This window comes from Neovison vison, chromosome 7 (genome assembly GCF_020171115.1).
Source record: "Neovison vison isolate M4711 chromosome 7, ASM_NN_V1, whole genome shotgun sequence".
NCBI lineage: Eukaryota > Metazoa > Chordata > Mammalia > Carnivora > Mustelidae > Neogale > Neogale vison.
Genome location: NC_058097.1, coordinates 104,160,316 through 104,303,155, shown reverse-complemented (window position 1 = coordinate 104,303,155; position 142,840 = coordinate 104,160,316). Strand labels below are relative to the sequence as shown.

The window sequence follows — 142,840 nt, the reverse complement described above, 5'->3', positions numbered from 1 at the left end:
GAAGCAGGAAGTGACTTGGATAAAGGAGAGAGCCTCCTAGGGGGTGCCCCCCTCCGCCATGCCCTGTCCCCTCCCATGCCCTGCCCCCTCCCGGAGCCCCGTGCAGCACTCACTGGTGTGCAGCCAGCTGGTGAAGGTCAGGGAGCAGTTCTGCACGTCGAAGGGGAAGTTGTAGATGTCGAGGCTACAGGCGGTCATCACCTGAAGGGGCTTGTAGTTCTGGACCTCGCCGTGATGCCCAACGTACACGTATGGGATACTTGGAGACTTCCCCACGTCCACACTGGCCAGGGAAGAGGGTCAGTTTGGGGGTTCAAGAAGCAGGTCAAGCTCTGGGAGTCTGAAGGTCTCTGAGCAACCCAGCAGGGATAGAAATTCAGGAAGGGTCTGGGCAGCAGGACAACCTGCCCAGTTGCCTTCTCATGTCTTCCAGGCTTTCTTACCTGCCATTGTCAGGGTTACCTTCCAAGCAGGAAAGGGCATTTCTCCTTCATTCCCTTGGCAACCTCGCCACAAAACGCAGGCAGGAAATCCGTGTACCTCACAGCCACTGGCTCTAACACACATGCCCGGTTGTCCCTATGCCACCACCCCCAGCTGGGCAGAGCTTAGTCCCAGGAGTTGGCTCAGTGGCAATGGGCGGTCTCAGTGGGAAATCAGGACCTCAGGTTCCATCCTGACCCGGGCTTCCCTTTGCTCCCCATCCCTAGTAGTCCTTTAAACATGAGAATGATCTTGCCTGGAGGAGAATCAACTAGAGAAATCATGGAGAAGAAATGAGGCAAGGTGGGAAGTTCTGCACTTAGCCCCACTCTCTCGGCAGATCCCCAACCCCTAGGCTCTCCCAAGTGGCCACCGTGGCACGGAATGGCCTGAGCTGGGCGTCCCGAGCCTGTAACCTCCTGTGGAACAAGGCTGAGATGAGAAATCAAGATTCAGGCTGCTTCCCAGTTTAACTGGAGACCCAGCCAGGAACTGGGATCCCTGCGGCCTGAGCGGCGCAGGTCATGGAGCTCCAGGTCAGCTGCCTTTCCTGAAAAACAGAGTGAGTGGGACCCCAGGCATCGGACAACACAGTGTCTACTGAGTAGAAGGCTACTGGCCCTGGGCCCCTTCCTCCTTCCATCTGTCTCCCCCAGGCCTCTCCATGCCCTAGCTCTCAGAAGCCCAGGCAGCAGAGCCTGAAGGAGCCTGAAGGATGGAGGGAACGGATGTTAGCTGGGGGCCCTATGAGACGGTGTTCAGCTGCTGGTAATAAAGGATGGGGGTACCCACTTCTCACTGGGGGTGCAAGCTGGAGCCAGCCAGCCATTGCATGACTTGAAAGGTCTGAGCCTCTCCAGCTCCAAATCGCCCTGTGACCAAGGTGGTGACCCCTGGGGCACTTCACCCCTTTTGGTAACGCAGCTGCCTGTTAACAGTGGGGATTCATTCCTCAGCTTCCCTCCCCCAGGAAGGGGGCCCTCGGACCAAGAAGAGCAAAGTTTCAACATCAGGCATAGAAAAAGGAGTTTTTAAAAAGAAAAGAGAAAACAAACCAACCACAAAGGGGAATTGGGGCCCAAGGCAATTCCTACAGTTCCCTGACAGTTCTGCCAACCTGGGTGGGACCTCTCCTGCCCCGTAGAGCCGTGTCCCCAAGCCCTGTCCCTCCCCAGCCCCGGAGGCACCGGGCAGCCCAGGACTGGGGGGCAGCACTCACAACTCATTGATGAGAATGTCTGGGACCCAGATGTTGTCGGTGGGGACGGACAGCTTGGTGATGTTGTCAAAGTCCTCGGGGTTCCACTGGAGAAACTCGTCAGTCCAGTACTAGGGGAGGAGTGGGGAGGGTCACAGGCAGCCCCCTCCATCTTGGGTGGGGGGGGACATCGGCAACTCGGGGTGACATCACCGCTCATGGGGAATCTGGGTATTGGTGTCCCCGATCACTCGGCAGTACCCGAAAGCCCCCATCTCTGTGCTCACACACTCCCGGCACACAGGTATGACCCGGGCAGATGAAGCCTTGCCCAGGGAAGGCATGCAGCCATCTCTCCTACTTCAACAGCCCAGCCTCCAACTGCGGGATCTTAGACAGATAGCCTCTTGGGTCTTGGTCTGCTCACATGTAAACTGAGATAATAACATGCACCTCACAGGTTAGAGATAGTTACTGTTAAGTTGGGATCAATGCATTGCTCACCATCCTGTCGGAATGACTGATCTAAAATGTCAACTTAATTGTGTCACTCCCTCACTTAGAACTCTAGTCGCCAACTTTCCCCTTGGGATAGAGTTCGACCTCACGGTCTACAATGGGCTGCATCGTCCGACCCCCCAGCATTCTCTCTAGCCTCGTGAATTCTGCTTCTCTGTAGCTTCTCACCTCCGGCCACGGGAGGTGAACGCCCCACATCTCTTCTCACCACGCCCCCACACCGCAACCCCCGTCTTCACCCCTGAGGGAGGTCATCCTCGTCCCTCCAGACTTTACCAAGGCATCTGTCTGCTCCCTTCTCCAGGAATCTTCCAGGACCCCACAGCCCAGGTGGGGTGTTTAGGTGCCTCCTCTGCTCCCGTGGTTGGCCTCTTGTTCTTGCTGCATTCGCGGGTCTGTCCACATGTGGGGGCCCCCTAGACTGTGAGCTCACTGTGGACAGGGCCTGAGTCTAGTTTGCGTCTCTGATTCTGGCCCCTTAGCATAGTCTCTGGAACGTAAGAAGTTGGTGTTCCCTCTCTGATGGACAGACAAGTGACCCTGAGGTCCAGGGGTGGGACCTAAGCCCGAGGTCCCAGGAAAGGAGCTCCAGGCTGCCTTTTTGGGGCTGGGCCCTTTCCCTTGACACAGGTGTGCTCCACAGTGAGAGATCTCTGTGAGGCCAAGGGGCGCCGTCGGGCGGGAATCTGCACTCCCATGTCTTCCTCCACCCCCCCTCTCTGCCCCATGAGCAGGTAGTGGCATAAGCGCATGAGGAGTGGGAGGGGTTTAACTGAGACCCTCATGTACCAGGAACCGGCCCTGTCCTCCTTCCCGTGCTCTCCAGCCACTGGGGTTCCCTCTGGCTCTCACGTCCACCCCCCAGCTCAGGGGCTGCCCGAGCAGACCAGCCCGCGGACAGCAGCCTGCGCTGTTGGCCTCCCTCCCTGCCGGCTCCCCACAGACGTGCTGTAAAGGCCTCAGAGAGTTTCCACCAGCGCCGGAGCGACGTGGGTCAGAAACTGAGTGGGGAGGTGGCCGAGGGGGTGAAGACTCGATGGATGGAGTCACCCCCTGCCAATCGCCCAATTTGGTTATCATTGCATCTGGAATAATAGATGGAAGAACTTTCTAGCAAAGAGAGTTGTCTGAAAGTGCATTTGCTGCCCACCGAGCTCCCGGTCACTATAGATAGTCCATCAACAGCGGCTGGGCAAGTTGTTGTTTGAGATGTTGTGAAAACCCCCCAAAACCAGAGGGGCCTGGAGGATTCCTCCTCCACTGACAGACACGCTTCCTTCCACTGCCAGTCCTGAGATGAGAGGAGCCCAGACTTCTGGGCCTCAAGAGTCTGCTTCCTAACCACTTCCCTCCCTCTCCCTCATCAAGGCCTCTGAGATTCCGGATTCCTTTGAGATGGAGGAATCCTTCCTGGCAGGGGAAGCCCAGATCTCAGGACACGGGGGTGGGCGCGCGGTTGGTGTCTTACCTGCCGGTACCAGATGTAGGTGGTCAGAACCTGGTTCTTCTCATCCTGTGAAGGGAAAGGGAGCTCAGCTTCAGTGGCTCTGGGGGGTGGGCGTCCGCCCTGCACCCACACCCCAACAGGAGCTGCTGCTTTGTGTCCCTAGTTCTTTGGGAAGTGAGAGTGAAGGAGGGGGAAAGGGAGCCAGCCAGGAAGAGGTGGTCTTTTACTAGACACATCTAGAAAGAAACCAATTCTTTAAAAAATTTCACATATATATATTCCATATACATAAAATTTCATATATACATGAAAGTGTTTATATATATATCTTCTACTATTTTCTATTATTATATATATCTTCTACTATTTTCTATTATTAAGCATATTATATGTATACATCTCTTATATTCCATGTATTTTATGTATATAATATACATAACATAGAGATAAGAGGAGACCTATAGACAGTATCTTCTCTCTGTTATATGTTTTTACATATCTGTATGCCTGTATGTCCGGATCTGTATCTCCCTCCTGCCCTAGTGTGCCGGCAAGAGGGACAAGACCACATGGAGAACAAGATTCATCACTGGTTTCGGATTCATTCTGCAACAACCCTTCAGCAACACCTGCCATGTATGGGGGCGCACGTAACACAGCTTGGGCCTAGAGAGGAACAGGGCAGTTTGAAGCCTCACAGCACTCACACGGAGACGTGGTGACCATGACACACTGAGTGGAAAGTGGGTCTCTAGCCATAAGGGTCGGGAGAGACAGACACACAGGTGACCCCGTTCTCTGGTTTGGGCAGCTGTGCAGGCGTTGGGTGACATCGTCTGTCCTGACACGGGTCTGTGCCAGGTCACAGGTACTCTGAGTCCTTGAATGGCCACTGTACCGCCCAGGGGGTGACTTGGCCTTCCATGGTCTCCCACCCCTAAAGGTCTACCTCCAAGCGGGGCTGGTTGGGGCCCAGTGCTCACCACGCTGAGGATGGCATAGATAATGACGTCGATGGCCACGGTGGTGGGCTTCCTCCAGTCCCGCACGGGCCGCACGCCCTTCTCGTAGTTGGCCATAAGGTGATCCGATAGCCTCAGCAGAGCTGGCCTGGAGCTGTTCTGGGCCTGGAGGGGCCTCCAGTGCTCAGCTGGGGAGAACAGTTCACAGTGGGCCTCAGAGCCTGAGGCTTCCCCCAGTTCTCTTGCCCTGGTTTGAAAGCTGTTAAGAGAGAGATATCTCCACTATTTCCATCTCAGATCCCCAGGTCTGCCCACTGACTGAAATTCCCATGATTGGGACATTTTGTCTCCAGAGACAAACAGATCTGAAGCTATTGTCTCCTCAGGGTGACAGGTACGCTCCTGTATGTGAGGGGGGGTGCTCGCCTGGCTGCAGAGGCCGGGCCACAAGACAGGTGAGGTCTAAGAAGGCCAAGGGCTGAGGAGGGCTGAGAGCAGGTACAAGCTCAGAGGCAGCGGCGTGTGGGGACGGACGAGGGGCCCTGGGGAGCCAGGGAGGAGCGGCCCCAGGACGTGGTACCGGGGCTACAAGAGGAAAGGCGGCTCCAAGCACACAATCTCTAAGCCCCAAGGTCCGCATGAGGGTTTGCCTCGGTGTCTGCCCTTGGCTCCCTGACCCCAGCCTGCTACTGACGAGGACAGAAGGGAGCCATTCCAGGAACGCTGGCGTTCCTTTCCCTTCCTGCGGAACCCCCCCTCTCAGCCTCAAACACATGCTCCCGGGGGCGGGTTGGGCAGGACTCCTTCAGAGGCGTCCTGCTCTGCTCTGTGGGCAGATCTGGTGAAGATAGGAAGAGGGTTAGGTGTGGGGTGGACAGGAAGTGGGGAGAAACCAAGTTGTCCCCAGAGCCGGAGGCCTAGAGGGACCAGAGAGTGGTGAGAAAACCCAGCTTCTAGGCCTCGCCCCATTCTATGGGGGTTTCATGTGTACCTGTCAGCCCTCTGGGAAATAGAAGCATTTCCTGAGCGATGCCAAGAAGTATGAAGGTGAAAGGCACAGGGGAGAGAAGGGGAAGGCCCCAGGGGGCCAGGATGTGGGCCGTGAGAGGAAGAGCAGGGTGCCGCCTGGGTCATTGCCCCGGCAGGTGCCTCTCCCTGCCCTGTCCCTGATAAACTCTCCGTTTCCCTCAGAATGACAGAGAAGAGCAGAGAGAGGCAGGAGGCCAGAGACCATTTACTGAGTGTCTCCTGTGGGATAATCTCAGGGAACATATTATTCAATTCGATCTCAAGCAGCCCCCTGGGGCAGCTGTCATGACAGCATTGTTGACAGAGAAGAGTCCCCAAGGCTCAGAAAGGTGGGTCCTGGGCCCGCGAGTGGAGGAAAAGAGATTCAAATTCCCGTCTCTGTGTGTCTTACCAGACGGGGCCCCGCAGGACTCGGGGCGAAAAGCCGTTGCTGGAAGGGATTGCACTTCTCTTCAGCCAGGGAAGCCCCAGACCAGGGTCTTGACAAGCAGCCTGGGGCGTTTGTCCCTCTGAACTTCCCCAGGGACAGCTCAGGAGAGGAAAACCATCGTGTGTTTAAGCTCTTCCTATCCGTCCAGCCCCGAGACGGCATCCTAACTGTGCTCCGGCCCCAGCTCCGTCCTAGCTCTGGATGGGGAGATGACCTTCCGGAATGGGGAACCGATATTGTTTGTAGCCAAAGGAAGCAGATCCTTTGGTGACCCCAACCCGGGAAGGCAGGCAAGTGTGGGTGGGGGAATGTGAAAAGTTTGGTGTCATTGGAGGTTTGTTCCGGAAGGGAACTTTGGGAAAGGAGGCCCCGGGAACCCATGCAATAAGACTAGGGAAGTCGAGGAAAGATGACTGTTTGCTCTGGTCTCCACTCTGTTGCAAAGGCACTGTGTGACCTTGAGTGAATGACTGCCCCTCTCTGGACCCCTGCATTCCCACTGACAACAAGAAGGGGTACACTGCATCAGCTGCAAGGAACCTTGCAAGTGTCATTCCATGAGTCTAGGGCAGGGCAAAGGACAGAGAAGCCCCTCTCTGGCCGCTGGGTACCGGGCTGCTGCTGGGTCCCTCTCAGCAGGTCTGGCGCCTCACCCACACTCAACCGCCCCAACTTTGGAGGCAGACCCCAGTCCCTTCAACTCCTCTCATGCTCACCTGCGGCAGGATCCCTGACTCTCCTGCAGCAGCACCCTCCCCCAAACCCTGCTTCCCTCAAGCCCTGGGGGAATCAAGCCTCCCCGCCCCCGCCCATGTCTGCAGGGGTCAGCAAGTCGTATGTGCGTGACCGGTCCCCTTACCTTCTCCCTGTGCCAGGAGCGTGGGCAGAAGCAAGGCCAGCAGTGCCTGTGGCACCCACAACAGCATGGTGAGCTCTCCCGGGTGTGGGGTGCTGGGCCTGAGCCCGGGGTGAGTCGTGCCAGGGAGCAGCCTGCCTGCGCGCTCCCGGCCTCGTGTGTCCCAGCCCGCCTGCCTCTCCGGCCGCTTTCCACACCTTCTGAGGCTGCTGCCTCACGGAGCCCCGCCACTGGGGTTGGGCGCCGCCAGGTTTTCCTGCAATCAGTTCTTCTGCTGGATCAGGTTTCAGGGCGGGAGGGAAGGAGAGGGAGCCAGTGAGAAAGGAGCCCGCCCAGCTGATGTCATGGGGCCGGCCAGCCAGCCAGGTGGTCTGGCCAAATTCCCCAAGGAGTAACTGGGAGTAACTTCAGGAGCCCTCGGAAGGAGGGTGCGTCTGTCTGCGGGGAGGTGCTCGGGCTCCTGCCTTCATTTACGTCCAGTGTGGTTTCATCACATGGGGCGGGGGGCAGGGAGAGGTGAGGTGGTGGGGGCAGGGAGGGGAGAGGCCAGGCTGTGGGAGCAGGAAGGCTCTTCTTTTACACCACGCGGGGGATGAGAGCCCCTAGCCAAGCAGGTGACCGGGCATCTCTGCAGACAGAGGAAGGTTAGCCCATGTCTGCTCTTTTGTCCTTATCGAACTATTCATCTATTTTTTTTCATCTAAATATGTAAATTTAAATATTTAAGTAGCAATACATATATGTATCTGTAGTTTATACTATGCAAATATATTAATATATTTAATATATACAAGAATATGTTCTAAAAATATAATAGTACCACATGCTTATTCTAGAAAAATATGAAGAAAAACTAAAAATCGTCCGTGGGCTTCCTTACTACCCAGACACAGCCCCTGTTAATATTTGGCTGTGTATTGCCCTACTATTTTCTTCTGGGATCTGTATGCAGTGAAGTCAATACACCAAGCATTTAACTTTGCGCCCCACTCCTTTCTTTGCTTTAATATCAATTCATAAGCATTCTCAACACTTATCTTTGAAATGTTTTCCTCGAAGGAGTGTTTCTCTTTCCTTTGTAAATCGAATTGGAAATGATCTGGCCCTCAGATCCCCAACTGTGTGCCCACAAAATTGTCAGAGAAGAGTATCGCTGTGAGTTGGAGTGAATCCCACTCCCACATCACCATTTGGAGTAGAAGCGGACATTTCCACCTCGAGTGCGTTCAAAGCACAATGCACTTGTATTCAGATCATGGCGCGCCTCAGTCGCAAAACATTTTTATGCCTTTCACTTTTTTTTCCAGTTGAGTTTAAGTGTGACATAAGCCAGGAAACCTGGAGGAAGGAGTTTTCTGAATTGCAATTAAGTTAAAAAAAAAAATCACCTTGGGCAGGGATGAGTCCTTTTTGGCTTTGTCTGGATTTTCCCCCTTATTCATGCACAGGATGGAATCTGCATTTAGCACTATACCTTTCACCAGTGGAGTCCCCTCCTATGGCTCTGAGCCAGAGTCTGGTCCTGGAATGTTCAGTCAAGCTCAAGGAGGTTGGGCTACACTTTTCTTAAGTCACATGCTTCCTCACTGCACAACTCAGAAAAACCAGGAAAATCATCTCCAGAATTTCCTTTTAGAGGAATGGAGATGGGGGCAAGTGGAAGGAGAAAATAGGCACCCCAAAACTTCTAAGGAATTTAGAGAGCCAGACCCCGCCACCCCAGAATGAACGTATCCAGACTCCCAGCTTGACAACTGGAGAAGGCAAGGCCAGAACCAGGCTGCCCCCAGGCCTCCAGGCTGAGGTCTTGAAGGGGCTCCAAATTAGGAGGGGCACTTGTAGACCTCTAAATGCATCCTGGGGCCCAGCACCTGGAGTGATCCACAAAGATTCTTGGGCTCAAGCTCACCTCCGTTTTTGGCCACTGCCACTTAGAAATCTGCTGCAAATTTCTAGGACTTTTCCTTTTGCTGAGCATTATAAAACCTGCATATGGCATTATACCATTCCCTGATGGGATGTCTTCATATGGCATTACCAGGTTCAGTGCTTAGAATAAACAATATTTAGCTGTCCCCTTGCATGCCCTAACTGCTGCCCCAATGCCCCATTTTGTCCTTCCTGAGGTTCCCTGTGTGCACTCACGAGGCACTCCCTCGTCTCTTGCTCCCAGCTGAGACCAGTGTAGCCTGGAGCCCACGCCTGCCACAGAGCCAAGTCATCTGGAGACAGAGAGCAGGAAGGAGCCTCTGGCCCTGAACCTGTTGAGTGAGATGCAGAACAAAGGCAGGGTGCAAAGAAACAGAAGGTAAGACTACAGGAAAAGGGAGATCTGGAGAAGGAGAGAGGAGAGAAGTAAAAAATAAAAAAAAGGGGCACCTGGGTGGCTCAGTGGGTTAAGCCTCTGCCTTCGGCTCAGGTCATGATCTCGAGGTCCTGGGATCGAGTCCCGCATCAGGCTCTCTGCTCAGCAGGGGGCCTGCTTCCCTTCCTCTCTCTCTGCCTGCCTCTCTGCCTCTTTGTGATCTCTCTCTTTCTGTCAAATAATAGATAAAATATGAAAAAAAAAAGATGAGAAAAGAGAACATTGGCAGGAAACTGAGAAAGAAAAGAAAGCTAGGAGTAGAAGACCAGGAGAAAAGGAGACACAAAGAGGGACGCAGAAGGAGGAAGAGAAGGCTGCAGGAGAGGCTGAGCTGGGAAGCAGGGGGGTGGGGGTGGGGTGTGGACTGAATGGGGCTGACCCTCCGACACTGTGGGGGGGCGTGTGCCAAGACCCACGCAGGGGCAGCGAGAAAGCCTGGAGGCCCTGTGCTCTGAGCCCGAAGCCTTCGTTTCTGCACTGAGCTCCTGGAATCCTCTGGGACTGTCCAAATGAGCTGGGGGTGGGGTGGGGGGAGAGGATGTCTTGGTACAGTGTGTGCATTAGAGAATTAGCTCCCTAGGTAATGGGATTAGAGCGAGCCGGGCAGGCCGAGGCCTGGAATGGAGATGTATTGCCTGTGTGCCTCTCCGATGTGGCTGCAACGAAGCTTCCCCTGAAGAAATTTCCCATTAATGGATTTGATGGCACAACAGACAGGGGGCAGCTGGAGCTGTGGCCAGTGGCGGGGTGTAAATTGCCTCCGATGAAACTGCGGAGTCACTTTTGTCCCTTTTAAACAAGATAAAAATTAGTGCGAGGCCTTGATGAACTCCCCTTGGCCGGTGGGGACGAGGGAAAAGCAAGAGGGCTGGCTAATTTGATTCCGAGCTCTGTCTGCAGACGGCTGGGCTCCTCCCAGGGAGCGGAGGCAGACGCGCAGATGGCAGCGGGCCAACGTGCGGACTGAAAAGCCCCAAGAATGCAGGACCTGTAGCCCAGGGCCTTCCGTTGTGCTCCCAACACCGTGGCAAGCAAGACCGGGCTCACACGTGTGCTTGGGGCTTTCCAGAAGTCAATCAGCCTGGGTCTACACCCTGGAAAGAGCTCTGTGTCATCAGGTGCTTACGAGCCCGGGCTCATGCCGGCACACACTGCCCTACCCTTTACCACGGGGCTTGCTCCCATTTTCCAGGTGAAAATACAGAGCCCAGAGGGCCTCCGTGACCTGCCTCAGTTCCCACAGCCAGTTATGGACGGAGCGGAGAACCTGTAGGCTCCTGGCTCCAGCCTTTCCAAGACAGCCGTGTCTCAAATCTGTAAATTTTACTGGTCTTTAAAACTTTTAACACCAAAGAGCCTGACCTTTTAGAACCTATAAACTTAAAAAAAATTCTGCAACCTGGAGTCCCATCTGGCCCCTGTAGGCGCCCGCCGCTAGGGAAGGGCTGGCCTTGCTTTCCTTGGTGTCCCATCACGTCCCAGTATGACTTTTCTCTATCCAGGCCCTGGTCCTTGGAGTGGCCTGTTCTGCCCCACTCCACCAACCATCCCTGCTATTTTCCAAGCTCGCTGTGTGCCAGGCACTGTGCTAAACACGTTATCGTATTTCGCCTCTATTTCCTATAAAGAAGATCTCATGACTCATGACTCTCACATTGCAGATAAGGAAATTAAGGCACAGGGAAGTTTGCCAACCTTTGTGGAATTATGTAGCTGGTAAATGGAGGGTGAGACATTTGGTCCTACAAACTCAAAAACCTGGACCCACCTCACGTCACGGAGTTCCAGAACATTCAGCAGGCTTGACACCCAGGGTAACTGGACTCTGGATCCAATCCCAGGTACAGATGGGGGTCCCCACGCCTACCTTGATTGCTCTGATTGAAAGGGCAGGCTCATTGGGCTGGCTGCACATAAGCCTGTGAATTAAAGATATTTTTATTAGAAAGTAGTCATGAGTAAGAATACATGATAAGTTTATGGACCATTATGTTCGTTGTTTGCCCGGGGACAGAGTGGCCTCAGAAATACTGCCCTTTACTATCCTGGCCCCAACAGAGTAGACCCTGTTTCTGCAAATGCTATGTTATGGGGCTTCACAGTAAATTTGGGACCAGGAATCTCTGTAGTCCCTCCTCCTGGTAAGGAAGGGATGCTAGAATTTTCGGAGTGTAATAGTACTTTGTTGAGTCTGGGTGCATGGGTTTCCTTAAAAGGATAGGGTTTTTCTTGTCACCTGTCACCTGAGGAGGCCTTCTGTAATCCTCCAAGCACACAGGATGGGACTCCTGTGGGAAATGGCACAGTGGAGTTTTCTCTCTCTGATTATTGACCTTAAAGGTCAAGGTGGCTGAGTTATTTTAAGGTGCTTATATGGCTACTCTCCCCACACAGACAGACAAGGAGTAGGAACGAAGAAACACAAGCAAGGGGCCTGTGAAGTTGTGCTGCTCCTTTGGGACCCTCTAAAGCACTGTGGGGCCATGAGGAGAGATTTGGCAGGTCTGGGATAACAGAGAGCTGTGAGGCCTGTAAGACCAAGTGTTTCAGTCTGCAAAGACTCCTTTGCTTCCTTCCCCTGTCTCTTCCCTTCATATGTGTCAGTGTGGGAGTTCTCAGCCTTGATCCATCACACTAAGCGGGGAGAAGGAAGGGGACTCTTCCTCAATTGGCCAGAATGGTGGCAGCAGCAGTGGCCTGAGAGAGAAAACACCTGAGGAAAGTGAATTCTAAGGGTTGCTTGGCCCCACTGCCCCACCTGCCTGGAGACATTCCTGCTGCAAAACCCTGGAGATCTGGGAACTTGTCTGCACAGGGAAGGTGGCCGTCCTTCCCTCAGACCATGAGGGAATCATGAGCATGAGAAACAGCAGAGAGGAAGACCTACCTTTCCTCTCCCCTCCCCTCCTTCCTGGCACAGGAGGGAACAGTCTCACTCCATGTCCTTGCAAGGATCCAAGACCCAGATGCTCCAGCTTCTGGAGAATGTCTCCTTCCTATGCAATGAAGCTTCCCCTCGTACCTCTTTCCCCAAATCTCCATCAAATTCTGTTTGTTGGCCACAAACACACAGCTGACTCCAGGGTGGTCTCCAGGAAGAAAGTCGCCAGGGAAGGTGCATCTAGATAACCAACAAGCTGGTAGCAAAGCCAGGCCTTAGTGTGGCTGGTGATGGGACATTAGCCCAACGGTCACTCCAGAGCTGGACCTGGGGACAGAAGGTCATTTGGCTTAAATTTCTCTTTTCCCTGACTTCTAATTTCTCGAGAGGAAAAGATCAGAGAGGACTTTCTATCCATTCCCTGGCTTCTGGGAAGATTACGGTCTTAATATATTGTTATTAGTATTTTCTGAAAAATTTTCAAAGAAAGAAACCTCACAAGCCCCTTTGGGATTCTGAAGCAAAATCTCCTCTAATATTAAACTTTAATTGCACTTGGTACCATTTGGATCATTTCCTTTCATCCTGTAGAAATGAGTTCCATCTCCTATCCATTCTCTCCACTGTCTCCGAGAGGTGTGGAGAACACTGGGACCGTTTCGGGGCTTTTCCAGAGCCCAGAATGCGTGTTTTCCGTGCATTTTCCTACACGTTCTTTCACTCTGATGCTCACAAGAGCACGCTGAGGTAGGCGACGCGGCCCCCACTCGGAGACAGGCAGTGACCCGCCCGAGGTCACTCCGCGAACAGGTGGCCGAGCCGGGTTTCAGACCCCAAGCCCAGCAAGGGCGGCACCCGTGAAGATGGGATTCTCTCTTTTCTCCCTTCTCCCTTTTCCCCTCGGGGAAGGAGCCAAGAGACTGTCGTGGTTGTTGCCTCCGCGGCCGTGAGATGTGCAACTGGGGATGGGGTGCGGGGGGAGGGAGACGTTTTCTCTGTCTGCCTGTTATGCCTTTAAATTTCGTACTGTGTAAATATATCATCTCTTAAAAAAACCCAAAACAAAACAACAAGTTGGGGTTTTGAAAGGAGGGCGGAGGAAGAGCGTACTACAAGCGGCTCTAGCCCCGCTTCCGGCGTAAACTGCCTGTAGCCCTGGCCGACCAGCCCAGCTCTCTGTGCCTCACCGCTGTCACCTAGCACATGGGAACACAGGAATATTGCTCTCCCGCCGAAGTTCACCGGTCTGCCAAATTCACAGACTCGTTTTGAGAATCATACAGTTCCGGAATCATGAATCTGGAACGGGAAAGGCAACGCCAGCAGTCCAGGGTCAAACTACGCACGCCCCCTCCCAGGTATTCTGAGACCCGCTCCCTCTTCCCTACCACACAATTACAAAATTTGTACTTCCTGAGTCATGAGAAAAGCACAGGCTCTGGAGTCAGACTTGACCTCAGATCTCGGTTGCTCACCTTACCAGTCACAGGACGCTGGTTAAGACACCTGAAGCAGCTAACCTCAGCTTTCCCGAGGCCAAAGTGGGCATAAGCACACGTGTCCTCCCACGGGGCCGTGAGGCTTTGATGGGCTGAGCAAGGTAGGGAGGGAGTGTAACTTCCCACGTAACCTAGACTCAGAAGCTACTAGTTTTCTTCCTGTTGCAAGCAAAAGGGATCAATAGAATGAGTAAATAAATGAAATAATGGCTTGTGAACACTCTATAAGAGTTACATACAGCCACAGAGCCTGAAAGGGGTGGGTTGGGGGTAGCTTGCCCTGGGGACGCAGGGTGGAGCCTGGGAAGAGGAGAAGGAGCGTGTCTGTGAGCCTGGCTGCCATGGCCCGCCTCCAACGTCACCTTCTCAGCGAGACCTTCTCCCACCGCCCTGTCCAACATTAGCTGCCGCACACACGCCCTACAGTCCTTCTGCACACGGTCTGTCACCATCTCACACCCCACACGCTCGGTTTGTGTATCTTGTTTATTATCTGTTCTCCCTACTGGACTGGGAGCTCCACAAGGAGGGGATTTTCCCTGTCTCCGCTTTACGGAGCTATACCTGAGAAATAAAATTGTGCAAAGTGTGCAAAGTGGTGGTTGGATACACACATGCATTGTGAAATGATTACTACAGTCAAGTCGACGGGCATAACCACCTCCTCGCACAGTTATCTTCGCGCGCGTGTGAGAAGGCTTAGGGTCGACTCTCTCAGCCGGTGTGGAGCAGATAGTATGGTATTGTCACCCGCAGCCACCAGGATCCACATTAGATCCTGGGAACTTACTCATCTGATAACTGCAAACTGGACCCCTGGCCGACGTCCCCTCTACCCCCACCCCCAGTCCCTGGAAGCCACCATCCATCCAGTCCCCTCTCTGCTTCTTGAGTTCAATTTTCTTCTTTTTCTTCTTCTTCTTCTTTTTTTTGCTCCCACACATAGTGCGCAGTACAGTCCGTCTGTCCTGCCTGGCTGATATTCACTTAACATAATCCCCTCCAGGTGCATCACATTGCAAATAGCAGGATTTCCTCTTTCCATGACTGAATAATAAATACTTCGTTGGATACAGAGACCAATTTTCTTTATCCATTCAACCACTGATGGACACTTAGGTTGTTTCCAAACTTGGTTACTGTGGATAAGGCTGACAAGGAACCTGGGGGAGCAGATGTCTCAGTAGTGATTTCACTTCCTTCAAATATTATACCCAGAAGTGGGACTCCCAGGTCATAGGGTAGCTCTATTTTTAATTCTTTTGAGGAACCCCCATACTGTTTTCCACAGTGGCTGTCCCAACTGGCATCCCAACCACGGTGCACAACAGCTCCTTTTGGTCTACCTTCCCATGAATATTTATTTATTTATTTATTTTTGATAACAGCCGTTCTAACAGGTCTAAACCTCATCATGGTTTAGACTTGCATCGCTCTGATGATTAGTCATGTTGAAAGCATTTTCATGTACCTGATGGCCATTTCAATATCTTTTCTGGACAGGCATGGGAGAAATTCCAGCCCCGCTCCTAACAAGAGCGAGGCAGGGAGAGTCCACAGCAGGACTAGGCTAAGGAGCGTACTTCACACCCCACCCAGTGGAGAGAGAGTAAGGAGGTCACATGGCCCGCCTGCTTCAGGGACCACTGTCTCATTCCCCTTGACATTTGGGAAAGCAGTCAGCCTAAAAGCAAGTTCTTCAACACATCCCAGCAGACACACCTGCTTTTGCACCAACATCTCCAGAGGTGGAGACATCACAGAGAGCTCCCTTTGGCCTTAGGAACCATCTAGTCCAACCTCTCTCCGGCACCCAGATCTCTAGGACATCCCCAACCAACGATCTCTCAGCTTTTGCTTGCAGACCTCCAGCGATGAAGAGGAGATCTTTCATGACCGCCCAGCACAGTTTTGCAGAGATCTTTCTTACACTGTGTTTCTCCCCAATGCTCTCCTTTAGGATATTGAGAAGTGTAATTCCTCCTCGACACCAAGTCCTTCCACCATCATGCCCTTTCACGTGCTGGCCCAGCCCCTCACTTATGTCAGCACAGAGCAGAACAGGCAGGACCTGGATAGGGAGAGCAGAGGCCACACATGACTCCCCTTGGGGCCTGCAGTACGTGTCATCGGCCTGGGGCCTCAGCCGTGCTTGGCGGGGTCCTCTGAATGGACAGAGGAGTGAGTACATCGGTGGGAGTTTCTCCATCTGTAAGGGAGGAAAGTGAATCTCAGGGAAGCTAAGGGACCTCAGCAAGGCCATGCAATTTCCAGCCCCAGGACGAGTTCCCAGTTCGGAGGACTTTCCAGAGTTCCATACCACAGTGTTCAGAGATCTTGTTTTACTGTGTCTTCTCTCTTTCAGGCTAGGCCCAGTTAACTCCACGGAAGCAGCCTGGATCCTGTTCCCATGCCGCTCACCTGCTGTGGCCCTACCATCCTTCTGCACCCTCCATCCAGAACCTTCGATCTAGCTCTTTACTCTCCCAGGAGCTTCCCCTCCCAGATGTCCACTTGGCTGATTCCCCCTCACCTCCTTCAGGTCTTTGCCCAAACCTCACTGTTCAATGAAGCTGGTGCTGACTAATCTGCTTAGGACCTTCACCTGCCTGGTCCCATCTACCCCATCCTCTTACCTGGCCCTACTTTTTCTTTTGTTCCATGGCCCTATCATCCACTAACATCCTATGTGATTGACTTATGAGGACTCCTTACTGTCTGCCTCCACTGATAGAACGTCAGCACCGTGAGGGCAGGGAGCAAGTATTTCCCAAGGACCCAGAACCGTGCCTGACATCTAGTAGGGGCTCAATAAATACTTGTTGAGCGAGTCTCCTACTTGGAGGACCTGGCAGGGCCCCGGATCTGAACCACCTCCTGTGGGACACAGTAGGTGCTAAATACATATTTGTTAAAACATAGATTACCTGATTACATGACAAGTCTATGCTGCCTATAGCACTGTGTATCAGGTGCATCCTAGATGGCTGGAGGGTGGGAGGTGTCACAGGGTCTCCAGGGGTTGCCACAGAAGTCCTATCATGGCTATGGCCTAGAGGATGCCCCTTATCTCAGGCCCCACAGGAGATATATGCAGCTGGCTCACGGTTGCCCTTTTGCTTTCTAGCCCATCTTGGATGGCCCATGTGGTAGGCTGGGTAATGGCCCCAAAGAGACTCAGGTCCTAATCCCTGGAACCTGTGACTGTTGCCTTGTGCGGTAAAAGAGAGACTGCAGATGGGATTGTATTAAGGATTGTGAGATAAATTATTCTGAATTATCCTCGTTGGCCCTACATGGAATCATGAGTGTCCTTCTAAGAGGGAGGCAGAGGAGGTTTGATGAGAGAAGAGAAAGCCATGCGGAAGCAGAAGCAGAAAGCAGAGCTGAGCTTGGAAGGTGGGTGGCCCCTAGAAGCTGAAAGAGAAAAGAAAATGGATTCTCCCCTTATAGCCTCCAGGATGAACCAGTCTTGCCAACACCTTGCCTTTTACCCAGTGACGCTGATTTTGAACTTCTGGCCTCTAGGGCTGTAAGAGAACACCTTTATGTTGTTTCAGCCACTAAAGTTGTGATTCGTTACAGCAGCCCCAGGATACACAGCATCCTACATGTTGCTCCCCCCTTCACAAACACCAGCATAAACCCCCCGTCTGTCTTTTCACATCGCCCAAACCTCAGACCCTGGGAAACTCAGGCTGGGGTAGAGGCAGCGCCGCAACGTCCTGAGTAGTTTCAGCCCCTGATAGCTTCGTGTTCTGCCTCGAGAGTGTTGTTCCGAGTAAAGCCACCCACTTCCTCCTCCTCCGGAGCTCTCCAAATGCTGTAAATAGACCCTGAAGTGCCTTACTGGCCTGGAGTAGCTTCCCAGAGAGGACACTTTCAATCTTCCTGCTTCCAAGTATTTAATTAGTCCTAAATGAAGAGTCCTCCAAAAGCGTACAGCACTTTTGCACATTTGCTGACATAATCACATTTGCTGTTGCCTCTGATCGTCATCCTGGAAATGTTCCTTCCCTTCTGGCTCCCCTGGAGGTGGTTTCATAAGCAGTGAGAGCAACACCGTTCTCCAAAGCATGTCCCCTGTCTCACCGGAACTTCTGAACTCCACGGTGGGATTTGCCACTCCACCAAATAACGGCTGAGCTGACCAGTCCAGAGTATTCCTGAAGCCCACACGTAATCACCATGATTCAGTGTTTCGTAGTACCTGTGTCCTATCTCCTCTCATCAGGGTGACCATCCTGGAAGGTAGAATTATTATTCCTTCCTTACAAATGAGGACACTGGGACTCACTCTACAGTGGGAACCCACTGAGCATAGGGGTTAGAAACTGGATATGGTGGTCATTCATTTATACTCCAAACATTCTGGCTGTCCCCCTTTCTGGGTGCTTGGAAAGACTGCCTTTCCTGGTGACATGATATTTGAGTGGTTTGCATGATGAGGACAATGGGACAATGGGTTAGGTTGTGAGCAGAAGAGACAGGTATGCCTTTCAGGCCTGGAAAGACCCTTGTGAGGTCTCTTTCCTTCTGCTAAGGTGACCGACAATGTCCCAGAAAGAGGCAGCTCCACCAGCCTGGGTCTCAGAGGGAAGACATGGCCCAGAACTGGAGCTGACCTGCGGTGGGCACACAACATGCTGTAAAGCAATTTGGGGGTCCTTGTTGCCAGAGCACAAGCTAGCCTCTCCCGATGAACCCAGTTCCAATGTCAGCTCTGCTATTTTCCAGCTCTGTGGCCTTGGATCGATCCATCAGCTTCTCTAGGGCCTGGCAGTGTGGATGGATAGAATCTAGCATAGAGTTCTGGGGAGGAGCTAATGAGATAATAGGAATAAGATGCTTAGTGTTACAGCTGCCATGTAGTAAGTGCTCAGTAAATGGAGGCTGTAGTCACTATTTTTACTACTACTGTAAAAGGAATTAAGTAAATTGACCAGAGTCCCCTAGTTAGGAATGGTTGGAAGGGTATGGGACAAGGAAGGGCTCATACTTTGGAGCAACTGTTACGTCTTATACACTTGCAGAGTCTTCATTCTCAATGTTGGGCGTCACAATCCCCGTTTTACAGAGGAGTAAACTGAGGCTCAGAGAAGTATTTAAGTTGTCTAGCATCATGGAGCTATTAAGTGGTGGCACCAGGATTTGAATTTATGCTTGGGTGACTCTCTCTCCATCAGCTTACCTTCCTTGAAAGAGAATTCCCCACCCTCTTGCTCTGTTGGTGGGAACGCAAATCGGGGCAGCCACTCCAGAAAACAGTATGGAGGTTCCACGAAAAGTTAAAAATAGAACTGCCCTACGATCCAGCAATTGCACTATTAAGTATTTACCCAGAGAATTCAAAAATACTCATTCAAAGTGATACATGTGAGGTGTATGTACGAGCATTATCTATAATAGCCCAATTATGGAAGCAGCCCAAGTACTCATCGATTGATAAATGGATAACCATGTGGGGTGTATATACACACGGTGGAACATCACTCAGCCTGGAAAAGAATGAAATCTTGCCCTTTGCAACAATGCGGATGGAGCTAGAGAGTATTATGCTAAGTGAAATAAGTCAGTCAGAGAAAGAGAAACACCATATGATTTTACTCATATGTGGAATTTAAGAAACAAAATAAAGGAAAGAGAGAGAAAGAGAGGCAAACCAAGAAACAGACTCTTAACTATAGAGAGCAAAATGATGGTCACCAGAGGGGAGCTGAGTGGGGGGAGTGACACAGGTGATGGGGAAGAAGGGAGGGCACCTGGGGTGGTGGGCACCGGGTGATGTATGGAGATGCTGACATATACTGTACCCCTGAAACCTGTATCACACTGTATGTTAACTAACTGGAATTAAAATTTAAAATTTAAGGGGCGCCTGGGTGGCTCAGTGGGTTAAGCCGCTGCTTTCGGCTTAGGTCATGATCTCAGGGTCCTGGGATCGAGTCCCGCATTGGGCTCTCTGCTCAGCAGGGAGCCTGCTTCCCTTTCTCTCTCTGCCTGCCTCTCTGTCTACTTGTGATCTCTCTCTGTCAAATAAATAAATAAAATCTTTAAAAAAAATTAAAAATTTAAAAAAGAATTTCCCCAGTGCCAGGCACGCAATTCCCCCTGAAACCCTACCTCGCCCACTCCACCCTCCAGCCGGCCTCATCACTTTCCAACATCGGCATGGCTCACCAGGGGCTCCGAAATGCCAGCCTTCTCCAGCTGCCTCCCCAAATCTGGACCTCGTCCACCCCGACTTGACCTGCAGCAGTCTCACCTCATTTTGGACGCCTCCCCTGCCCTTCACCTGCTTCTCTTTGCCTAGGCAGGGAAGCGTGGAGGTTCTCAGGATTCTAGCCCAAGACAGCCTGTGTACCTTTGAACCCAAAGGCACTGGGGCAGGGCCTCCTGCCCAGCAGGGTAAGACCCCAAGGAAGTGCACTGCGTCGGGAAATAGGAGACCCCAGCTCTCCCATGGGCTCTGCATTGAGAATAACAGTCCCTTACCTTGGCAGCTTCCATGCCCAGGAGCTCATTTCACTCTGCCACGGCCCCTAGGAGGAGGGAAGCCACCTGCTTCTACCACCGTCTCTCCGAACACGATACTAAAGCCATCTAGATACGGAAGCTTCTGGATGTTCCCTGAGATAAGCCTGAGTTCAAATTCCACTCTTTCCCCTCCTCATTGATATGAGGCAGGTCACTTCCCCTCTCTGGGCCTCAGTTTCTGTATTTACCCATTTATCCTACCCTAAGAACGGAATTGGATACAGTACGGGCAGTGTGACACAGAATTTAAGTGTCCCATTGCTAGGGGTGATCCCTAATCATCTTTACCACTGTCTAGGCTTTATTGCTCTCCTGTCCCAGCCTCATCTGAAAAATGAGAGCCTTGAACGAGCTGGTGTCGTTCCCCTCCAACTCTGAGTGACCGCCTCACACACACGCATGCGTGCACGCCTATACAGGCGCGCATACACACTCACGCGGCCTAAAAAGGCAGAGCAAGGGGCCCACCAAATTCAGGTGCCAGGGAGAGTGCCAGGGTGGCTGAAAGGCGAGAGGGCAGGCAGTGCCGGGGAGATGGGCTCTTCCCCTCCCCACCCCCGTACCTAGTGCCATGTGAGAAGGCAGCAAAGCCCTCACCCGTGCTGGCTTGGCTTTCTGGGCGGCGGGTGTGTGGGCCAGCACCGCGTGCGCAGGTCCTGTGCCGGGCTTGTGCCAGACACAGGAAGGAGGACTGCAGTGCGGAACCTGCGGTCTCGGGTCGACCTCTGCTCGTGAGCCAAGCCTTGGTGGGCTCAGCGGCCTGCCCAGTGCAGCAAGTGGGTTCTAGGCGGGGACAGGGGTCGCCTGATCACTGGTGCCAGCGGCCTGGCTCTGGCTCTCCCAAAGGGAGGGTGTCTGCTGTCAGGGGAAGGAGGGCAGGGGAAGGGGCCTTCCTCTCCCTTCACTCTCTTCTCCCCGCGGATGGCACACACAGAGCCATCTCCGCCATCTGCCCACAGCCTATAATTCAGTCGCCCAGCTGCACGGAGTGCTTGACTGCTCTGATTGTGGGGAGGGCAGATTACTGAGTGAGTGGGGTGATTGGCAGGTGCCCTGTGGGCCCAGCTGCCCGGGTCACAGAGGCGGGTTCCACAGGAGTCTGTGCTGCCCCTGAGCCCCAGCTCCCCGGCCTGCTATGGGGCTCCCTCCAGGAACTCCCACTGCCCCCCTTAACCATCACTGTTTCCATCCATGCTTCTGTAACTGCCGAGCGCAGGCGAATCCTCTGGGGTCAGGTGGGTTCAGGTCCTGACTCTGTAGGTCTGAGAGGACCCAAGATTCTGCATTTCTAATGGTTCCTGTGCTGCTGAGGCTGCTGATCCAGAGACTATGCATGGAAGAAATCTTTAGAGTTGACATAGTTTTAAAAATATATATTTATATAAATCTCAATCTCTCTGGGCGCTGGTAAGAGTCCTGTGGAAATGTGGCAAATAATAATAATAATTGCTCTTGCTCTCAATGCCTCTAATGCGAGCTACGTGCTCAGGACTTCATAAATCTTATCTCGTTCGGTCCTCACAGCGCCTCGGGGAAAGAGCTCTTTCTCAGAATTCACAGATGAGGGTAAAAATGGACATTCTGAGCTAACTCAGTCACTTGCCCAATGTCACGAACCTAATGAGTGGTAGAATTAGAATGCACGCTCCTATCTTCTACGGCGGCCCCCTCCTCTAGCCATCTATAAAGTCAGCAAAGATGAGCCTCTCTTAGGAAGTAATGATCAAGGGTACGAGCTCTGGAGTGAGACTGTGTCTGACCACAGCGGAGTTCCCAAGAGCTCAGAGTCTGGAGCCAGACTGCTTAGATTTGAATCCTAGCTTTGTCCCTTGCTAATTTGGTGATCTTAGACAATGTCCTTAACCTCCACGTGCTTTAGTTTCTTCAACTGTGAAGTAGCAATGATAATACTAGGGTTATTGTGAGGATTATATACACCAGGAGGTCTCATTATAGGTACATATCTCGTAATATATGTAATCTTCATAATAACCCTCATATTACCTATCTGTCATCTATCTAATGAGATTACCCATAGAGATCAGGGTCCGGCCCAAATATCAGTGACCTTGATCACTTGAGAAATGGGGACATTGATACCCACAATAAAAATGATTACTTAACCAAGTGCTTAGCATGTGTTGGACACATCTGTAAGCACTTTACATATCGTCATTCATTCAGTTCTCCTAAGAACCCTATAAGCTAGGGTTGGTATTAATCCTATTTTATAGATGACACTGCGGCACAGAGGTCACATGACCTGCCCTAATCACATAGCTAATAAGTGGTGAGTGGAATTCAAACCTGGTGTGGTTCACCCAAAACATATGGCCACATGGATTGTTTGCTGTGTGTCAGGCACTGTCGTAGGCACTGGAAGCCCAGCAGAGAACACAATAACCTCCCTGCTCTCCCAGGGCTGGCGTTCTTGGGGTTCTAGAACATTGTGTCACCTAAGCACTCTGCATGGTGCTGGACACGTGACGAAAGCCTCGAAACATTAACACCGTTTTCCCTCTTACCCCTCTCTCCCAGAGCAGACATCACCAACTGATCACAGCCTTCTTTCCCACAGAGCCCACTTAGGGCCCCCAAACCTGTCTCAAGATGGCACTCCGTCAGGTTTGCATGGAGAGCAAACCATGTGGGCTCTGAGTAACCATGCTCTAGGGCAACAAATGAATACTTCGGACTCCAAAGCCCATGGTATTCACCACCTGGGGGGGAAGCAGCAAAGCTAGGAGACAGGGGTTGGGAAGGTTTGTACAGGAAAGAGCTGAGAAGCTGAGGTTAGCCAGGGAGATGGGAAGAAAAAGAAATGCCAACAGCACCTCGACCCTCTTGCTCTTGGCCCAGAGCTCTCCAAAGAGGATGAGCAGGGTGGCCGGGGGTGGGGTCTGCTCAGGGTCTGGCCGTCCACATGCAGCCCTGGTCCCTAGGGCCGCTGAGTAGGGCTGATAATCCTGCTAGGCCCAGGTCTTCAGAGGCTGGCACTAGGCTGGGGGAAAGGTAGAGGGGGCAAGGCAAGGGGCAAGCAAGCATGCCCCACCCCAACCAATGGATCCAGACTCTGTTCCCTGCCACAGAGCCCGGCACTGCCCAGCAGTGCCTTCCCACCCCTGCAGAAATCCTCGCTGCAATGCCTGCTTTATGGCCTCTGCCAAATGAAGCACAAACTTAACTACATCACCCCCCCGACAGGACAGGGGAGGGGGTTGGGGACGCACACTGGGCTGCTCCAGCCCCCTAATCTAATCAGTGGCGTGGGTCATTTCAATTACGGACACCGGAGTGTGATGGGGGGCCTGGCTGCTCATCAAAGCCTCCATGCTGTTGCTCAGCTAATTATGAAGCTCTTACTGTCTCAGCAGGTAAATAACTCAGGACTGAAAGGTTTGGGCTGCTGAGATGGAGTGTGAGCCAGGGAACAGGACAGAGAGACGCCTGGGATGAGCCCCAGGGCACAGATGGGGTTGCAGGGAGAGGGGAAGAGCCATCCTGGAGGGAACAGGGGACTGGGGTGGGGGTGGGGTCTCTGCCCGGGGGTGAGCATCCTACAGCCAGGAGTTGATGGACAGATTCCCTACCTTAAACATAAGATCTGAAGTTTACTAGAAGCCTCAGAGCCGAACCATGAGACAAAAATATCAGGTGCACCACCTTTTGCTAATCTCCCCTTTCTATGTGTATTTCGATCCATGGGAAGTGAGTCCCCCCTGCCCCCCCGAGCGCCACGGGCTGTTCCATGCTGCCTGGCCCCAGGGTTGGAATTGTGACTGCTCTGGTTTGCTTCCTGGTCTGACCTGTCCAGGCTCAAAGCTGGACCCCAGAAGCTGGCTAGGTCCTTGAGATGGAAGGGTGAGGGGTTCAGCTTCCTTAACCACAACAGCTTCTCCCCTCTAGGACAAGCAGGGAGGGAGAGGGGGAGGTCTTGAGGGAGTGAGACCCTCCACCACCTGGATGTGCATGAGGCCATGCACGACCCCCCCCCCAAGGCTACAAGAGACCACGGCAGAGTGCCTGCAAGTTATTCTGAGATGGAATGACATATAAAACGGAGGGCTGCCTGTCTAGCCTCGGGCTGTGCTTCGCTAAGTCTTTATTTTAGACATCAGTGAAGTCCCCAGAATTGGAGCTGTGATTTTCTTGGTTAGTTCCAAAACTACCTTAGACTCTGGGAAACAGCAGATGGTCGGAGCATTCACAGCTGGGAGAATCCCATTTTTGCTCTGTTCCTCAGTTTCCTTCCTCCGTGAAACAGAAATCGTGAAACGGATAAACATGTGGAGGACTTGTGCACAGAAGGGGTGCCGGCGCCCTCCCCGCCTCCCACCGCACAGGACTCTGCTCCAGGGCCGTTGGTTACTGACGGTGCTGCTTCGGGATGCAGAGCTGACCCCAGGGCTTCACATGAATCCCCGGCTGCCGTGTTGAGATCAGGGGCCCTTGGTGCTCGGACAGAGGTGGTTCACGCTGGGGCCCAGCTTAGCGGCCAGACTTCACCCCTGAAGGGCTGCCTCATAGAGGCACACACAAAGAAGCTGGGGGATGTCCTCTAGGGAGGCAGCGGAAGGGAGCTACATGGAGAGTGGAATAGGAAGGCCCTGGGCAGCTCCCCCCACCCGAGTCTCCTACAGGAAGGCACAGGATGGTTTCAGTCCTTGGCCTGTGTGTCCCAGAATAAGGGCACTTGTGGGTTGAACCAGAGCCCATAACTGGATTCTGAGAGGCAGTGGGAGAAGGATGACACACCACAGACTTCAGGCTGGAATCCATCTGTTAACAGCAGGCAGGTCCTATTTTTATTTTGTGATATAATAACTACTTTTCAGAGTACTGTTAAATACACGGCTTCATTCTGACCCTCAGCGTTGTGCGATTTGGTGGAGTAAGAATGAGCGACCCTAATGCCAGACAGGGTAGTTGAAGCTCAAGGTCCCCTGGCTAGATAGTGATGCTGCCAAGACCCCAGCCAGGTGCTTTCTCCAAGTACAGCTGGACAGGAAGGAGGTTCTGTAGTGGGGAGTTCACGGCAGGCCTTTTCCCTATAACTGAGGACATGCAGAGATCTGGAGGGTCACTGGAGAGGCTAACTGAGCGGTGGGAGACAGAGGCGGCCGGGGTAGAAAGGAGGAAGTGAGTAGGGAAACAGGTGGAGGTTTGCATGGACACTTCCTGTTCACAAACTTCTTATACTCCTCATTTCATTAACAGCAGCAGCGGAATTTCATGGACAATTGGCGTTGAGCACTAACTGGGAGGTAATGAGAGAGGGAAGATGCAGGTAAAGGCTGTTTGAATTTAAATTCTTTTTCTTTAGGGGGATGGGGGGGCAGGTTTTTTAAAAGGCAATTTTAGTGTTGCAAAAAGTTCCTAGCAAACAGCTTTGGACTTTTGTGTCCTCTGCTCCTAGCATTAGGAGGGCTGATTCTCGCTCGGCCTCCCGGGGCCCACCCAGCAAGCCCCCAGTGGCTGCCCCGACGGCGGGCAGAGCGGGGCTGGAGCACTGGGAGTCTGACCTTGGGTAGACTCTCGCCTCAGGCCTGGGAGAACACACTAGAGACGTGTCCAACCGCAGCAGTGAGCTGGGATGAGCTGCTCTGCTGTCGTCATGCAGGGTCGCCAGGAGCAGAGCTCTGTGCGGACCTGTGCAGACATGGCGGAGACGACAAGCAGCCAACAGGGGACTCCTCTGGGAGGATGTGGTCTGTGTGACAAGTGATGCGCCTACACACATACACGCCCCACAACACACACACTTACGTACACACATGTATACACACGTACACATGTACAATGCACCCCACACCTACAACACACACGTGTACACATGCATCTACATACACACATATACACATGTACACATGTACCCCACACCTACATACACACACCCCTACATACCTACCCTATACGTGTACACACATGTACACATGCACCCAACACATACACACCCACTAAAAACACACACCCACAACACACACACCTATGTACATACCCCACACACAAACATACACACTCATGCACAGGAAGCCATAAAACATTCAAAGGGGCAAGGCTAAAGGATAAGGTAAAACCGAAGATCGAGAAGCAGACAGAGTCACAGGATGATCAGGTGGACAGGGTGCGGGAAGGCGGTTTTGAGCAGGGTCCTTAGAGTGGCACACAGATTTGTGACACAAAAGACTATATGTCAGCTAGCTGTGGAGGCTTGGACGGAATGGCAAGCAGGTGAGCTTGGCCAGAAAAAGTCTCCGTTTAACAAACAAGCAATGTAAAAGGAAGAAAGTCAAAATAAGAGGAAGGAAAACTTGTGGAAGACTTGAACTCTAACCTTCAGGTGAGAGAGCCCCGGGAACGGCTGTAAGGTAATCCGCTCAGTACAGATTTGGCTACTGGAGAGTAAGAGCCGGAAGCTGATGAGTTGTGCGAGTGCCTGGTGACCAGGCTCTTCTGTCTTAACAAGCAACTGCTGGCATAGATGGAAAGCTATGGGGCCACAGGGACCGTGAGGGCTAGTTTTGTGTGTGGACTTGGGTAGGCCAGATATTTGATCAAACATTCTTCTAGATGCTTCTGTGAAGGTATTTTTTTAAATATGAAATTAGCATTTAAATCAGTAGATTTTGGTAAAGAAGATTCCCCTCCAGAATGTGGGTGGGCCTCATCCAATCAGTTGAAAGCCTCAAGAGCAAAACACTGGCTTCCTGGAATAAGCGGGAATTTGGCCAGCAGACACGATGCCTCTGCTTTGGACTCAAACTGCAACTATTCCCTGGGTCCCAGCCTACCTGCAGATTTTGGTCTGGCCAAGTGTCCACAGTCATGTGGGTAGCATGGGCTGAATTGTGTTACCTGCCCCCAAATTCACATTGAAATCCTAACCCCCCAGTGCCTCAGAATGTGCATCTGGAGTAGGGCCTTTAAAGAGGTGGTTCAGGTTAAATGAGGCTGTTCATGTGGGCCTTAATCCAACAGAGTTGTTGTCCTCATAAGAGGAATGCAGACACAGATTCGGACACTGCAAAGGGAAAGCCACCTGAGGACACGGGGATAGGCAGCCAGCTGTGGGCCAAGGACAGAGGCCTCAGAAGAAATCAACTCGGCTGACACCTTGATCCCAGTGGGGAGAAGAGACATTTCTTTTTTTTTTTTTTTTTCAAGATTTTATTTATTTATTTGACAGAGAGAGATTACAAGTAGGCAGAGAGGCAGGCAGAGAGAGAGAGGAGGAAGCAGGCTCCCTGCGGAGCAGAGAGCCCGATGCGGGACTCGATCCCAGGCCCCTGAGATCATGACCTGAGCGGAAGGCAGCGGCCTAACCCACTGAGCCACCCAGGCGCCCCGAGAAGAGACATTTCTGTTTAAGCGTCGGAGCCTGTGGTGTTTTGTTATGGCAGCCCTAGCTGACAAATACTAGGACAGTGGATTATAATGTCCTTGAACCCAAGGGCCATGCAGGAAGCCTATCCCCCAGCGCCGTGCCTTACACATGTTGTGTTGATTTGGTCTGAGAGGTTGGTACCGTCTTCCCTCCAGCCGGTGATGGGGTGCAGGCGGAGAGGTGCTCATGGGAGAAGTGGGAACAAGGGCTTCAGGACACGGATATGGTGTATGGTGTGAATCTTGCATTCTGCTTTGTGCAAGGTTGACCCTGGGAATCAAGTCAAGTGAAGAATGATCTGCGACTGATGGATTTTGTACTCTCTGGTGTGCCTGACATAACACCTAGGACTTAACTGACAGTCAGTAAACATTTTTATGGTTGACTGAATGACCAAGAAAGAACTGGGGAATGAAGTGGTCTTTTGCTTAAAGAAAAAACAACCCTCAAAACATGAATGTATGTAATATACCTAGGCATGTTCTGAACGAGATGGCTAATGGTGGTCACTCTGGGGGAGCGAACCAGAATAAGAAGGCAGGCTTCCTTTACACTGTAGACCTTGAGATGTCTGGGCACTTTCTTCCAGAATGCCTGATCCTGGGTCATGCAGTGTCCCCTCAGCTGTGAGCTCCTGCACTGAAGGACAAGAGGCAATAAGAAGTGAGGAGCTTGTTAACCCATGTGCCCCCATCTCCACCCCCAAGGAAACCCTCGAGGCTGCCCCACGTGTCGAGAGCGCAGCAGGCCCCGGTGTTCACAAGCTGGCCCACAGTGCCCACAGGGAGCACAGGGTGACGGCGTAGAGTCCCAGCACCACGGCGTAGGCTTGGAAGAGCAGTCGGTCAAAACGCTGCAGGAGGGCCAGCCACGTAACCTCCTGCTGCTCCGCCTGCTCCCAGGTTTGGAAGTAGGTGCTGATGGACCTCAGCTGGAACCAGACCTCCTTCATGGTCCCTGGCTGGACCTGGTGTTCTTGACAGAAGGGGGGCTCTGCGCGAGAGAGGAAAACATCCCGGGTGAGCTGGGGACTCCCGAGGCTCCCTGGGCTTCCCACCACAGCCGACGGCCTCATCCTACAAGGAAGGTTTGTAGGGGCAACAGGGTGGTGGATTGGGTTGGGCTGGTGGGGCCGGGGGCAGGGCTTTGCTCGAAGAAGCTCTGCAGATGGTGGCAGAGCTGGGTGGGGCAAGAAGCCTGTCCAGGCTACATCTCCCCCGATCCTCTGAGCCGGGGGCCAGCCCCACTGACTCCAGTGGAGCTTTAGGGGCTGGGATGATTTTATTTATTTAATTTATTTTTTATTTTTTAAAGATTTTATTTATTTATCAGAGAGAGAGAGAACGAGCATGAGTGGAGAAAGGTCAGCGGGAGAAGCAGACTTCCCGTCAAGCAGGAAGTCCGATGTGGGACTCGATCCCGGGACTCCAGGATCATGACCTGAGCCAAAGGTAGTAGCCCAACCAACTGAGCCACCCACACGCCCCTAGGATGATTATTTTTAATTGTGTTACTATTTACATATTATAGTATGTTTCATGTGTACAGCATTACACACACACACACACACACACACACACACAATATCACCAGAATAAGTCTGGTTAACCACCACCACCACCACACAGCCACACGTTTTTCCTTGTGATGAGAACTTTCAGGATACACTCTCTTTAGCAGCTTCCAAGTAAACAGTAAAAATACAGAATGCTTCACAAGTCTGCCTCTCATCCCTGAGCAGACCTAACCTCTGCACCATGCCAGTGTTACTACATGTGCGGCCGACGCGAGCCTGGGATAATTCACACACCGGTTCACATGAAGCAACGGGGACCCAAACACATACAAGCCCGTGTGTGCACACACTGGTACTTGATTACTCCAGAGTCAGTCGCTGAGTCACTCCAGCTGACTGGTTAAAAATTGGAAAATACAAACAAAAACAAGCAAAGTCCACTGAAGGCCTGACCTCTAAGCTGAAGCGAGGCTTTCTGGAAAGTCAGCGAGGTCTCCGGAGAGGTCATATCAAGTGCGGCACAGAGACTACGAAGCCAGTGTTCCAGATTTTTCACACAGCAGGACACATGGCCTGGTGCTCCACCAGTGGGAACCAGTGCGGAGAGTGATCAAGCAGGACAGGGTAGGGACCCCAAGGCTTCTCACAAACCTGTTGCCCCAGCAAGCTGGGCTCTGGGATCTGTCCTAGGCCCATCAGCATCAGTGTCCCCTTGAAGGCACAAGAGGGGCCATTCCTGCCCGGCGCTCCACTCGTCATGGAGGAAACTGACCAACAGGATGGACTTAAATAAGCTGATAACCAGGAAGGCCATGCAGACCGCGAAGAAGACCCCTAAGGGAAGGAACCAGAGAGGTGTAAGCAGCCACAGTGTCTGGAGCCCCTCCCTCCCCTGATCTGAAGTGCAACATCAGATCTGTGACGGGAGTCACGGAAGATGGGTGTCTGGTGCCCCCAGGGCTGCTTACCAATCAGAGGGGTGCTCAGTGCGTTCCTGGGCATCTCGTCAGACATGTTGACCCTGAAGACGGTGTAGCCCACCAGCACGCTGGTCTTGAACACAATCCTGGCACGACACGTGGGTGGTAGGTAGAAGCTCCCCAGATCCACGAGCATTAGGAAGATGCTGGGAATCAGCAGGCTCACAACATAGACCAGTGGGCGCCTGCGAATCACCACCTGACCGGGGACAAGGCATCTGGTGAGAAGAGGATCTGTGCTGAGGGACTAGAACCCAGAGTCAAGAACATTCCCTGATGTCCCAACATGTCTGCATAATGTGAAAAAGTTAATGTAGTTTAGAAAAAGATTATTTTGTGGTTTAGAAAACAGAAAAACAAACCTTTAAGCTTTTATGCAGAACTAACGTCACTAATTATAAGAAGATGTGTCTGTTTATTTGCTGCTTGCTGTATGCCAGGCACCAGCCCAAGTGTCTTCTGTTCCCTGTCCTGTTCAATCCTCATGCCCATTTGAAGGGATGGTTATTATTAGCTCCATTCTACAGACAAAGAAACTGAGGTTTGCAGAGATCAAACTGCTTGTTCAAACTCACACAGCTGGCGAGTGAGAAACGGTTTTAAATCCAGGTCTTAAACCCAAATCTTCCTTCTTATGCCACTCATACAACATACTGTACTGCTTTTGGCTTGGCCTGTCCCCCTCTGTGGAATGCGAGCATCTCAGCACCTGTGTGTCTGTCAGAGTCTGGGCAGGACCAAACGGTACCCCTGGGGAATCTGACGAAGGCTTGGCAAAAAGACTGCTGACGAGGGATGGGCAGGCAGAGGGCAGTGCCCCAGATATCTGGGAGGACTGGGTGAGCTGTGTCTCCCCTGAGTCCTGAACGGGTCTAGGGCTGGGAATGTGACTAGAATCTGAGGAGAGAAAGCTGGGTGGAGGCGGCCACCACAATGGAGCTATGGCCCCTTCCTCCCTCTCTGGGGCACAGCCAGCCCTGGTGGTGATTCCACAGGGAGAAAAAACGAAGAGATACAAACCCCGCTCACTCTCTCCTTCTCTCCAACCTCCTCCCATTCCATCCCTCTTCCCATTGGTCGGTGAGGCCAAGGTTCATGTCCAGGGGCACAGGGCAGGAAGAGAAGGGGGGACGCGGATGTAAGTGGGGGCACGGCTGCAGGTCCCCGGCGGGATGGCTGGGCGTACAGACCTGCTAATTGGGTTCTGTAGCTGGGAACTGGAGACCCAAAATGTTGCTCTGTTTTGGCCATTTTGGTACACCTCACTACTCCGGGATGGTGATAGGAAGTGTCTTTGATGAACACACACTATTTTCATCAGGGAATGACAGGACTGCTTCCCCAGGACACTTTGAGGGCAAAACAACAATGAAAAATTCCTCATGGGGCCAGAAACAAGACCTACCTTATTCATGTTCACTGAACAAATGAATGTTCTGAGCCCTTTCCCATTGGATCTGGCGGGGGGGGGGGAATAATGTCTGAAATCTTCTATTTCTCTGATCCACCGAACAGCTGAACGCTTACTGTGTGTCAGATAATATGTGCGATGCTTTTATGCGTATGATGTGGTTTGTTGAATTCTCACTGTGAGCTTGTTGGCAGGTAGTAGAACATCCCCCGGTCTAGATTCTTAAAAATAAAACTCGGCTCCTGAAGTAAGTGGAGTAAGTGGCAAAGCTGGGCAGTGCCCCACATCTGAATCCAAGCCCAGTGTCTCCTCCGCCACAGCTCTTGGCTATAGCTCTTGGCCTGAGCAGACATCTGAGTTGAGTTCAGGGCTCTTCTCCCTCATCTCCATCTTCTGAGGGAGCCCAGGCAGAGGCCAGGGATGGAGGAGAAGGTGGTAGGGAAAAGCTGGGCTGGGCGAGACCTGACATCTACTGCCTTGCAGAAGACAGCGGCGGCCCCAGCCGTTGGGTCTGGGAGCATATCCCAACTCAGTGGAGCCTGGCAGGCCGGAGCCACCTGGGGGACTAGAGTCCAGCTATTGTCTTTCACATTAAGCCCAATTGGCTGCAAACATCTAAAGGAGAGCAACACTCACGCTTTGTAATAATTTGGTTAAAACACATTTCTACCAAAGCACAGTCAACAAGAAAACCACCACCAAATGAACTGTCGTCACCCTGGGCCTCTCGGGTCGTCTTTGTCATGCTGTGACAGAGATGGCTGTGGTCAGCTGGGGCGGGAGGAAGGGAGCTGGCTGGTTGGAGCCCACGCGGGTGTTGTGTGATGGGCCCAGCCTGGGCTATGTGGGGCGATCAAGCCTGTTGTCTCTAGGGGGGAGAAGTGGGAAGTCTCCCCTAGAGATTTCATAGAAGAGGATGAGAAGTGTAAGAACAGCATCCTAAACGAAGTCCAAGTGGGTGGGGGAGTGGGGGTGGGGGAGGGTAAACAGAAACAGCCCAGACTTAGAGGCAAGGGATTCAAGCTCCAGGACCCCTCAATTCTAAGTGCCCATGTGTGCTAGTTTAAGTGATCCTGGCTGTATGTCTTGATTTTCCTTTTTAAAAAAGTACTTGCCTGGGGAGCCTGGATGGTGTAGTTGGTTGAGTGTCTAACTCTTGGTGTCAGCTCGAGCCTTGTTCTCAGTGTCATGGGATTGGGCCCCATGTCAGGCTCTGTGCTGGGCATGGGGTCTGCTGGGGATTCTCTCTCCTCCTTTCCCTCTTCCCCTCCTCTGTCTCTCTTCCACAAAATAAACAAACAAATCCTCTTTTAAAAATTAAAAAAAAAATTAAAAAGCACCTTACTTTTGGCTATGATTGAGATTGGCTGTTTTACTCCAAATAATGCTTCTGTGTAACTAGCACGTGTTTACCTGGTTCCTCTCTAACCAGAGGCTGCTGCAGAGAGTGAATGTAAACCTGGGCCCGAACCAAAGGTGGAACCCCAGTTTTATCAGATTCCATGACCCCCAAGCTGCCAGGGGAGAGGTGTGGCAACGGCCAAGAGGCTCGGAGGCAGGCTTGGCGTCATGAGCGTACCACTTGGGAAGTTACACAGGGGCCAGCACTTAGAAGGGATCGGTGCTTGGTTTCATGCTCTGCTGGGGTGCCATTTTGAAACCAGTAATTTTGAATAGGGCGCCCCACGTTTTCACTTTGTACCTGGCCCCGCCAACCATGTAGCCCACCCTGTCAGGGGGCTATTTTGATCCTGGAGGATGTTTTGTAGCTGAAAGTAGAAGGGAAACTTGTAGCCACAAGGGTGGACAACTAACTCTGCTGTCACACAGAGTAGATGTCTCCCCTGCTTGTGTTTGGATTATACAATCATATAGACCCTCTCTATTGACTTTCTTCAAAAGCAAAGGGCCTTCCTTTTTATTTAGACTGACTTAGGAGCAATATTACTTATGGACTAGACTAATTTCTTCTACAAACCCAGTGCAGCCTAAAGAAATTTTAAATTTTATCACATAGTTTTCAGAAATGGTTTTCATGTCTCATTTGATCCTCAAATCCCTTTATTCTCTTGTTCAAGGAACACTGAGCATGAACAGAACGTCAGGCACTTTTTAAAATACTAGAATTAGAACAGTAAATAGGATAGGTTTCTCCCCTCTCCATCCCGTGGAATCAGCAACTGGGTTCTGGTGGTTGGATGTTTTGGAGTCTGCAGATGGAAAGGAAGTTTGCGCCAGAATGGACCATACCCAGAGTCTGTACCTGACTTAGACAATGAGATGTTGGACCTTCTGAGTTTATATTTTGATTATATTTTGGTCTCAGAGTTGGTGCTGAAATAGGTTGACATCTAAGGATGTTGGTATCCCAATGCATTTTGCACATGTGAGGGACCTGAGTTTTGGGGAGCCAGAGGGCCAGAGGGCAGTGGATTATAATGGCCCAAGAATGACTGTCCTTCCTGGGAGCTAAGAATGACCTTATTTGGAAATGGGATCACCGCAGATACAAAGCGGTTCAGAAGAGGTCTTAGTTCAGTAGGGTGGACCCTTATCCCAGGATAACTGGTGTCCTTATGAGAAGAGAGGAGATGCAGAAAGGAGAATGCCACGTGAGGACAGAGGCAGAGATCAGAGTGATACATCTACAAGCCAAGGACTGCTGGCAGCCGCCAAAAGCTAGGGGAGAGGCATGGAACCGATTCTCCCTCAGAGTTCCCAGGAGGAACTAATTATGCTGACACACCAATTCCTAGCCTCCAGAACTGTGAGAGAATAAATGTATTCCTGTTGTTTTAAGCCACCGATTTGTGGTCCTTTGTTATGGAAGCCTTAGGAAACAAATACAGGTGACTTGCCCCGTAACATGCAGTGATGAATGCCAAAAATGCCCTAGAACATATATGTTGAGTTGTGTGGCAGTGGCAGCTACATATAGGATTAGCCTGTGGTCTCCGGAGTCAGACTGTTCAGGCTCCACAGTCACCCTGTCCCCTTGGGCAAGTTACTCAGAACTGGGGGAGTTCACTTCTCTGTGCCCCCAAATCACCCGTCTGCATGATTTGTACTCAGAGCGCCAATCGCATAGACATGCGAGGATCACATGTTCAAACTCTTCAATGGTGTGTGGTGTCAAATAATGCTCAGTTTTGTGGTTATTATTTCAAGTCTCCCTGGGCCACATTTGAGGCCCATGATGGGTACCAGAAGCCCCGTTTTACTCATGCTTGTGGTCCCAGTGGAGCCACTGAGACTGGCACGTGATAAGAGCTCAAAAGATGTTCGCTGAGTTCTACGGAGTTGAGTCTATGAGTAACGCTACTTTTAGTTCCAATTAGGTGGGAGTGTGGGGTTTGCACAAACAGGGGCTCTCCGGGTGAGGTTGGTCCTCTGAGGGCTGCCTCTCTGCTGGGAAGGAAGGAAAGTCACCTGCTCGGTGAGGCACCGCTCTCCGTGGGACTGGCTCTACCTAGAGCCCATCACTTCTAATGGACTAAAGGAGCTGGTGCCTTTAAATTCCACAGAAAGGGAAGAAAAAGCACTTTAGTTTCAGTCCGTGTTCTCCATTAGACACCCTTCAGGTGTTAGCAATATTATGCCACAATTTCATTATCCATTAAAGCCAGGTAATAATAAGTACACAAAGGTATTTGGAGCCTATTGATGTTAATGAAAGAGATCAATCTAATTCAGAATGTGTGTGTGGAGAGCTCCTTGGAGATGGAATAGGCCCCAAGGTTAGCCTTTAATTGCCTCCTTGATGGCAGACCTACCAGTACTCAAGTTTGCATGACTGTCTTTATGACATAGTTGGAATTTTTGACGCCCAGACTCACGCTTCATACAGAAGCCCATCTTCCTCCTCTCCCACGCCCCTCCCAACATTCCCAATTCGGAAGGAACGGGAAAGTTGCTGCCATGTAAGTGAGGTCCTTGCATAGGAGTGAGAGTTTCCTGGATCTGGACCACGGGTCGGGGGGGATGAGCAGAAAGCTCATGATTCCAGGGGCACTTGAGTGACCCTGGAAAGACTTCTAGGACTCTAAATTCTCTTTCTTCGCTCTCTCCCTTGCTCTCTCTCACGATCTGGTGAATTCAGAAAGATCTTCTATCAGGTTTATTAACTGCATTCAATAGACATCTCAACCAAATTACTCTACCCCAATCTAGAAAGTAAAACTATGTTAGAGAAAGAGGATAGAGGAGGCAACTTTCTTTCTCAAATGCCCCTCTGCATTTTTCCAGGAGCCCCCAGAGGGCTCCCACCTCCTTCCCACATGGACTTTTTGCTCATTGTGAGGATATCTGAGCATTGGGCTCCCAGGAGTTCCCACAGCTGTCCACCCTCTTCCATCCAAAATGAATTCTCACATTTTATTCCTACCTCCTCCCACTTCTACCCTCATCCTTAAAAAACACAAAAAACAAAAAGCTGCCATAAGGAAATCAAATGCTTCCCCTGCTGCTTCTGGTAACCAGCACCTCCAATAACATATTGGAGGTAAGATCCCCTCCTAAGGCTGCTGGACCGGGAGTCAGGTGCACACAGACATCCCCGGAGGCAGAAGGGCCTGTGTTCTGGGCCCTCTGTGGAACAGAGCCTGACTCCAAAGTGTTAGCAGTGCCCGTGTCCTGGAGTCGGTCCATGTCCTGGAGTCAGCAGATAGGACTGCCCGTTAGCTGGAACCAACAAGGCATCCTGAGCATGTGATTTAGTACCAACGGCAGCAGAGTACATCAGGCCCAGAGTGACAACATGTTTAGAACAGATCACTTTCCTTCCCACCTGCGCGGACTTGTCTCCAACCCCCTGCTGGGCAGTCTGGACAGGGCTACGGCACGTGATTAGATTAAGAGGGAGATGGCCCTTTGCTGTCAGGACCCCAGTAGACCCAATGTTGGCACAAATCCGGGCTCTGAATTTCACATCATTGCCCAAGGGCTACTGAAAGACACCAGGACTTGTCAGTTGTTAACTTCAGAGCAGGAGGACTGAGAGTAAGAGAACAAAGTCTGGCCACGGTACACATAGCAGGTGGGGGAGGGGGCACAGAGGCTGAGACAGGTCAGGGAAATAGAGAACTGGGATAGTCACCGAACCCACTTTACGTCTGTTCAGAGCAGCGGAACCGCTGCTGAGTCTGGCTCCCTGCCCTAGGAAAGACGATCTGTGACTCTACTCAGGGTTCCCTCCCTCTTCTGTTCTAGAGGGCCAGGCTAGAAGGCAGCCCTGCCAGATAGCCCACTTCAGCCCCCACCTAGGGCAAAGCTCCACAAGCAGGAAGTCCTATCGCGGTCCACCTCTAGCCTGCGTCCACGTACACGCTGTAAGTGCAGATGCAGCATGGCGGCGAACAGAGCTGGGGGGGGGGTCATTGCTCGTGAGATGCAGGGAAGCTTCTCCTTTCCTTAAATGATCTTTCACATCTCTGTTCATCACATTTAAAATGGAGCTACCAAATAGAAAACCTCTGGCCACTACTGAGAAGACAAACTAATATTCAGGGTAAGGGATGACGTGTAACCACAAGTAATGGCTGCGCTATGGAAAGTGTGTGTGTGTGTGTGTGTGTGTGTGTGTGTGTGTGTCTGTGTCTGTGTGTGTATGCACGCATGCGTGTGCATGACTCCTGTTTACCTGCCCTGTCTCTTGCCTTTGTTTGTCTCGTTCGTGCAGCGTAGGTAATGGTGTGTGCAGCGTTCTCCGGCGCGCTTGCTAGGTGACTGTGCCCCACCTTGCGCGTGCTGCTCCCTCGCATTTCCCTTTAATGCTCTCCATTATTCGGGCTGCATTAATAATGTTTGTGGGCTGATATCTTTAAAATTAATGAGGTGTTTACTCTTAGCCAAGAAACTCATTGAAATTAAAAAAGCTTTCTCTTCTTCCCCTCCTTTTCTCTCGCTTACAAAGAGGTGGACAAACAAGCCACAACACTAGCTTTGCTAGAAACCAAGCAGAACAGGGAAACACCCAAACCCCACCACTGGAAAGGCATGAGTTGTGATTAGTCAGTCATACGGAGTTGGGTTCAAACCACAGCTACTTCTAGGAGGCCCTGATTTAACCAGGGCTTTGCTAGAAAGTTACATAGAACATTTATTAACAATGGAGGGGCATCTGTGCCCTTGAGAATAGCTTATTTCACCCTCTCTTAGCATATAATTACCCAGCAACACAGTACCTAGTCTAGTCTGAACTTTCCCTCTTATTCAAAAGATTTGTTTTCAGGAGAATTCATCTTGGGTATAATCCTGGCCCATCTGTTCCCTATTTTTCAATCAGAGACATTACCTGGCATAAATGACTCCTCCCCACCTGACCACCACCACTATCTGACTTGGTGTGGAAGAGCAGAAATGAACATGAATCATGGGTCGACCAGCTGCATGAACTTGCTGCAAACCACATATCAGGGAAGGGAGAATGGCTGCCTCTGGAGTATAAACCAGCAGGCTTCACTCTCCTACACCCACCTCCCAAGCTCCTGCGAACCAAACCTCCTCATGATAGTGTAGCCAAGTGCATCCCTGGTGGCGCGTCTGAGAAGTCTGGGTAATCACTGAGTCATTGAGCAGCTGTCCTCTCTGGTCCAGAAACCGCCAATAGGTTCCAAGGATCCTGCAGGTGATTTGTTAGCTAACTGCTAGAGACGGTCAAGCTAATAATGATAATTTTATAAATTTGTATCTGGAATTAATAATTGACTCAGTTAAAAACAGGACAATAATGCTGAAGAGACAGTCTTCTCCCAATCTGTTGTTGTTATTATATGTGGGGTTTCTTTTCTTCCCTCTCCATGGCTATTAGGAATGAGGATGTCAGTATGTACCGAAAGGCTTGAGGACGTCTGCTATGGTGGTGGTTCTGGTGCCTGAAAATCAATCTTTTTATACCCACGTAAGGGATATCTGCAGCAGGAGTCCAGGGCCTGTGGCTGAATCTCTGGTCTGGGAAATGCCCACGCCGGGGGGGGGAAGTCCAGAGCCACCAGGGTCATCTGTTCTCGGATGGTCACAAGTGAGAACAAGCAGCAGAGCAGAGACTCCTCAGCCCAACACAGAAGGCCCAGGACTGCCGAGAAGTGGGCAGCCGGGACAGGGAGGAGGACTTACGTGAAACTGAATCTGGGCAGACTCTCCAGCACAGCTCTGTAGGATGTTGTGCGATGAGGACACAGAGAGAAGCTCCCACTCACTGTCATTCAAAAATTCCTTCTTGTCATGCTTCATGTCTCCTCTGCTCCTCAGGAAGGCCAGGTTGACGTCGTGCACTGACAACAACAGAAGCAAGTGACTCCCCCACAGAGACAGGCCTCGATAACAACCTACTTTTCCAACTCCCATTCAAATTCTTCTTTTTACTCCTGCCCCTGCGTGTACAGTCTCACCGAGACAGGGTTCAGTATAACCATTTTGAATTAGGGATAGCGATGTGGAATAAAATCTTTTTAGCAGGAAGACAAAACAAAAGAAAAACAGAAACGAAACCCAGCTGTGAATTTACAGTTTGTATTCCATTATCCGTAGAACACTGGCCCCGGTCCTAGGACTTCTATAACCTTCTCAGAGGCAGCAGAGGTCAAATATTGTATTCCCAAACCAACAGCAGCGGTGAGCTAGGCACAGTACAGGATTTAGTTGGGATGACAACAGAAGCCAAAGGACGGTAAGAAGACACTGAGATTTGCAAAGAGTCAATGATGTGCAAGAACACAATGACCCCGCGGATGGCACTACCAAATGTCACCCGTGTGTGCCAACCCAGCTCAGTGTGTCTCCCAGTAGCAGACTGTGCCTCTCCCAGTTTACCTGTGTGCAGAGCACTACTGAAGGTCAGGCTGCAGTTCTGGATGTCAAACGGAAACGCGTAGGTTTCTAAACTGCATGCAGAGACCACCTGGATAGGCTTAGAGTTCTTAATGGTCCCAGATGAGTTCACATAGACATACGGAAGGTTGGGTGATCCTTCGAAGTCCACACTATGTAAAACACAAGAGACCTCGCTGTTACAGAGAGGGTCATCCCCATTTCAATCCACAGACAGAACTGATTATAAGATGGCAGTGACCACAATACCCAGGACTCACCTAGAAGTGTAAATAAGAATCACATTTCCCATGACATAATTCACCCTGGCAAAGATAATCACTCAGTAATCAGAGTCTCAAAAGTTAATTCACTTGGTGCTCTTGAAACACAGACATAATCCATGAGTAACCTCAAGCATTTGTAATCCAATCTGTATCTTAGATGACATCAAATCATGGTACTTCCAACTTGAATATTCCCAAAACTGTCATCCTCTTCAAGATGAAAACCAAAAAACAGCAGCAATAACTGAAAGTAAGAGCAAGTGGCCTGAACAGTCCAAGTAGGGTTAAACCCCATGGAAATATACCCCAGCACACTTACAGCTCCTTGAGGATGATGTCAGGCGCCCAGATGTCACTTAGAGGTAGAGAGATCTCTCTAATCTCATCAAACATGCTGGGGTTCCAGGATAAAAACTCATCATCCCAAACCTGTAAGGAGTGGCCAGAAAAGAAATTTATCAAAAAGGGGCAATGTTAGTCTCACCAAAGAACTGAAGAGGGATTTGGGTGAATAACCCAACTGATCTGCTTGTTGGCACTGTTAGGGAAGAGGACTTTCCTCCCAGCTCCTAAAGATGGTGCCCCAACCAGAAACCATGGCCATATATCTTACACAAATTCTAATAAATTGGGTCTGCTGCACATCTATGAAGCTAAGTTGCAAACACAAAGAAAATATCTATTCCTTAGAATAATGATATTTTGCAACAGGTTAAGATCAAGGGTCCAGCATACACAGAAGGAAACGTCATTTACCTCATGGTACCATATACTTGTCTTCAATTTTTGGTTCTGTGCGTCCTGCAAGGCAAAGAGAAAATCTGTACCAAATCTTAGAATGTCAATAAATGAAAGTCCAATTCAACACGATGATAATTCAGAGAAAAAACCAAATCTAACTCAATATGTTGATTTTGAAAATTATTGCCTTCACTCTTCAAATCTGAGTATTCTCAGTTCCTATTTATTTACACATGACTGTCACTGTGAACTTTACTATAGTATCTATGACAAAATGGCACCATGACTACATCTGACATCTTGAAGGATTTGCTAATCCCTTTCCTACCCTAATTAGTTACTCTGCCATTAATCAAACTAAAAAATGACATGTAGCCTAGCCAATTCTGGGCTAAAAAGATGAGACCAAGCTTTCATTTGTAATTAAGATATTATTCATAATATTTCAATGAGTGTTATCTCAACTGCTTTTGGCAGCCATTCCTGTTAAGTTACCTTCTGTTTGGATTTCTCTGCTTATCAAACAGACTGAATGAGCTTCATGTAAATGAAGTGTACTTTTGATGATATAGATGTGATTTCCCCATGTCGGCAATGAATAATTTTTTTTAAAGACCCCTAAGAATAACAAACCAAAAAACCTGCTCCTTACTAATTTTTTCATATCTACTGTAGCAAAGAACATTCTAAAACTGCTATGTCCTAAGGAATATCCCACACCATGTACAAATATCAACTCATTAACTCAAAATGGACCATAAACCTAAATGTAAGAGCTAAAATTGTAAAACTTTAGAAGAAGACATAGGAGAGGTGCCTGGCTGGCTCAGTCTGTTAGGCAGCTGACTCTTGGTTTCAGTTTAGGTCATAATCTTGGGGCCCTGGGACAGAGCCCCATGCCAGGCTCCAACCTCAGTGGGAAGTCTGCTTGGGATTCTCTCCCTCCCCACAACTGCATGTGCACACATTCTCTCTGTCTCAAATAAATAAATAAATCGTTTCTAAAAAGGAAGAGAACAAAGTAGATCTTCATGACTTTGAATTAGGCGGTTGATGACACCATAATCACTGCAACCAAAGAAAAAGTAAATGGGACTTCAGCTAAATGAAAAACTTCCATGCTTTAAAGGTAAAGGACAGCTTCAAGAAATAAAAGGACAATCCACAGAATGGAAATAATATGTGCAGATCATATATCTGATCCGGAGTTAATATCCAGAATACATAAAGAATTTCTACAAATTAAAACAAAACAATGACCCTACTTCAAAATGGATATTTCTTCAAAGTGGATATGCAAATGGCTAATACGCACATGAAAAGATGCTCAATATCCCTGCTACGGACCAAATTATGAACTTTGGTCTTGGACTTCCCAGCCTCTAGAACTGTGAGAAATAGAGTCTATGGTACTTGTTACAGCACTCCAAGCCGGCTAACACAATCCCTGATCATTAGGGAAATGCAAATCAAAACCACAGTGAAATACCACTTCACTCTCATTAAGATGGCTACTAAAACAAAACAAAACAAAATCAAACAAAAACAGAAAATAAGTGTTGGTGAAGATGTAAAGAATTGGAATCCTTGTGCACTATTGGTGGGAATATAAAATGGTACAGCTGCTATGGAAAATAGTGGCAGTTCCTAAAAAATTAAAAATAGAATTACCATATGGTCTAGCAATTCCATTCTTTGGTATAAATCCAAAAGAACTGAAAGCAGAGACTCAGTTATTTGCACATCCATGTTCACAGCACCATTAGTCACAATAGCTAAGGGGTGGAAGCAACCCAAGTGTCCATCAAAGATGAATACATAAGCAAAATGTGGTCTATACGTACAAAGTATTTTTATGCGGCCTTAAGAGGGAAAGAAATTCTGACACATGCTACAACATGAATGAACCTTGAGGAGACACCATTTCCTTCCAAGTTTTACAGCGGAGACATTCTGAAATCATGTTTTTAAAATCAGCATTATTTAGTTAGATTTGATTTTCTTGCTCTGAACTGTCATGCTGTTGAACCGGACTTTGATTAACACTGGAAGATGTGGGGTCTGTCTCCCCAGTTAAAGCACAAAGGGCTCAGTTCTAGGTTAGCTGCCACCGATGAGGGTTCCTCACAAACTGGGGGAAGGGGAGACCAGGTTCAAAATGTAGTTTGTCTTACTGGAAAATATAGCTTGTAACCATTCTTTCACAGAAAATATACTTTTAAGGAAATTAAATTTCATTAAAGTTTAATGAAATTTAATTTAATGAAATGTCCTGATCAGTTGTTATGGTGTTTTTTTTTTTTTTAAATGTCTGTCACACCAGGTCATGAATGTGTCACTGACTCAGTCATGGCTGAGGAGACTATTATTTTACTCAGTTGATTCTTATTAACTGCCATGTTGATGCCTTAGCTCATTTTTCTCTTCCTGCCCATTGTTTTGTCATGTTACATGTAACAAGTGTTAAGAATTTTTTCCTAATATATTAAGAGGTGCCTGGGAGCATCTGTCATTCAGCCCTAAAGAACACAATGTCAAAAAGAAGTCTGAGGCTAAAACTGATTTTTTTTTTTTTTTTTTGTCAAAGGAAACAAGTTTCTCAATGCCAGCTGGTGAACATAATTGGTTCTCTGGTGGCATTATTCACAGCTTTTCCCTCTGTGTATCTCTTTCTCTCTCTCTTTTTTCTTTAGATACCTTCCATCTTGCTTGTTAAAAGCAAAGGATATTTCAGAGAATTGGAATTCATTAGTCTTCCTAACAGAGGGAGTCTATTTAGATCTAAATTGGTGGTTAGCAAATATACAGATAATTCCCGCACATTCTTATTTATCTTTCCCAGTTCCAAAGACTATAGAAACAGATGCCTCAACGTCTGGCTAGGAGGCTCTAGTCAATGGACTGTAATACAAAGGTAGCTGAGACTCGGAATTGACAAAACTCAATAGAAACAAATTGAAACTCTTCACTGTTGAGTAGACTATCTCTATAATCAGATTTCCCTAAGGTACTCATAATACCCAGAAATTCTAAGACAAGACTGTAGTCTTTCATATAAACAAAACAGGAGGCAAAACATTATAACAGAAGCAAGATGCTGTGATGGAAACTGTGCTAAAAGCTCTTCACTCCATACAAAAGTTGCCAGCAGCGGATGCACCCAACAACTTATCTATTCCCACCGGGGGTGTTCTGTCTGATTCTGTGCATGATTTCCTTAAGTCCCTCAAAATGGGCCTTGACTCCACGATGAACTTTAGGCTTAGCCCTGCTGAATGTCCTAGAGATGTTTGCAAAGCATATTAGACTATCTTAATCTTAATCTTATTTGATTAATCTTAATCAATTGATTGCTTGACAGATATCTATCCCTGTCTTTGAGGTAAGATATGCTACGCTGCATATTGTGGGAAACATGAACATGAACATGAAGCAAGCCCTTCCCTCAAGCAGCTTATTAATAAACTAGGGTATGTGACATTTTAACAAATAACTCTGTGTGTTAAGAAATATATAGACTTCTGTGGATTTAAAGGAAGGAGACATTGCTGTCAGCTTGCAGATTTGAGAGAAATCTCTTTTGGGAGCTGAGATTTGAAGGATTATAATATTTTACAGATGGAGAATGAAGACAAAGACATTCAGTGGAGGAAACAGGAGACAACAAGGGGTTGGTTTCATTGCAGTATTGAGGAGATAAGGCTAAGGCAGTAGACAGGGATAAAACTAGAGGGATAGAATTTGAGATTTTTCCAGATTTCTGGAGGAAAGTCTGCCAAATCCAATAAGACAGTACTACTGTCTAACGCATTCCAGTAAAAAGTAGTATATTCCACGCCAATGGAGAAAACATATCTTTGAAAAAATAATGGGTGTTCTCCTTAACTACCAGAAAGAATCTGGCTTTATCAGGATAGAGAGAAACAGATAAATTTCAATTTGATATATTTGTTCCAAGAGAAAAATATTAACATAGAAACTTGACTCCTTTTCTCTATTTATCTCCAGCTAACCCTCTAAAGGAAAGCCTGAGCAATTCTACTTTATCTTAATCAATACGAAGCAGAAAGTGGGAGGATAAGGATAGACCTAAAGGTAGTCTTATTCCCTTACTCGAAGTTGATTATCTGTGTGTCTTGGGGTTTTGCAGGATGTGACTCATATCCTGTGTCCTTATTCAAATCAGGCTATTCCTATTGAACAATGACTGATAAACAATGCAGTCGTAATAACCCACTGACAACTAGTAGGGACTAATATTCCCTAAATATGTGAAGATATAGCCCCAGGAAATTAACTCTCAAAAATTTTAGTTCAATATCCAATTACAGAGGAAATTTAAGGGAGTTTTCTGTAAGCTCTATGCTTTCTGGGAGCTTTATGTAAGACTAGGCCTTTGAAGTAGGGGTGGATAGTTCCTGGCACTTCATTAAATATTTTCTAAGATCTTAGAACTGGTACTTTTGCGAAAACTGATTTTTTTTTTTTTTTTGGTGTGCATATCACTTAAATGTTCCTTTTCATAAAGAAATTATGATTAGGGATTTATCTGAGCTGTAGGAAAGTGATGTTAAAATAATTTGTGGGGTGGGCGCCTGGGTGGCTCAGTGGGTTAAGCCTCTGCCTTTGGCTCAGGTCATGATCTCAGGGTCCTGGGATCGAGTCCCACATTGGGCTCTCTGCTCAGCGGAGAGCCTGCTTCCCCTCTCTCTCTGCCTTCCTCTCTGCCTACTTGCGATTTCTCTCTCTGCGTGTCAAATAAAGAAATAAAATCTTTAAAAAAATAATAATAATAATTTGTGGGGCGCCTGGATGGCTCAGTCGGTTAAGCCACTGGCTCTTAATTTCGGTTCAGTCATGATCGTGGGCTCTGTGTTCACCACTCAACCTGCTTGAGGATTCTCTCTCTTCCTCTCCTTTTGCCCCTCCCCTGCGGGCACATGCTCTCTCTCTCTCTTTCTCTTAAATAAATAAGTCTTTAAAAAAATAACTAGCATCAGACAAAAAAAAGTAATTTAAGCCCTGTGATATCAATTATATTTTAAGTTTCAAATTATTTTTTAATCAACTACAATGTCTAAATCTCAGTCAAAAAATCAGAGTCTAGGGGCACCTGGGTGGCTCAGTGGGTTAAAGCCTCTGCTTTCGGCTCAGGTCATGATCCCAGGATCCTGGGATCAAGCTCCGCATGGGGCTCTCTGCTCAGCAGGGAGCCTGCTTCCCCCTCTCTCTCTCTGCCTGCCTCTCTGCCTACTTGTAATCTCTGTCAAACAAAATAAATAAAATCTTTAAAAAAAAATCAGAGTCTATGATTGACAGCACAGCATTAAGATATTAACACAGAAAAATATCTCCATATAAACAAAGAGGAATTGTTAAGTTATTTTAACAAAATACATTAAAATAATAACGTATTGTGGGGAATATAATGTATATAAATGTAAAATTGAAGACAAAAGTAGTACAAAGGACAATGGAGCTGGGAAATGGAATCTTACTGTTTTAAGATTTGTACAGTTTATGTAAAGGACAGTAACATTAATTCTAAGTACACTGTATTAAGTGAATGATGGATATGGAAATCCCTAAAACAACCTCTAAAAAGTAATCTAGAAGGATGCTAAAAAGCCAAGAGAAGAACTGAAGTCAAATATTTTAAAAATGGGGGTGCTTGGGTGGCTCAGTGGGTTAAAGCCTCTGCCTTTGGCTCAGGTCATGATCCCAGGGTCCTGGAATTGAGTCCCGCACCGGGCTCTCTGCTCAGCAGGGAGCCTGCTTCCTCCTCTCTCTTTCTGCCGGCCTCTCTGCCTACTTGTGATCTCTGTCTGTCAAATAAATAAATAAAATCTTTAAAAAATATATTAAAAAATGTTTAATTTACTTTAAGCAAGATGAAAGGGAAAAAAGGAGAACAGCAACAATGACAAAAACAGGTGGGACCACTAGAAAACAAACAGCAAGATGGTTATTGGTAAATGGAGGAGATGCTTCAATTAAAATGCACAGATGGGGGCGCCTGGGTGGCTCAGTGGGTTAAGCCGCTGCCTTCGGCTCAGGTCATGATCTCAGGGTCCTGAGATCGAGTCCCGCATCGGGCTCTCTGCTCAGCAGGGAGCCTGCTTCCCTCTCTCTCTCTGCCTACCTCTCCATCTACTTGTGATTTCTCTCTGTCAAATAAATACATAAAATCTTAAAAAAAAAAAGTTTAAAAAAAATGCACAGATGGACAGGTTAAAAAAAACAATGCCCCAGAATACTGCTCAGCAATGAAACCAAGAAACTCAAGATATGTGCTACATGGGTAAACCTGAAGGGAATTATATCGAATGAAAAAAACTATCTCAAAGGTTGCATGCTGTATGTTTGCATTTACAGAACATTCTCAAAATAACACAATTTCAAAGATGGAGAGAGATTTATCATTTGCTAGTGGTTAGGGCTAGGTGGTAGGGACAGGGGTGTGGAACCAGGCATCCCCTGGTGATGACTGTAAACTTGATGTGTGGTAGCCGTGGTTACAAAGCTACACATGTGATAAAGATACACACACACACACACACGAGTATATGTATAACTAGAGAAATCTGAGTAAGTTCTGTGGATTGAACCAATGTCAATGTTTTAGAGCTGGAATTACACTGCATTGGCCCAAGATGTTAACATGTGGGGACACTGGGTGAAGGGTACATAGAACCTCCCTGTAAATTTATTTGCAACTTCCTGTTAATTTATAATTATTTCAAAAGAAAAGTATAAAAAAAAAAAAGCAAGACCCAACTATATGCTGCCTCCAGGAAAGGACCTTGAATACAATGTCATACGGAGAGACTTAAAATAAAAGGACGGCAAAAACATCCATCGTGCAAGAAGCAAGCATGAGAAAAACTTCAAGAAAAGGATATTACCAGACATGAAGAAGGGTATTTCATAACGACAAAAGGATCCATTCATCAGGAAGACATGGAATTCTCAATGTATACTCACCAAACACAATCGGAGAACCAGACAAAGCACACTTACAGCTGGGGATTTAACACCCCTCACTATGAAATTAATAGAATGCCAAAAATTTTAAAAGTTAGAGAAGGTTTTAATAATACTATCAAACACATTTATCAAATCGATATTTATGGAATAGCACATCCTTCTCTTTAAGATTTTATTGGAGGTTCAAGCCAGTGCAACAGACAATAAAAGGGAAAAGAGGTATAAAGAATAGAGATAAAGAGGCAGAACTGTCTTTATTCACAGACAACGTGATTTTCTACGTAGAAAATCTGAATCCACAAAAGGGCCTATAAAACTAATAAGAGATATAAGGTCACAGGATCCAAGGCCAATGCATCCAAATCATCTGTATTTTTGTATGCTAGCCACAAAGAGATTCATTTAAAAATACCATTTATAAAAATAAAATAAAATAAAATACCATTATAATAGTACTAAAATTGTGAAATACTTAGGGATACATTTAACCAAATATGCGTAAAACACTGACAACTACAAAATATTACTAGGAGAAATTAAAGAACTAAATAAATGGAGAGCTAAAATGTGCTCACGTATTACAAAACTATTATTAACATGTTGACTGTCCTCAAATTGACCAATAGATTTAATGTAATCTCAATAAAAATTCCAGCACTTTTTAAAAAAAGAAATTGGTTTTAAAGTTTATATGGAAATGCAAAGGACCTGGAAGAGTCAAAATGATTTTGAAACAGAAGAAGGTTGGAAGGCATACTCTAATTTCAAGACTTCTGTAATGCTGCAGTAACTGAGACAGTGGGCTGGTGTCGGGAGAAACATTGAGTAGTTGGACAAAATGGAGTCCAGAAATAGACCCCAAATATATAAAGAACTCCTGCAACTCAATAAGATAATGAACAACACTGTTTTGAAAATGGGTGATAGAATGCCGGTGGAATTTTGATCGGAATGGCATTAAAAGTATAGATTGCTCTAGGCAGTATAGACATTTTAACAATGTTTATTCTTCTGATCCAAGAGCATGGAATGGTCTTCCATCTATTTGTGTCTTCTTCAATTTCTTTCATGAGTGTTCTGTAGTTCCTCGAGTACAAATCCTTTACCTCTTTGGTTAGATTTATTCCCAGGTATCTTATGGTTCTTGGTGCTATAGTAAATGGAATCAATTCTCTAATTTCCCTTTCTGTATTTTCATTGTTAGTGTATAAGAAAGCCACTGATTTCTGCACACTGATTTCTCCACGTTGCTGAATTGCTGTATGAGTTCTAGTAGTTTGGGGGTGGAGTCTTTTGGGTTTTCCATATAAAGAATCATGTCATCTGCGAAGAGAGAGAGTTTGACTTCTTCATTACAAATTTGGATATCAGAAGAGACCCCGAATCACTAAGGAAATGTTGAAAAACAAAAATAAAGCTGGCGGCATCACCTTACCTGATTTCAAGCTTTATTACAAAGCTGTGATCACCAAGACAGCATGGTACTGGCATAAAAACAGACATATAGACCAGTGGAACAGAGTAGAGAGCCCAGATATGGACCCTCAACTCTATGGTCAATTAATCTTCGACAAAACAGGAAAAAATATACAGTGGAAAAAAGACAGTCTCTTCAATAAATGGTGCTGGGAAAACTGGACAGCTATATGTAGAAGAATGAAACTCGACCATTCTCTTACACCGTACACAAAGATAAACTCAAAATGGATAAAAGACCTCAACGTGAGACAGGAATCCATCAGAATCCTAGAGGAGAACATAGGCAGTAATCTCTTCGATATCAGCCATAGCAACTTCTTTCAAGATATGTCTCCAAAGGCAAAGGAAACAAAAGTGAAAATAAACTTTTGGGACTTCATCAAAATCAAAAGCTTCTGCACAGCAAAGGAAACAGTCAACAAAACAAAGAGGCAACCCACGGAATGGGAGAAGATATTTGCAAATGACAGTACAGACAAAAGGTTGATATCCAGGATCTATAATGAACTCCTCAAACTCAACACACACGAAACAGGCAAACATATCAAAAAATGGGCAGAAGATATGAACAGACACTTCTCCAATCAAGACATACAAATGGCTATCAGACACATGAAAAAATGTTCATCATCATTAGCCCTCAGAGAGATTTAAATTAAAACCACATTGAGATATCACCTTACACCAGTTAGAATGGCCAAAATTAACAAAACAGGAAACAACATGTGTTGGAGAGGATGTGGAGAAAGTGGAACCCTCTTACACTGTTGGTGGGAGTGCAAGTTGGTGCAGCCTCTTTGGAGAACAGTGTGGAGATTCCTCAAGAAATTAAAAATAGAGCTTCCCTATGACCCTGCAATTGCACTCGTAGGCATTTACCCCAAAGATACAGATGTTGTGAAAAGAAGGGCCATCTGTACCCCAATGTTTATAGCAGCAATGGCCACGGTTGCCAAACTATGGAAAGAACCAAGATGCCCTTCAACAGATGAATGGATAAGGAAGATGTGGCCCATATACACTATGGAGTATTATGCCTCCATCAGAAAGGATGAATACCCAACTTTTGTAGCAACATGGACGGGACTGGAAGAGATTATGCTGAGTGAAATAAGTCAAGCAGAGAGAGTCAATTATCATATGGTTTCACTTATTTGTGGAGCATAACAAATAGCATGGAGGACAAGGGGTGTTAGGAGAAGGGAGTTGGGGTAAATTGGAAGGGGAGGTGAACCACGAGAGACTATGGACTCTGAAAAACAATCTGAGGGGTTGGAAGTGGTGGGGGGTGGGAGGTTGGGGTACCAGGTGGTGTGTATTATAGAGGGCACGGATTGCATGGAACACTGGGTGTGGTGAAAAAATAATGAATACTGTTTTTCTGAAAATAAATAAATTGAAAAAAAATTAAAAAAAAAAGAAAAAGAAAATGGGTGAAAGATTTGAGCACTTTACTAAAAAGATAGCAATCGGTAAATTAACACACAGAAAGATATTCAATGTCATTAGTCTTTGGTGAAACAAAAGTTAAAAACCAGAGGGAGGTATCATCACAAATCTACCAGGATGGTTAAAATTTAGAAAGATTGACAATATCAAGTGCTGGCAATGACGTGGAAGAAACCCCTACATCCCAGCGGGAATGCAAAATGAGGCAACCACTATGGGAAAAAGTTTGGAAGTACCTTATAAAGCTAAATACAGGCTTATCATACAACTCAGCAAACCTACATCTAAGGATTTATCCAAAAGAAGTGAAAACATATTTGCAACTGTGTCTAGTGGCTTTACTCATGATTTCCCCACATTGGAAATAACCCACATGTCCAACACCTGGTAAACATATAAGCCAATTGCAGTACTCGTCCTTGCACAGTGGAATGCTACTGACCCTACAGCAACTCATGTGTGATCTCCGAGGCATTATGCCACACCCAAGAAGCCAAAAGAAAGGGCAAATTTCATAGGATTTCATTTATCTGGCTTTCTGGAAAGGCAAAACTATAGTGAGAAAGATAAGATCACTGGTTGCCAGGTGTGGGGGGGCAGGGGGAAGAGATCAGCTTCAAAAAGATGTTTCATTTTATGTAATTTATGTTTTAATTTTAAATGCTTCAGAATTTTGTGGGATACAGTTAAAGCAGTGATTAGAGATAGTATAAATGCTAAAATTAGAAAAAGAAACGTTTATAATTGATGACCTTAGCTTCCACTTTAAGAAAGTAGGTAAAGAAAAACAAATTAAAAGAAAGAAATTAAGTAAAGATAAGAGCAGGTATCAGTGAAATAAACAACAGATTAAATTCAAAGTGAGGGGATGCCTGGGTGGCGCAGTTGGTTGGACGACTGCCTCCGGCTCAGGGCGTGATCCTGGAGTCCCGGGATCGAGTCCCACATCAGGCTCCCAGCTCCACGGGGAGTCTGCTTCGCTCTCTGACCTTCTCCTCGCTCATGCTCTCTCTCACTGTATCTCTCTCTCAAATAAATAAAAATAAAATCTTAAAAAAAAAAAAAATTCAAAGTGAGTATATGGTTTTTTGGAAAAAATAAGTAAAATTAAGAAAACTTCCCCAGTATTGGTCAAGGGAAAATAAGAGAAAACACAAATTACCCACATGAGGATAAAACAGGCAATATTATAAACAAACAAATTTGACAACTTGGATAAACAGATAAATTCCTTGAAAAACAGAAATTATTAAAAGCAACACAAGAAGAAATAGAAAATTGGAACATTCTCATATATGTTAATGAAAATGAATTCACATTTGAATATCCTCTCACCAAGAAAACTCCAGTCCTAAGTGATTTTACTGGTGAATTCTATCAAATATTAAGAAAGAAAAATATCCATATTATACAACTCTTACAGAAAATTGAAGTGGGAAGACATTTTAATGGTTTTATTAAGGCCAAGATAACCCTGATACCAAAACAAGACATGTACATTACAAGAAATAAAAACTATTGCCCAATATGCTTCATTAACATAGATGCAATCTATATTAAGTAGGTATTTAAATCCAGAAATATATAAAAAGGATAATATATTAAGATTAAATGGAGGTTATCCTAGGAATACAAGGACATTTTAACTTTTGAAAAATCAATCAAAATAATTCACCCTTTTAACTGCATAAAACAGAAGAATTATCTGATCATCCAAATAGATGGAGAAAAAACATTAGATGTAATTCAATATACATTCATGATTTAAAAAAACAAAATAAAACTCTTAGTGTACAGTAGATAAGAAGGAACTTCCTCAACCTGATAAAGAACATTGATAAAAAAGCTATAGCTAACATCATGGTGAAAAAATTTCCCCTGAGAATGGGAATAAACAAGGATGTCTGCTCTCACTATTTCTGTTAAATTCTAGGAGCGGTCTTAGGCAATACAACATGACAATGAAAAAATAAAGAGTATAAACAGATTAGAAAGGAAGAAGTAAAACTATCTGCAGATGACATGATTGTATATGTAGACAATATTGATCTACCAAAAAACTACCAAAATTAACAAGTGAATTTAGCAAGACCACAGTCAACATGCAAAATTAGTATTTATCTATAATAATAACAAATAGAAAATAAAAAGTTTCAAGTAATATTTATAGCAGCAAAAATACTTTGGGATTGGAGTGCCTGGGTGGCTCAGTGGGTTAAAGCCTCTGCCTTCAGCTCAGGTCATGGTCCCGGGGTCCTGGGATCGAGCCCCTCGTCGGGCTCTCTGCTCCGCAGGGAGCCTGCTTCCTCCCCTCACTCTCTCTGCCTACTTCTCTGCCTACTTGTGATTTCTCTCTCTCTGTCAAATAAATAAAATCTTAAAAAAAATACTTTGGGATATGTTTAATAGAAATATATGTAAAGCTTCTACATTGGAAATTATGAACATTGCTGAAGACCCAAATAAATGGAGAACGTATTTAAAAACTGGAATATTTATTATTAAGATGTCAATTCTCCCCTAAATTACTCTGCAGATCCCACACCATCCTAAAAAAAACTCCCAGCAGTTTTTTTTTAAAAAAGAAATGGACAAGGTAATTATAAATTTTTTTAAAATTTATTTAACAGACAGAGATCACAAGCAGGTAGAGAGGCAGGCAGAGAGAGGGGGAAGCAGGCTCCCTGCTCAGCAGAGAGCCCGATGTGGGGCTCGATCCCAGGACCCCAGGACCATGACCTGAGCCGAAGGCAGAGGCTTAACCCACTGAGCCACCCAGGCACCCGGTAATTATAAAATTTATGTAGAAATGGAAAGGACTCACACTGCCTGATTTCAAGAGAAATAGCCCAACACTTACCAGTCAATCTAATTTTCAACCAAGGCACCAAGCAGATCAATGGTGAGAGGAAAGCCTTTTCAACTCCTGTCTGAATGCAAAAAACCAAACCGAAACAACACACAAAAACGACAAAAACTTCGACCCATGCCTCACACCATCACAAAGATTAATTCTTAATGGATCCTAGGACGAAATCTAAGGAACTAAGAACTATAAATCTTCTGACAGAAAATACAGGAAAATATGTCTGTGAACTTGGGAGTATTGAAGGTGTCTTAGTACCCAGAAAACACTAACCACAACTAAATAATTGATTTACAATGGACCTCGTTAAACTTTAAGATCTCTGTTCACCGTAAGACCCTTTAAGAGAATGAGCAGACAAGTCAGAGATTGGTAGTAAGTATTTGCAATGTATAAGTATGACAATATATAAACAATGTCTAATAAGTCTATAACAAAAAGACCAACAACATAATTTAAAAGGAAAAAAAAAAGGAAAAGACTTAAAAAGCTACTTCACAAAGAAAGATATGTAAATAGCCAATAGGCACATGGAAGAGAATTCCTGGTCACACGCCATCAGAGAAATTTAAAGTAAAACCTTAGTGAAATACCATTATACCCTCAACAGAATGGCTAAAAATAAGACTGATAACACCAAATACCAATAAGGATGTGGAGCAATGGGAACTCGGCTATCTGACTCATGGGAGTATAAAATATACAACAACTTTGTAAATCAGCCTTGCAGATTCTCAATAAGGGTACACCTGTCTGAGCCAATTCTTCCACTTCTAGATTTTACCTAAGAAATAAAAACATGTACATAAAAAGGCTTGTATAGCAGTGTTATAATAATATCCCAACACTGGAAACAACCCAAACATCTATCGGCATATGAATGGATAAACAGGGGTACAGTAGGTAAACAGTGGCTCAGTAGGTTGAGTGTCCAACTCTTAATTTCGGCTTAGGTCATGATTTCAGGGTTGTGAGACTGAGCCCCGTGTTGGGCTCTGTGCAGGGCATGGAGGCTGCTTAAGATTCTCTTTTTCCCTCTCCTTCCGCCTCTCACCCCACGCCCAACCCCCTGACCACACGTTCTTGTGCTCTCTCCTTAAGAAAAAAGAAAGAATGATATAAACAAATCATGGTATAACCATAACCAAATACTATTCACCAATAAAAAAAGAAAAACTACTGATAAACCCAACATGAGTGAACCTCAAAATCATGATGCCAAATGAAAAATCCAGACACAATAGAGGACACACAATAACATTTCATTCATATGCAATTCTAGAAACGGCAAAAAATAATCTATGATGAAAGTAATGGGAATAGTGATTGTCTCTGTGGATGGAGAGATGGGGATTGGCTGAGAAGTCAATGAGGGGTGATGGAAATATTTGTTATATTGATAGGGGTGTGGATTCTATGCACGCACCCAGTTACCAAAACTCATTAGACCGTATACTAAGATCTGTGCATTTCAACATATGTATACCTCAATTAGAAAAACAAGTTTTGAGAAGTAAATTGAAAAAAGATATTAAACTACATTAACAAACAAGTTCCGTAAAGTCTGCTCTTAAGAAAAATCAAAATAAATCTGGGACCTATCAATACTGAAGACTTTGTGATTAAGAAAAGAGGAGAAAGAGGAACAAGGATAAGCCATCATTTACAGAGGACCTACTAAGACCTCTGGTAAATGCTTTCTATGTATTCTCTCATTTAATTCCCACAACAACTCACTTTCTAGATATAGAAGATAGCTATATAAGCAAATCTTCCCTCACCACCCTTAGTAAACACTTTGGGTATAAACTCAAAGTACATTTTTCTCTTTCTCTCAATTTCAGGTAATAAGTGGTAGATGTTTTTCTGAAATTTACTACTGTCCCTAAGAAATGTGAGCCATAGGGGAAAAAAAAAAACATTTTTTGTTGTTTGTTTCAGCAAACTCATAAAATATGTACAGTGGTCTGTGACCACAATTTTTAAAACCTCTTAGTTCCATGAAACTCCTATTTCTAGATGCTCTGCCTCTCCCATTGCAAGTCAGGGACTAGAAAGCATGGTTTTCCTAGTAAGTGTTTTGCCTCATGCTCACTGCTCACTGCTAAAACGAGTCCAGGTCAACTTCCCTACCAGCTCAACCAGGCTCCCATGTAAACAGCAGGTGCTGTTACAAACAGGTAACTGGGATCGGTAAGGGTAAGACGGTCCTCACCACATCCAAAACGGCGTGGACAAGCACATCTAGATACACCGTGGTGGCCTCAGTCCAGTCGTGAACTGGCCTCACTGCCTTGTGATATTTCTGTAGTAGGTGCTTGGTGAGACGATACAGAGCAGGGTTCGTGGGATGAGGCATGTCCATGGCTAGGGTTTCTGAAAAACAAAACTGGCATCATGAGGAGGAAAATAAGAGGAGCTTAGCATCTCAAGGAGACCTCAGACTGTTGAGGACTTGGTGGGTCCTGGCAGAATACAGTTTTCAGTTTACCACAATTTGCTGAAGTTCACAGCCAGCTAGTGGGCTCTTTGGCTTACTTTAAAGTAAGCTGATGACCTGACTGCCCCAAAAAGACAGCTCATTGTAATGATCAGTAAGTCATCTCGGATCTCTAAGGATCCAAACTGCACCTACAATTCTGTTTTCATAGCAATCATGCATCTTGGAGACAGAATCCTGTATTCCAGTATCACCCCCTTCTAAAACACAGGGAAAACAAAACAAAACACAACACCTTCCCATACATTTAATCAAAAGTGATCTCCTCCTTGACTTTAATTTTTTCCATTTGTAATTCAACAGTTAAATAGGAAATTCACGCAGAAACATGGACAAACCAGTGAACCCCAAAATTCCTATATAATGGTATTAACAAGATCCAATTCATACTTTTCTCCTAAAAACAACAACAAAAAAGCCCCCTCTTTTCTCACTCAACTGTCTTTAAATAAAACACACTTGTCAGAAAATGAGATCTTCGTTTTGGGAAAATTCTTTCTGTTTCCAGAGAACAACCATTCTTTATGGCCTGGGAATCCTGATTTGTAGAGGAGCAGTGATTGGTGTTGAGGCAGGGGAGGCCAGGGGAAAAGAAGCAAGAGAAATGAGCATCAACAATTGGAAGTGACAAATTTGTGAGGGCTTCCTCTGAATTGAAAAAGATATTTTGCTCACAAGCTTTGCTACCTCCTGGGGGATTCAAAGCTTTGCTAAGTCATTGGACTGGAGCAAATTGCACGCCTCCTGCCACAGTGCGTGAGTGAAATCTATCTGTAGTGTCCTGCGCGTGAATTCACCTCCTCTCAGTGGTTTTGATAGTTATTTTGATGAGCTGCTGAAGGTATGTGGGATCCAGCAGGAAACTGTAAATGAGATATCTTCTCCCTGTGTGACAGTCCTGTTTATACCCATTTCTTTATGAATGATGTCGTGTCACCTGCCGCCACAGGCAGCAATTTCTATGATTTATCAATGTCAGTGTGACCAAAATGCTAACGACGATGCTGGGGGTGCAGTGCAGAGTCACCGTGGGCAGTGGAATATTCACTTTCATTAGCACCAGAACTGCGAAGCTAATGAGCATTTTAACTCCCTAACTATTCACCCACGGAGATGCCTAAAATGGCATCCGCTATTCAGGCACGGAGGACTAAGGTAGGTGGCATGCATCGAGCATCATTTTTACGGTTTTTGTGAACCGTGATTGTCAAAAAAATGTGCTGTGACTCTCTCTACCTGAGACCATTTCTTGCTGGTGTACCCCAGGGGAGAGAAGTCAGGAACACAAAGCAAAGCTGGTCTGGTGCCTTTCCTGTGAACTTCGCTCCGGGCAACTTCACTTTCACCTCGCTTGGAAGCTCCCAATTCAAGTCCCAGTTGGGGAAACACTGAAATGTGCATGTTTCGATACAGGAAACTACCTGAGACAGAATTAAAACAGAATTCTGGGAAATGAATGTGTTTTCCCTATACCCTCTGCTATTAAGACTCAAATTCCCGGGCACCTGGGTGGCTCAGTGGGTTAAGCCGCTGCCTTCGGCTCAGGTCATGATCTCAGGGTCCTGGGATTGAGTCCCGAATCGGGCTCTCTGCTCAGCAGGGGGCCTGCTTTCCTCTCTCTCTCTGCCTGCCTCTCTACTTGTGATCTCTCTCTGTCAAATAAATAAATAATCTTAAAAAAAATTAAAAAAATTTTAAAAAAGACTCAAATTCCCTTCTGCTGTCTTTTCTAGGAAACAATCCATATGTCTCCTATGGATAAACATATTTTCTAGGACGTGTCAAAGCCTTTGGGTAAAAAGAGAAAGTTCTAGAATCTAGAACTAGGAACAACAGAGAAACAAGCAACAATAGGAGGAAAAATAAGAAGGAAATGAAAGTATGCTTAAATAAACTATAAGGGTAAAGAGTTCTTTGTTTAAAATGGGAAGAAATAATAAATTACATTTCTACTATGAATGCAAATTTGCCTGAGGAGAAAGATCAATTACAGGAGAGAGATTACGGATTTAAGTGACCATTAATTAACAGTAAATTATGCCCCTTGAAAGCTAATGTGACATTCACACAAGCACTAAATGACTCACAGTTCAGTGATGTTTCAACAGACACTGATGGAAGCTATCCACAGACCCAGGGAAGATTCCTCGTTAACGCGGCCTCTATGGATGCTAATAATTGGCTCCAAATAATTCACTTGTAAGATTTCTGGAAAGTGGAATGTGTCGGGGACTGAGCTATAAAGCACTTTTAGGGGCATTTTTTTTTTTTTAAAGATAAGAATACAATGGAATTTTTCCTTTGTTTTCCTTGCTTTGACGAATTCTACCTTAAAGAGTTCTGGGCACTGTGATGAAAGAGCTATTCTCACTTAGTATGTCAGCTTTGGAAGTATAAAAGAGTTACACACACATCTGAGAAGTTGCAGGAGGAATGAGATTTAGGGGTGTGGTCTACTGAATTCCCAAATCTGGCTGAATACATGCTGCATGTCAGGCACTGGGCTTAGAGCATTTTACACGAACGACCTCCTTTGGCTTTTACAACAGCCTTATGAGACAGGTACTCTCCAGCCCCATGAGGAGTCACCTCACTACAGGTGACAGACTAGAGGCTTAGTGAGCTTAGGACCACCCAAAGTCCTACAGCTTGCAAATGAAGAGGCTGGACTGGATCCAAAGCCCAAGCTCTTTACTGTGACATTACACTGAGCTGGCTCCCTAAGAATATTAGGGACAGAAGTGAGTGGTCCTCCAAAAGGAAACCGACATGTTGCATGGTGTACATCACTGGGCAGAAACAGCCTACTGTTATTTTCTGTGTCTGTGTGGTTTTGGGTCAAAAATACCTTCTATTAGCATTGCACCTTGCAACTTCACAATGCTATCTTATTTGATCACCACAATATACAAAATAAGCATTTAATTTACAGGAAAACTCAATCTCTAAGAGATTAATTGGCTTGTTCAGGGTCACAAGGCTGGTGAGTAGTGTGGTAGGAACTAAACAAGTCTCTTAATCTAGGCTCTCGCCCAGGACACTGCCATCAGGCAGTGGCCTTAAATTGGTGGTTGGTTTAGTGCTCTTGTATTTACAAGTCATATTGATATTAACCCAGCAAAAATTCCAAAGGGCAGCTTTTTCTGCAACACATGTCTCCAGTATAATTTATGGTCAAGCACTGATTACTAGACACCATTCAAACACACTTTCTGTCACATTTAGAACAAAAATCAAGCATAATACAAAAACGTTAGAAAGAGACATTAAGAAGATTTTCTTTCTTTTCCTTACCTTTTATTTTTCTATTTTATCTTAATTAGCTTAATGTTCACAATTATTTTCTGCTAAGAAACCCATTTGGCATTTAATGAAATTTCCTGTTTTCATTTTTATAATTAAGATATGCTTTTATCCTTTAAGTTCAACATTCAGGATTCTCCTATTTTAATGATAAGTGGCTATTTTTCTTCTCTACCCAATAAAAAAATCATTTCCAGCTGCTGGGCTTCCAAATTCCTGCCTCATCTCAGTAATTGACTCATTCCACTTCCAGTTATATTTTAAAACATGGAAACTCTGAGATATGAGCTCGAGGACACCCCTCAAGAAAGTGGGAACTGGGGGAACACCAGCATAAACGTATATTCTTGATCTGTGTGTTTTTTAAGAATCTATTGGATCTTAACACAAATGGCCCAATTCAGTGGAGTTAATACTCATACCACAAAAACTTAGTTCTAGAAATTCAGAAGGCTATAATAATTTTTAAAGTATCTTAAGGGGAAATGTACACGAAAAACGTACAAGTTTCTAGTAGTTGTCTCTGGAGATATCTTCATCACCTACACAGACTTTGCATGGCTGGGTGAGACCTGTAATACCAAAATGATACGCAGGTGTCTTCAGCCAAGCTGTATCCAGGAAACTCTTCTGGGCTACCAAAAGCTTATAACGAAGCCAAGACTGTTTGGGATAATAAAAATCCATTATTCAGACACAAAAGCAAATCTGAATAAGGAATGCCTCAACTCTCGATGTAAATTGCCGCAGAGAGAGCTTGATTTCTGGAGAAGCTTTATCAAGCAGCTATAACATTTCCAGCATATTTTCAGCTGTGTGTTAAGAGCCCCACTGTGTGACTCCGTATTTACAGATCTGTAATTGTAGGAGCAAAGACATAACAAATCACCGGGCTCCAGGTCGCTTCGCAGGACTGGTGCTTTACAGATGCTAAGTAAAAATGAACACTTGTAAGGAGTTATAGAGCACCAGGTAGAAAAATACGGTCTCTAGCTTTTAAAAGTTACTATTCCGGGCCGAAAGTAAAATCATTAAAAGGACCCACCTGAGGCAGCCACCAGGATGAAGGGCCACAGGAAAGCCATGGTACCTGCCGGTGTTCTCGGGCTCGGCCCAAAGAGGAGACATGCAAACTTGCCTATTGGATGGACTGCACTCAATTATTCCTAAAGGGCCTCTTCTTCACTCCATTCTTCTCTCTCGGCCAGTGTCTGCTGTCCGTGCTGGTGCTATTTTGTAAACATTAAACCGGACCAACGGCAACGTCGGCACCAGGCAAATGTTTTGGAATCGATGCCATTGAGATACCCCTTAACTTCTCCATTTGGTTCTGCCCCAGGCTCAGATCATGGCCAACATTTCAATTTCCCTGACAGGAGATAGCTAAGTGAATAATGTAATCTAAGAGGAGCCCCTAAGGAGAGGAAATTCCACACTAATATGATTTCCTTTACAGCCTTTACCTAAGGCAGTGCTCTTGCTGACATTCAGGACACTAATTTCATTAATAATTGAGATCTAAATAGCTGTTCTAAATCAGACTTATGCGGCTACATCTTCAGCATTTGACAGTGGTTATTGGACTCTGGAATTACACAAAGCTAATGGAAACCTGGTATTGTCCAATGAAGGACAACTGCTAACAATACAGGGAAAGTGCTTTTTGTTTTTCCTAAGCCCCTTTAATTAAAAGAAACATTGATTTTTGATAAATGGGAGTGTCTCTTCAATTGTCCCTGTGTACAATTCAGAAAGTAACTGTGTATGAGAGGATGCTTCCAGGCTTACTGAAGATGAGAGCTACTAATGTTTAATGTCATTCGATAAAATTTTCCTTTCACTTTTTGATCGAGTACCCACTCTTCATTATTAAGGAAAAAGAAGCATGATTCTATATAACTCTATCTGCCACTGGTAGAATGCTAGATGCTCTAGAAACAAAAACTAAATTTCATACCCTTTCCCTCATCTGCTTTTTCTGTAAGTGGGACTATAGAGGCACAGGATTGAGACGAGTTACACAGAGCAAACTGAGGAGAAACATACATACCTGATCCCTGTTCTCCTAATTATGCAGCCCCTTTGTTTAGAATCTTTGACACTCTTGTCTTAATTTTCATCTACCAATAAAATGTAGCCTGATTGGTGTCCTACTATTGGTGACAGGAGTTACAAATATGGAAATGGAGAAAACCAGGACAAACCCACGGTGCTGAGTTGGTTTTGTAGGTATCGGTATGAACTCATGGTTCTCAGTACATGTTAGCTAAAAATGGAAATAAACACAGATGTGAATGTGTGTGTACACATGTCCTTATAAACATACATCCCTAGCTCTGTCTTCCAGTGGGTCTGTGGGGAGGGGCACCCCAGTAGCAATGAGTATATCCAATACCCAGAGCTTATGTTCTAAATAACATACCTACTTAAAAGGAAGAAATAGAGAAACGGCTGATTTCTGGGCTGGACAGAAGAAGTGGTAAGAAGAGCCTAGAACATCTCATTGCATCACAAAGTAAAAAAGTGCTAGACAGAATAATAGGGACATGGTAAAAGGACATAATCAGCTTGAAGGGTCTCCCACTGGCCAAATCTGGGACAATTCAAGCATTAAAATCAATAATGATCTGAAGAATTATAACCCACTAAATGAAATAATAATCCACAAGTCCAAGCAGATTTAAATAAATGAATGGAAAGAAGAGATGGCTTTTCCTTAAGTTAGAATGCCAACTAAGAAATGTAGAAGGAATGCTAGAATCTTCATAGTAATTATTCACTCAAGAAACATCAGTGTCTGATAAAAACTAGTTGGTGAAAGTGATGAAAAACAGGACACTTACACAAGATACTCATTAATCACAATGATTAAAAAAAAAAACTTTCCATGGAGAAATCTGGCAGACAACACCTTAATCAAACAATGAAAATTAACATTACCAATCATGGGAGTTGTGTGCTGCAGAGGTAGGAGGAATTGAGAAGACACACAGCTGCATTTCTGTTATCATCTGGCAAAAAATTCAAAACTTGAATCTATCGAGAAGGCAACACCAGATAACCCCATACCGTGGGACATTCTACAAAACAGGCATATATCATCTTCAAGAGTGTCAAAGTTATGAAAGCTAAGGAAAGACTGAGAAACCATATCACACAAAAGTAGATTAAAGAGACAGGATGACTCAGCATAACCTGTGATTCTGGCTTGGATCCTGTTGTTACAAAGAACATGTTGGGAAGAATTCCTAAAACTCAAACTGGAGCCTATAGGTTAGATGGTAACGATGTAGCAATCTTAATTCCCTGATTTTGATGGAGCTGAAATCATGTGATGTTCTTGTTTGTAAGAATCACCCACTAAGTACTCACAGTGACAGTTTATTCTCAAATGGTGTGTGTATATGGGGGGGGGGTCATTCTACTATTCTTCCAGTCTTGCTGTGTATTTGAAAATATTTCAGAAAACAAAAATGTAATCTGGTAGAGGAAATTTGATACAAAGTTATGGAAAGTTTGAGAAATATCCTCTAGAGAGAATGGCCAGATAAATGGGGCTTTATCAAGAGAGAACATCACCAAGGATTGGTCTGGCCATCAAGGTCCCAGTCCTGTCCATCGGGAGAAAGGCAAGCTACAGGCAGCATATCCATGCACACAGCATTTTCTATGGGAAGACAACACGGAAGCCTGCCTTTATGCAAAGGTTTAATTGAGATGATGATCAACATTACATTCTTGCCACACATTTTAGTAAGCATGGCTCTATGTCAAACCTTCTGGGACATGCTTCCCCTCCCTTTTCTTCTCTCTTCCTCATATCCCCATCTGTTACTGGAAGGCCATTGCTAATGATGTGTAATACAGGTACATTACGACCTTCATTAGCTAATTTAACAACAGTCTGGTGATCCTGCCCATTACAGCTCTTTATTGGCTGATGAATTCTGCCAAGATGGGAAAGGTTTTGTGTGAGTGACTTGTCCTCAAAATAGTTTATATGCAGATGCTTCCTGATCCTTCCCTGATGGCCCGCCCTGCTCCGCATCACCAGAAGGCTCAGATAGTACCTTTTCTGACCTTTTTTCTGCCCGGTCTGCATGTAGTTTGTTTACTCAGTGTCTTTAGATTTGCTATCTCTTCCCTGTTCAACCTTTAATTTTTCACGAAAACTGTCTTTTCTTAATACAGTACTTTTTACTCACATTGTTTCTTATCATCCATGACTCAAGGATCTCACCCCCACTATCCCACCCTTAGACAGCTCTTTAGGAAAGATGAATGGGAAGTGAACTTCATTCAGGTCCTTCAAGCAGATCGGTGTAGTAAAATAAAAAATTGGAATTGTCAGGAGCTCAGCATTCAGGCTTCTCAAATATCAGCTGGGAAAAGAAAGACTTACTAATCTGAGGTTTGAATCAGTGTTTCCTCAACACAGTTTAGGTCAGGCCTACCACTGAGTACCTAGAGATGTATTTCTTTCAGTAGCGCCCCTCCGCACATTCCCATGAGTCCTTGCACTTTGTTTCTCCATTATTTCCTATGACACCTCTTAGCTGGACCAGTGTCTTTTAGAAGAAAGTGGGGGAGAGGGTTTATTATGCAAACATAATAAGGAAGTGTTTATTATGCAAACAGCAACTGAGTTATGTGTCCTTTAAGACTACTAAATAGTTTTTAATTACTGCTATATCAGTAAATCCCATAAATATGCAAATGCAATTAGTTCACAAAATAGACCTTAAATATCTTTATTCCTCTCCAACAAAGTTCTTTGAAGTTAATCGCTAACTCTCTTTGTTTCACTCCCTTGGCAGTCGTGCTAAAATTGACAGGAATTTTGACAGATGTACATTTTCAGGGGAAACCAAATTTTCTCAGCACATCTGGTCAGGCTGCAGGAGAAAAGTAGAAATGGATGCTCTAGCCAAAATCAAATATCTAATGAGTACAGTCCCATATGAAATTTCTTTACTCCACAGCATTATCCTCTGAAATAAGTATCAAGGTAACCACTGGGCCACCACTTCAAGTCCAAAACCACACTCAACATTTGATTTTCTTCTGGCTCAGAATTTCATCTTTAATAATAATGCACATCTGGTTCTTAAAAATGAATGAATGAATGAATGAATGAATGAACGAGGAATAGTATCCCTCACGACTCTGGCCCTTCATGGCCATGTGACACGGTTTTCTATGGTAAGTCATAGAACACGGATGTAAGTTTCCAGGCTTCTGAGTCTGACACATGTCATTTTCTCTCCCTGTTCCATCACTTGTTAGATGCTCATGGCCTTGGTCAAATTGCTTACCATTTCTAAGCTTAGGTTTTCACTTCTGTATAATAGGCTCTGTTTCTATAGGTTTCTATGGCAACATAACAAATTACCACACACTTGGCAGCTTAAACCAACACTCATTTATGGGCTCATGGTTCTATAGGTCAGAAACCCAGGCATGGCTTGAAGGGATGTTCCGCTCAGGGTCTTAGGAGGTGAAATCATGGTTGTATGCCAGAGCTGGCTCTTTCTGCAGCAAAAGAGCCAACTGTGTATATCTCTTCCCAACTCTGTGTTCAGTGACATCCGGTTAGTAGCTTGAAATCAGCCATGATGGGAAGGGCTCCTCCCACCAGCTGGCTACTGGATATCTGCTACTGCACCACGGCCCTCTTGTTGAACTTCCAGGGCCTCACAGACACGTCCTCTATGACAGCATTTATTCAACTATATTATGACTTTTTTTTAAAAATTAAGACTATTTATTTACTTCCCTATCTCTTCCAGAATCCTGTGAATTCCCTGAGGGTAGAGCACTGTGCCTTTTTCATCTTGGCATCTCCAGCCAAGAGCTCGGCACGTGGTAGTACTTGTTAAATATGTGAGAAGGATGGGAGAAAGAGAGGGAGAGAAGAATGAACAGGTGGGCAGAAAAGAAGCTCGGTTTATGCAAGAAAGAGGACACCAGAAAGGACGAGCTTTTTTGCAGCCACATCCAATATGCTGCTCTTTCGCCACCAACTCACCAAGGATGGGTGGGGTCTTTGGAGCAAGACTGCTCTTATTTGGCGTGCTCCAGAACCAGCTAGAAAGCAGCCAAAGTATAAACATGGGGCACAGACACAGGGAGTTCATGCCTCTTTGATTCTCTCAGAGGGTACCTCAGACTCAGGGGTGTCACAGTTACCTGGAGCAAGACGGGCCCCCCAAACTAGAGGAACGTGGAATCACAGGTTTGCTATTTCTTTCCATGCCTCTGATATGTCAGCTGCAGGACACAGCTTCGGCTGCAATGGCAGACAGGTAGGCTGACTCAGTGATCCGTGTTGTCCTGGCCTTCTGCACAGAGGACAGGCCTTGACATCTTGCTTTGCCAGCTCTGGGCATCTTCCCTGATCTGTGGCTCAGTGCAGGATCCAGAACCTCTCCACATAGGACCATTTAGAACTTTTCTGTGGAGAGATCGTGGTCAAGCATTGCAGCCAGGAGACAGGCTCAGGTCTACATGTCTGGATATTTTCAACCCAGTTGTGGACTTAAGATGGGACAAGGACTTTGATCTGTTAGAGCTGGCTTTATTTATTTACCTATTCATTTGCTCACTGTGTGGGGAATTGTGGCTGACACTGGGGAATACAAGAGAAGAAAAGTTCAAAGAACTTTTCAAGTTCAAGGTGATAGGTAAGACCCACTGAGAATGCAATGAGATGAACACAAGCTAGTTGGTGAGTCAACCGGGGACAATGGAAGCGAAAACAAGAGCCAGACTTGGGGTGGGCTGAGGAGAGGTTTTTCACAAATGGCATTTGTGCTGGGAAAAGACAGTCAATTAGGTGAGGGCAGCAAGAGTGGAGTTCGTAGCAGAAGGAACGGGGTATGAAAGGGCTGGATGGTACCTTCTTTTTTTTTTTTTTTTTTTAAGATTTTATTTATTTATTTGAGTGAGAGAGAGCATGAGCAAGGAGAAGGTCAGAAGGAGAAGCAGACTCCCCATGGAGCTGGGAGCCTGACGCGGGACTCAATCCTGGGACTCCAGGATCATGACCTGAGCCAAAGGCAGTCGTCCAACCAACTGAGCCACCCAGGCGTCCCTGGATGGTACCTTCTTTTATAAAACTGGGAAGCAGACAGAACCCAGGTTTCTACCTGAATCTGTTGTCTTCTGACTTGCAATTCTAATTGCCCAAATAAATGCTTCTTGCTTTAAAAAATAAATAAAGTAAAATCAAATAAAATTAGGGAGAAGATCATTCTAGACTCATGAGATGAGCGGATTAACAAACTCATGTTGCAGAGTGTTGAGGGGGGTGTAAAACAGAAAAGGGAAATATTGTATAAGTCTGTATAAGTGCCATTATTATAAAGCTGTCTCCAAATGGCCTGTAGCAATTATTCTAAAATGCACAACAGCTGTATTTGTCCCCCTTCTGCCATTGCTGAAATTTACACTGTCATTGCTCCAGGCGGAAGGCTTGGCACTAATAATAGGCTGGCTGACTATGGCTGGAGTGTGACAGACCTCTAGTTAGAGCCCTTAAAGACTGAGAGAGGAGTGGGACAATGAAAAGCACAGTGGAAACCGAAGTAGATGTAGTCAGAGCGCCGCCTTGTGGCAGCCACTGCACCGCAGTCCCAGAAAACGCCAGCCAACCTCTGGTATGTTTTTTTTACTCCACGGTGCACGTTTCCACAACTTCAGAGTTATGCAGCGCCTCTATTCACTAGTCTTCCTTCCTTGCTCTAAACATTCGTCTTCAGGGTCCCCAACATCATCTCATCTAATTTATTTCTACTCTGCTGCAACTGTCAGCAAAGTCCTCCCTGCTTACTTCCTTACTCTTGCTTCTCCAAACTCTTGGTCCCTAGGAGCACCCAAGTTTCCCAAAGACTCAGTGACTTTTTAAGGGGTAACTTCCTTACTTTCTTCCTAAGCATGGAGATAAATAAAGCCTTGGTCCTCCACTTCTAAAATTTACAAACAGTATTACTAAAAACCATACAGAATTTTAATGTTAGGAGGCTCTGCCTTTTCTAGAATGTTATATAGGTAGAACCATACAGTATGTAGCCTTTTCAGAACCAGACCTATAAATACAGAGAACAAACGGATGGGTGCCAGAGGGGTGGGGGATGGAAGGTTAGGCAAAACAGGTGACAGGGAGTGGGAGATACAGGCTTCCAGATATGGTATAAGGAATACAGCTATTGATGTTGTTAATAGTGAGGTATAGGGGCAGATGGTAGCCAGACTTGTAGTGAACACAGCATAATGTATAGATTTCTTGCATCACTATGTTATACATGTGAAGCTAATGTAACACTGTGTGTCACTACACTCAAAAAAATAAACCCATACATTTCCTCTAAGCACTGGGTTAGTGGCATTGTACCAATTTTGATATGTTGTATATTCATTACTTTTCCTTTTAAATATTTTCTAATTTTTCTTGTGATGTTTCCTGCCCCAAAGATTATTTAGAAGTTGTCTATTTTAAAATTTGGGATGTTTTTCTAGATATCATACAGGTCTTCCTTGACTTATGACAGGGTTACAACCTTATAAACCCATCACAAGTTGAAAATACCACTAAGTGGAAAATGCATGTAACACACCTAACCTCCCAAACATCATAGCTTTGCCTAGCTGACCTTATTAGAACACTTACATTAGGGGTGCCTGGGTGGCTCACTCAGTTGGGTGTCTGTTTTCGGCTCAGGTCGTGATCCCAGGGTCCTGGGATGGAGCCCCGCATCGGGCTCCCTGCTCGTCGGGAAGCCTGCTTCTCCCTCTCCCACTGCTTGTGTTCCCTGCTCGTTGTGTCTGTCAAATAAACTCTTAAAAAAAAACCCCAACACTTACATTAACCTATGCTGGGAGAATACCATCTAACACAAAGCCTGATTTATAATAAAGTATTTAATATCTCGTGTAACTTATTGACTGCTATATCGAAAGTGAAAACCAGAACCGTTGTATGGTACAAAATGATTCTAAGTGGATCAGTTATTGACCCTTGTGATCTGACGGGGAGCTGTGGCTCCCTGCTGCTGTCCAGCATCGTAAGAGACAATCAGACTGCATAGCACTAGCCCAGGAAAAGATCAAAATTCAAAGGACAGTTTCAAATGAATGTATATCACTTCCACAACACTGTAAGGTTGAAAATCATAAGTGGAATCATCAAAAGTTGGGGACCATATGTAATTTTAATTTTATTTTATTGGGATCAAGGAACATATTCTATGATTGCAATAATTTTATTTCGATTCAGAGATGTTTCATGGATTGGCATATGATTCTTGCAAAAGCACTAGGTATACTTGAAAGGAATGTATATTCTGCTATTGCTGGTTCTAACATTCTGTGAATATCAATTAGATCAAGGTGATCTGATAATGTTCAGATTACATTTTCATTGTTTCTTCTGTCTCTTGTTGGACCATTTCCTGTGGGGTGTTAAAATCTATTAATATTGTGGAATTGTCTGTTTCTTCTTCTTAGTCTTTGTTTTTACTTCATGTATTTTTGAAGCTCTGTTATTAGGCACATACACATTTATGATTATTAGGTCTTCCTGATGAACCGACGCTTTTGCCACTATAAAACAACTCTCTTTGTTTCTGGTAGTGCTTTTGGTCATGGGTCTATTTTGTCCAATACTAATAACCAACCCAGGCTCTCTGTGCTGTTTACATGGTGTCTTTGGGCAGCTATTAACAGAATACCACAGACTGGGTCACTTATGAACAACAGAAACTTATTTCTCACAGTTTTAGAGGCTGGAAGTCTAAGATCAGGGTGCTGGCACGGTCAAGTTCTGGTGAGGGATCTCTTCTGGGCTGCAGACTGCCAACTTCTTGTATCTCCACATAACGGAAAGAGGACTTGGGAGCTTCCTGGGGTCTCTTATAGGGAACTAATTTCATCATGAGGGCTCCACCCTCATGACCTAATCACCCCTGGAAAGTCTCACCTCCTAATACCATCACACTGGGGGTTAAGGTTTTAATATATGAATCTGGGGGGACAGAAACATTCAGTCCATGGCGCATGGTGTATCTACTCCTTCAGCCTGTGCATGTCTTTAAATTTAAAGTGCATCGCTTGCATATGGCGTATGTAGATCTTCCTTTTAATTTTGTTAATTTCTGCTTTTTAATTGGAATATATAATCCACTAATATTTAAAGTAGTTATTGATATGGTTAGATTTAAATCTCCCATTTTAATGTTTGTTTTCTATATTGTGTTTTTATTCTTCCTTTTCTGCCTACTTTTGGATTTTTTTATTTTTAATATCAACGAAAGACTACCTATTAGCATTTTTTTAAAGATTTTATTTATTTATTTGAGAGAGAGAGAATGGAGAGACAACATGAGATGGGGGGGCGGGTCAGGGGGAGAAGGGCAGGACTTGATCCTGGCACTCTAGGATCACGACCCGAGCCGAAGGCAGTCGCTCAACCAACTGAGCCACCCAGGTGCCCTACCTATTCGCATTTTAGCTATACTTTTTGCACAATTTACTTAGTGGTTACGCTAGGAATTAAAATAAATATTTTTACTTTCTCACAGTCTTTTTAGTCTTTTACTGCACTTTCCCATAAAATGCAGTAATCCTGCAATCATTTGGTTCCATTCACCAGTCCTGCCGTTACTTATGTTCACTGTCATATGCATTACATCTAAATAGACACACACAAGCCAATGTCATAATTCTTCCCTTATACAATGCGTACCCTACAATAAAGCCAATTCAACGACTTGTTAATTTCAGATACTGAATGGTTAAGTTCGAAGTTTTTTCATTTTTGTTCTTATTTATATTTTATAATTACCTGTTGAGGTTTTTCTGTTTTCTCATTTATTGTGAGTGTATTTTCCTTTATTCCAAAGTATAGTTATCATAGATATTTCAAGGTTTTTGTCTGATTAATTCTAACATCTTGGTCTGGCCTGTCTTTTCCCTGGATAATGGGTCACATTTTCCTGGTTCTTTATATATCAAGTAATTTTGGATTGTATCCTGCATACTATGTTTTACTGAGACTCTGAATTCTGTTATGTCTAAAGGGTAAAGAGAACGTGTGTGTGTGTGTGTGTGTGTAAAATCTTCCTCCAGTGAATGCTGATGTTTTTGTGCTTTAGAAGTGAATTCATTTGGTGAGACTCAAATCACAAATGGTCTCATTTGGATGTAGGCAACAGCTCAGAGCTCATCTGCTTTCTTTTGTCCTTTTCGAGGTGTTTCACGTCTGTGGTAGAAGGGTAGCCAGGGACCTGGGTTGAATCCGCACAAAAACCTAGGGATCCTTTTCTCTACCTCTCTCCTTTTCACAATTCTCTCCTCCCTTTTGAGTGAGTATATATGGCCTAACCTCTAGTTCGTGGTTCCTCAGGCCAGAAGCTTGGTCTCCTATCAGCACTTCCGCCACCGCATGTCACACTCTGACTATGGCCTGTTGCCTGAGAAAAGCTGCAAAACTGGGGCACACGCCCCTTGTCAGTCCTTTCTTCTGTGTTCTGATTCTGCTTTTTTTTTTTTTTTTAAGATTTATTTATTTAGAGAGCATGAGCATGGGGGTGGAGAGGGGCAGAGGAAGAGAGAGAGAATCATCAGCAGGCTCCCTTCTGAGCGTGGAGCCCAACATGGGGCTGGATCTCACGATGTTGAGATCATGACCTGAGCTAAAATCAAGAGTTGGGCACTTAACCGACTGAGCCACCCAGGCGCCCTCAGTGTTTTGTTTTGTTTTTCAAGTAGGCTCCATGCCCAGCATGGAGCCCAATGCGAGACCTGAATCCACAACCGCAAGGTCAAAACCTGAGCTGAGATCAAGAGTCAGACACCTCAGCTGACTGAGCCACCCAGGTCCCCCCAGATTTATGATAACCAACAGAGAGATTCCTAAATAATGAATGTACGTGGGTAGGAAAGCCAAAAGTTATGTCATAGCTTTTCCAGTACTGTTAAATACTGAGAATGAATTCCTGGCCAAGAAAAGAAACAAAAATGTCACGTCTATTAAACTTTTGTTTCAAGAAGCCTCCCCCCAGGAATCTTTATAACCTGTGCTGAACGTGTAGGCTTCCTTGTCACAGAGCTATAGAAAAGGGGCTCTTTGTCCTATCCAATTTGAGCAATGCAGATTTAGTTTTTGTAAAAATCAAAACTTGTCATTTCGTAATGTTGAAAATATTTTCATTATGATCTCCCCATGAGCTTATAACCAGATCACCGACCTACTCACCGTGATCAACTCAGTGTTGGTTTTGCCATTGTCCCATTCTCTTTGGTTTGCCAATGAAATGACTGATAATCAATAACTGTTGGGATCACTGTTATCTTTTCTCTAGAGTTGAGAATTCTCTACTTCCGATAACATGACTAATAATTTTACACGAAGTACTTCTCTAAATCTTTTTTACTCCTTGGTACTAGAGCACTCTGATTTTCCCAGACCAGCTCTCTGAAGGGTGTGGGGAATGCAGTACTTACCTGTACTCCTTAAAGCAAGTGACACCCCCTTCTACGGCGTTGCAGCTCCTCAAAGAAATGGCTGAAGAGTCCAGATGATCTGTTGGGCACCTTGTTCCTTTGGTTTTAAGTTTCTTGTTACTCTGGATAAGTAAAGGATACAATAAATATTACAACAAACAATTGTTTCAGAATTTTAATGTTCTTACCTTCAACATCCCAGGTCCAAAATTCTAAATGCTTTTCTCCCATGGGGACAGAAAACCTCATTCAACTTCTGCCCCCCCTTGGCAGAGACCATCAAAGATTTTCTCTTTTAACTCTACAGTGTCTCCAACTCTCCCGGGATGGCTCTCAGGCACCTCTAGGCTTAAATGCCACGGAAGCTGGGTTACAAAACTGAAAAAGCTACAGTCCCTTCAGGGCATGGTATTCAAGGCAGTGATCCCATGTGCTTTCAATTGGGTGCCCACTATTTCCCTTGGCTGTATTCTTCTGAAACAGGTTAACCAGTTCTTGTTATCAGACTTGGCTAGAGATTTGCATTTGAGTTATACCTCAAAGACTTTGGGATTACTACAGTGTGATTCTTTAGGAATTGTTTATGTTCAAGATAAACTCTGTCAGTAAGATGACCATACAATTTATCATCCAAACCTAGAAGCCTGAGAAAGGAGAAGCTACTAATAACTGTGATGGGAAAACAGGGGTAAACTTTAACCGCCCCAGGAAAACTGGGACCTGGTTACTCCTTCTAAAACTCATCCTTGTTAGAGGGCCCAGAGTCCCATCGTCTTTGTCAACTCTGTACAAATGGCACCTCCTAAGAGAAATCTTTACAGGATCTTTTTTCTATTTAATCATCCAGAATCTTATTTTTTACCTCGGCCTATAGAAAGAAAGCTAGACTGCTTTGCTTAGAATCGTGGCTCTATCTTTATCAGTAGAAAAATCTTGGGCAAAGTATTTAACCATTCCTTGTTGGTTTCCTCATTTGTGAACGAGGTATTAATAATGACAGCACTTACTTCACAGCTCATTGGGAGGATGAGTTCATAAATGCGAAGCTCTCGTAACACCACCTGGCCTGTAAATGCTATTTATTTAATAAATAAATAAGTTATTACTTCCTCTAAAAATGTTCTTTTCTACCAGACTCAAGTCCCAGATCAGTAAAAACATCTGCATTTCTGAAGCCAAGTTGGTATTAGTTACTCTTGCTGTATCTACTTTTTCAAATTCTGGTATTTCACGTGGTGTCCTACGTGAAAAATTAAGTCACCTTAAGCTCCAATTTATGCTCCAGTATTTGCTGCATTATACAATTTGCTTTTGTACATTTTATACATTATATATTATACATAGTATAATTATGTATATACATATATATTCTATATATATATATATATATGTATATAAAATACACACACACACAGATATTACACATTTTATACAAGTATACATTTGTTCTTCCCGGGTAACTTTCTGGCTTTTATCTTAAAGCAGGTTTCTGATTTCTATAGGAGGCCCCAACTTCGACACAGGAAGTCTTTCCCCAAATCTAGAAGCCAAAAGGGAAAATATTTTATAAAATGACTAACTCATTGGGTGTCACCTAAAATCTGGATTTTTGGCACACTTTGCATAAAATGAAATGGTAATATTTTTCATTTATCTTGAAGACAGTCAAATTACAATTTCTACTTATTAGGACAGAATGTTAAAATGCTGCCTCATGCATCACCCAACGTAAAAGAGTAATCTTTGTAAACTACGGAGACTGTGTTTTCTGTATTTTTGGAGGGCACAGAAATATTATTAAAGATTTCCTTTTGATCTTAATTTTAGAATAATGTTCTTTTAATGTTTTACATACATAAAATGTATATAAAATATTACAAAGCCTCATATATCTATCACTTGATTTATGAAAATAGAGCATTACCAATTATCTGTAAGTTCCCCTATATACCCCTTCCCCTCTCCTCCCCTCCCCTTCCCTCAGAGCTTTTAGTCCAAATTTTGTGTTCATAACATTTAGGATCTTAGTAGTAGTTTAGGCATGTGTTTATCTCCCTGGACTATATATTATTTGACAATTTTTGTAATTTGTACAAATGGAATCATATTGTACACCATCTTCTGTGATTTGCTCTTTATAATATTATATTCCTGGAATTCATCCTTGATATTGCATAGCTGTAATTTCTTCATTTTAACTACTATATATATTTCCATTGAATGACTACATAAAAAATCGATCAGTTTTACTGTTGATATATTTAGGTTGATTCCCATTTCATCTGCTATTAAAAGTGTTACAAACATTTCTGTACATATATCCTGGTAACATTTAAGAATTTTTCTAGGATAGGGGTGCCTGTGGTGGCTCAGTGGGTTAAAGCCTCTGCCTTTGGCTCAGGTCATGATCTCAGGGTCCTGGGATCGAGCCCCGCATCGGGTTCTCTGCACAGCAGGGAGCCTGTTTCTCTCTCTCTCTCTGCCTGCCTCTCTGCCTACTTGTGATCTCTGTCAAATAAATAAATAAAATCTTAAAAAAAAATTTTTTTTTCTAGAATATGATTTAGGAAGTGCTGGCTCTAAGGCATACACAACTTTAAATTTTAGTACTTGATGTCAAACTGCTTTCCAAAGTGGTTGTGCTAATTTACACTACTAAACAGTGTGTAAGTGTTCTCCCATGGCTCCACATTCTTGCCAACACTTGTTATTGTGGTATTTTAAAACTTTTGTCCATTGTAAGCATGACATGGCATCATTGTAGTTTTCATTCCTGTGTTCCTGATCATTAGTGAATTTAGAATCTTTTTACACGCTTGAGTTTCCCATCTGTGAAGTGCCTACAGAGGCCTTTGGCTCTTTCTTCAAGTGCATGGTCCCTTTCGTAAGGGTTGTTCACCCAGTTTAGATGGGTGGTCCTCAACTAGAAGAGAATTTGCTATTTAGGAAACACTTAGCAATGTCTGGAGCCATTTTTGACGATCACAGGCGGGGAGCAGAGCTACTGGCATCTGGTAGGGAGAGACCAGAGATGATGGTAAACAGCTTATCATGTGCAGGACAGCTCCCAGAACAAGGAAGTATCTGCCCCAGTAAGGTACCAGTGCCAAGGTTTTGAAGTTTTGCTCTAGATACTAAAATGTTATCAGTTACATGTATGTGTTGCAGTGTCTCCCAGTTTGTGGGTATTTTCATTTTTTTTAATGGTACCTTTGGATAAGAAATTCTTAATTTTAACATAATTGAAATTATCAGGGTTTTTTTTGTATGGACTGTACTTTCTGTATCTGATTTAAGAAAGTGCCCCTGTTCTCAAAATCTATTCTCCAATTGAGTGTTTTAAATTTTTTTTATTTTGCTTTTTTACATTCGTCTTTAATCAACCAAAAACTGATTTCTGTTTATGACTAAGAGTCCAAAATTAAATTTTTATATGGAAAACGAGCTCTCTGAGCACCATTTGCTAAAAATCTGTCCTATGCCCACTGGTCTAGAGTGCTGTCAAAAATCAAGTTTGAAGAAATGGGCTTAATCCTGGTTCTTTATTACCACCTTTCAATCTGGAAGCTAAAATTATTTTCCCCTTCTTATAAAAGGAAAGCTGAATCCCAGGAGTTGAAGGCTTTTACGAATTCTGAAGAAAACTGATTTTAAGAGGGTTTGTTGTTGTTTTAGTGTTTGCTTATATTTTCCAGAGAAACAAAAAGAAGGGGACTGGGAGGTTATTATTTTGAATACCAAGGCCAATACCTCTAAAACGGAAATGAACTCACTCATTTTGTTAAAGGTTGTTTTGATTCTCCACAAACTACATTTGCCTATAGTACACATTTCAGGAAGGCTAGAAATGCATTTACTTTTCAAATAGCCAGAGAGCCTTTTCTGAAACACTTTCTTAATACCTAGCATTTAACTTTGTATTTCATCTAATTCTTTAATCTAGGGGTTATAACAGAAATATCCATATTTTTTCCAAAATAGTGAGAAAGGCCATTTTCCTACTGCTAAGAAGCTAGCCCTTACATAAGGACATTTGTGACTCCATCATTCCCGGAAAGGAATCTGTAGTTCAAAGAACAGCCATACCTGACCATCATCAGCCTGAGGCTCCAGCTTCCAGATCCTACTGCTCCAAAGCCCGGGGCAAGCACTGCTCACAGAATGAGGCAGAGGAGAGAAGTATACACACCCTTCTTTACCCTTTATTCTCTTCCTAACGCTTTCCCTTCATTGTCATTTATCCCACACAAACTCCGCCCAAGTACTCAACAACAATGAAATGGGATGATTTTACTGTAATACAAACTACATTTTGGGTGTGAGAAAAATCAGAAGCAAAAATGTAAATTCACTGACTCAGAAAAAGTAACAGCATGGTGACAAAAAGTTTCCAGAGAAAGAAAAAAAAATTCAATTTCTTCCTCAGGAAAATACTCTGAAAACTATTCCCTCTTTACATTATGTCAGTTACTTGCTATAGATCCTTAACAATATTGTTTATTTTCCTGAACTCTCCTGAAATGATTATCAACTAAGAATGTAATTATTCTGGAACCTTCATGTATGGGTTTTTAGGGGGAATAAGAAGGGATTTTCTGTGGTGACAGCCCATGGTCCTTGATGTCCACTTTGGATACCTGATCACCACGAAACTTGCCAACTGATGGCCAAGCACTGTTGCAGACTGTTCATGAAACACCCCGGTTGGACGGAGTGTCTCTAGCTGATTACCACGTCCAAGATCAGGTGGTACTTAAACCCAAGGAGGCTAAGAGTATCTATCCGATCTAGAGCCCTCAAATTGATTTTATCAAACTTATTAGATCTGGAGTTCTGTTTAGAACCACAGAGCAGAAAGATGCTTAATCAGAATTCAGGGGTCTGTATTTATCAAATGGCCTGTATATATCTGTTTCAGAAATATGGGCATAGGTGGTCCCTGGTGGTCTTTTAAGGAAATTTTCGTGGAAAAGTTACAGGTTTCCACCCCGTTCACTAACATTAAATAAACAATTTCCTAAAATGAGCAGGAAAAGACAAACAAGAGTTGCCCCACAGGCATGGTAAAGACACACAGAAATAGCACTTTGTAGTAATTCAGACATATTCAATGCCACAAATAAGTCAGGCTGAGAAATCAACTGGTTTTGCAGTGACCGCTGAGTTGAGACCATGCGCACAGCTCCGGATTAATTAACACACACACACACACACACACACACAAAAGGCAAAGACAGAAACTTTCTTAAGTCCTGCAACCATGGGACACACACACGGTCAGTCCGTTGAGGGTGGAAGGTTCTGATCTCTCTGCGCATTACCTGTCAAGGAAAGGGGCGCCTCTGGGTCTCCAGGTAAGGAAGCAGCAGCCGTAGTCATGGCCCAGGCTCCCGAGACTGGCCAGGTCTCCTCCCAGGGGAGCCGCCCCTGCACCGTACGGGTTTCCTCGTGCCACAAGCTGTGCCCACATGCAGACTAGAAAGCCCTGCAGGTGAAACATCACAATCACACGGGCAACAATGCCAGGAGCGCAGGAAAGGTCACCCTCCATAGGCAACTCACACCCAGGATGCTGCCAGGGGCCTGCACCGGGAACATGGTAGAACGCTACCCCTGAAAGGGGCTCTTCCACGCCGGGTCTCCGCATACACTGGGGACAGCCAAAAGGGTGCCAGCTGGATTGTCGTGATACATGTAAATAAATGTGAAACATGGTTAGTAGTTAACATTTCCACCGAATTGTTGAAAATACAGTTTGGGGTGTGGCGGGGCGGGGGGGGGGCATCTTAGCTATGAACATGCCGTCACAGCGTCTGGCTCAAACTTAACCAAATAGGACAGAGCTGTGGTTGGAACCGCAGGAAACCGGAAATGGGACAACTCGGCAACTGCTGCCCGCCGGGCCCGGGGGTATCCGGGTACCACGCTGGGATACCGTGCGTGGAAGGGCTGGCCCGTCTGGGGACAGGCCGCAGCGCTCAGCCTCCGCCGGCCCTGGAAGACCGCGGGAGTCCTTCCTGTTCCCGGACTTCGAAGCGGCGGCGCGGCCAGGTGGGAAACCACTGCGCGCGCGGTCCCCACACGGGTTCCCAGGTGGAGGGCAGTTGGAGCTCTTCTGCGGGCAGGCTTGAGGCAGCAGCGGCTCCTACAGATGAGTGGGTTCTTGAGGGCAGAGCGCCGAGAACTGTACCGCGGAGCTCAGCGTCCGCATTTGGCAGGACCATTTCCCGGGAGCCCACAGCTCTGAACGCGAACGCCGCTGGGCGGCGCAGCTGACCGTTAGCCGCGGGCTGGGCCTGGGGGTCATGTGACCCGCGCCCGGTCAGAGCGCGGCGTGCGCGGGAGCACGCAGAGCCTCTCGGCCCTCGGCCGCGCGCCTTGCGTGCGCGCGCGGGCCGGGGGCGGGGCGTGTGGGCGAGCCTCCGGCGCGCTCGGGGCGGAGGCGGGGCCCGAACGGGGTGGAGGGCGGGGCGGGGCCTTCTCCTCCTCTTTCTCCTCCTCCGCCTCCACCTCCTCCTTCTTCTGCGAGGCTGGGCTGGCGGCGGCGGCGGCGGCGGGAGCCGGATGACCTGCGGAGGGGCGCCTCGGCCATGACTGCGGAGCTACACCAGGACGACGCGGCCCGAGGAGCCGACCGACACGGCTCGGTGGGCCCCGCGGCGGCGAGCGAGGGCCGGGGGTGGCTCGGGGTCCCGGGCGGGGAGGGGGCTGCGGGGCGTGGGCTGGAGCGGCGCGGGCCCCGGGCAGGCCTGCGGGGCTGCGGGGCTGCGGGGCTGCGGGGCGCGGGGCGGACGGGGGCTGCGGAGGGCACCGGCGGCGGGCTGGGGAGGGCGAGGGCGGTGCGCCCGGGTGGTGGGGGGCGCTAGGTCTTTGCAAGGCTCGGGCCGGGGGCGAGCTGAAGTTCGGGGGGAGTCGGTGTTTTGGAGAACCAGTTATAAAGGGCAGGACGTGGGGTTGTGTGCATCAGGGATCTTTAGGGGGAGCGCTCCTGGGCCTTGACCTGGGTGAGAAACTTCTCAAGAGGGCCGCTAAGGTGGTTTTTAGTCCCGTTTCTGGCAGTACTGTTTTCATGTGTCTGAAGCAGACCGAACTTACCTGACTTAGAGCAGGGATTGATGAACACCGTGTGGAAGACCAGGGGTCCTGGCTACCACTCCCTCCCTTCCCTTCCCCCAGGAGCCCCCTTCTTTTTTCTTTTCTTTCTTTTTTAAATAAACTGAGAGCAGCCTGCCCGGTGCATTCATCAGTAGATTTTTAAGGAGGGAGGAGGAACAGCGCGGTGAATAGAAGGTATTCTCGTAAATGCGTTCCTGTTCCTATTATCTCGGAAGATTGAAATCAATACAAGGATTTCTGGGCTGAGTTGGTGAGAGCGGAACACTGGTTTGGGAGAAATCAAAAGGCTGATAATGCCTTGTGTAGAAACTTGGTTAAGTGGGCAATTCGAGAACGTCTTCTAATGTTACTTTGGAAAGTTATAACTTCACACCCCCTTCCTCCCCCCTCCACTGCTGTGCTTTTTCGAGACCGAATGGGAGACCTGTGCCAAGTATTCCAGTGAGAGTCTGGAAATGAGGAATTTCATAAAAATATTTACAATGCAGAGCTGTCAGCTACTTCCACGTGGGAAACCTTTTGTGCCTGTGTATTCTTTTTGTGCACACAGGAGACCCGTGGTGTGTAGTGAACCCATTTCCTTTTTAATGTCCTCCAGGTCCTGGGCTCCAAAATGAAAGTAACATGGATGGTCCTTCACGTGCTGCCGATTTCTAATGGGGATGCTCTTGTTCGGTGTCCGCAAATACCTAATGGTCTCTGAGTCAGGATTTTCTCTGGTTTCACAGGTCATTTCTATTTGTTTTTAGGACAGTGACTTCAGAACAGGTGGGGAAAAATCGGAGTTTTGAGATAGTTGCATTGGTTTAGGGGAGAGGCTATTTTAAGGGAGAGTAGGTCATATTTAAATATGTTCGGGACCACGTGCCTGGTCATCAGCGGCATCTTCGTTTACCTCTGCCACAGTTTGAGCACTCTCTCTCACCATTCAGGGTTTGTATGTGAGGTGTTTGATGAGCACTTGTATGTAAGTCATAGCTATTCTGGGAAGACTTGGAACTCGGCTTGGCTGTGGCTGGCCCGAGTACCCTGACTCTTGGCCACCTGCAGAGTGATGACATTCGCTGTTCTTCCCGGTGATTCGGCCCATACAGACAGCCTGATAAGCTTGGAATGCTTGATAATGTTTGCCCCTTTTGTTTTTGCTAATGAAAATGCTTGAAATTAGCAGGCTAGGTTGAAAATCTTACCGAGGGAAAGTACCGTTCATATCTCAGAGGAAGGATTCTAGTAATTTCCCCATCTTTATGAGTTTCATGTTAGAATGAACTCTATTTTGGATTCTCTGAGGCACTCTGCATTTCCCTTAAAGGGTCTTCAGTTCCGGTTGAGAAGAGCTATCCGTCCAGGGCACTCGGAAGCTATTTAAAACCTAGAATGCAGCCCTTCCCTTATTGGTCAGTGGTGCATGGAGACAGACAGAACCCTTTATAGCCTCCCAAGAATTTTAGTGAGAAAAATGCAGCACCCTTGGAATATGTTCTCTAGAGTCTGAAAGAGGATACTTTGGGATGTCCCTTAACACCCAAGACTGCCCACAGGTAATTCGAACATCTACAGAGATTTCTTAACAGACAGATTTCTGTGTTTTAATCAGTTCTTGACTTAGCTAAAACAAACAAACAAACAAACAAACAAAAAAACCAGCAGCAACATTTTCTGTTACTATAGGATAAACAATTTGAAGTCAGGTTGGTTCTTACAAACCCGTCATCCTTGGCAGCAGCACGAGGATTCATCACATGCTCCTGACGCTGCCTGGAGCCCTATGAAAACCTGCCAGTTTCCGTGAAAATTTAATGTCCTTTTTGCTTTCTCTTGATTTATTGGCTTTTCATTTGCGTTTACCTTGTCTCGTTAGTTGTGATTTTCGGAACACCAGCCCGTTAGCGCTTGGTTGGCTCTCACAACTTTAATGTCTCTTCAGCTACAGATAGTTTCTGCTCACACAACAAGTACAATATTTGTAAAAAGCAGTGACAAGTAGCGCCTTGCCAGGCAAGATCTTTCCATGTGTTATATTTCCTTGAAGGAATGTAAGTGGTAGCCAAGCGAAGCAGATGTTTTTTAAGGAAAATAATGATGCTGGTAGTAGTAGGAACTGACGTTAATTGAACATGTAGTATATGCACGACCCTGTGCTCAGAACTTAACCTGTATTATCTTGGGACTTAGAGCCACTCCGTGAAGTTTTCATATAGGAAGACTTACATTTATTAAACAGTTTGCCCAAGATCACCCACCTAGCAAATGGCACAGCCAGGATAGAACCCAAGAAATTCTGAGTCTAAGAGCCCAAGATAGCCTTGATCCTACTTCTGAGTCAATGGACCCGTTGTCTTAGGTCAGAACCTTTCTTTTACCCTCCAGAACTCTCCTGATGTTTTAAACTCGATCTTCCCTTCATTTTTTCTAAATATATAGCTTATTTTCTACTTGGCTGAGTCTACTGCTATCAAAAGAGATGGGGGGTGTTTGTTTTTGTTTCTGTAAGGAGATGTCTTTTTTTTTTTTTTTTTTTTTTTGCTTTTTGTGTTTCCTCTTCATTATCTCTTTTCTCTTGGTGTAAGAGGTACCACCCTTCCTTCTTCCTTCATTTCTTAGAGATGAACCTCGATCCGTGGTGTCCAGAGAGCTTTTTGATGTGGATTGCTGGAGGAGGAGGTACTGGCCTCAGTGGCTGGAAGCCAGGAATGCTGCTGAATGTTCTGTGATGTACAGGACAGCCCCCAAAACAAAGAGTTATCTGGCCCCAAATGTCAGTGATGCTGAGCTCAAGAAACCCTGAGCTAAGTGATGCCCCTCCTTGCCCTTCTAACTTATCTCTCATTTCCTTTATTCTAGCCTAAGCCCCAGACACCCTCGTTGTCAGTGGGCTAGCAGTCTGTGGGCTAGCAGCCTCTGCATCCCCCAGGAGTTTGTTGGAAATGTAGAGATTTGGGTGCGCTGAGCCAGCTCGGGCTGCCTTTCCGTCTGAATGTGTACATCTCTTCCCAACCCTGTGTCCTGGGGCCTTTTGTTGGTAGCTTGAAATCGTCACCGTGGGAGTATTTATACCAGGGACCTAAACAGACTCCACAAACCAACGCACTTAGACCTATTGAATCGCAGCTTGCCTTTGGATAACATCCCTGGGTGATGACTTTGTGCAGAATTCCCACCTTCCGTTTAGCTATGCACGTGTCCCCAGTCCTCCAGCAAAACAGCAATGACATTGACTTCTGCCCTATCCAGCGATTGAACTTGTCCAGTACCTTACTTGAGTTTTGTTTCCTTTTCAACCAGAGTTTCTAAGTCCACCTGTTTCTTTCCTTAAGCGTGTTCTCAATTATATTGTAATTTCAACTGTGGAAAACTTGGAAATCACAGACCCTTGCAAGATCTGCTCTTGGGTAATAGGAGGCCCAGCCGCTAGTCCGAGGCATATGGGTTCCCAGACTGCCCTGCAGGGCTGTTGGTGGCAGCAGGCCTCAGGAAAAGCATCCAGTTAGGAGACGGCTGTGGGGGACCAGTCTAGGCTCCCGCGAGAAAGAGGTCTGATTGCCCAGAGGCATGCAGAGAGGCTGACCAGGCACCAGAAGGTTAGATCGTAGGGCAATGACTGTATGGGATCAGCATTCCCCAGGCCACCCAAGGAGAGCCTTGCCAGTAGTAGGCTTTTAGTATTTGTCTCTTGGGAATGAAACTGATCTCTCTGAGGCGACCAATGACTAACCACCTTCTGGTGAACTCTGTGGCCTTACAGAAGTAATTCTTTTGGCCATTCCTCCTTGGTTATTCAAGTACCAACTCCAGCCCCTTTCTCCTGCTTTTGTATGTGATGATTCCTCATTGCCACTGTTTGGTTGATGTTTATTTTGGCATTTGACTTTATTCCTACTTACTATCAATGGTTCTGCTTTTTCCTAAAAACTAAAAAAAACAAAACAACAACTTTCTTAGGAAAATTAGTCTTGGAAAATATGTTTGAGTTTCTCTTCTTCATCTTACAATTTTAATATCTTATGACTCGAGGGTATAGAAGGAGTTCTTAGACAGTGACCTGTTACTACGCTCACTGTACAACTGCCTTACTTCCCGAACTCTCTCCCTTGGAACATTTGGAACCTGTTTTATTCTGGTTCTTCTACCTTTCTTCTCATTGAGGGGCTAACCTGTTAGCTTTCCTGGCTGTTAATGTTCCTTTTACTAACTTCATCCAAGTCTGCATTTTGAATCACGACTTGCAAATGACTCCTCCTCTATTTGCAAATGCTGTTTAAATAGTGGTACTTGCATATCTGTGTCCTTGGCTCTAACCCAGTGCTGCATAGGGACTTCTGCCACAGGCATTGGAACAGCTACCTGCTCTAATAGTATTTGCCACGTGCCAGTTAGGGCCTGAAGCACTTTTCTGTGCTTTCTGTATATTTACAGTTATGCAAGGTGTAAATTATTATGTCTTATGACTGATGAGGACACGGAGACGCAGCTCTTAATATAGCTTATAAGGGCCTAACAATGAGATTTGAAGGTGAAATTTCTTGGCCTGCATGTTGCAGATGGGAAATGTGGCTTACTTAAGCTCAAATGCTAAGTAGCAGGCCTGGGACCTCAAGCCACTCCCACTTTCTTCCTGGAACACGTGCCTTTCTAAAACCAGACTTTTTTCAGTGGCCTGGGTGGCTCATTCTGTTAAGCATCTGCCTTTGGCTCAGGTGTGATCCCAGGGTCCTGGGATCCAGCCCTGCATGGGGCTCCCTGCTCAGCAGAGAGCCTGCTTCCACCTCTCCCTCTGCTCTCTACCCCCTCATGCTTGTTCTTTCTCTCCCTCTCTCTTTTAAATAAATAAAATGTTAAAAAAAAAAAATAAGTAAAACCAAACTTTTCAGCTGCCACTTGATGACGTATGACGTGCTTTGTTGTATGTTCTCATGGAACCCACAGAGCCACCTTGTGAAGTAAAATTTAGTGTGAGGAGGAAGTAGGAGTTGCAGAGGTACACACAGCTGTAAGTGACCACACCGAAGCCCTCACGTGGGTAGTGTCTCCCAACATCTAGACGAGTTTTGCTGGACAGGCAGGTCGCAGCGTCTGACATTTCTTTTCTTTTCTTTTTTCATGTTACTAACGAATCTTGTATGCATTATTTCATCTGAGGGTCATACCCGGTGCCACCAAAGCTTACCGTTTACTTTATTTTCCAAATGTGGAAACTGAAGCCCTAGGAAGTTGAGATTTACTCTGAAGCTAACGTGTGGTGGGATCTGCACTGTGGAGCACTATTCCCACTATCCAGGCTTTCTACCTGAAAAGAGAGGTCAGAATACCAGAAAGACAAAGCCAAGTTAACCGTCCGCATGAGAAGGGGTGCCTGGGTGGCTCAGTGGGTTAAGCATCTAACCATTGGTTTTGGCTTAGGTGTCCCAGGATCCAGCCCACGTCGGACGTGCTCAGTGGGGAGTCTGCCTGAGGATTCTCTCTCTCCATCTCCCTCTTCCCTCCCTCTGCTTGCACACGCGTGCTTTCTCTCTCTCAAATAAATAAATAAATCTTTAAAAAAAAAATCTGTGTGACTAGGTGCTGATAGCATGCTACGTGATGGTTGTTAGTTTAAATTTGAGTTACCCCAAACAAATAACTTATTCTCCAATATTCTTGTACAAGTTAGTACTTCCCTGATGTCCTTTTTATTTTGGGGGGTGTATGTGTGCATGTGGAAGCAAAAATCTCTCTTGATTTCACTCACTTGAAGTGAAATTCACATAATATAAAATTAACTATTAAATGTTTTTCGAGAGAGAGCATGGGGGGAGGGGTGGAGGCAGAGGGAAAGAGAGAATCTTTTTTTTTTTTAAAGATTTATGTATTTGTTTTAAAGAGAGAAAGAGAGTGAGAGAGCATGGGCAGCAGGGGGAGAGAGAGTCTCTAGAAGCCTGTGCTGAGCACAGAGCCAGACACAGGGCTCAATCTTACGACCCTGACATCATGACCTGAGCCAAAACCAAGTGTTGGTCACTTAACCAACTGAGCCACCCAGGCACCCTAGAAAAGAGAGACTCTTAAGCAGGCTCCACATTCAGCGCTTACCCCAACATGGGGCTCAGTCTCAGAATCCTGGAGTCAGATCGTATATTGCTGCTGTATAGAAACAGCTGATTTTCGCCTGTTGATTTTGTATCAACATCACTGGATGTGTTTATCAGCTCTAGTGACTCTTGGAGATTCTTTGGAGTTGTATATATCCTGTCATCTGTGAAGAGAGCTAGTTGTACTTTTTCCTTTCTAATTCAGATACCTTTTATTTTACTTGCCTGATTGTTCTGGCCAGAACTTCCAGGACACCACTGACTAGCATCACTGAAGGTGGACATCCTTGGTTCGTTCCTGATTTTAGGGGGGTGGCGTTTGGTCTTTCACTGTTGAGTATGCCGCTCACTATGAGTTTTCTTTTCTTTTCTTTTCTTTTTTTTAAGATTTTATTTTTTTGACAGAGATCACAAGCAGGCAGAGAGGCAGACAGAGAGAGAGGAGGAAGCAGGCTCCCCGCTGAATGAGAGCACGATGTGGGGCTCTATCCCAGAACCCTGGGATCATGCCCTGAGCTGAAGGCAGAGGCTTTAACCCACTGAGCCACCCAGGCGCCCTTATTTATTTATTTATTTTTTAAATAAAGGCACTTTATCATGTTGAAATTCTCTTCTGTTCCTAGTTTCCTGATTGTTTTCATCATGAAAAGGTGTTTCATCAAATGCTTTTCCTACATCAGTCAAGGTCATCAGGTGTTTTACCCTTCACTCTGGTAGTGTGGTGTATTACACTGGTGGGTTTTCTTGCTGGTGACTTTTTATGTCCTTGCCAGCAGCATTCTCTCAGGCATCCAGTTTTGAATATTTGACTAAGCCTCATTTTTTCCATCTCTGAGATGTTCGCTGGATGTCCTGCCTTTTCAGTTCTCCTCTTGGCCCCCTCCCTGTCTCGTCACACCTGTGTATTTGGTGGTACTCTAACTCATGGGTAAGCTTTCTTTCCCTAGTCTTAGCTCCCTTTGAACTGACTGTTCACATGTACTAGATTAATCCCCTTAGAGCACCATTATTTTCCCTCATATTTATGCTCTGCTGAGGGACCTGTGATGATTTTCCATTGTTCATCAGATTAAGTCCAAACTCATGCTGACATTTAGAACCTTTCCTAATCCAGTCCCTCACTACTCTCGTGTCCTGCTTATTTATCACAAATAGAAACTGCACCCTGAGTCCCGCCTAACAACTTTTTATTTTACTGTTAGGTTTGTAACACTGTAAGCATGTAAATTTGATTTCCTGTATCTTTGCCCTTATCTTTCTGGTTTCTCAGCCTTTGAATTTTTGCTAAAAATGGCATTTTCTCCGATTTGTGAAGATGCATTCCATATGTCCTTATTGTAAAAGCTTCCTGGCCTCCTGTCTTGTATTTGACTGGGGCATGTATTCAAAGAAATGAGAAAGTTTTGTCTTAATGAGTTCGACAGTATGAAAAAAGCAAGAACACAATGTTTCACACAATGTTTCATCACAATGTTTCATGAACACAGTGTTCAGTATGAAAAGATATATTCATGTGCATAGGCCATTTCTGGAAAGATATATCGGAAACTATTAATAGTGGTTACTCCTGGGAAGTGGGACTGGGTTGGACAGAAGAGAGAAATTCCTTTTCACTCTCTATCCTTCTGTGCTGTTGGAATTGCTCAGTGCATTTGAAAAAAAGAGATGAGAAACAATGATTACTTCCTTTTTTTTTTTTTTCCTGGCTTTTAATTCCAGTTTCAACCCCTTCTCTACCATATAAGAGTGACTACATCTTAAAAGCTTTCAATGCTTTTTAAAAACTTTGGGCCAATGGATGAACTGGAACAACCCTTTTCTCCATGAACCTACTTTTCGTGTCACGACAGCGAGTTGTCAGTAACCCTATTTCAGGCGGTTTAGTTTTACCCACCAAAACCTACTATCTGTCATTTTTTAGGGAGTCCTGTCCTTATGGCACAGTGTGGGTAAACCTGAGTTTGGAATAAACACGGATTTGTTCCTGGAAAGAAAACCAAGAAAGGACGAGGTCCTTGTTTTGTGGAAGGTGGGAGGGCCCCTCCATGGGAGGCTCTCAATGCTTTTGAGACTCTGATGTCCAGACTGGATTTCTGGAGTTGCTGCTGTAGATTTCCTTTGATTCCTAAAGCTCTTCTTTTGCTTTCCTTGGGCATTTAAGCTTCTTCTTAAAATCGGAAAAGCCGATCTTTAATTTTGGAGGGAATTCTATTGGGCTCACTTACAAAGAACGTTGGTACTTCTTTGGAGTAAAAGAATGTTTATCAGCTATTCACATAGTTTCAAATTTAGAAATGTCTTTGGAAGAATAGACAGTTGAGATCAGGAAATGTGTGCGTCAAAATGATACAGCATCCCTGTTTGAAGGAATAGGACAGTCTAGAAAGCTCCGCACCACAATGCCAAAATAGGTGTTTTAAAGATAAAACTCTTAATTAGTAATCTCATAGATTTGCCTTATCTGATCAAAGGGAGTTTGATTTTAGTTGCAGTAGGATTTTACCAGTTAGTGTTTATTATAAAAACTCAATTACCTTAATGTTTTTGTTATGTGACTAGTCCTGTTCGCTGCTTATTGTGGGAGGAAGGATGGTCTTTGCTTTAAGAGAAGTGGACTAGATTGGACCAAAGTCACCGAGTAGCTGAAGTCAGAAAGCTTGGGTTTCTTCTTTCTAGATATTTGTGTGTACCTGTCTGTCTTCACTGCCTCTGGGCAAGAAAAGAGAGTGCTTTTTGTTTTATGAAAACAATGTGAATTTAGCCAAGGAAATGCAAACTTGTTGGCTCTTGCCAGTTATTTGAGTTCATTATGCCTGGCGCACAGGGTTTGTCTTGTCTCACACTGGGTGTGTACTCTGTATAGAGAGCCTCGTGGTTATGGTGAAGTTAATATTTAAATCAGCTTCTTGTGAAGTGCCCAGAAAAACTGAGTTAGTAATACATTAGGACTCTAATAAGCTTAATATGTCTGTTACAGTAAAATTAATACTTAACATAGAGCACTTTTTAGGATTTGGGTTGAAGGTACCACAGAACATAGATTTGGCTAAACATTCACGAGAGTGAAGTGTGTCAGCATGGCTTAATCCTTGTGAAATGTATTCGGGCTTATAATAGTTATCTTTGATTTGTGTTTTTGAAAAGAGATTTTATTTATTTGAGAGGGAGGAGAGAGAGAAACAGAGCATGTGAGAATGCACGAGCATGCTAGAAGGGGGAAGGGGAGAGAGGGGGAGAACCCCAGGCCAACTCCAAGCTGAGTGCGGAGCCCGATGCAGGGCTTCAGCTCACGACCCTGAGATCATGACCCGAGCCAAAGTCAAGAGTTGACACTTAATGGACTGAGCCACCCAGGTGTCCCTGATTTCTTTTAATTCAAGACATTTGATGACAAAATGGGATTTGTAAGTTCTAGTTTCCTGATCTGCGTGATGATGATGATGGTTCCTACCTCTTAAGGCTGTTGGAAGGATTAGAGGGATACAGGGGCGACTGAGGTTCCTGTAACAAAGAAGGTGTTTATGTGTTTGTCCCAACTGTTGCCAGCACAGTCCTTTAGATAAGATAGTATGTTGTATGATCCTTGCTTTACATGGGCAAGAATTTCATATTTGAAACAACTAGAGAGCCATATGATGAGAAATACCAGGTAAAGACGGGGGAGTCCCTTTCATTCACAAGCTCATTCATTCCCTCAATATGGGAGTTTAGAAAGGGAGAGAGTAGACCAGAGTTCTTGGGGTCGACTTTAAGAAGGAGGTAAGATGAATATAGCCCTTGAGTGCAAGTTGCCACAATGTAGGAGGCATTTCTGGAAGTAGTAAAAGTAACACCTGAAGGCATGACAGAGGATGTATTTGTGAGGTAGGGAGCCAGTAGGAGAAAAGGTTGAGCAGGTTAAATGTAGAATCAGTTAATGGTCTTTGAATAGCAAGATCTGGTTGGATTTGAATTAACATGTAGAATAGTATTCTTGGAGTTGTGCAAAATGATTTTACATCGTTGTCATTTGTGCCCAGTAGCTTTTAAACAAGAGAAACTTAGAGTTTATTTTCTTTCCCTGTGTGTATTCTAGATGTATTAATGTTTCACTGCTTCTCTATTACAAAGTGGCAAAAGGGGAGTAGAGCTTTAATCCACAGACAAATGTAATGATTGGTGAATTGTTTAACACTTGAATACCTAGTTCATTGATTCATATTTATTTCGCATTCTGAGATCTCTGAAACTGAGATGCTCCTTGCATCGGTAGCCTCCAAGTAGCAGAGGTGATGTCCTTAATCACTGTCTGCACGTGTATGGGCTTGGTCATAGCTGTTCCTACTTTCGTGACAGTTGAGTTATACCCACTGTTGGTGCCACGTGGTTAGTTTCCTTCCCACTTTAAAAGATCACACTGTGGGGTGCCTGGGTGGCTCAGTGCGTTAAAGCCTCTGGGATCCTGGGATCGAGACCCGCGTCGGGCTCTCTGCCAGTGGGGAGCCTGCTTCCCTTCATCTCTCTCTGCCTGCCTCTCTGCCTGCTTGTGATTTCTGACTGTCAAATAAATAAAATCTTCAAAAAATAATTAAAAAAATAAAAGATCACACTGTGATTCAACATTTAAGTGGGAAAAAAGCAAGTGGGTGAAGAAAGGCACAGAACAGAACAGCAGGGCAGAAGTTTGATTTAAAGTGAGGCGAAATACTCGTCACTGGAGGAATGAGGTCAGTTTCAAATTGTCCTGCAAAGCTACAGTCAAGTGTTTTGGGACCCCAGAAAGAAAGACAGCCTAGGTTTATTAGGTTTTGTTACCTAGAAACGTGCAAAAGAACTGCTTGTCACATGCCAGTCAGGGCACCTGGAAATGGGGAAAACTGCCATAGTTCTCCACATAAATAAGAAATTGTGGAGCTGCAGGAAGCTGGTGTGACCAATTCACATGTCTCCTAGGACGGTCGTGTCATCCTGACTGACTTGTCATCCTGTCCGAGTTTAAGTGGGCAGCAGTGTTTCTCCTTAGTGGCACATGTGTGTTCCTTATGAGTCATGGCCCTTAGATACAGTCAGAAATAGCGTTTTCCTCAGGTACAGTCCTTTCCTGACGGTGGCTGGAACTGACCACACCGCGATGTGATCAGGGTCGTGGTTGTGATCAGAAGGGTCTTGGGAAGATGCAGAGACCAAGATCAAAACACAGGAAGAAAGCAATTGCCTGGTTTCTCGTGAAATAGGTACTCCTGCCTGTGTTCCTCGTCTTCTCAGGTACAGCCCGGCGTAGAGTGGAGTGTAGACTCTGGAGGGAGGTGGCCCTTCAGTAGCCATAACCTTGTGTAAGTGCTGTGACCTCCCATGCCTGTGCTCTGTCGCATAGGCCTAGCACCGAGCCCAGCTTTGTTACAAAGGCGAAATTAGTTTGTATAAATGTTTCTCACAATACCTGGCTGAGAGTAGGCAGTGTATGTTAGCTGCTGGTTTTTTTTTTTTAAGATTTTATTTATTTATTTGACAGACAGAGATCACAAGTAGGCAGAGAGGCAGGCAGCGAGAGAGAGGGAAGCAGGCTCCCTGCTGAGCAGAGAGCCTGATGCGGGACTCGATTCTGAGATCATGACCTGAGCCGAAGGCAATGGCTTAACCCACTGAGCCACCCAGGCACTCTGTTAGCTGCTTTTTTTTTTTTTTTTTTTGTTAGCTGCTATTTTTGACTGGCATTATTTTCTGTGAATCTTAAGTGGCAGTCGGTGCACAGAGTAGTTTGAGGTGATGGTGTGATTGTCAATCCGCTGCTGTCTTGGTTCCAGTTCAGGGCTAATGACGCTGCTCCCATCCTTCTCCCAATGACAGACGGTTCCTGACACGGTAGTTCGACCTCACAGTAATGTGGAAGTAATGCGCATTCAGTAGAAACCATTCCCCGCATTTAAAACTTTGATCTCTCCCCAGCCTGGCACCACATGTGACATGCTTTTCTCGGGTGACCCTGGGCAGGGCCAGTGAGCCACGCAGTCTTGGGTCAGCAACCAATACACTTCCAGCCCTTCTGCACCCCTACCGCTGTTCCCGTTTTCACATTCAGAACAGCAATCTGTACATCCCATGAGCTACTCAACACTTTAGTGTAAAATAGGTTTTGTGTTAGATGCCCTTCTCCCGTTGCAGGCTAACATAGGAGTTCTGAGCACATCTGAGGTCAGCTAGGTGAGTTACGATGTTTTGCAGGTTAGGTGTATTGAGCGCATTTTCCACTAATGATACTTTCCACTTACAGTGGGTTTACTGGCACGTGACCCTACCATAAGTTGAGGAAGGTCTGTATTATCCCATGCTTCTTGGGGCATGTTGATTCTGATTTTTTAGAAAATCGTATATGATTGATATATATAGATTCACACAATGAAATAAAATGGAATTAGAATTCAGTTGGGGAAGAAAACCCTTTTTATTTTTATTATCATTATTTTTTTAAGGTTGTTTATTTATTTATTTATTAGACAGAGATCACAAGTAGGCAGAGAGGCAGGCAGAGAGAGAGAAAGGAAGCAGGCTCCCTGCTGAGCAGAGAGCCCAATGCGGGGCTCGATCCCAGGAACCTGAGATCATGACCTGAGCCGAAGGCAGAGGCTTTACCCCACTGAGCCACCCAGGTGTCCCTATTATCATTATTTTTTAATTTTATTTTTATTCTTTTGAGAGAGAGCATGCTCAGGGGGAGGGGTGGAGGGAAAGGGAGCGTCTTAGGTGGATTCCATGCTGAGTGTCAGATAGGACCTGAAGCTCCGTCTCACGACCCTAAAATCATGACCTGAGCTGAAGTCAAGAGTGGGATGCTTAACTGACTGAGCCACCCACGTGCCCCCCGCAAAAAACTTTTGGATACAGTGCTCTTCTAAAATTCCATGCTTGTGTTTCCAGCATTTGCCAAGGCTAAATCTGGACACCTTTTAGTCTGATAGCACTCTCCCTGTGTTCAGGCAATGACTGCCTTCGACAAGACTCATAGCCTCCAAGACTGCTGGTCTCAGCGGGGTCGGGTTCCATTTCTAGCCTGAGATCGTGGCCCATGACTAGAGCAGAAAGGCTGTTGCTGCTTTTCTGAGCACTGTGCAGGGCTGTTTCAGTTGGTTATTTCTAGTTGTGTGATATTTAAGTGTTGCATTGGGCCCTCAGCTGTTGAAAAACATAGGATACTATTTCTGTTACAGCTGACAGCATGGACTGCCTCTTAGAGACATATTACTAACTGAAAGATAGTGGATGGGAGTTATCAAGTATTGAATTGGGACTTAACTCTAGAATAACCTTAGGAATGATTTCCCCTCGGTGAATTAAATTTGAACTCTTTTTCTAAAAGATTTTATTTATTTATATGAGAGAGAGCGCGCACAAGCGAGGGGAGGAGCAGAGGGAGAGGGAGAAACAGGGTCCCGCCTGAGCAGGGAGCCCAATGTGGGGCTCCATCCCAGGACCCCAAGATCATGATCTGAGCTGAAGGCAGATGCTTAACTGACTGAGCCACCCAGGCCTCCCTGATTTATTTCATCTTCAGTAATCATCTGAAGAATTGGGGCAACCAGTTCTTTTTATTGAGCTTGCTTGTAAAAATTAGGTGTTAAATGTTAACTTTTGTCTTTGTACAAAACAGGGTAAAATGTTCCAGTGAAGACTTATAAGCTGCAAAGGGATTATAAACCGATCTTGTGGTAGCTCAACGTTAACAAGATAGGTTTTTCCATGATTCAGATTAAATGAAGGGAAAGCACTCCATATTTTATTCCCCCTGGGATTTTATGTATAATTCAGAAAATCGTAGTTGCGTCTGTTCTTTTTAAGTCATCAAACCCGTAGTTTTCAATATGATGTTGGTGGTATCACTTGTTAATTACGTGACTGGAAATTTATTGTCAGTGAAAAATGACACACAAAAATGGCATGTGCAGTGAAGCTGAAAATAGCACATCTTGACATCCATGCAAATTCCCTGGACTCTTTGTATGACCTAGTTCTGGAGTACTCACGCAAAGAGAAACCTCAGGCGCTTTCAGCTACTACGAGAGCTAGATATTACATTTAAATGTTTTATTTACTTAATAGTTTTTACTCATAATTTTTCCACAAGCGCCAAAAGCATTTTTCATGATTAAGCTTTTAAAAGAGTAATGGATTTCACATTTTTATTTTATTATTTATTTTTAAAGATTTTATTTATTTGTTTATTTGGAAGAGCACACCACTGCAGTTGGGGGGTTGGGAAGAAGAGGGAGAGAGAATCCTAAACAGACTCTGTGCCGAGTATGGGGCCTGACATGGGGCTCGATCCCATGACCCCGAGATCGTGACCCAGTACCCCAAGATTTGCCATTTTAGAATGTGTCTGACAGTCAGTACCTCCTTGTTTGGAGCTTTTCGGTTCCTGAAGGTAAATACACAATCTCACACCTGATTATCCAGGTTGCTTGTACTTAAATTCTTTAAACATATCCAGCTTTGCTTTGTGACTGACCTGTCTGTGGTTTGTTTGTTGTTTGTTTCTCAAATATAGAGCTGCCAAATGCTGTTAAACCAACTACGAGAAATCACAGGCATTCAGGACCCTTCCTTTCTTCATGAAGCTCTGAAGGTTAGTTTCAAGGCCACCGTTCGTCAACAGGCTTTAAAACAGTTGTCCATATCATAGTTAGATCAGGTCAAGCTATTTTTATGCCAAACGAAAGTGCATATAGGGACAGGAGCTCTCTGGGTCAGATGGTCCAGAATCATCAATGACCCAGTAAGGTGGAGAAGCTGGGGACGGGGGGAACCTCACGGAGGGGGAACCCTCCAGGGCAAAAGAATGGAAGAAACGCATCAGTCAGTTGCACTGTATAGCCTTTACATGGATCCTGACTCAAACACAAACACACACTAAAGTCTTTGAGTTAGGCAAGTTGGAGCTAATGATTTGAGAGTAAAACACTTGTTACCATTAAGGTGTGGTAGTAACATTGTGGGTTATATTTTTGAAAGGTACGTTCTGATGTACGGATAAGATACTTAAGATTTGCTTCAAAGAGTCTGGGTGAGTTAGGCAGAATAGGTCAGATAGAGCATCACTTGATAATTGTTGAAGGTGAGTGATAGGTACCTGGGCTTCAGCTATACGTTCCCCGTGTCTCTGCCTTTGTGTGTGTTAGAAAGTTGCCCTAATAAAAAGTTAAAAACAAAGAGAAATACGGTTACCACTATAGAATATGGTAACTGCTTGGCATGTTTATCATAGAGACTGACTTCATTTAGAATCTCTGTCTTCATTGCCAGCCCTCTTTTGACACACCAGGCCTCAGCTAATCTGTGATATCAGGAGTGGTAGCATCTGGAGCAGTGGGAACAGGGTTTCATTCTTGTTTGCGTGTGGTGGGAAGTCGGAACACGGTGGTTCCCCCTCCCATACCAGGAGTTTGGATGCTTCGAGCATGGTACACTCACTGTTCTCCCCCGTACTGTCTTTCTTCTACTTTCTACCCTAGAATGAGGCCCCGACTTCCTCAGAATGTTACGGGGTGTAGTAAGGAATTAAATGAAAAAACTGACTCCTTGTTTATTTTAAATGCTGAGATGCTTTACTTTTGAAATCTCTGGGTTTTTTTCCTCTTTCTTCAGGCCAGTAATGGTGACATCACCCAAGCTGTCAGCCTTCTCACTGAGGAAAGAGTTAAAGAGCCCAGTCCAGACACTGTTGATACAGAACCATCTGAAGGCGAGGGGAACACGGCCAGCAAAGAAGCATTAGCAAGTAGGTACATGGTGTCTTGGTCCTGCCGTGAACTAGCGAAAAATAAGTGAGTTTCCTATCAATCCCATCAACCCTTTTGGAATAGTGCTAATAATAGTTAATTACCATTACAGTGTGCCAAGTCTATTTCTAAGCAAATACATGGATTCACTTATTCATTCATTCTGCATTTATTTAATGAACACCTACTATGTGCCAAGTGCTCTTTTAAGCGCTGGAAATAAACAGAAGGAGTAGTATCCCTGCGTTGTGTAGCTTACTTTCTCGTGCGTGAGAGCAGCAAGTTGACGAGTAAATTATATTGCATATTAGGATGACAAGTACCACAGAGAAAAGTAAAGGATGGAATGAAAGAATTGAAAAAAAGGAGTGCCAGGGATTGGATTTTTACTAGGCGGAGCCTTCTGAGAAGGTGGAAGGGAGGTGAGGGAGTCAGTGAGGTCTTAAAATGGGGATGTACTGCTCAAGGACAGCCAGGAGGCTGTCCTAAGTGGCTGAGAGGTGAGGCACGGAGGGACCAGGAGGTCCTGCAGTCTCCTTACATGCTTGGCTTTTCCTCTTGCTAGAGGCCAGCCCAAGGAGAGCTTGGAGCAGGAATGACGTTCACTGGTTTCCATTTCCTAAAGGTCATTCTGTTGAGAACAGAATTGCAGGGGGAGGTGGTGAGCCTGGGTCAGAGCAGGGAGCCCCAGACCATGAGGCGGCTTTGCAAGTTCCGGGGGCGTGGGCCAGCAGGTAGTGGTGGGAGCCTGAGGAGCACCTGCCGAGTGGGATTTGCTTACAGCAGAGATAAGGGGTGTGGAAGAGAGAGGACTTAAAGGTAGCTCCTGGGTTTTTTCCCTAAGCAGCAGAAATGCTGGCGTTGCACTAAGCACCCTGGGAATGACTGCTACTAGAGCAGATCTGGGTGGCAGATGATGAGAGTGCTGAGTTTGGGGCACCTGCTGGACGTCAGGTGGAGTGTTGGAAAGGCAATGAGGATCCAGGCGTGCGGCTCAGGGGAGGGATCTGGCCTCAGAGAGAAAAAACTTAGAATCATAAACTTGAGAATGGGATGCGAAGTTAGGGGACCATGGGAGCTTTTCAAGGGGTTGGGGTGCACGGTAGAGAACGCGTTCAGTGATTAAACAGTGGACATTCCTAGTGCTCAGAGGCCAGGTAGGTGGACAGTGTCCAGGGAAGTTGGAGGAAGACCAGGAGAGCTGGGAGAACGGGACTCTGGAAACCAAGGAGGCTTCCTGGAGGAGGGAGCCATCAGCTAGGGCAGATGGAGTTAATGGATATTTGGACTTTTGCAGTTTTGAGCTATTCTGAACAATGCTGTTATGAATATCCTCGTGTGTATCTTTCAGTGCAAATAATAACTCTTTTCATCTGACGTTTTTCTTTTTTTATTTTTCTGTTTATTTTTTTAAAGATTTTGTTTATTTATTTGACAGAGGGAGAGACAGTGAGAGCAGGAACACAAGCAGGGAGTGAGAGAGGGAAAGCAGGCTCCCCGCCGAGTAGGGAACCCGATTTAGGGGTTGACCCCAGGACCCTGGGATCATGACCTGAGCTGAAGGCAGATGCTTAACGACTGAGCCACCCAGGCGCCCCTCTTTCTTTTTTTAAAGATTTATTTATTTGAGAGAGCGTGTGCATGCACACACACATGTGAGCTGGGGGGTGGCGGGTAGGAGATAGAGAATCCCAAACAGGCTCCACAGGGTACAGTCTGATTCCTCACCACCCTCCGGCCCATATAGCTCTGCAGTTATCCTAATACTAAAGGATACTTTTATTAAAAAGACTTTACTTAACCCATTGATCTGTAGTATCAGCTCTGTGTTATATTGGATTTTCAAGTTCCCATTCTGTTTCACTGAGTATCTGTTCTTAATTCTTTAGGATATATACCCATATATATTTGTGACTGGCATGGGTATTATATATACCCCGATACATATATATATAGATAGATTTAGAATATATACCCATGTATATATGGGGTTACTGGGTCATGTAACAATCCTGTGTTCAACTTTCTTATTTTAATATTTCTGAAAGAGAATGGTTTTCATAGCTGTCACATTATCACATTTTAAAAATTAGTAATTCCTTAATCCCAAAGACCAGTGTAGAAATCTCTCTGTTCATCTCATTAATGATATGTCTCCAGTTGGTTTGTGAAAATAATGATCCAGATGACGTTAAAACATTAAATATGCTTGAGTGTTTTAAGACACTCTCTATCTATAATTACCCCCTCTTTCTTTCTTGCACTTTACGGTCCAGAGAAATCAAGCTCTTTGTTCTCTCAGATTTCATGTGTTCTGAAATTTGCTGATTTCAATCCTGTGGTATCTTCAGTGGATATTTCAGTCCTGTCTTTCCTAAAGACTTAGATGCTTAGTTGACATGACGGTGTCACAGGTAGTGTCGTGTGTATAGTGTATCTTCTGTTTTGTCATAGCGAAGAAGCAGGTGATGTCCCATTGCCCTCTGTGTGTTCAGAATATTATCAGCTTGATCTGTTTATTATAAAATCCCCCACCGAGTGTTTTCTGCAGCCACTGGTGATTGTTGCTGCAATGCTTTTATTTTATTGGTGATTTCATAATTTATTAGTTGGGATTCTTTTTTTTTAGTTGTTAACACATAACGCAAAGTATACCATCTTAACCATTTTTAAACGTACAGTTCAGTAGTATTAAGTATGTTTGTATTGTCGTGAAACAGATTTCCAGAATTTTTTTATCATGCAAAACTGAAACCTGTGTCCACCCAACAGTAATTCTCCATTCCCTCTCCCTTTAGCCCCTGGCAGCCACCATCCTGCTTTTCTATGAGTTTGACTGCTCTGAGCAGAATCCCACAGTATTTGTCCTTTTGTGACTAGCGTCCTTCACGCAGCATAATGTCCTCGAGGTTCCTACCATAGCCTGTGCCAGGGTATCCTTCGCATTCAAGGCTGAGTCCTACACTGTTGTATGGAGATAGTACACGTTGTTGCCCATTTATTCACTGGTGGGGATTTGGGCAGCTTTCACTGCCTGGCTGTCATAAACGGTGCTTCTGTGGACACGGAGGTGCAGAGGAGGTGCAGAGATCACCTCGAGACCCTGCTCCGCCTTTCGGATGCATACCCAGAAGTGAGATCCCTGGCTCAGGTGGTCCCTCTGTTTTTATTTCTTTGACGAACCCTTGTACTGTTTCCCATAGCAGTCACTGCACCATTTTCCAATCCCGCCAGTGGTGCACGAGCCTTCCGAAGTCTCACCACATCTTCCCCAACACTTGTGATTCTTTGTGGGTTTTTCTAATAGTCATCCTGGTGGGTTTGAGTTGTTAGCTCAGTGTGGTTCTGATTTGCGTATTTCCTTAATGGCTGATGATGTTGAGTGTCTTTACATGTATTTATTGGCATCTCTGTATCTTCCTTGGAGAAACGTCTGTTCACATTCTTTGACTGTTTTTAATATTGGGTTATTTGGTTTTTTATTATTCTGTTGCAGGAGTTTTTTAAAATATATTCCATACATAGGTGTTGTAGCAGATACACAATTTGTGAAAATGTTCTCCCATTCTGTGAGTTGTCTTTTCACTTTCTTGACAGTGTCCTCTGAAGCCTGAGGTTTTCCATTTTGATGCTAATTATCTGTCTTCCCTTTGGTTGCTTGTGCTTTGGGTGTCATCATCTCTAAGACACCGTTGCCTAATCCAAGGTCATGAAAATGTGTGCCTGTGTTTTCTTCTAAGAGTTGCTCTTGAGGGTCTGGTCCTCTCTGAGTTCATTTTTGTAAAGGGTGTAAGGTAGGAGTTAAAGATCACTCTTTCGCATGTGGGTATCCTGTTTTCCCAGTACGACATGTTGAGAAGGTATTTTTTTTCCCTGTTGAATTGTCTTGGTACCTGTTTCAAAATTTAGTTGACCATTGGGGCACCTGTGTGGCTCAGTCGGTCAAGCGTCTGACTCTTGATCTCAGCTCAGGTCTTGACCTCAGGGTAATGAGTTCAAGCTCCACACTGGGCTTCATGCTGGGTGATTTAAAAAAAAAAAAAACAAACAAAAAATAAAAACCAATTGACCATAAATGGGAGGGTTTATTTCTGGTCTCTCAGTTCTTTTTTCCCATTGATCTGTGTGCCTGTTCCAATGCCAGTAGCATACACTCTTGATTAGTGCAGTTTTGTGTTCTTTGTGGGTTTTTTTTCCCTTTATAAATTAAATGTCCTTCATTGCTCATCTGTTGAAATTCACTTAACTTTAGTGCATTGATCTTTTATCTAATTACCTCTTATCATTAGATAACTATTTTCTGTAGATTATTTAGGGTTTCTCACAAATCTGTGAATTGTGATGACTGTGTTTCTTATTTTCCAATCTTTATATATATATATATATATTTTAATTTTACTTATGTATTTATGTGAGAGAGAGCAAGGGGAGGGACAGAGGGAAAGGGAGAGAGAGATTCTCAGGACTCTCCTGCTGTGAGCGTGGAGCCTGACACAGGGCTCGATCCCATGACCCTGAAATCGTGAACTGAACCATAACCTAGAGTCAGACTCTTAACTAACTGAGCCACCCAGGTGTCCCAAGTTTCTTTTATTTTCTTATTGAATTGGCCAGAACATCCAGAACCAGGGTGAATAAAAGCCCTGATAGTAAACATTTTTGTCTTAGTTTTGATTTTAAAATAAATGTGTTTTACATTTCACAATTAAGTATAAAGTTTGCTGTAGGCTTTTCATGACTTCTGTTTCTTAGCCTACAAATACTGTCTTTACTTCTCAGCTGGCTTGGGGTTTTTATTCCTGAATACAGGTTGACTGTTGTTATTTAGTACTTTTTTTTGTACTTACTGAGATGATGATTCCTTTAAGCATATTCTGGTGCTCTATTTTCTCCTGTTAACTCAGATTTCATTCTGCAGTTACCTCCACTTGTTCTTAATATTTGCTTTTGGGGGTACATTATTGGATTTTATCTGCTAAAACCCTGTTTTTGTTTGTTTGTTTTTTGTTTTTCATGTCTACACTTGGATGTGAGTTTGTTGTTTTACCTTTCTTACTATTCTTGGATGGGTTTGGGCTATAGCTAGGTGTTAGGCTGGTTTCATAAAATGAATTGGGGAGTATGTCCTCTATTCTCTGGGATAGTTTGTATGAGATTAAAAATACCTGCACCTTGAATGTTTGATATTTAGCTGATGTTTTATGATGATTTATGATGTTTATGTTTATGTTTATGATGTTTTATGATGACAGGTAAAGAGATGACTTGTCCTACAGAGACGGGATGTGGATTTTACTCTGTGGAGTAAGACTTCAGAAGTCAGTATCTGTCGCATTCTCATGGCCCGTTGGCTCATCTCAAGTAGCTGTGAGCTACTCCTGTGGCTCTGGCCCAGGGCAGTCAGTTGTTCCACAGATGAGCCATTGTAGTGAAAGCTAGGGAGCATATCGAGCTTTGTGAATGCTTTTGCCTTCTTTTCCCCACCATACAGCCAGGAGGGCAGTGTTTCCTGCATGTAGACTAACAGAATTTCTGTTATCTTACAGAAGTGATAGACCTTACCCATGATAACAAAGACGATCTTCAAGCTGCCATTGCTTTGAGTCTACTGGAATCCCCCAAAATTCAAGCTGATGGAAGAGATCTGAACAGGTTAGTGAAGTCATCTGTCATCCTCACTCCCCGCATGACTGTCTAGGTCGAAGGCGGTAATAGTTGTGGATGCCAGTGAGGGACCATCCAGCCAAGGTCTTTTAATTGCATCCCAGTGAAATTTCTTTTAGGGGAAAATTTAAGTTCACATTAACTTACTTACTCTTTGGTTTGCTCTTTGACAAAGCCAAACACGATAAGGGTCTTACAGCAGCTCTGGTCTTGAGTAGAAGCCTGCAGGCTGTGGTAGTACAGTTGCTGGGGCGAGAAACCCCGTCATCGTGCAGGCATCTGACAGTATCTATTCCCTCTCTCAACCCGGAGACTTTGTAAACTTCGAGGGTCTCTTGCCAGCTCTTTGAAAATGAAAGTTAACACTCAACTACCCCATCCGGGAGGGACCAGGACTATGTTTTTTGAACTGGTGCTCATTTGGTGATTGTCCGGTATTGCTCGTAAACCTCCATTTCTGATGGTGGGTGGTCGATTTCCAGACACGTTTATTCCCTCACACCGCTGAGCTCTTTCTTCCAGGGAAACCTAGGGCTAGGTTTTGTGTGGTAGGCCGTTAAAAGTCTCTTATTGATAGCAGAGTGTCTCTCTTGCCTTTTTCAGTGGCAAGGTCTCAGGGCACTGTTGTTGAAATCTAAAACTTGTAGTACAGTAGCCATAAATAGGCTTGAGCATCAGCTCAGTTCCATCATGGACCTTAGAAGTCATAGTCTCTGATGGAAGGATTAAGATCTCTGTCTAAATCTCACTTTTCACTTGTATTATAATTTTATAATTACTATATGGCCAGCAACGACCCTGTAAATAGTTGATCTGGCGTTTTGGATTATCCAAGGAAGATTACCAATATTCTCCGTATATTGTTCCTTCCCTTTTTCCTTTCTGGATATGTGGTGTGTCGGCACCAAACAGGATGCATGAAGCAGCCTCCGCAGAGACGAAACGCTCCAAGAGAAAACGCTGTGAAGTCTGGGGAGAACACCCCAACCCTAACGGCTGGAGGAGAGTCAACGGGTGGCCCGTTGGGCTAAAGAATGTTGGCAATACATGTTGGTTTAGTGCTGTTATTCAGGTATGATGTTTTTAAAATTTATTTATTTTTTAGTTTAATTTAAAAATTTTAATTAATAATTTTAATTAATTTAATAATTAGAAATATAAATAAAATTATAATAATTTTAATTTATTTATTTTATTTTTTTATTTATTTAAAAGAGAGCAAGCGGGTACCTGGGTGGCTCAGTGGGGTAAGCCTCTGCCTTCGACTCAGGTCATGATCTCAGGGTCCTGGGATCGAGTCCTGCATCTGGCTCTCTGCTCAGCAGGGAGCCTGCTTCCTCCTCTCTGCCTGCCTCTCTGCCTGCTTGTGATCTCTGTGTGTCAAATGAATAAATAAAATCTTAAAAAATAAAAGAGAGCAAGCACAAGAGGGGGGAACAGCAGAGAGGGAGAAGCAGACTCGTGGAGCAGGGAGCCCGATGTGGGGCTCCATCCCAGGACCCTGAGATCATGACCTGAGCCAGAGTCAGACACTTAACAGACTGGGCCACCCAGGGTGCCCCTCGGGTATGATATTTTTTGAGATAACTTTTTTTTCTGCAAACAACTTTCTAATTTATTCAACTGAAATGTGAGAAACATAGTTTAAAAAAATGGGAACACATATAAGACTGGGGTGTTTTACTTTCCCATGGCATTACTGTATGTTGGTTGCTTTCCTGTGTTTGACTTCAGATGCTCTGGTGTCCAAATTGGGCAATACAAAAAACAAAATATCCCGTGGTTTAGAATACGGTTGTAAAGATGTTGAATAGGTGTTTTAGATCAGCATTTCCTGTCACATGTTGGCGCAGAGCCAGAGTTCGTAAGGGGAAAGCGTTTGTCGGTAGGGGGTCACAGCCATCCAGGCAGGAAATGATGGCGGCCTAGAGTAGAGGAGCTGCATAAGCCTTGAAGGAGAGAAGTGCAAGCATTTTAGAGCTGGGTGGGAGATCAGATCTGCAGGATTTGGCGGAGCAATTGGATATAGGGTTGAGAGTTGAAGACTCCAAGGTTTCTAGCTTGAGGAACCAGGCGGATGACGGTGCCAGTTGATGCCAGAAGAAGAATGTTTGGGGGAGGGCGTGAGGAGTGGGATCTCCGTTCAGTGTTACCCACGCTGAGTTGAAAGTGCTGCATGAAGAAGCATGTAGTCAGTCAACAACGTGAATCTGTAGTTTGGTAAAAAGATCTGGGCTACAGGTGCCGCTCGGGGACTCGGTAGCTTATAGACTGTGCTAAAGCCAGGGAGTGGATGAATTCCCCTAGAGAGAGGGTTGCCTCTCTGAAGTACGCCCCATGTACCTTAATCTTGGCATGGCTGCATTGCAGCACTTGATCCTGCCCCTCCATCTTCTCCTTTGTACTTGACGTCTATCCAGCTGCTCAGCCAGAAATGGGGGCCTCCCTTTCCACACACAGGATCCAGCTTCATTCAGCTCAGTCTGTGGCCGACTCTGTGTTCGCACTGGGAAACAGCAGTGATACATCACAGCTGTACCTCTCTTAGAGTTTCCTTTGAAAAGAGTGGGACAGACAGTAAAATAATATCAGGTGTTGTGAAGTGCCCTAAACACAAGCGAGGGGCCGCCTGAGTGGCTCAGTGGGTTAAAGCCTCTGCCTTTGGCTTGGGTCATGATCGCAGGGTCCTGGGATTGAGCCCCACATCGGGCTCTCTGCTCAGCAGGGAGCCTGCTTCTCCCTCTCTCTCTCTTTCTCTCTCCTCCTTCTCTACCTACTTGTGATCTCTCTCTCTCTCTCTGTGTGTGTCAAATAATTAAATAAAATATTTAAAACCAAACCAAACAAAACAAAACATGAGTGAGGGCAGGAGGAGCTGGAGGGGGAAGGAGGCCTTTCCAAGAAGGTGGGCGTTTGGGCAGAGGCCTGAGGGAGGTGAGGGAAGTCACGCTGTAGTCACAGACTACAGTCACTCCCTGCAGACAGGGAGGAGCCAGTGAAAAGACCCTGGTTCGGAAGCTTGCTCAGTGTGTTGAGAAATAGGAAGAGGGCAGGACTCGAGGGTGGGGTACAGACCACGAGGAGCTCAGAAAGATGTGGAGGTGAGGTGCGGGAGCTGGGGTTCGTGAGGAGAACTTAGGGATTGTCTGTGAGCTGGGAAAGTATTGGAAGGTCAGAGCAGAGTATGAAAAGATGACGGGCATTTGCATTGAGAATAGGTTTTTGGAAGGAATGTGGCATCAGGGACATCAGTTCGTCCTTTCAGAGAGAGCCGGGGAGGGAGGTTGAGAACCCTAGCTGCCTTCACACCCTCCTCAGCCTTCACACCTGTGGGGGTGTTGAAAGGAGCAGAGGGTGTCACTGAGCAATGTTCCCGAGACAGCAACAGGAGAAGACAGGATGTGGAAGCTGGAGGGAGGGACTGGTCCTTAGTGGGAATAGAGCGGGAGGGACAGGAGAATAGCAGGGGAGAGGGCAAGGAAGACATGGCTGCAGATTACAGTTGAGGTAATTTCCGATCATCCTCTCTGTGGTGTGAACAACCATTTTCTGAGGCCGTGGGGAAGGGCGGTGTTGGATGTTAAAGGGAGGGTCACCGCTGACAGTGGGAAGCCGGTTGGTGCCAGGATACAGTAGGAGGATTTCTACAGATTGGAAGGTCTCCTTCAGGGTATTGACCTGAAATGCGTAGTGACGTCAGTATGGGCTGTTTGTATCAGGACTTTTTCTTAGAAGTACTCTGAGATTCTTTAGTGGAAAATGAAATTGATTTAGGTCAGAGGCTTTGCTGGGTTTGAGGAAAGTTTGAGGATTTAGTGAAGGGTGTTAAAGATGAATCAAAGCTAGAGAGAAGGAGAAATGAAGACAGGGAGGGATTGGTGGTTAGCGGGGAACAGGAGGCGTCCATTTGCTTGGGTCCTCGGTGGAATCAAAGAACAGATGTCCTGAGGGGGCAGGATTTTCTGAATTTATGGCCTGAGAGTTGGCTGTGTCTCAGGAATCGACCTATCCTGGGTGTGACCTCAGGTGTGGGTGTGGAGACGGAATGGAGGACTGTGGTACTAGAGATGGATGCTCACAAAGCCCGGAGGTCCCCGGGCTGGGCGGAAGTGCTTGTGTTCCCTCAGCAAACATTAGCGGAACACCCACTGTGTGTCCAGCCCCGTTCTAGGCCCCTGAGATAAGGGAATGAATAGAACCCAGACGGGGCCTTGCCCTCATGGAACTTCAATTTTTGTGAGGCAGGAGAGTGTACTGCGAAAGTAACTACTTCAGTGGCCAAATTGATGTGATGTGTTAGCTTGTGATCAGTTGATAGGAAAAGACCAGGGCAGGGCACACAGAATTGCCGTGGGAGAGAGTGGAGCAGGGCGCAGTACAGACTGTACTGGTAGGTAAGGCCTTCTGGCCCCAGGGATGAGGTTGGAGCAGGAGCCAGATATGTGTGAGGCGGAGGCGTGAGCCAAGTGGTTTCCAGAGAGAACATTCCAGGGAGGGAAAACCCCAGAGCAAGGGCCCCAAGGTAGGAGTGGGCTCGGTGTGCTCCCCGGGACATCCAGGACACTAGGAGCAGAGGGCGAGTCCTTGGAGGTGAGGCTGGGGAGTCACTGTAGGTTCCGAGCAGAGGGATGATGAACTCTGAGCCAGATCTTAACAGGCTCGCTGTGGCTGCTGCGCGGAGAGCAGAATGGGCGTGGTGAGGGGCAGGTGGCGTGAACTCCACAGGGAGCTGCTGCAGTTGTTCATGGGACGGGACAGGTGACAGTGGCCTGGACCTGGCTAGAAGCCATGGAAGTGGCGAAGAGGTCGGGTTCTTGATTTACTCAGAGAGCAGAGCTAACAGGATGTCCTTTTGGGCTGGGTGTGGACAGGACCTGGGAGAGGAAGATGAGCCGTTATCCTGGGGCAGGTGTCCGTGAATCAGGAGCTTTATTTCAGTCCTGTCAGGAAGACAGAGGAACCCGTGTGGCAGGTGAACCGGTACAGGGCAGGCCCTGGGGGCAGAGAGAGGCTGAGCAGTGACGCGAGTGAGCAGTGGCCCAGGGGAGCAGTGAGGGGAGACCGAGGAGGGCCCTTGACAGGAATAGGAGGGAGGAGGTGGTTCTAAGGAGACCCCCAGAGGCAGACTCCAAGCGACCTCTTCCTCACTGGATGTGAATAGTTACGAAAGAGGAAGGATTCGAAGATTCTGCCGGAGTTCTAAAGTTTGGTGACTGAAGGAGGAGGATGTGGTGAAGTGATGCAGGAGAAGCAACAGACGCCGGAGGGCCGCAGGGGTGCTGGGTGGGGAAATGTCATCAGCCACATGTCGGGGGCTTTTAAGAATGGCGGCGTCTTTGGGGAAAGCCCGGTTTGGGCGAAGGAGAGGGGGTAGGGTGGAGTGACCTGCACGTGGAGAGCCAGTTTTCTCGTGGCAGAGAATTTCTGGGACATGTGAGGGTGTAGTCAGCAGAGCGGGAGTGACACCACAGGAAGGGACAGGATGGGTAGAAAGAGAAGAGAACAGGTTGGGGCGCCAGGGTGGTTCATTGGGTTAAAGCCTCTGCCTCCAGTTCAGGTCACAATCTCAGGGTCCTGGGATCGAGACCTGCATCAGGCTCTCTGCTCAGCAGGGAGCCTGCTTCCTCCTCTCTCTCTGCCTGCCTCTCTGCCTACATGTGATCTCTGTCTGTCAAGTAAATAAGTAAAATCTTTAAAAAAAAAAAAGAAAAGAATGGGTTGAATAGAGAGCAAGCAGACTCACCCTGGCTACAGAGAGAACGTTGGTGGAACAGCGGGACCCGACTTTAAAGGCACTGCCCGGTTGTGTGCTCACCCCATTGGTGGCATCCCAGTCGGGTTGGGAGAGTGGGAGCGAAACTGGAGACCTGTTGTCTAGCCAGGAGGTTGCCTCTAGAGTTTTCCACTGGGGTCTTTCCTGAGGGGTTTCCTCTGAGGAGTGTGTCGGGATAAGGAACTATATTCATATATAAGAGATTTTTAAAAACATTAACCTTCCAAAGATATTCATGGTAGGTTTGTATATGATTTACAAGTAAGCCAAAGGTTCCTGCTGTTAAATTTTTTTTTTTAAGCAGTTCTTGTGACCGAGAGTGGAGAATAGCCCATGTTACTGTACTCACTGCCCAGCTTTAGAAAGAAATGGTACAGCTCCCGGGGCTGCCCAGTCCCTGCTGTGCCCATCCCAGTCATAGCCTCCCTTCCCCACAGGTAAAACCGCACCGGCGTGTATCCCAGACCAAATGCCATGTTGTTTTGTATATAATTAAACTTACTATAAACACTTTAGTACTTTGTTTTTCTGGAACTTTCTTCCACACAGAGTATAGCTTTGAGATGTCTCCGTGTTGATCCTGTATCTCTCAGGCAGTCCCTTTCAGTGCTGTGTACTAGTTCATTTTATGAAAACTTTTTTTCCCACTGTTTTAATGAGTACATAATGGTATATCATGTACATGTACCATACCTTATTTAATCCATCCCTCTCGTCAGTCATGATGTTTTTGGGTTTTCCTAGAAGACTCAATATTCCATCAGCTCAGTTTGTACCATAGCTATCATTCCCTCAGACAGGATAGAGGGAGAAATAGCAGAGGACAGCCGCCTATACTTTCAAGTAAAAGAAATACTTTTCCGCTACAGTTATTTGGGAAGAAAGGCTACAAATCTCTTTCTTTCTTTCAGTCTCTCTTTCAACTGCCTGAATTTCGAAGACTCGTCCTCAGCTATAGTCTGCCACAGAATGTGCTTGAAAACTGTCCGAGTCACACTGTAAGTTGGTGTGGAGAAGTCCTCACTCTCCTTTGGTCCCTCTCATCCCAAAGGCTTTTAAATTCTGGGCAGAGTTGATAGCTGTGATGTCCTTTGGCTTGCGCTAGGATTTGTTTTCATTTTCAAATGGATTTTTCCTTCTTTGTCACGTGAAACGGGTTTGCAAAAATGCAAAGTTAATTAGGAACAAAATTAGAAAAACAGTTTGGTGGAGTGTCATCCTGATAGTTTCCACTTTTCTGCCTCTGGGTGGGAGATTCAGAAATTCTGAATCACAGAAAGCGTGTGTGGCGTCCTGCACTGCTTCTCCTCAGCTGCTCAGGCCGAGTGTTGCAGAATGGGTGACCTGATGCTGGAGGCCTGGACCTTCTAGAAGGTTCTGTGGTCAGCTCTCACCCAAGAACGTGGCCTCCTGCCAGCACTCTAACTCGTGCCAGAATTTCACCTTGGAGGTGCATTTTCCTAGCAGGAGGGAGGGCAGCAGCTTCAGAAGGTAAACATTTTTGCTTTTCCTACAATATTCCCTTCCTGGCTTCCACGTAGATAGTCTTCAGTCGAAGGTAATACCCTACACAGACCTCGTCAGAGGACCTGTAAGATGGTTTGAGTCCTCACTGATCTAGAGCTAGGTAAATATAAATTAGGGAGGGATCACTGACAACTTTTCTCTTTCGTGTGTTCTAATTTTCCGAATGAGGGGTTGTAAGGACACACATTGTTGTCTCTACAGGAAAAGAGAAATATCGTGTTTATGCAAGAGCTTCAGTATTTGTTTGCTCTGATGATGGGATCAAATCGCAAATTTGTAGACCCTTCAGCAGCCCTGGATCTCTTAAAAGGAGCATTCCGATCGCCTGAGGAACAGCAGGTATGGGAAGCCCGTTATGCTCGTGTTTTTCTTCCAATTCTGTGATGTTTGAAGTCATGCCTTGTGGCTCTTCCTGTGCTGTGGCTTCAGGTCAGCTGTGTAAGAGGCTCTGACCATGACCACGCAGGATGAGAAGTACACAGGGGCTGTCGGAGTAGAGAGGAGGGTGAAAGTACCTCCGGGAATCCTAGCAAAGGGTCACTGACAAAAGGAAAGCCCTCTGTCTGCACCTCTGCCTTGGGATGGCCCAGATAAAAATCTTATTTTTAATATTGTCTAAACCTAAGTTGAGCAGCTTTTTTGAACAGTCTTTTCTCTCCTGGATAGTAGTACTTTCCTTTCCTTACTTCTGTTAAAAAAACAAAGCTGTCTCCAGCAGACAAACACCTGCTTCATAAAATTAAATTTTCCCTTTGTTTCTCTAAAGGTCCTAAGTTCTTCTGAGTTCTCAGAACATTTCATAAAAGTTTCTTTTCTCCATTAAGTCTCAGATTGTTTTAGAGGATTAGAGTCTGTTATGTGGACCTTTTTATTCTTTTCTTTTCTTTTTCCCTATTTTTAAGGCCTACCTGGAAGATTCTGTTTGTTGGTTTGTTACAAATAGATGTGGCTCAAGTGGTGGCTTTCCAGTTCCCTCCTAGCCACAAGCTGGTCAGCCCCTGCCTTCTGTCTCTGCAGTGGCTGGGTTCCAGTATTCCTTGTCTCTTTCTGCTCTTTGTCCTTAATAAAGAAATCCTCCCATAGTCCTATAATCTTAATCATTGGCGGGTTAAGGGCAGATTTTCATTTCCCTAAGTGTAGTGTTGGGTCTAACTCTTATGCAATTTGTGCCTCTCTTGTAGCAAGATGTGAGTGAATTCACACACAAGCTCCTGGATTGGCTAGAGGACGCATTCCAGCTAGCTGTGAATGTTAAGTGAGTGCTGAGGATTTGTTTGTCCCACCTTCCTACTCACAGTGGTCCAGCGAGAACTAGGATGGGGGGGGATTACTCTTCTCCAGTAGAAATTGCTGGGTTTTGCCAAACTTCCTGGGGTGACCACTCAGACAGTTGTCATTTTGTATCCTCCTTGCTTTTGGATTTCCTCTCTGAAGATGTAAGTAACCCTCTCAGTCTCGGTCTGCCACCTTTGACTGAAAGTCAGGCCGTAACTCTGAACTCTGTTAAGACATCTCCTGTGCTACAGAACGTATTAAAAGGTCAAATCAATCCTAGATGCGAACGTGGGAAATCAAATTTAGTCATTGCAGTCACTGAAATGAATTTCGGAAGTGAAATTCAGGGCAAAGAATACAAGTATCCCCTTTCGAATACAGATGCTAAGGAATTTTCTAAATTGTTTTTACTCTAAGTAAAAGAAATATGTGTATCATAGGATAGCTTTGTGGAGCATCTCACATACTAACATAATAACACTTCATTTAAGGTGGGCCTGTCCATTTCTGTTGTGCCACAGGGAAACTTACGTGTTTATTTGCAGAACTGCACAAGAGGGTTGATTCTTGCTTCTGTCCTATTCTAGAATCTATATACATCTGTCATTGGCTAGAGATGTATATATTGATTTTATACAGATACATGTATTTTCTGGCATGTAGGACTCTCCCTCAGCTCCTCACAGCCAGGGGTCATGCCCGGATATTTGCTCAATTAGTGTTTAAACTGAACCAAGCCGTGACTAATTTTGGACCCTGCCCAGCTCTTTGGAGGTTGATGAAAATGTCCTGTTTTTGCTTTTGAATGATGGTTAGCCTTAGTGTGGTGCTTATCTGATCCAAATGATAGAGAACTGTTTCCTTTTTTTTAAAAGCAGCAATCCCAGGAAGAAATCTGAAAATCCAATGGTGCAGCTTTTCTACGGTACTTTCCTCACTGAAGGGGTTCGTGAAGGTAAATTCTTCGCTCTGTTAGTTCTAGACTCATGGCCATATCTGTATTAGTCAAAAAAAGTCTTTCAAGTCAGGCATTTCCAGGCCTGAATATTGATTCCACCTCTTAAATACGTGTGTAACCCTGACAAACTGTGAGAGTGCCTGGATCCTCAGTCTCCTCGTCTGTAAAATGGGCACAGTGTTTCCCTCAGAATTGTCAGATGAAACTATATAATACTCACACAGCCCAAATGTACCATTAACGTCTAGTATTAATGTCAATTTTCTCTGTGTTGTTTCCGATGTAATATCTAATCTCAAAAGATTTTGTTGAGTTAGACTGCCAAAAATATTTCTCTGCTCTAGAGACTTAACTAAGCTCCGTGTTGGTTGTGTAATTTTAATTTTTCTTCACTATGGAGAATTTTTTATCATCTAGATAGAGCAGTCTAAAAATCCCCATGAACTCAGCCACCTTTAGTTCACAGCCAGACATTCCCTAACTCCTTTCTTCTCTTACCCTTCCGATATTCTCTGTAAAATAATGCAACACCACTGTTCTCTCCGGAAAAGTAGCATTTAATATCAGATATCCAGTCAGTGTCCAGAGTTCCAAGTTGTTTTATAATTTTATATGTTGGAGGGGTGGGTGATGTGTTTATTTTTTACAGTTTGTTTCAATCAGGACCCAAATGTGGGTCATTTCATTGATACGTCTTTTAAGTTTCCTATCAAAATCTGTACACTATCCTCCCAATCTCTTTTTACCTTGGAATGTATTTTTTAAGAAACCAGGTGGCTTGTTCTCTGCGATTCCCCACAGTCTGAAATTTCGCTACTTGCACATCCATGATTTCATGTTCCTCTCTACTCCTCTTTTTATAAATTGGTAGTTGGATCTAAAGTTTGACTAGATTCAGGTAAGGCTTTTCTCGGCAAGACTAATTCACAAGAGGTGGCATAGTCTTTGATGAGGAGGCACGTCGTATCTGCTTTTCTTCCTTCCTGTGACGGTAGCAGTCGCTCACGGTCAGTGCCCGGATCCGCTGCTTTGTTGGAAGTGGCCCTAACAGGCTTAAGTAGCTTCTGATGGTTCTCAGCAAGTTGCTGAATTAGGAAAACCCTGTCTCTGTGGTGCCAGAAAAAAAGGCTTCAGATAATACTAGTGAGGTCTTTAAAAAAGCCATCTGTTTCTTTGCCTAGGAAAGCCCTTTTGTAACAATGAGACCTTCGGCCAGTATCCCCTTCAGGTAAATGGTTATCGCAACTTAGACGAATGTTTGGAAGGGGCCATGGTGGAGGGTGACATTGAGCTGCTTCCTTCCGATCATTCGGTGAAGTATGGGCAAGAGGTAAGTTGGATATTTTTATTTGCTGTGCCAGTGACAAAACCAGTTAAGTAGGACGGAGCTTTTTGGCAAACTGTCTTCCCATCCGACAGTAAATAACTTTACACTTAACGGATGTCGAACTAGTAGTCTGAAGGTCTCGCATGAGTTGATATGAATTAGTCAGTCTTAGTGTTTGATAAATAAATTTTTTGCTGAAAGTATGAATTTGAGTTAATCATATAAAGGTTGTATGCTGCTTCTGATGTTTTAAGTATGATCAAGTTTCTCTTTTTCTGTTGAAGCCTACGTGTACCAGTAGGGAGAGCCCACTGCCTCCATATTTTCGGAGGGTAAAAGTACAGTGATTAACTCCTATGGTATGCCATTTAGAATATTTTCCCTATTATAATATTTACTGTTCTTCATAGTAAATTCTGCCTTTGCTTTTAAAATTTTTCACATTTAACGTTCATTGATTTTGGGGGATTGGAAAGAAAGGGGGCAGTTGGTGGGAGAGCAAGGGTAATTAATGCCTCAGAATTCCAGTTGGGTTAAGAATTAGTGAATTTGGAGCATAACTGCCAATACCACACAGCTTGGCTTGTTCTCCTTTCGTTGTATATTTCGAAACAAAACCGTGGGCTTATGTGAGTCCAACTGGGTAATTGTTATCGGAGAAAGCAGAGCTTTTTTTGAATTAAAGTCGGGAGCCTCACACGAGCCGTGTCAAGGGTGGGAGCTGTAGGGCAGCGTGGGCACTACTGCCTCCCTGGCTTTTCGAGGCCAGTGCTGACTCCTGGTTGGGAGGCACAGCCTCTGTCCCATCTGTGTACCAAAGAGAGGGGATGTTCACCAGCTACCTAGACCTCTGGAGACCTTTATTCAAGAATGGGAACACTATTTTTAAAAAAAGAAAAATAAAGAAAAAAGAAAATCATTATGCTTATTTAGATTTACCCTGAGGTAGCTGGATAGGCTCTCTGGATTCATCTCGTGCCAACAAAGGAAAGGGAACTCCGCCACCTGCACCTTTGGTAAAGGAACATCTTAAAGCTGTTCTTACAGACCTGCTGGCATACCCGTGAATTGAACAGAGATGCCCCTCCTGGTTTAGCTCTTCCTTATCTGTGATCAGGAACAGCTGAGATTTTTTTTTTTTAATAAATCATTGCTTTCTTTTCTTGAAACTTAAGGTTAACATCCTAGGTTGATTTGATTGGGTACCTTGTGAGACATCTGTAAAGTCTTAGAATTCAGAGATTTTCTCAGAAACTTTAGCACTTGTAATCATGAGGCTCTTTCAAGTTTCTTTTTTTTTTTTTCCAATTTATTTATTTTAAGAAAAACAGTATTCATTATTTTTTCACCACACCCAGTGCTCAAGTTTCTTATTTTAGAAAGAAAGGGAATTCAAATTGTGGTTAATATACTGAGAATAAATAGCGCGCACACACACACACACACACACACACACGTCTTCTGCGCTGATTCATGGAGATAATTGGCTCCTTAGTTCTATGCTGCTGCTTGGGTCATAATTTCTGACTTTTTGGTTAGGCTGCCTATTCTCTTCAGGTTTTGACCCTCTTTTGACTTCTAATGACTTAGTAAGCAGTGAGGATTCTTGGTGCAGCTCACCTACTTAAGGGTGGGTATTTCTGAGGATGATAGTCGAGTAAAATGTTGTTGACTGGCTTATAAATTTGGAGTCTTGAGGAATGTTTCACCACATTCTCTGAGAGGGCACAAGGCTAAGTGGTCATCTTAGTATTTGGGATTTAAAAAAAAAACAACAACAACCTCTAGGGTGAATTTGATTTGAATATAAATTCTGTGCCAGAAGTAAAAAGTTTAATGAGGGATGTTTTAAATCTGGCTTTTGCTGTTTCCTAATTAACTTCTTTCTTTTGCATTTCTGCTTCTGACATAGCGTTGGTTTACAAAGCTACCTCCAGTGTTGACCTTCGAACTCTCAAGATTCGAGTTCAATCAGTCCCTCGGCCAGCCAGAGAAAATTCACAATAAGCTGGAATTTCCTCAGATCATTTACATGGACAGGTGAGTTCTGTGGTTGAGTGTCTTCTTGGTGTATGACAGAGGGAGAAGGGAGCATTTACCAAGTGTAGTGTGCGTAGGAATCGCCTGGGGGTCTCGATGATACGCAGATGTGGAGTCACTGGATTCTCTGGCTCTAGGTTAGGGCCCAAGAGTTGGCATTTCGGAGACGCTGTCAGGGTGATGCAGGGGATGCGTGTCGTCTCGGGACGGCTTGAGTAGCTGGGCTTCCAGGGACAGCCTTCTCGTTCTGGGGAGAGGCAGAGTGTGGAGCAGCCGCAGGGCATTTCTTTCCAATCTCAGTAGTGTTTGTATTCCTGGGGAAAAAAAAATTCCTAGACAGACTTCATAGGATTTTAATCTTTTTAAAGTCTGGTTTATTGATGTATAGTTTACACACAAAACAATATTACCATTCTTTCGGTGTAGAGCCAATGAGTTTTGGCCAACGGCTGTAGTCAAGTAACCACCAGCACAGTTAGATGTAGCGAATTTCCGTCCTCCAGAAGGTTCCCGCGTGCGCGTGCCCCTTGCAGTCAGTGTCTTTCCCCCACCCCCGGCCCTAGCAACCATCTGACTTGTTTCCTGGCCCTGTGCTTTTGCCATTTCTGGAATGTCACAATAGTGGCGTTAGTATTCGGAACACACTCCGTTGTGGTTGTCTTCTCACACTGAGGACAGTGTGTTGGGAATTCATCCATACTGAGTCCATTTCTCTGCAGTGATACTCCAGTGTCTTCCCATTCGCCAGTCGACAGACATTTCAGATGTATCTGGTTTTAGCCTATTGTGAATAAAGCTGCTGTGAACGTTCACCCAAAGTCTTGGTGTGGTTTTAGTGCTTCTGGGTAAAACACCTAGCAGTGAAATTGCTGGGTTGCATGAAAAGTGTATGTTTAATAGTATAAGAAATTTCCAGAGTGCTTTCTAAAGTGGCTGTATGATTTTGCTTTCTCGCCAGCAGTGTAGAAAGTTCCATTTGCTCCAAATCTGCCCATAATTGGAATCATCAGTCTTAAATTTTAACATTCTAGTGGGTTTGTAGGAATATTGTATTTTTCTTTGGACATGTATCTCCCCAATAACTGTTGATGTTGAGCTTCTTTTCGGTGCTTAATTAATGGTCATTTGGCTATTTTCTTCGGTGAAGTGTCTTTTCAGATCTCTTATCCATTTTTTAATTGGGTTGATTCTGTTCATCCTGAGTTGTAAAGAGTGAGTTCTTTGATAATGTTTTGGATACAAAACCACATAGTCCCCATCTGTGCTATCTCTTCCATTTTCTTATCAGTGTCTTTCGGAGACAACAGGTTTTTAGTTTTGATAAAGTCTAATGTATCAGTTTCTCTTTTGCAGTTTGTGTTTTTATATTTTAAGAGATCTTTGCCAACCCAAGGCCACAAAGATTTTCTTCCATTTTTTCTTCTAGAAATTATGTAATTTTAACTCATATATTCATATCTATGATCCATTAGGGTTTATTTTTATATATATAGTATGAGATGAGGGCTTTTGTTTTTGTTTTTGTTTTTTTTTTTTGTAGGGGAGGGATGGTTGTCCAGTTATGCTTTCCCCCATTGAATTACCTTGGTACTTTTTTTTTTTTTTTTAAGACTTTATTTATTTATTTGACAGAGAGAGATCACAAGTAGGCAGAAAGGCAGACGGAGACAGAGAGAGGAGGAAGCAGGCTCCCTGCTGAGCAGAGAGCCCCATGTGGGGCTCAATCCCAGGACCCTGGAATCATGACCTGAGCCAAAGGCAGAGGCTTTTAACACACTGAGCCACCCAGGCGCCCCTACCTTGGTACTTTTGTCAAAAATTAATTGAGCATGTAGTTGTGGGTCTATCTGAAGTCTCTGTTTTATATCTATTGTCTAATCTTAAACCTGTGAGTGACACATTGTCTTGATTACTGTGGCTTTATTGTAAATCTTGGCATCAGATCATGTTAAGTCCTATAGTATTTTTTTTTCCTCAGAATTATTTTGGCTGTTTTGATCCTTTGCATTTCTAGTAAATATTAGAATTAGCTTGTCAATTATCTACCTAGTAATTGTTGGGATTTTGATTGGCATTATGTTAAATCTCTAGATCAATTTGGGGAAACTATTTTGAATTATTTAATCCATGAACGTGGTATAGCTCCATTTATTTAAATCAATAATTTCTCTCAACATTGTTTTGTAATTTTTAGTATATAGGTCTTGCGTATGTCTGAGGAAATTTTTACTGAAGTAATTCATTCTTTAGATCTTCTAATGGTTTCTAAAAAAAATTCTGCTTTCCATTTGTTCTTCACAAGTATACAGAGATGCAGTAGATAATTTCCTGCCCCTCTCTTTTTTAATTGACTTTATATCTTTTGACTTCACTAAACTCAGTTACTAATTCTAATGCATTTTTGTAAATTCTTTGGTCCCTTCTATGTAGACAATTATGTCATCTGCAACTAAGGGCAGTTTTACTTTTTCCTTTTCTATTTGTAGGTCTTTCTTCCCTCCCTCCCTCCCTCTTTCTCTCTCTCTCCCTTGCTTCCTCCCTCCTTTCCTTCCTTTCTTACACTGGCCATGCCTCCAGTAAAATACTTAGTAGAGACAAGAGTGGACATCCTTGCATTGTTGCTGATCTTAGGGGAAAAGCTTTGTCTTTCACCATTAAGTGTGATCTTAACCATATGTTTTCATAGATGCCCTTTGTTTGAGGAAATTCCTTTGTATCCCTTTTTTGCTGGCACTGTGTGCCATTAATGCTTTTAAATATAAATTGTGTTTGGGGCGCCTGAGTGGCTCAGTGGGTTAAGCCTCTGCCTTCGGCTCAGGTCATGGTCTCAGGGTCCTGGGATCAAGGCCCGCATTGGGCTCTCTGCTCGGCAGGGAGCTTGCTTCCTCCTCTCTCTCTGCCTGCTTCTCTGCCTACTTGTGATCTCTCTCTCTCTCTCTCTGTGTCAAATAAATAAATAAAATCTTTTTTTTTTTAATAAATAAATAAATATAAATTGTAGTTTGTGATGTTTTCCTTTACTTAGGTACATGTACAAGAGCAAAGAGCTTATTCGAAGTAAGAGAGAGTGTATTCGAAAGTTGAAGGAGGAAATAAAAGTTCTGCAGCAAAAACTGGAAAGGTGAGTCATGACCCCTTTGTGCTTAGAAATGTGAAACAAAGATTAGAACATTAAAACCAGATAATTTGCTTAAATTTAAAAATTAATTTGGATGTTAAGTATTAACTAGTGTGTTCTATAGAATAGCTAAGGAAGGGGCGCCTGGGTGGCTCAGTGGTTAAGCCACTGCCTTCGGCTCAGGTCATGATCTCAGGGTCCTGGGATCGAGCCCCGCATCGGGCTCTCTGCTCAGCAGGGAGCCTGCTTCCTCCTCTCTCTCTGCCTGCCTCTCTGCCTGCTTGTGATCTCTCTCTGTCAAATAAATAAATAAAATCTTAAAAAAAAAAAAAAAGCAATGTTCCTGAATACAACATTGCTATAAAAAAAAAAAAGAATAGCTAAGGAAAATTCTCTAAGCATGAAGCAGTCTGTACGAAGGGCTGGAGTATCCATGGGTCAACAGTAGTCCCAAGGGCTGGTAGGATACAGAATCACACAGGTCAGTCCCTGGCAGTGTTCTGAGTTAATAGCTTTACTTTTTCTACTCCCTTCGTTGTCATCTTCACACACATGAGAGAGGTAACCATCACGGTACTGCAGTCCTTCTGTCTCGGGAAGGCATTTTCTTAAGGATCTGGGAAAGCTAAAAACGAAAACAGTGCTGTTCTACCCGGAGCAGGTACGAAATGACTCAAAGGGCTGGCCGTTGTGACACAGACAAAGTCCTCCCTCTCACGGAGGAATCTTTCCCTTTTTGTCAATTCGTTTCCCACTGACTGTTTCCTGCAATCACCCCATGACTTTCTAAGGAGGAACCAATGTAATTTCTTTCTAGTAAAGATCGATCCCATTGATTTAGCATTTAAGAAGGAAATCCCATATAATGTCAATGACTTTTCCCCCTTTATCCACTTCAGTGTTGCTGTGACCACCACCGCTCCTCTACCCACTCCACTGTGTGGGTCGTTCGTTTCTGTGAGAAACAGCACTTTCTCTACCAGCCCAAGGTGGACCCTGCTCCTGTAGGCCCCTGTCTCCAGCTTCCTGTCTCTCACGTGGGAAGAACTTGTCCAAGGTGTTCAGTGATCAATTCTCTAGTTGTCTTATATAGACTTAAGCTGAGGATTGATTCTTCAAATACCGTCCTGGAAGTGATTTACAGGACTCTGCTTGTGGCTATATTTTACTTTTAAGGTTTTAGTGGTAGCTTGTAAGATTGGAAAAATGTAATTGTTTTTATAGAACCAAATATACCTGATGTATTATAACTTAGAAAAATGCCAGTACCCAATAGGGTGTTCTGACTTTAAATTTTAAAATAGAGTATAGGAACATTTCCTATAGTATGATACTACTTTAAAAATAAATAAATAAAATGACTTTTAAGAGATACCTGGCTGGCTCAGCCAGTAGAGCATGTGACTCTTGATCTGGGGGTTGTAGGTTTGAGCCCCATGTTGGGTGTAGAGATTACTTAAAAATAAAAGCTTTAAAATAAGTAAATAAATAAATAAAACAACTTTTAAAATCTCAAATAATTTTATTTGGGTAGTTAAAAAAAACTGCTTATCTAAGTGTGACCTGCTCCTGGGAAGATACACACAAACTGGTAGTGGTTACCAGTAGGTAGTAGAACCAAGATGGGAGTGGGTGACTTTTATGATCTGTTTTACACTCTTTTGTATTTGAGTTTTTGTACCAGGCAAATACATTATTTTTATCAGGAAACAAAGGTTCACCATTTCTTCCCTAGGATACCTTGATATAATAGAAAAATGAGATTTCTTGCATATAGTGTAGACATCTTTTTGCTTAGATTCTACTAACTGAATACAGATGCAGCCTTCTATGAAGCAGTGTGTCTAAAGGAATTAATTCAGTAGAACAGGACACTGATTATGTCAGAAAATTGAAGCCAAGTTTTTTAGAGGAACATTTTTTCCTGAAGTTGCGTTACTAGTATTGTATGAAAGTGTTAAACGGCTGGTTGTAAATGATGACATGTGATCTTATGGCCTATTGTGTCTGTGCAGCATTTCTAGTAAGAAATGTTTCCTTTGGTCCAGGCCAGTCATGTGTAAATTAGTTCTTTCCACAAACCTGTATGCCTCTGAAGGCCGTGTCTATGGTATAGACTCGAGGTTCACAGCCTGTCCTATAGAAGTTCACCGGGGGTGGGGGAGACAGTGGGTGGGTAGGATGTGGAAGAAGATGTCATGGAGAAACTAGATCTCGAAAGGTAGGCAGTTTACTTCGATACGCTGATAGTAGCTGAAGTAAAGACAAGAAAATACATCTAAGGAACAGTATGGTTTTCTAAGCTTCCTCTGAGTTGACGTATTTGGCATCCTTTTCAGGGAAGGCTACCACTCTCTACAACAGCCAGCTGCTAATTCTACCTCTCCTTCAAATTAGTGAGGATGAAGTGTCTTTGCTCCCTACCCTCTAACATGTGGTTGACTTTGAACTGCATTGTACTTTATTTCCACTGGTATTCTCATTTCACAATGTCCTTTTTGATATGGACACAGTTTTATTTCTTCCTAGTTCTGTACTTTTTTCTTTCTTTTCAAATGCCTCCCTATCCCTGTGTAAGTAGAACCCCATAATTAGAGGATTCTCCTGTCCTAGCCAGTGAACTAGTACTATTTAAATGCTGTCCCCTCTAGTGAATTACAGAGTTCATTAAAATTCATATTTTTACTGAGTCTCACATGTGCTGGTAATGACAATATTGGATAGTATTAAAATAATTTGTTAATTATTTTGGTTTTATATTGAAGATATGTATTACTTACTAATGCCAGAGAAATCAGTAATTTGTGACTGGGCTAGGCCATTGAATGAGTGCATGAATAATAGGGTACTAATAAGGACCTTACAAAAGAAAGATTTGCCAGTTTTCTTCAACTCTATCCTTTATGAACACCTACTTTTCATTTCCAGCTTTCTCTCATTATTCTTAGTTTCCAAGTAGGGGTCTTAAGGGTAACAAAGAATAGACCCTCAGGTACCTGTACACCAGCGTGATTTTCAGATTTGCCTATTGCTAATATATTTGTTTTCCTTTAAGCAATAGAATTTACTTTTCTGGCCAGAGCCTAGAATGTGACAAGCTATCAAGAGAGAGCATAACAGACATGACTTCAATTAGGTGCCCATTTGAAATGTTTTCTGCCAGATATAAACCCGTGGACTTGCCAGTTTTTGCTTTTGTAGAGAATTCTCACAGTATGGATTGTTGGACGCGTTGCCTACCGCACAGCCTTCGGGACTAAGCCTGTGCATGGGGTCCACGCAGTAGCAGAGGGTCTGTAAGTGAGCCGCAGGGTGCCAGACAGACTCGGCCAGTAGAGCGCCATTGTCTTTGCCTCCTAGGTACGTGAAGTACGGCTCAGGCCCAGCTCGGTTCCCGCTCCCTGACATGCTGAAATACGTTATTGAATTTGCGAGTACAAAACCGGCCTCGGAAGGCACCGCGTCTCAAAGTGATGCTCACACAATGTTACCGCTTTCGTCCGAACACTGCACGGTTTCTGACCTGGCGTCCGAGGAAAGGTAATGAGAGCAGAGGTTTAAAGTAGTGCACCTGGCGCGGGGCAGGGCGCCTGGCTGGCTTACTCGGGGGAGCATGCCCCCCTTGATCTCAGGGTTGGGAATTCAAGCCCCATGTTGGGTGTGGAGACGACTTAAAAATAAAATCTTAACAGCAAAAAAATGATGGTACACATTGGGGTCTTTGTGTAATTTGAACTGTGCCCCATCTTCCCACCACAAAAGGTTCCCCCCATTAGAGCGCAAGGGCTGTGAGTTCTTGGTCTTAAAGGAAAGCCTTTACCGCCCACATAGGTGGGAGTGTTCCTGATTCCCACCAGGGCACTCACTTGTCTTGCCCGCAGGATGGGTGGGATTCTTTCAGAGGCTTCTTGAATGATCTGCAGTGGTGTTCAAGCCCCACCAAGAGTCCCTTGGTTTGAACCAGCTATAAGCTAGCTGCCACCCAGGGATTGCCCCCCGTTCACACACCTGCTGAGAAGGATGCTCTACCAAGTCAACCTCAGGGAAAGATTTATTCCTGAGTAGACAATTAAAACATGTTCAAGAACTGGCAAGACGTTGAAGAGGACAGCCAAGAGGGGCTTACTTGGCAAGGAACCGGGAAGCCAGGTCACATGAGCCCTCTGATTCTCTTCCAGTTCAGATCAGATTGGCTGTATGTTTCCTGGCTAATAAAATCACTAGAACCCACTGGGAAAGAGTCCGTGCTTCACGTATGTTGCTTCCGTATATTTTATTCAGTCGTCTGCATCAGGGAGACTCTGTAGTGATGCCTCGATTCTGCCAGTCCCGTCCTGTCTTCTTTGAACTCTTCCTTCACATCCCTTCTTGGAAGTGATAAGAGCATAAATCATAGACTCAGATTTGGGTTTAAATCCCATAATTTACTAGCTGGGTGAGCTTGGGTAAGTTGTTTAATTACCTAAACCTTAGGTTCGTCATTAGTGAACTAGGCATGATAATAGTATCTGCCTAAGAAGCAACTAGTGTTAAATGAGATGATGCATATAAACACGTGGTTTGGCTCGGCGCCTTTCTAGAGCAAATACGCACTACATTATAGCACTGCTTTTCCATATGGCAGTTAGCATTACAAAGTACACTGAGGCCAAGGCATATTTTGGAAATTACCATGTGAATGCGATTTTTATCTTTCTTCAGTTCAAGTAAAGAAAGCTCTTCTCCGGATGTTGAAGGTACCTTTTCTTCTCCTGAAGATTCTCTGCCCAAGTCTAAGGCAATGAATAAGCCACTTGCATCTTCCCGGTCTTCCATGGAAATGCCGGCCCAGCCAGCTCCTCGGACCGTTACAGATGAGGAGATAAACTTTGTTAAGACCTGTCTTCAGAGGTGGAGGAGTGAGATTGAGCAAGATATACAAGGTTGGCTCTTTTAAAGCTTGTTGGACAATGACTCTTTCCCTTTCCGCCGGAAGTTAGGCATAGATGATGGAGAGGCACGACTCGGGAGTTGGGAGGCTTCTGGACTTTCAGTTCCTCCCATCATACAACTGTGGAAGATCCCTCCTAGAAACCCTCCTCAGAATTTCTGGGAACTCTCCGGGACTCTTAGACACTCACAATCACCTTCAGCTGGAATTTTTCTAAACCTTCTGATTTCTGTTCCTGTAGCTTATGTAAACTCTGGCTTTAGCTGACCTGGACTTAAAATTTAGCTCTCGTAGATTTCCACATTTATGAATCTTGTCTGTATGAAGCAGGTTTTCTTGGAGGCTGATGAGGCAGAGAGTGTTCGAGCAATGTACACAATGTAAGATGGAATTGTTCAGCCTTCTGTTTTTTGTATTTTTAAGTATTTTATTTATTTATTTGACAGACAGAGACCACAAGTAGGCAGAGAGGTGGGCAGAGAGAGAGGACGAAGCAGGCTTCCTGCTGAGCAGAGAGCCCGATGCGGGACTCGATCCCAGGACCCTGAGATCATGACCGGAGCTGAAGGCAGAGGCTTAACTCACTGAGCCACCCAGGTGCCCCTCAGCCTTCTATTTTTAAAGGTCCTTTGGCCTCATTGTCCTGTTGCTCAGACTCTCCTGTTCTTTTATCTAGGGAGCTAAATAAATAAATAAAATAATCCGATCAGTCAAATCCCATCAGTCAAATCAAATCAAATCATCAAATCCAGATTCCTCCCATGTTCTCATCAAAGAAATTTTGCCCTGCCTTTTGCTCTGCCTTTTCCTCTCAGGTCCCGACTCAGGGACATTGGTTTTACACCCAACATGACCGACGAAGGTCTTTTTCTAAATGGAGATTATTTCTTTTGGAGGAAATTTTGGTGCCAATTATAAGAGATACTTTTTTTTTTTTTAAGATTTTTATTTATTTATTTGATAGACAGAGAGAGATCACAAGTAGGCAGAGAGAGGGGGAAGCAGGCTCCCTGCTGAGCAGAGAGCCCGATGTGGGGCTCGATCCCAGGACCCGGGGATCATGACCTGAGCTGAAGGCAGAGGCTTAAACCACTGAGCCATCCAGGCGCCCCAAGAGATACTTTTTTAAACCGTTAATGGAATTAGGTTAAACTAAAAGCCTTCGTAATCTAAAGCACTAGCTGCTTGGAAGTGAGGCTGAAATTGTCAGAACCCCGAGAAGCGGTTCTCTTTGCTTGACCGAAGCACCCCATGTGGCATGGAATGATGTCATTTTAACTAAGTTTGTTTGTGTGTGTGTGTGTTTAACAGATTTAAAGAACTGTATTGCAAGCACTACCCAGACTATGGAGCAGATGTACTGTGACCCTCTCCTTCGGCAGGTAGGATGCTAATTGATGGGAAGGTAGTCAAGGCATGTCCTCATGTGGGGACGTAGACCGGAAAGAAAAGTGAATAGTTTTCTCTGAGACTGAATGGGAACCTCCCTGAGTTAAAAGAATAAACTTAGGACAAGGATGTCTCGTCTACTAACAATAAAATTTAAGACATATTTGTTTTGATTCTGCCACCTGCTATTTTTTCATGCAGTAGAAAGGTTTGCTGTCAGGCGTTAAGAATTTCTCATCAAGTGGTCCTTTAAGTCGTGCAGTGGGGAAAACCCCCACCATCCCTTGCCAAAGTTTTGTCATCTGCGGCAATGCTTTGCTTAGCAGCATGCTTTCAGGCTTTGTTTCCCTGAAAACTCCAGAAGGGAATGTGGTTAAGGCAGAAGTTCTTACTGTCCAAATACATTTTTGTTGGGCATACCATCGTGGGCATGGAGGGGAAAAGATGCCGCCATCCTGAGCACAAGTGCCCACTGGTGTGCGTGGCAGGTAGTGGAGAGCCCTGTCTGCCGCCAGGTCTCACGGAGGCACTGCAGGGATGTGCCCTGTAAATCCTGGGTTTTCTCCATCTGCTCTTCTGTATCATTTCAGAAATGTCCCCACCAGAAAAACCTGTCAACGTACTGATTGAATGCAGGTTGAACTTGATTCTCTGGCCGATTTGCCTTCTTATAGTCAGCACCTACTTGGCACCTAAAGCTTTGCTCTGTTTTCTCCATATTGAAAAAAACAAATGCTTTTCAATTGCTGAAACCAACAAGTATGGAGTTAAAAGGGTCCTCGCCCCAGATAGGTGGATGGATCATTGGACAGAAGAAATGTAGGGACCATATGACTGGTTCGTGATGAAATGTGCCAGCTTGAAATTCGGTATAGACCAAGAGAGTGCAGTACATGTTTCCCAACCTGAGTGGTGAAGGTGATTTCTAAATTTAGATAAACTGAGTTTGGACTTGGGGGGGGTAAATTGGTCTGTTATCTTTGACTTTAGATCTGTGACCTTAGGAAATTAAAGAGTCATCGAGTAGGTCAGGAATTGAAACATTGGTAGATTCCAAGACTGTGTTTCTGTTAGTTCACATTGAATCATCAGGATGCTTCCCTTAGCCCCATACCAAGCATGTGTATAGTCACTTTTCTTATTGGATGGTTGATGGTAAGTTTGGATATTAATGACCTAAAACATCCTTTACTTTGCTTCATCTGACTCTGGACTGTGTCTTCTGCCCCACAGGTGCCTTATCGCCTGCACGCTGTTCTCGTTCATGAAGGGCAAGCCAACGCTGGACACTACTGGGCCTATATCTATAATCAACCCCGACAAGTCTGGCTCAAGTACAATGACATCTCTGTTACTGAGTCTTCCTGGGAAGAACTTGAGAGAGATTCTTACGGGGGCCTGAGGAACGTTAGTGCCTACTGTCTCATGTACATAAATGACCAGCTACCCCACTTCAGTGCAGGTAAAAATAGCCTGGTAGAAGCCCTCCTCACAGAAGGGAATGCTCTTATAGTTTTGTTTTGTTTTTTTTTTTTAGATTTTATTTATTTATTTGACAGAGAGAGATCACAAGTAGGCAGAGAGGCAGGCAGAGAGAGAGAGGAGGAAGCAGTCTCCCCACCAAGCAGAGAGCCCGATGCGGGACTAGATCCCAGGACCCTGAGATCATGACCTGAGCAGAAGGCAGAGACTTAACCCACTGAGCCACCCAGGCACCTGCTCTTACAGTTTTTAAGAAAAAATTTAGACTGTGGGGCACCTGGGTGGCTCAGTGGGTTGAGCCTCTGCCTTCTGCTCAGGTCATGATCTCAGGGTCCTGGGATCAAGTCCCGCATCGGGCTCTCTGCTTGGTGGGGAGCCTGCTTCTCCCTCTCTCTCTGCCTGCCTCTCTGCCTACTTGTGATCTCTCTCTCTCTCTGTCAAACAAATAAATAAAATCTTAAAAAAAAAAATTTAAACTAGAATTTACTATAAAATAATAATGCATTTTAAAAATACAGTATAAAAGAGAATTTTAAAAAATAAGTTTACATTCCTACTCCCCCATCTTGGACTTGGCATGTGTTCATTCTTAGGTTTCTTAGGGAGTATTCAGGAAATATTCTGGGCAGATGCTAGATTTTATTTACTGATATGTGTCCTTGCCCCATTTTTCCCCCCAAATGGGATATTTTACTCTGCTATCCTACATCTTTTTCATGTGTATTAGTGATCTCTATATTTTTATAAATAGAACCGGCTCCTTCTTTTTAACAGCTGCATCGTAATTCCATCGCACGGAATATGTATGTAATTTATTAAGCCAGCTTCCCATTGATAGACTTATGTTGGCGCGAGTTTTTTTTTTTTTTTTCCCATTTTTAGTGATATCCTCATGCATAGGTTTTTGCACTCTTTGAGAATAGCTGAATTTTACGAGTGGCTTTGCCTGAATAATTTCATCCTTCTCATAATACACTAATTCTCAGAGCAATTATCATTAGCATTTATATTGGAACTTTTCCTCTTTACTACAGGCTTTCAAACTTTATTTCTCTAATAACTTACAACCCTAAAAGACAGGGTGGGAATTTTTATTACCTACTGTGTGCCAGCTGAGGTGTTCCACGCGTTCACCTTCCTACAGCCAGGGAATGAATGGCAAACCCAAGATCCAGAGCCAGTTCTAACTCCAGATTCTATGTTGTCATACATTTACCTTGTTCTCCCTTCCTTTCATGTTTTCTGGGAAAGGTCTGGTGGCCAGCATTTCACATCTGAGATCCTGGAAGGCTTTTTCTTACACTATTCAAACTGTCCTGGGCTGAATAAGTAAGGAAACACAGAAGGCATTTGGTCCAGGCAGTGCATTGTGTTTCTGATCTGCTGGTGTGGCTGGGGGACAGGGGATAGATAGAATGGCCACTTAGCAGTAACTGAGCCTCCTAATTGCATCTTTGCAGCTCCAGAGCAGGGACAGCTGCCTGTGGGAGTTGTACAAATGACCAGACTATTGTTGGTAGTCGATAGGAGCCTTGCTACTACACGTACGCTTCATTTTTGCACTATAGAAACAGATAAATGGAAACTGTCATTTGCCTAATGGAAAGACTAATTATAGGCACCCAGGAAATGGATGGCTTTTTCTACTGTAGACTTCTTGTCTTGATTTGGTTATAGGCTTAGAATTAAAATTTAGGGGCACCTGCCTGGCTCAGTCGGGAGAGCGTGCGACTCTTGATCTCAGGGTCATGAGTTCAAGTCCCACGTTTGGTGTAGAGATAACGGAAATAAAATCTTAAAAAAAAAAGAGAGATTCCACATGTCCGTGATATTCTTGCCATTTTTCATCCAGGCCTTTAATTATCTGCCAGGAATTATTTACCGTCTAACTGTTGTATCACATTACTTTCTGGTAGCACTCACTTGTGGGGAACTGGAGGCAATATAAATGTCTTGGAATTCATCTCTAACCATCTGGGGATGGACATTCTTATCAGTAACAGTTGTAGTGGTTACATTGATAGAACAGTTCAGCTTGAAATTTCCAGATCTAATGATTTTCTTGTATTTCCAAATGTTCTGTCCGTGCTTACTATCTTGCCAGTGGTTGGCCTCTATTCCGAATCCCTGCTTTCTGTTAATCAATTGTTGATTGATTGATTCATTCCTTCAATAGGTATTCCTACTTGCTAATCTGCCAGGCACTGTTACTGGTGTGGTGTGACTGTTGGCTTTATGTCGTCCCTGCTTCTGACGGATTATGTATGTGTGTATTTTTCACATGGAGTAAGAAAAAGGACAAAGCGTCTTACTTCCTTCTTTCTAGGGAGGACCTTCTGATTCCTTGTGACCTTTTGCTGGATGGTGCTGCCTTTCAACTCTGTCTTTGTTCTTGTCTCAGAGGCAGCCCCGAGCGAATCGGATCAGATGTTAGGAGAAGTGGATGCACTGTCTGTTGAACTGAAGCATTACATCCAGGAGGATAACTGGAGGTTTGAGCAGGAAGTCGAGGAGTGGGAAGAAGAGCAGTCTTGTAAAATTCCTCAAATGGAATCCTCCAGCAGCTCAGCATCACAGGAGTTCTCTCCATCCCCAGGTGCAGAGGTTGGAGGTGGGGGGCGAGGGGTCTCTGCAAGCCTGTGGTCTGGTAGCCTTCACCCTGTCCTTCCTGAGCCCAGCTCTGGGGCTTCAGCCCAGGGAGGGGCTGCCACAGTCTGCACGATGTCTAGTTCAGGCGTAGCTGGTGTTGCACGACCTGCGGAGGAACTTATGGCTTTAGGATGTCCTTTCTGATGAGCAGACATGTACCAGCAAAACGAGCTCCCTATACTTTCCCTTGGTTAGTTTTCACGGTTTCCCAGGCTGTAGGAGAAGCTGTGATAGGATAAATAAGTAGACTCTGTGAAAACTCTTCTCTGAAGATAATCTTCCCTACAAAGGCCGTTGGTGGGAAGGCTTCACTGCCCTAAAACAACAGGACAGTCAGGAGCCCGTTAAACTTTCCGGAACCATCACTGCGTCCTTGATAAAGTGGACGTGTCTTCGAGTCACTCATTTCTGGAGAACGTCTGCACTGGATTCTGTTTTTAAAGTTCTTTAGAAGGGCTGTAGATGAAGCTTTGTGTCTGTCTTGCTTGCCTTTTGCAGTGTTCTAGAGGTTGTTTATCATCAGACACTAACCCCTCTGTCCCGTTCCTTATCAGAGCCTTCGGCAGCCTCCTCGCACGGAGCCCGCTGCCTGGCGTCGGAGCACGCGGTGATTGTCAAGGAGCAGACGGCGCAGGCCATTGCCAACACCGCGCAGGCCTACGAGAGGAGCGGCGTCGAGGCGGCGCTGAATGAGGTGATGGGCCACCCCCATGCGGGTGGGCGGGAGGGGTGGGCTCGCAGCAGAGACCCCCAGTCTCTCACGTTTCCGTTACTCTGTGTCTCGGCTGCATTTAACTGGGCGCCCTTTCTTTCTCCTGTTTTTTCTTACTCTCTCTCTCCATTCTACTGCCACAGCTTGAGGAAGCTGAACCCAAGAAGCCCATGCCCCCGGAAACAACCCTTGCAGAGCAGTCAGAGCAGCCCCCAAAGGCGAAGGACGCAGAGTCTGCCGCCCCGCCTAGTTCTGAGGCGTCTGAAGTCGAGATCCCCAGTGTGGGGAGGATTCTGGTTAGAGCTGATGCAGATGGATATGATGAGGAGGTACAGAGACGAGTGCAGGACTCCGCTGTCTCTCCAGCCTTCTCTTTCCCTCCCACCTGACCCCCTATGCTTGGCCAAGGTGTCTGGCAATAGTTAATATGGGAACAAATAATGAACAGGAGGGCCCGCCTGGTTTTGACCTCAGCTACATCTCATAAAAGCTCGCATGGTTCCCAGGGGATGCTGCCCCTGGTATCTGTCTGCCCAGGCGTATACTGATGGAGGCACCGCAGGGTCTGGGTGGCTCAGAAACGTAGCACTTGGTTCCTTTCTTGGTATTATAAGGGGGAAAAATGCCTTTTAAATTAGGAACCCTCTGTCTTTGGTAATATTAGTCCATTGTTTTTCCTCCAAATCTAAAATTTCTAGTTGTCTAGTGGGCCAAACAAATGAAAATTGAAGTTGCTTTTAATCCTAAAACTTTCAGAAGAAGCTGTGGGATCCCAAGTTACTTATGGTCGGTCCCCTTTATGCAGTCACTGCACGTGACAGTCGTGAATCCTGTCCCTCAGGGTTCTGTTTCTTCCTGTGGGATTTTTTTTTTTCTCCAGATCATTGAAAGGTTTTGACTTTATGAAGTCGTATTTGTATACCGCCCAATTTCCAGACTGTTTTAAAAGTACCGATCATTTTAGTAAAACTCTGAAATAATTGTGTCCTAGGCGAAACAGCCAAATTACAGAACCCTGTTGCCTTTCTCACAGGGAACACTTCCCTGGGAGAGCGATCATTTAACTTGATTCTTTAGCAGTGCCGTTTGTAAATATTCTCCGAGGTCCCTCTTTATTTATCTGCTTACATTAGCGTTTGTAGGAATAGCTCTTCCTGGGCAGGGTCTGGCCGTGGTGCACAGGGACGGGGCTGTGGGGGTGTATGGGCACAGGTGTGTGAGTCTGGGCTGGCAGCAGGTGCTGGTCCTGGGCTCACAGCCACTCTTCCCTTCAGCAGCCTGCCTGCCTTTCTTCCATTCAGTCTTCTCTTGAACTTTTTTTCTCTCCCTTTTCTCTCTGTGTTTTGTGCCTTCTTGTGGTAGGTGATGCTGAGCCCCGCCATGCAAGGGGTCATCCTGGCCATAGCTAAAGCCCGTCAGACCTTTGACCGAGATGGGTCTGAAGCAGGGCTTATTAAGGTATCTCTTTTTAAAAATATAATCCTTATACCACAGGTACCATAGTAACAGGGACTTAATTTTATTAGATGGTAAGAAAAAAATGAGATGAAGAATGTTGTCCCTTAAAGTAACACCCAAAACCCTGTTGCCTGCCAACTGAGGGACAGGCCCTCTCATGGTACCAATAGTGCCTCCCCTCGGTGCTACTGCAGAGTTGGTGAGTTGCACTGAACTGAGTTAGGCCCTGCCTAGAGAGCTTGCTATTGTCCTTAGGAAATATCTATTAATAAAACTGGGAAGGAGACATTGTCTTTATGGTTTGGGAGCCATAATACAAGAAAGTAGACCATGCTTTTTAAGGCACCTCAATAAAATGTAAGGTACTTGAATAAATTGCATTTATGTGCATTTTTAAAATTCCAGTCCTCAGGACTCAAGGACTAATTAAACTAAATATTTGTTTTTCTTAGAGCCTTATGGGAAAAACGAATTTCTCCCAAGTGTAGTACATCGTTGGCACCACAGGAGTTCTGTCCCTCATGGAATGTAAACAGCTTACGGATTCCGTGGTTGCCTCTGTGATTCCCCAATATGAGTTTCTTGGAAGTCTCCTTGGAGTTATGAGAACCTCTGTAGCGCCCAGGCATCTGGTTCTGTGAGCAGAAGCCCTGAACGCGCCCTGTTCTGATCACCAGTCTTGCCCTTCCCAGGCATTCCACGAAGAATACTCCAGACTCTACCAGCTTGCCAAAGAGACGCCCACTGCTCACAGCGACCCTCGGCTCCAGCATGTGCTGGTCTACTTTTTCCAAAATGAAGCGCCCAAAAGAGTAGTAGAACGGACCCTCCTGGAGCAGTTTGCAGATAAGAATCTTAGCTACGATGAAAGGTGAGACGCATCACCCACCGCTTCTGGGTCGGGCCCAGTGACCGGCTCTGACAGGGAGGCGGCGCCCTGCCCTGCTCACGGCCTCTGACCCTTGTGCCACACAGATCCATCAGCATCATGAAGGTGGCACAAGCTAAACTGAAGGAGATTGGTCCCGACGACATGAATATGGAAGAGTACAAGGTGAAGTCTTTTCTTTAAGTCTGCAAAACAAAAACATGAATTCTTGAGGCCAGACTAACAATTTCACGTCATCACAGACTGCCTTGCCCCCACAACCCCCCAAAAAACAACTGGGTGAGAAGAGGTAAATGATGTTTTCTGACCCTCAGAATAACCAGTTTCTTTGTTCCAGTCTTCCATTAGAATAAATTAACCCTGTATTTCCTTTTAATACCTACTTTAGCCTTGGATCTAGGAAATCAAATTCTTGATTTGTGGTTTTGGTTTGTTTTAAAATAATATCTTCTGAATAATTCTGTATTTGAAGTAAAATGTCCACGCATTAAGATGCATGGAAAAATACAAATTTCCCAAAGAAGGCTTGTGTTACAAGTAACACAGTGCTCTGTGACACCTTGGGGTACCCCAGCACCCGCTGAGCTGAGGGCTATTGTAGGCGATTGGAACAGCCTTGTCCTTCTGAGTTCCCTGCACGCACGTGTTCTTGTGAGACCGTGACAGGCAGCTGTTCAGACCAGAGCTGCAGGACTTTGACAGGGTTACTGGAAATTAAGATGATACATTCTAAAGCTCACGTGAAGTAAACATTTCTGTTTCTCAGAGGAAGTAACAGGTCCCTGAAAATGAAGGTCAGCGGTGGGCTTACATCGTGAATGGTCAATACATCATTATCGAAAAGCTTTCGTGTTTGTGGTTTTCATGCTCGATAAGCATTTGTATGGCCCGTAACACTGACCACAGTGGCAAGTGAGGGAATCGTTTATGGTGACCATAGTTGCTAATGGCATTCATTCCTTTTCAGAAGTGGCATGAAGATTATAGTTTGTTTCGAAAGGTGTCTGTGTATCTCCTCACAGGCCTGGAACTCTACCAAAAAGGAAAGTATGTGGGCCTTTTACGTCTCTTGGATTATTGGTCAGGGCGCTGTTAACAGATCCCCAGCCGGGAGTACTGAGAACCGTATCCGTGCCTCCCCTCCCATGCCTCATGCGCCAGGGCACCTCTCCTTTTCCCGCTGTTTCACTAAGCATCACACGTGGTTTTTCATCCTTCACGTAGTGATGGATATGGTGGTAAAGATATGTAATGGCCAGATTTTTCCTTTTGATAAATGAAGATGAACCCAGAAAATGAATTTTAGAGTCATGATGGACCTTAGTAAACATGCAGTCCCCTTCTTTAGAGTTGAGGAAAACGGAAGTGCAGGAAGTTTCATGAAGCACTTTGGGTTTCTTGACCAGTTTGCAGAAGAGCCGAGAGTGGCTGCCATCTTTGGCTCTCAGGATTTTCCCAGCGTACCGCGCTGCCTCTGTCCTTGGGGGCTTCCATTAACTGCCACCTTGTAAATATTTGCCCTTGGGGGGACAGAGAGGTCAAAGCCCTCGATTGATCTGCCGTTTTCTCAGGTACCAAGAGGCGCTCTCCTACCTGGTCTATGCGTATCAGAGCAACGCCGCTCTCCTGATGAAGGGGCCTCGCCGCGGAGTAAAGGAGTCGGTCATCGCTTTATACCGAAGAAAATGCCTTCTGGTATGTACTGTCGGTAGAACCTGACAATTTTTTTTTTTTTAAGATTTTATTTCTTTACCTGACAGAGAGAGATCACAAGCAGGCAAAAGCAGCAGGTGGGGGGGTGGGGGGGGGAAGCAGGCCCCCAGCTGAGCAGAGAGCCTGATGTGGGGCTCAATCTCAGGACGCTGAGATCATGACCTGAGCTGAAGGCAGAGGCTCAACCCACTGAGCCACCCAGGCGCCCCGCGATTTGTATTAGTTTATTGTCTTCACCTCTGTTCCTTGAAGCCACAAAGAAATACAACTTAAAAAATAGAATAATCTTCAATAACTTTTAGATTTTTCTCAACTCTTCAGAGTAGTCGTACATTGAAACAGATGATTTTAAGTTACTTAAATGAATATCAGTCCTCTTCGACCCCTGGTTGAAGTTAGGGTGAGAATCGGTTTGTGTTTTCCTTTCCCCGGGCCCTTCTCGCACACCTGCATTACGGTGTGTGTCACCACGTCACTGCTCTACCGCACTGTGAGCTCGCTGAGCACAGAGCCTGTTCTTTGGCTGTTTTCTCTGTAACCGGCACATCGTAAGCGTGCAACGGATATGTGTTGAAGGAATGCAGTGTTTTTTCTGTGTTCTGTGCAGTGTTCCCTGCTAAGCTACTAGATGAGAATTTGAGTAGCTCCTGAGATAGTTCATTGTTTTTTTAAATGGTCTAAACGCGAAGAACTGGTTCTGCTGTTCTGTTGCTGTCACTGTTGCACAGCACTGGAGGTCTGGCCTGGCCTCGCTTGCGTTTGGCGGTCACGGGGAATGGCAGACCCATATTCCGTCAGGCTAGCAGATGGTTATACATGTGCTGGTCCTTCAGAGAACTACAGCCGGCCCTCAGCCTGTGAGCCGCCCTGGGCCTCCCTGCCGCCCGGCAGGACTGCCCCTCCTGGGAAGAGTGCAGCCAGCATTTCTGCCCCTGCCTTGCTACTACCAAATGGAGGAGGTTAAGTCATGACATTCATTCATCTCAAGAGCTTCCTTTTCTGACGTGTATGTTGAGTTCTGTATCAGTTCTAGGGCGTGGCAGGACATTTTGAAGCTGGAAGGAGGGCCTGGTAGGTTTGATGGATCTGAACTTTATTATGCTTTAAATCCCCAAGTACAGATTATGTCCGGAATGTCTTGCTCATCTTCCACTGGTCAGTGGTAATAGTGATTGAGGTTCTTCCCATCACTGGCTCGCAACCCCCAGTGTGCCTGTGAGTCCCTCAGGGAGCTCTCTGTGGCAACTGCTCCCCAGACTGTCGGACCAGAGGCTGGGGAGGGGCCTGGGCACCAGCGTGTGCTCTGCAGGTGTTTCCGAGCTCAGTGGAGATTGGCAGCTATTGAATAAAGCCTTATAGTAGAAGCAAGTGGTAGGTGAGACCTTGACTTGGAAGTTTGGGTAAGTGGGTCACGAACTTTGCTGCATTAGAATCACCTCGGGAGCTTTTTTAAAAAATCCCAGTGTCCTGGTCACCTGCTCGCCAATCAAATCAGCATGTCTGGGGTGGAGCGTCTGTAGTCTGTGGCGATTCCCAGGCAGTATGCAGTAAAGTTTGGGAACCACTTGTTTAGGCTCTTCTAAAATAGGTATTTTTCGGGGCGCCTGGGTGGCTCAGTGGGTTAAAGCTGCTGCCTTCGGCTCAGGTCATGATCCCAGGGTCCTGGGATCGAGCCCCACATCGGGCTCTCTGCTCAGCAGGGAGCCTGCTTCCTCCTCTCTCTCTCTCTGCCTGCCTCTCTGCCTACTTGTGATCTCTGCCTGTCAAATAAATAAATAAAATCTTTTAAAAAAAATAAAATAAAATAGGTATTTATCTTTTTCAGAATGTTTTTCCCCCCACTCTGCTTTTTCCCTGTAGGAGCTGAATGCCAAAGCAGCTTCTCTCTTTGAAACAAACGACGACCATTCTGTAACAGAGGGCATTAATGTGATGAATGAGTTGATCATTCCCTGCATTCACCTTATCATTAATAACGACATCTCCAAGGATGACCTGCATGCCATCGAGGTCATGAGAAACCACTGGTGCTCTTACCTTGGGCAAGACATCGCTGGTAGGTTGCGGTTAGCACTTGTGATGATTTATGTGGCTCTTCAGACTTTTAGAAATAACGGTGTTTTCACTGGCACTGGTTCTCAGACCTTTTGGAAGGCTTATTGATGTGTGTCAGTGAGTTAAGAGTGGCTCTGCTCTAGTGAAACAAGGGGTAGGATCCTGGACCTCAGTCCCTCTCAGCTTCTCCTTACCTCCCCGCTGGCTGCTGAAACACCCCCATAGACAGTCTGCAAGGCTGTTTGATAAAATGATTCCTCTTCGGGGATGTCACACCTGTCTGACTTTCTCACCTGTCAAAATCGAAACTCTGTAGCTTAGAAATCAAAATCTATGTATGGAGCTTGATGACTTGGTGGAGCATAACTAAATTTTCCAGTGACTTGAAGTTGCAAGACAGAGCGTGGTTACTAAGGACGAAGCCCTCAAGGTTCATAAAATGAGAAATGGAATGGCCTAGCTTGTCCAAAGCATTTTGGACAGGGAGCCTAAAACTAGTCATTTTTAGGTGAGTTCTGTTAGCCTTAGAAAGTTGGTCTGTGTTCTAATATGAAGCCTCTTTGTCCGTTTCTCACTGACATAACGATACTGTATTGACTTCTTGAAATTTTCATGTTTATAATACTGAGTGGAAAATTCTATGATTAGTAGTTAGGAATTTCTATTTAATGTCTTCAGTGTTCCTTTAGACTTTCTGTGACACATAACTTTACTTACAGCGCCATGCGTATGCACCTGTGTTTTAATCACTGAAAGGAGATGACACCATTATATTTATGGCATAGAGTATCTTATCCACTTTCTCAAGTTTTAAAAGGATGGATTAGAAGGCCTGTCAGTGAAATGAATATTTAGTGTTTTCCTGCTACACACCACATGGTTTAAAGCAGTGACCTAACGCTTTGGTATATCTGGCAAGTAGTCTTTACTCCTGGTTTGAAGCGAAGGAATCATTTGTTGTTAGCTGGCCAGCATGATGCTTTGACCTTTGAGGTTGGGGAATGAATGGGCTCTAGGGAAGACCTTCTGGCTGCAGACTTAGCTGGTTTTTACTCGGAGACCTGCTTCGCTGTGTACATAACGATCCCTTTTCCCTCCACAGAAAATCTACAGCTGTGCTTAGGAGAGTTTCTACCCAGGCTTCTGGATCCTTCTGCAGAAATCATTGTCTTGAAGGAGCCTCCGACCATTCGACCCAATTCTCCCTATGACCTTTGTAGCCGATTTGCAGCTGTCATGGAGTCAATTCAAGGGGTTTCAACTGTAACAGTGAAATAAGCCCCCTCGGGGTCAAGACCCAGTTTGGTTTGCGGCGGCCTGTTGCACAGAAGTCTGTTGTCACAGTGTTTCCCCTGGGGGAGGGATTAGGCGGGAAAGTAAGATTCAGATCCAGACCCCAGCCATGCTCTGCGTGTAAAGAAGGATTGAAAATAAAATTGCACTTTTTAGGTAAAGAATCAGAAAAGCAATTTCACTAAAAAAAGACAAGAACCGTTGTATATTAAGGTATTGAATTATGTCAGAAGACCTGAAATGCCTCCTGAGCCTCCAAGAGTACTTGGGCTTCGGTAAGCCTCTTGCCACTTTTAAAATTATCCCGAGGCATAAATATTTTTGACAGTGGAATAGAAGGGTGATCCGTCAGAACCTGAACCCGATGAACAGCTACTAGTTATTTTATCAAACACAGGTGACATCTGAAAGTTCTTAACTGCAAGAGATGAGAAGTCTCTGCCTGTCTCTTGACAGGCGATGCAGTGGGTTGCTGATGAACTGCCAGCCTTACATGTGGGTAGAAACAAAGGGGCGCGTGGCAGCAGGATGCTGCAAAGTCAAAAGAAAGCTGCCTTTCCCCTCCTCTCTCTCTCTCTCTTATTTTATATTTCTCAATAAATCAGAAAACCTCACACTCAGTCCCGAGTGAAAGAAAGCAAAGCACTAAGGACAGTAGACACAACGGCGTGGTGAAACGTGATCGAGACAGGAGAGGGCTATGAGCATCGTTCCCCATTTCAGTGAAATCTCCTAGCGTCCAAAAATTGTCAGCAACAGATGTCTAAGGCTGCTGCTGGCCCGAAAGAACATTTGGATGCCCCCCCACCCCTGTTTTTGCTTTGAAAAGATAAGGGCTGTGGGTTTGTAAAAAGAAAAAAAAGTATATATATGTATATGTAGAGAGAAAACTATCCCCAACTGACCATTTGTAAAAGGCTCCAGATTGGATATTGTGTTTTAGCCAAATTTTAACATGAATGAGGGAAGAGCTGGTAGGAAGAACACTTGATACAACTATGCAGATTTTATAAATGTGCAATAAAAGTATTTGTTGTACCTTTGGTGTGTGCTGTGGCCTTCATTTAAACATACTTATCGGAACTAGGCGGACTCCGTAAGCATTTTAAAGAAGTTTTACTTCTTTAGAAGAGAAAAGCAGACGAAAGTGTTCAGAATCTTGATGGGGGAGAGTGACTCTTGGGCAGCACCTAGTGGTGGCTGGTGCCTTCCCTCTCATTTGCCAGTTGCAATGCTTGTAAATCTATCTACTGTTTAATTTATAGAATTTATTTTTTTTTAAGATTTCATCTATTTATTTGACACAGAGAGAACTCAAGCAGGGGGAGCAGCAGGCAGAGGGAGAGGGAGAAGCAGGCTCCCCGCTGAGCAGGGAGCCGGATGTGGGGCTCCATCCCAGGACCCGGAGATCATGACCTGAGCTGGAGGCAGACACTCAACCAACTGAGCCACACAGACGCCCCTGTAATTTGTAGAATTTAGGAGGGAAAAAAGTTATTCTCTTAAGGTGAACTTTCTTACATTTTGACTAATTTGTGGTGGGCCATCTTTTACAGAATTTCAGAAGTGCTTTTGCGTTTCAGAGCTCACTGCAGAGATAATTGTCTCATGGGAAATTGATCAGTTTTCTTACTTTTGATTTGATTTTCTACTTAAGCTTCGAGTACCACCATTTGCTGTTCCCTTTCTCATCTCTGTCATTACTGAGTGCTGTGCACAGTTAAATTGTTTGGCTTCATGTAAGAGTCCTGCGATGGTGGTGGGGACTGGTTTGTCCAAGACCCTAGATGTTTTAAGGAGCAGAGCCAGGACGCTAAGTCTTGGTAGTCTGCGTTCATGGCCTTTTAACAACTGCTCAGCTGCTCTCAGTAGTCAGGAAGAATATTTTGCTTGGGTGCCTGGGTGGCTCAGTTGGTTGGGCGACTGCCTTTGGCTCGGGTCATGGTCCCAGAGTCCCGGGATCAAGTTCCACATCGGACTCCCAGCTCCATGGGGAGTCTACTTCTCCCTCTGACCTTTCCCCCTCTCTCTCATTCTCTCTTGCTCACTCAATAAATAAATAAAAATCTTAAAAAATCTTTTGCTCTGTACCTTCCCACATTTGCTACTTCCTGGTCAGCTGTTGGGAATCTATAGTTGACCAAGAAAGGAACAGATGGCCATTTGTATGTGTGGTTTGGGCACTTCAGACCCGCAGGTGGAGTGCTGAGGAGTCCTTTCTCCTCACATCCGCTGGCTGCTTTAGGGACAGCCTGGTTTCTTAAGGAGTCCACAAACTGCCTCAGGGTAAGCAGGGTTTTTACATGTTTGAAGGATCACAAAAAAAGATGAGGGCCAGGTGGGGCTGGGGGGGGTGTGGGGCAGAAACCTACGAGACTCTTTTTTTTTTCACTTTGAAATTTTATTTTATTTTTTTCCAATTTATTTATTTTCAGAAAATCATTATTCATTATTTTTTCACCACACCCAGTGCTCCATGCAAGCCGTGCCCTCTATAATACCCACCACCTGGTACCCCAACCTCCCACCCCCCCGCCACTTCAAACCCCTCAGATTGTTTTTCAGAGTCCATAGTCTCTCATGGTTCACCTCCCCTTCCAATTTACCCAAATTCCCTACTCCTCTCTAACGCCCCTTGTCCTCCATGCTATTTGTTATGCTCCACAAATAAGTGAAACCATATGATAATTGACTCTCTCTGCTTGACAGATTTCACTCAGCATAATCTCTTCCAGTCCCGTCCATGTTGCTACAAAAGTTGGGTATTCATCCTTTCTGATGGAGGCATAATACTCCATAGTGTATATGGACCACATCTTCCTTATCCATTCATCCGTTGAAGGGCATCATGGTTCTTTCCATAGTTCTGCGACCGTGGCCATTGCTGCTATAAACATTGGGGTACAGATGGCCCTTCTTTTCATGACATCTGTGTCTTTGGGGTAAATACCCAGGAGGGCAATTGCAGGGTCATAGGGAAGTTCTATTTTTAATTTCTTGAGGAATCTCCACACTGTTCTCCAAAGAGGCTGCACCAACCTGCATTCCCACCAACAGTGTAAGAGGGTTCCCCTTTCTCCACATCCTCTCCAACACATGTTGTTTCCTGTTTTGTTAATTTTGGCCATTCTAACTGGTGTAAGGTGATATCTCAATGTGGTTTTAATTTGAATCTCCCTGAGGGTTAATGATGATGAACATTTTTTCATGTGTCTGATAGCCATTTGTATGTCTTCATTGGGGAAGTGTCTGTTCATATCTTCTGCCCATTTTTTGATGTGTTTGCCTGTTTCGTGTGTGTTGAGTTTGAGGAGTTCATTATAGATCCTGGATATCAACCTTTTGTCTGTACTGTCATTTGCAAATATCTTCTCCCATTCCGTGGGTTGCCTCTTTGTTTTGTTGACTGTTTCCTTTGCTGTGCAGAAGCTTTTGATTTTGATGAAGTCCCAAAAGTTTATTTTCGCTTTTGTTTCCTTTGCCTTTGGAGACATATCTTGAAAGAAGTTGCTGTGGCTGATATCGAAGAGATTACTGCCTATGTTCTCCTCTAGGATTCTGATGGATTCCTGTCTCACGTTGAGGTCTTTTATCCATTTTGAGTTTATCTTTGTGTACGGTGTAAAAGAATGGTCGAGTTTCATTATTCTACATACAGCTGTCCAGTTTTCCCAGCACCATTTATTGAAGAGACTGTCTTTTTTCCACTGTATATTTTTTCCTGTTTTGTCGAAGATTAATTGACCATAGAGTAGAGGGTCCATATCTGGGCTCTCTACTCTGTTCCACTGGTCTATGTGTCTGTTTTTATGCCAGTACCATGCTGTCTTGGTGATCACAGCTTTGTAATAAAGCTTGAAGTCAGGTAACGTGATGCCGCCAGCTTTATTCTTGTTTTTCAACATTTCCTTAGCGATTCGGGGTCTCTTCTGATTCCATACAAATTTTAGGATTATTTGCTCCAGCTCTTTGAAGAATGCCGGTGGAATTTTGATCGGAATGGCATTTAAAGTATAGATTGCTCTAGGCAGTATAGACATTTTAACAATGTTTATTCTTCCGATCCAAGAGCATGGAATGGTCTTCCATCTATTTGTATCTTCTTCAATTTCTTTCATGAGTGTTCTGTAGTTCTTGAGTACAGATCCTTTACCTCTTTGGTTAGGTTTATTCCCAGGTATCTTATGGTTCTTGGTGCTATAGTAAATGGAATCGATTCTCTAATTTCCCTTTCTGTATTTTCATTGTTAGTGTATAAGAAAGCCACTGATTTCTGCACATTGACTTTGTATCCTGCCACGTTGCTGAATTGCTGTATGAGTTCTAGTAGTTTGGGGGTGGAGTCTTTTGGGTTTTCTATATAAAGAATCATGTCATCTGCGAAGAGAGAGAGTTTGACTTCTTCATTACCAATGTGGATACCTTTTATTTCTCTCTGTTGTCTGATTGCTGTTGCTAGGACTTCTAATACTATGTTGAACAAGAGTGGTGAAAGTGGGCATCCTTGTCTTGTTCCTGATCTCAATGGGAAGGCTGCAAGCTTTTTCCCATTGAGGATGATATTTGCTGTGGGTCTTTCATAGATAGATTTGATGAGGTTCAGGAATGTTCCCTCTATCCCTATACTTTAAAGCATTTTAATCAGGAACGGATGCTGGATTTTGTCAAATGCTTTTTCTGCATCAATTGAGAGGACCATGTGGTTCTTCTCTCTTCTCATATTAATTTGTTGTATCACATTGATTGATTTGCGAATGTTGAACCATCCTTGTAGCCCAGGGATGAATCCCACCTGATCATGGTGGATAATCTTTTTAGTTGGCTAGAATCTTGTTGAGAATCTTAGCATCCATATTCATCAGTGATATTGGTCTAAAATTTTCCTTTTTGGTAGGGTCCTTGCCTGGTTTGGGGATCAGGGTAATGCTGGCTTCATAAAAAGAGTCTGGAAGTTTTCCTTCTGCTTCAATTTTTTGAAACAGCTTCAGGAGAATAGGTGTTATTTCTTCTTTGAAGGTTTGGTAGAATTCCCCAGGGAATCCGTCAGGTCCTGGGCTCTTGTTTTTTGGGAGGTTTTTGATCACTGATTCAATCTCGTTATTAGATATCGGTCTATTCAGGTTGTCAATTTCTTCCTGGCTCAATGTTGGTAGTTTATATTTTTCCAGGAATGCATCCATTTCGTCTAGGTTGCTAAGCTTATTGGCATATAACTGTTGATAATAACTTCTGATGATTGTTTCTACTTCCTTGGTGTTAGTTGTGATCTCTCCCTTTTCATTCATAATTTTATGAATTTGGGCTTTCTCTCTTTTCTTTTGGATTAGTGTGGCCAGTGGCTTATCGATCTTATTGATTCTTTCAAAAAACCAGCTTCTAGTTTCATTGATACGTTCTACTGTATCTCTGGTTTCTACCTCATTGATCTCAGCTCTAATCTTGATGATTTCCCTTCTTATGTGTGGAGTTGGTTTGATTTGTTGTTGATTCTCCAGTTCTTTAAGGTGTAGAGACAGCTGATGTGTTCTAGATTTTTCAATTTTTTTGAGGGAGGCTTGGATGGCTATGTATTTTCCCCTTAGGACCGCCTTTGCTGTATCCCATAGGTTTTGGACCAAAGTGTCTTCATTCTCATTGGTTTCCATGAATTGTTTCAGTTCTTCTTTGATCTCCTGGTTGATCCAAGCATTCTTAAGCAAGGTGGTCTTTAGCTTCCAGGTGTTTGAGTTCCTTGGGAACTTTTCCTTGTGATTGAGCTCCAGTTTCAAAGCATTGTGATCTGAGAATATGCAGGGAATCATCTCAGTCTTTTGGTATCGGTTGAGTCCTGTTTTGTGACCCAGTATGTGGTCTATTCTGGAGAAGGTTCCGTGTGCACTTGAGAAGAATGAGTATTCTGCTGTTTTACGGTGGAATGTTCTGTATATATCTATGAGGTCCATCTGGTCCAATGTGTCATTCAATGCTCTTGTTTCTTTATTGATTTTCTGCTTCGATGATCTAATTCTGAAAGAGGCGTGTTAAGATCTCCTACGATTAGCGTATTCATATCAATATGACTCTTTATCTTGATTAACAGTTTTCTTAAGTAATTGGCTGCTCCCATATTGGGAGCATAGATATTTACAATTGTTAGATCATCTTGGTGGATAGTCCCTTTAAGGATTATGTAGTGTCCTTCTGTATCTCTGACTACAGTCTTTAGTTTGAAGTCCAATTTATCTGATATGAGAATCGCTACCCCAGCCTTCTTTTGAGGCCCATTGGCATGAAAGATGCTGCTCCATCCCTTCACTTTCAGTCTGCGTGTATCTTTAGGTTCAAAATGGGTCTCTTGTAGACAACATATGGATGGGTCCTGTCGTTTTATCCAATCTGCAACCCTGTGCCATTTTATGGGTGCATTTAGGCCATTCACATTGAGAGTGATTATTGATAGATACGTTTTTATTGACATCGAGTTACCTTTGAAGTCTTTCTTTCTGTAGACTGTCTCTATATTTCTGTTCAATGCTACTCTTGGGATTTTTCCTCTTTTATAGAACCCCCCCTTAATATTTCCTGCAGTGTCGGCTTGGTGGTTGCATAGTCTTTTAAGCCTTGCCGGTCTTGAAAACTCTTTATCTCTCCATCCATTTTGAATGTCAGTCTTGCTGGATACAGTATTCTTGGCTGCATGTTCTTCTCATTTAGTGCCCTGAATATATCTTGCCAGCCTCTTCTGGCTTGCCAGGTCTCTGTGGACAGGTCTGACATTATTCTGATGGGCTTCCCTCTGTAAGTAAGGAGCCCCTTTGCCCTGGCGGCTTTCAAGAGATTATACCTACAATTATAATTCCTCAATTTGACTATCAGGTGTCGTGATGTTTTTTTGGAATGTATAATCTTGGGTGGAGACCATTCAGCCTCTAGTACATGAACGCTGGTTCCATTCACGATATTGGGAAAATTTTCATGAAGGACTTGTTCCACTATATCTTCTAGACTTCTTTCTTTCTCCTCCCCTTCAGGGATTCCAATAATTCTGACGTTGGAATGCTTCATGGCATCATTTATTTCCCTGATTCTGCTTTCGTGGTTTCTAAGCTGTTTGTTCCAGGCTTCCTCCTGATCCTTTCTCTCTATCTGTTTGTCTTCCAGATCACTAATTCTATCTTCTGTCTCAGTTACCCTAGCTTTGAGAGAGTTTAGATTGGATTGGAACTCATTGAGAGCATTGTGGACCTCCTCCCTGGTAGCTTTAAGCTCCGCCCTAACATTGTGAACATCCTGTCTGGTCGCTTTCAGTTCGGCCCTAATCAATTCTGTTTGGTCATCCATGGCTTTCTCCAACCTAGCTATTGTCTGGATAATTGTTAGCCTGAATTCTCTTTCTGACATATTGTCTATGTTGATAGCCGTTAGCTCTGTTGCAGAAGGTCCATCCTCTGTATTTTTGTTCTGTTGGGCATTCCTCCTCCTAGTCATTTTGGTGGGAGAAGACTGAACAGATGTAGCTGGATGTATCAACTCTGGTGCAGTCAAGGTGCACCCTGGAACACTTCTGAGCAATCAGGATTCCCCACCCAAACGAGAGACAAAAGAAAAGTAAAAGGAAAAGAAGAAAAAGAAAAAGAAAAAGAAAAAAGAGAGAGAGAGAGACAGGAAAGAAAGGGAAGATGAAAAAGAAGGTTCAGCCCAGATGGGCCCCAAGGTAAGATTTATGAAGTAGACGAACAAAAAGAGATAAAAAGTCTGATACAAGTATATGGCAAGAGAAAAAATATATATATATGCAAGTAAAGAAAGAACCTCGTCAAAAAGAACCACAAGTGTAAAATTTATATGCTATCAGGACAAACACAAAAAACACAGAAACACTGGTGGAAGAAGATGGGAGAGTTCTTATAAATTCTCAGTGTGTGCGAGGAAGGTTGTTTTGATTCTTCCTGGATGTATCTTGATATCTTTGTTAAAGGACTCAACTTTCCTAACATAAAGGGGATTAAAAATTGGTTTACTTATAGGGGTAGTATTGATTGGGGGAAGGAGATTATTTTGAAGTTTAACTCTATATGAATATTAGAAGATAAAGACAAAAAGGAATAAACTAGACTAAACTAAACTAAAATTTTAAAAAAGGAATTCAAAAAATAAAAATGCAAAAGAAAAACATAGGTGTATGTATCAAAAAGTTCAGGTTAGAAAGGTATTATGGAATTTGATGTACTGTACAGCTCGCTGTGATGGTAAATTG

The 142,840-nt window shown here is 44.9% G+C and overlaps 3 protein-coding genes across 15 annotated transcripts in view; 1 reads left to right on the top strand and 2 right to left on the bottom strand.

Moving 5' to 3' along the window:
- HTR3A (5-hydroxytryptamine receptor 3A) overlaps positions 1 to 7,000 on the bottom strand; it is an 11,902-nt gene extending 4,902 nt beyond the window's left edge. The window contains exons 1-6 of one of the 2 annotated variants that reach the window (XM_044260620.1): positions 6,928 to 7,000; positions 5,032 to 5,039; positions 4,631 to 4,774; positions 3,669 to 3,713; positions 1,703 to 1,812; positions 114 to 283 (exon numbers count right to left, since the gene is read on the bottom strand). In XM_044260620.1, the coding sequence (XP_044116555.1) occupies positions 114 to 283; positions 1,703 to 1,812; positions 3,669 to 3,713; positions 4,631 to 4,774; positions 5,032 to 5,039; positions 6,928 to 6,994 (544 nt within the window). In that variant the 5' untranslated portion in view covers positions 6,995 to 7,000. Of the gene's footprint in view, positions 1 to 113; positions 284 to 1,702; positions 1,813 to 3,668; positions 3,714 to 4,630; positions 4,798 to 5,031; positions 5,040 to 6,927 lie in introns of both variants that reach the window. The other variant, XM_044260619.1, reaches the window with a different exon arrangement.
- A 20,817-nt stretch (positions 7,001 to 27,817) lies between these two features.
- Positions 27,818 to 77,662, bottom strand: HTR3B (5-hydroxytryptamine receptor 3B). Of its 8 annotated transcripts, none has more exons than XM_044257869.1 (13): positions 77,352 to 77,662; positions 76,979 to 77,091; positions 76,738 to 76,901; positions 75,503 to 75,566; positions 71,417 to 71,538; positions 55,328 to 55,488; positions 40,347 to 40,391; positions 39,910 to 40,019; positions 39,307 to 39,476; positions 38,611 to 38,768; positions 30,075 to 30,285; positions 29,758 to 29,940; positions 27,818 to 28,583 (listed from the first exon to the last, which is right to left on the bottom strand). In XM_044257869.1, exons 6-13 carry the CDS (start codon positions 55,475 to 55,477, stop codon positions 28,348 to 28,350), a joined length of 1,263 nt encoding a protein of 420 aa, XP_044113804.1. In that variant the 5' UTR covers positions 55,478 to 55,488; positions 71,417 to 71,538; positions 75,503 to 75,566; positions 76,738 to 76,901; positions 76,979 to 77,091; positions 77,352 to 77,662; the 3' UTR covers positions 27,818 to 28,347. The 8 variants fall into 8 exon arrangements, 7 of the variants coding, with proteins under 7 accessions (XP_044113804.1, XP_044113801.1, XP_044113806.1 ...); XM_044257866.1 differs by lacking the exon at positions 75,503 to 75,566 and having other exon boundaries at positions 27,818 to 28,229; positions 28,320 to 28,583; XR_006385599.1 differs by lacking the exon at positions 75,503 to 75,566 and having other exon boundaries at positions 27,820 to 27,860; positions 28,063 to 28,583.
- Positions 77,663 to 77,957: 295 nt separating this feature from the next.
- USP28 (ubiquitin specific peptidase 28) lies at positions 77,958 to 135,642 on the top strand. Of its 5 annotated transcripts, none has more exons than XM_044257861.1 (26): positions 77,958 to 78,063; positions 93,122 to 93,199; positions 94,219 to 94,351; positions 99,899 to 100,004; positions 100,929 to 101,088; positions 106,701 to 106,787; positions 107,518 to 107,655; positions 108,498 to 108,571; positions 109,470 to 109,546; positions 110,731 to 110,879; positions 112,789 to 112,916; positions 115,942 to 116,037; positions 119,395 to 119,574; positions 120,736 to 120,956; positions 122,276 to 122,346; positions 123,587 to 123,815; positions 126,237 to 126,431; positions 127,039 to 127,178; positions 127,340 to 127,525; positions 128,559 to 128,654; positions 129,347 to 129,525; positions 129,630 to 129,708; positions 130,511 to 130,590; positions 131,115 to 131,238; positions 133,117 to 133,312; positions 134,414 to 135,642. In XM_044257861.1, exons 1-26 carry the CDS (start codon positions 78,007 to 78,009, stop codon positions 134,587 to 134,589), a joined length of 3,435 nt encoding a protein of 1,144 aa, XP_044113796.1. In that variant the 5' UTR covers positions 77,958 to 78,006; the 3' UTR covers positions 134,590 to 135,642. The 5 variants fall into 5 exon arrangements, with proteins under 5 accessions (XP_044113796.1, XP_044113795.1, XP_044113797.1 ...); XM_044257860.1 differs by having other exon boundaries at positions 109,467 to 109,546; XM_044257862.1 differs by lacking the exon at positions 128,559 to 128,654 and having other exon boundaries at positions 109,467 to 109,546.
- The last annotated feature ends 7,198 nt before the right edge of the window (positions 135,643 to 142,840 follow it).

Excerpts from the sequence above, each read along its gene's own strand:
- HTR3B (XM_044257869.1), bottom strand. The coding sequence starts at position 55,477 with ATGGACATGCCTCATCCCACGAACCCTGCTCTGTATCGTCTCACCAAG. Across the intron at positions 29,941-30,074 it reads ACTGAGCACCCCTCTGATTG|GGGTCTTCTTCGCGGTCTGC; the intron begins GTAAGCAGCCCT and ends TCCTTCCCTTAG. Across the intron at positions 28,584-29,757 it reads CCAGCTTGCTGGGGCAACAG|AGCCCCCCTTCTGTCAAGAA; the intron begins GTTTGTGAGAAG and ends TCTCTCGCGCAG.
- USP28 (XM_044257860.1), top strand. The coding sequence starts at position 78,007 with ATGACTGCGGAGCTACACCAGGACGACGCGGCCCGAGGAGCCGACCGA. Across the intron at positions 93,200-94,218 it reads TTCTTCATGAAGCTCTGAAG|GCCAGTAATGGTGACATCAC; the intron begins GTTAGTTTCAAG and ends CTCTTTCTTCAG. Across the intron at positions 100,005-100,928 it reads GATGGAAGAGATCTGAACAG|GATGCATGAAGCAGCCTCCG; the intron begins GTTAGTGAAGTC and ends GGCACCAAACAG.